This window comes from Lepisosteus oculatus, chromosome 15, assembly GCF_040954835.1.
Source record: "Lepisosteus oculatus isolate fLepOcu1 chromosome 15, fLepOcu1.hap2, whole genome shotgun sequence".
Taxonomy (NCBI): domain Eukaryota; kingdom Metazoa; phylum Chordata; class Actinopteri; order Semionotiformes; family Lepisosteidae; genus Lepisosteus; species Lepisosteus oculatus.
Genome location: NC_090710.1, coordinates 1,033,406 through 1,166,577, shown reverse-complemented (window position 1 = coordinate 1,166,577; position 133,172 = coordinate 1,033,406). Strand labels below are relative to the sequence as shown.

Below are 133,172 nucleotides of genomic sequence, written 5' to 3'. Positions count from 1 at the left end.
CGACTCGAATTCAGACCTTTTAGCAACCATCGTTAAACTAGTACGAAATCACAGTTTTACCACAGAAAACCACAAGATCATGTATGCCATCAACCCGGTAGATTGCAAAAGATCACAAAACAATCAAGCACTGCTTAAAGAGCAAGGGGAACTTTTTTCCTTTCGGCTTTCAGCACACTGTATTGTCGTGTATGAAACCCACGGCATTTTATATTGAATTATTCCGCTTGGTTGACCATTTCAGTCTTACCAGCCCGTCAGGGACGCCAATTAAAATGTACTGTGCTCTCTGAAGGCACCAGTTCTGTAGGGTTTGGGCATTTACTGGGACAATTATTAATTGTAGCAGTAAATCACAAAATTGATTCTTTTGATGGCTTTAGAATCCAACCATGCGATATAACTCAAACAACTCACACACACAGGTACTGTACTAATAAACGAGGATACATTTATTAATACATAGAATATGCATATAAACCTAACAGATCTTATCAAGAGGGTTATCAGAATACAAAAGGTATATATTCAGCCAGTTACAAAGTGTTACACATATCAAGAGGACATACGTTCAGTATATCATTCATTTAGACCGTTTCGTAACTGAACTTGGTTATAACTTCTACATTAGATACTCAAAACAAGTACATAACTCTTAGGAATTAAATTGATTTCAACTGGTTGGGATAACAATTGAATTCTCGAGCAGTAATGCAGTAAAGTTGAATACTCATCCAATCTCTGGGGATTCAGATCTCCTGCGGGCACAAAGAAACAGTTTCAGGCTGTTGCTGTCCAATCCGTGCTCTTTGGCTAGGTGCCAGGCTGTGCTGTGTGGTTTGCGACGGTGCGCTGCAGATGCTCACTGACCGGCTAGTTAGTGTTGGCTTTAACTAGCAAAGTTTGTGCACAGGAGAAAAGATGACTGTGGGTCCCAGCAAGTCAGGAAGAGGACCGGTTCGTTCCTGATGAAGAGCTGGTTCTGAATAGTGATTCAGCTGTCCACAGTTCTGACCTGTTCACGAGGCCTGCTGCTGGTGCTAACCTCGGGTGGATCCTCTGGTTACTCTCTGGCAACCTCCGCTCTAGACTCTTAGAACAAAGGAAAGTTCTGGCACTCAGACACACTGGCCGTTCCGTGGTTGTCCGGGCTGAGTCTCAGGATGGTCAGGAGGCGCTCTGCGAGAATGTCCTGCCCTTGGGAGCCTTCTGCTCCTGGGCCGTCCTGCCCTGGAATTCTCCTTTGAATTCCCTTTAGAATTGTCCACAGAATTCTCTCAGGCCCTCTGTGTTGCCTGTTTTTACCTAGAGGAACTTCAGCTCGTTTATTGGCTGAAAGTTCCATGGGCATCAGAGTCCCACGTGGGTTACTCGGCCCTACCAGTCCCTGATTGGTTGATCAAGGTGAGATATGAGTCACTTACTCCTGAGACTTAGGAATGCAGTCCAGATGTCCATCTGGCACTCCCTAGACAGATAGGCGCCAATGGATGACCATTGATCATGATAGCCAGGCTTAGCTAAGTGCATCCCCCTTTGGGAGCTGTCCCTTGTCAGAAGAAAACATCTTTAAATCAGCCTGCATGAATAGCTTCTCTGTGGCTGCACCACAGAGATGAACAGAGAGATGAGGCCTCATTTGGGAAAGCACAGCAACACTTAATTCTGTCTTATTAATAAGCCTCGCTGCTACACCTGAAAGGGAACAATATAACATTTTTTACCCCAAAAGGGGCAAGTTAACTTAAGTCAGTTAAAGGTAATAAAATATCTGCGGGGAATGAAAGGTTCCCTGGTATGGGAAAAAAATAACATGGTTCTGTAGTAGGGGAAAATAAAGGTTATAGAATTCAAACTTTAGAGGGCTTTAAAGTACAGCAGAAGTAATTGGATTTGGTCTTCTTAACATCGTGGCCAGGAAGCTGGTGAGTCTCTTCCTAGACCAGGCCAGGCATGCGCTGTCAGCTCAGTCTCCCAGGAATCACACTCTGATGGAAGACTTAGGTGTGAACAGAATCGGATACCCAGGCACCCTTTGGATCAAATTGGGGGAGACATCTGCTTGGAATGGGTAACAAAAAAATTTGTCCCTTGGTCCCTCTCAAACCAGCAGTCCCGGGTCAGCATAGTTACACCTGAAGAAGGCTCCACGGCCAAAACGTTGTGTTTTCGTTGGGTTCTCTTTCTTCTTTTTTTCAGCATGGAATAAACCTATTACTTGTTCCTTTGCAGCCTACGCATGCTGACGCAGCTACCCACCTGAACTAGCTACAGTACAGGTGATGTCACACTAAAGTGTATGAACCGGTGGAAAATAACGAACCCTATGCGGAGCTAACTGGAATAAAGTCAGACTTCCAAAGGTCGTGGTACAAGGTATGAGGTTGGGGTAGCCAGGCTAGGTCGGTACTCTAGAGGTCAGGCAGTGGGGTATCCAAATCCGGAAGACACGAGGCAGAGACGTAGTCGAGGTCGGAGGCAGAGTAAGGTCAGAAATCCAGAAATCGAGGCAGCGAGGTATCCAAATCCAAATAACGCAAGTAGTGACGGAATCGTGGTCAAAGGCAAGCAGGGTCGGTATCCAGTAAAAAGAGATGAAATAAAGCAAACAAGAGAAAGTGGTAGGCTATCTCAACAGTGAGCGAGGAGTAAACGGAGTGAAGGGGTATATATGAGAGAGTGGGGAGTGATGGACTAAAAGCAGTGCTAAAAGCAGCGCAGGTGTGCAAGCCGGGAGGTGCACGTGGGAGTAAGATACGTGACAGGTGAATCGTCCCAGTTAGATCCTGGGAAAAAGCAAATGATGCAAAACTAGCATTGAGATGGGAACTAGATGCCTGGCTTCCTGACAAGAAATTGGAGAGTGCTCCAATCAGGCTAATGGAAGGTGTCAAGCTCAAAAAGGAACAAAACAGTGAAAATAATAAGTGAACCAGACAGCCTGAAAACTAGAAAATGAGAAAGAGAAAAGAGCCCCAAAGGCCATGAGAAACGGCGGACCAGAGAAAAGCGGCATGAAAGAGACAAAGCCAGAGACAAAGTCAAACAGCAAATGTAGGACTCTATGTAGAACAGTAACACAGCTACTTGGCTGAAGGTAGGATCACTTGGGGTCCTGTACAAGGGAAACTGCCAGGATGGAACCGCAGGAGATTGAGGTCAGCGGGAAACAGTCCAGGGTTCCAGGGTTGGGGTCAATAGTCAGCTTGTAAACTGGATTGCAGAGCGGAGTGCAGACTTGAGGCTGAAGGTGCTACGCAAAGAGAAGTGAAGGCTTGAAGATGAAGGTACTGCACAGAGTAAAGCGAAGCCTTGATGTAAGCAGTACTGCGACCAGGAAGAAAACCGAGGTGAAATGAATAATGAAGCGCTATCAAAGCAGTTAAATAGAAAAACAAGATCTGAATAATAGATGGGATAATTACTGATTAAAATAGAATTAAGATGGATCACCTGAAGCAGATCCAGTCAGAGCAGCAAGCCCTGGAAAACTGTGAGCCCTCGTGAAAATACAGTGGTTTCCCAGTGCAACCTGTAACGAACAGTTCTTTCCGGACCCTATGCGGACGACACAGTCCGACAGAGTGGGGAAACATTGGGGAAACGTCATGCAGGAAAACGGGGTTGAAGACAGGGGGGCGTGTCCAAGGTGCGCTGGTGCACGGGGGAAGTGTGGCCGAGGCGAATAATCCGAGAGTAATCCTTAGGGAAAATCCAAAACGCAAGGGTAAGTCCAAAACCAGGAGATCCATCAGAGGAAGGAATTAAAAACCACGAAGGCCGGGTCGGAACCGGCGGACGGGGAACAGGAACGGGAACCGAGGTTAAAACCTTAACGGGACCAGGCGCTTCCAGGTCCCGGACTCGCACGATGCGGAAACCAGATGCAGAGCCCGGATGAGCTTCAGTGCCTGGCTTTTAAGGTGGGCTGGGGATAGGGAGCAGGTGCACAGAATAAAGTCACAAGTGAAAGGGCTGGAGCACCCTTAAGGAGGGGGGACTATAATCGTGACACAACCGTTAGCCAAAGGACACCACAGAACAGCAGTCATGGGAGTCACAACTAATAATACTTTCAGGGTGAGCGGGAAAAGCAGTTATAGAGACAGACCATCTGGATTAGGGGATATCCCAGAAAGAGGACTGAATGGCTGGGTGGCTCTGAGAGATGTTAGAACCAGTAGGGTAAAGCTTAGTTCTCCCCAAGGGTTGGTTCCAACTGGAGCTCCAGTCTAGCTTATGTTAAAGAAGCAGCAGACCTCATAAGGTACCATTCTGGTGTCACCAGTTAGGTGCTAGTATCACTTTCATAACACAGAGACATGTCTGGTATGACAAAGTTGGATTCATATAGAGTAGAAAAAGGGACCAGTACTTCTCTCCTTTCCCCAGAAGAGGAGGTTAAGAACAACAAGGTTCCAGAGTCTCTGACAGGGTGGATTAGAGGTGAAATCAGGAAGGGAATAGGTTGACCTTGGTCATAATTCCACTGAAAAATGGAGGAGGCTGTAGGCATCCTGAATCTCTGAGTCTGCAAAGAAGATCTAAGAGTGTTGCAGTGGGTAATTTCAATAGCAAAAGGCAGTTGTGAGGAAACTGATTTTGGATCTATTACCAAAGAGACGATGGCCCTAGTTTCTCAGCATGAACTGTAAAGTAGCTGATTGGTTCCTAGTAGGGATCTGGAAATCATCAAATTAAACTTGGAGGAGGTTAAGACAAACAGGAGTCAGTAGTGTAGGTTGAGATCGCCAAGAGAAGGGCTCCAGAGAACAGAGCTAGAGAATGCCACGGTCAAGCAGGAAATTGAAACTTCTAATCATCTGTAAGGAAAGGCCTTAAGAATTATAAATAGTATCACACACAGGAGGAGTTAGATGAGATGTGATTAAAGAAACATTCCCTGGTTAGTTACTCAGCTACCTGAGTTCTCCACAGATACATTTACCACAGGTAAATCTAAACACCTAATGATCTCAAAGGAGTCTGGGGTTAACAACATGAAGATTGTCCCCTAAGATTACACAAGGTTTAGGGGAAACTGGATATCCTGTCCTGGAGCATGCATGATCTGGGAAAGAATTAGAGACAAAGTTTACAAGCCAGAGAAGACAATTTGGGCTCATTGGGTTGCTAATTCCAAGTATTCAAAGTGTAATTATGTTGCTGACATCACTTTAAACTGGAGCTTGTTTGGTTCTGTTTCCCCAATTAACAATAAGACTGTTGAAATACAGTATGATGTGGTTACACATTTATTTTTCTATTTAACCTGAAAATATTATTTTGTACAATAATCCTCATTATCATATTGAAAATAATTATGGTTAATAACGACAAAACAATTTATTCAGTGGCATATCCTTTTGAGGCAATATTCTGTTTGTATGAAGTATGACACCCATTGAAGTAAAACAATCCTCCTTTAAGCTTTTGCTGCTGCTAAATCCAACACCACTATGTTTAAATATCTCAAGTACATCAGATTGCTTCAGAAAATGCCAACATCCTGTGCTGATTTTGCAAAATATTATCCAAATACCTTTTACAATTTGCATACATTTTAACTTCACTTCTACTCTGATTCTAGCTCATTTCTGTAAATTACTAAATAGCCTTCACTTACCAGCAGGAGAAGATGGCTTTTTAGTCTACTGCTCATGTGTCAAGGGTAACCGCAGGGCAGCTGGTGTCACATCCTCCTCCTGTCGAAATCAGGCTAAAGAGACTCAGCAGCCACCTACAGTAATTACACTAGCCACTGCCTCATGCGTTAACTAATCATCTCCTGCTGTTCTCCAACTCTTCACCAACTCACCACTTACTTAAACCCACACCTTATTTGTCCTGTGCTTGGTATTGGTTTCTCCTCACAGTTCCTACCTCGCCTTTATATTCTCAACTCCTGCGGCTAGATCTTTCGGATTTTGGATATCACTTTGACCTTGACTTTGTCTTACGCTTCGGATTGTTTATTCGGGTAACAAACTCAGCTCCGCATAGGATCCTTCTTACTTGCCTGATTCGCCGTTAACAGCTGGTTTGTAGCCTATGCGAGGCAGTAGTAGAGTAATTCCAGAAATGGTTCCGGACAGGTCCAAATCCCCAAAAGCGTAAAGCGATGCCGTAGTCCAGGGATAGTGAAAGGATTTCAAGAGCCAAGAAATACAATAAGGTTTAGAGTATTAATCCACAGGGAAGAGGGTATCTCAATAGTGAGCGGAGACTGAGTGGAGTAAGAGGGTATAAATAGGGAAGAGTGTGTGGAATGAAAATTGATTAATTAGTGCGTGGAAGTATACAGTGAGAAGTGCTCGTGAGTATGCTGTGACATCTATGTGCTCACGTGCAGATCGTGACATCATGCCTCACTACTTATCTTAATGGGTTCCAATGCAACATGTAAAGGTAAATACAACCCTGCTTGAATCCGTTTGTACTGTTCTCATTGAATATTAATGATGAAGTCTTTATCATAGAGGCACAATCTGTTCTGAATATCAATACTGTACTTATTCACATGTGATGTTTTGTGATATTCCTGAAGGAGTGGGTATATCTTGAACTTTACAAGAGGTGAGGTCTTGGCTTTACAACATCTCAGATGGTTCTGTTGGTACTGACTTTAGAAAGAGTTAACTCACAAAAAATTCTCACTGATACGTGAAAGATAGAAATCTCACATATGACCATGACATATCTCTCTCCAAAAGTCATTTTCCAAACACTCTACTTCCAACAAAAGCCTGTCCAAGCTTGTGCAACACACTTTATTTTCTCTGGATTCCACCAAACAAGGTAGAACCAAGCTCCTTTTATTCAACTTTTCCCTGAGATCAAACAACGACATCATCACTGAGCTTCCTGGAATATGTTGTATTTTGAACTTGGCTTACTACTTCAAGACTCCACAAATCAGTTTTGTGCTGGCATACCATTAGTCAATGACCACACCCCTCATGGTGCCACAGTTTTTAGAAAAATACAGCATATACTTTGAGTGTCGATTAAACATTAAGAACACCATCTCAACTTTGAAGCATGGTGCAAGGTGCCTCTAAAACTAAACATCTTTATTTGAGATGTAACTAATAATGGCAGCAGAATGAAGTCTAAAGTGTATAGGACATTCCTCAGATGTATTTACACATTAAAATTGTATTAATTGAGAAAAACTGTGCCAATACTGGGGGTGGAGGGGGCAGGGTAGGGTGTGTAACCTTGATAACTATCTGGACCTCAGTTTGCATCCTTAGATGCACCTTCCAGGTGTATAAGAAAAAAATCTAATGTGTTGAGTTTATTTTTTCGGCAATTACTTCGGAGTTACCACCTAAATATTGCCTTTTCATTGGTGCTTATAGATAGAATGATTTCTATGACTTTGCAGTCTGTTATCTGTCATTAGCACTGAGATCCTACACCAGCAAAAAATATCAAATTCTCAGAACTTAAGAAAGTTTTCAAAAAAGGAAGATGTTTGGCCCATTTACCTTTTTTCAATATAATGTGCTTCTGCATTTATTTACCAACCACATTTTGTGCAAATATTTATGGAAATTAATAGGGAAGAGAACTTGATAAGAAGAACTGAAATGCGGATGTTGACATGGATTCTGCAGATTTCAATGAAGGATAAGATCAGAAATAAAGAAATCCGTAGACGATGTAGAGTGGTGGATATAGTTGAGAAGATGCGAGAGGCGAGGTTAAGGTGGTATGGACATATCATGAGGACGGACGTTGAGGAAGTAACAAAGAGGGTAATGGAATTTGAGGTGGAAGGTAACAGGGGAAGAGGCAGGCCTAGAAAGAGATGGATAGATTGTGTGAGAAAAGATATGGAGGTATGTGAAGTGAGTGGGGAAGATGTGCTCGACAGAGACAAGTGGAGAAGAGCAACCAAAGCAGCTGACCCCAGGACAGTCTGGGACTAAGGCTGTGAAAAAGAAGAAGAAGAAGATTTTGTGCAAATATTTACATTTGAGTAGCAAATATTTATATGAAGTATATAAAGCACAGTGGATATCAATAAAACGTTATATAAAGCACAGTTTACAAGTCCATTTTTCCAATGTTATGCACATCTTTTTATAAATCTGTCTTAAAAACCAATTTCCTTTGCTCTGATACTATTTAAAATATATACTAAAGTAAAAATCCAATATCTGAATGTTTGACCTTTCATTTAAGGTTTCAATCATTTGTCCAACATGTTTGTTAGTCATTAATTTAGTCCACCAGTTTTATATGTAATAGTATTATGGCAACAGCAACATAATCAGTAATCACTAAACAACCACTCTATTGTACTACTATTATCAATTCAATTAACCTTTTGTTACTATAAAGTATATAGTTAACCGGTCAATAAACAATGTTGTAACCAGCTGCGGATATTTATTCACACCTTAAAACAGTAAAACAGTTTTTTTTTATTGGCACATGTTTATGTGTACTCCAAATTGTACATCAGACACTTTATTTCAGTTTAATTTAATAACTAATCATTTCTGAAACAATTTGTGATACAGTAATTCGGATTGTCCCCTTTCTTTGATATTGTACATCATTCTGGATTACTTTTCCTCTGATGCCCACAAATGAAAATACAACACAGACTATACTGCATTTACATATTTACAGTATTAACATAATATATTTCCTATCAATTTGTCAATTTCTACTCTCTATACTTCAGTTCAGCCCCCCAGAGTCCCTCTGTCCATTCTGATTCAAATTTAAAAAACAAAACAGAAACATGTGACATTGATGCTTGGTCTAAAATAACTAAACTTTTAATAAAGGATGCTAGGAGCCTTTTACCCTTGCCACAAATTCTATTCACCTCCCAGAATTACCAGTGCACACACAGACTAGTAAAACACTAGAATTGTTTAACTGCCCTTTTTATTTTCTTGTGATCACAATATTTAATACTGTCTACCCAACACCAAAAGCACGTTATATAAAAACAACTCCAAAGGACACAATCCAGATCAGCACAAGTACCACATTGGAGCCAGTTACCAAGCCCAAAGGTCACAGAGGAAAAGTCCAGCAGCATTATTCTAAGGAACCAGATATGGTCAGTAACTTGACATGCCTGCTTACACCACAGCAAAGGCACAGTGGAGTTCCAGACATTGTCCTCAGTCCCAGTGTCCTTAACAATGTGTCCCTGGTGTTCCTTCCTCCCTCTACCCTGTTTGTCTCTGAGTCCAGTTTTGAGTAAAGGGGACAAAAACACAATGCTGTGCTTTTCCCCTGCTGCTTCCAGTCTCTATGGTCCAAGTCAAGTCTTCCTAGGTTGAACAGCTGCCGTCTGCTGCAATCCTTTCAGTGGTTCTCAAACTGTGGTACGCGTACCTGCAGTGGTACGTGGCGTGCCGCCAGGTGGTACGCCAAATGACCCTGGAATTGTGTTGTGTGCGCTGAAAAAATCGGGACGGGTTTTCATATTTTGTATTTTTATACGTGTTGAATACGCAGCCTACGTACTACGATACAGTGCGCGCTAATACTTCAGTGGACACTCTGTAATTCTATAGCACTCTATAGGAATACGGACGCAAGTGACCAATTGTATTTAAAAAAGCTACTGTATCTCCAGCAAATAGGGAGAAAGAAGAATGTGCGTGATTTTGGAACAATGCCAACGTTGTAAACACAGGAATGCATAGAAATGCGTGCTACGAACGCTGGTAATCTTGTGAGCACAGGAAAGCGTGAAAAATAATAGAAAAATATTTGAGAACTGTTCTAAGTTAATTTGAGAAAAATACACCGAGCGTCTCTGTGTTTCTCTCCCATGCGCATGAAATAAATACTTAAAATAAACACTGAAATAAAAACTGAAACGTGGAAAAATGCAAGCTTGCGGATTGCTAAAGCAGGTAAACCCCACACTATTATTTGTGGAGAAAAAGCTGCTAAACAGCTCGACCTGCTGCCCCCTCTGAAAGACACAGTCATTCATAGAATTATTGAAATTAAGGATTATATCAAAAGTACGCTGACAGAGCGCGTTAAGATGAGCAGATGTTTTTCACTGCAATTAGATGAGTCTGTAGTCGATTTGGCCAATTTGCTTGTTTACGTTAGATACGAGTTTGAGGGCATGTCCCATGAAGACTTTCTGTTCTGTAAGCCGCTACCAACAGGAACCACAGGAGAGCACGTATTTCAGCTTCTGAATGAATGTATCGAAGAGAATGGCATCGACTGGATAAAAATGTGTCGGAGTTTGTACAGACGGTGCCCAGAGCAATGACAAGCCGACACAGCGGTGTAGTTGCACGAATTAGAGAGGTTGCTCCAGAAATAAATGGTTTCATTGCAACATCCACCGCGAGACCTTTGCAGTCAAGAAAATGCCTGACGATTTAAAATCTGTTGTGAATTGTATCAAGGCTCGAAAAATTAATTCACATCTGCTTTGCTCGACTAAAGAGGCTCACCCCTCTCACTGAAATGGTGCTTATTTATTTTTATTTGTTGTTGTTTTCTGTAAAACACTTTGAGAAGCCACATTTTAATATATCAAAAAAAGTTTATTATTATAATATTTATTGTATGTATGTGTGAGTGTGTGTGCACATGTGCTCATGTTGGTCATTGAGAATTGCTGGGGTTCCTATGAGATGATGACCTGTAGGTAGTACTTGGATGCTTTGGTTGGATTAGGGGTGTTACTTGGTCCAAAACGTTTGAGAACCACTGCTTTATAATAATAATAATTGCTTACACTTATATAGCGCTTTTCTAGACACTCAAAGCACTTTACAGGTAATGGGAACTCCCCTCCACCACCACCAATGTGCAGCCCCACCTGGATGATGCGACGGCAGCCATAGTGCGCCAGAACGTTCACCACACATCAGCTATCAGTGGGGAGGAAAGCAGAGTAATGAAGCCAATTCATAGGCTTCATTACTGTGGAGCTTTTCTTCTCCAAAAGCCCATTCTTACTGGTGCTTTTGAATTTTTCTTGACAAGGGCTGTTGACTCATCTCCAGAGGGGTGGAAGTGTCTCTGTGATGTGGGTGTGGGTTTTGCTAACTGCCCAGGGCTCGTTCAGGAAATTATTGTATACAGATGGCCAGGTGTAACGAAGTATTATTCATTCGTAACCCATTTTTAGGGCCCCCCTCTTTAATCACAGGTGATCCTGGAGTTACTTGGAGCTTCTAAGCTGGTTTGACTGTGCCTGCGATTGAGGGGGTAGCTAAAGACAAGATACAGTGAAACAATGCATTGTTACTCCTGGCCATCTGTGTACAGACATATCCTGAGCAAGCCCAGGGCCTTTGACTCTGTCCACACAAAACTGCACCCCTCCCCCCTGGAGGAAGAGTCAGGAGCCTGTTAAGAAGGCTTGAAAGACCCTCAGTCACACAGAACTGGGAGAACTGGGAGAGATTACAGCATTGGACCCAGAGGAGGACTCAAACACCACAGACTCTTCAGGAAGCCCCTGAGCTGAGATGAGGAAGGCTCCAGCACCATCTTCCTCCTCCTCGCTTGACATTGGACTTGGAGAAATCAAGGTGGGGGGGCAGTATGAGCGAACCACGTTGATGAACCACCAAAGAAATTACAAAGAAGACAGAACAGCTGGAGTGCATTATTTTAGGACATTTGTTTCGTAATCAGGGTGAAATGGGGTGCTTGACTGGAATGGAATGCGCGTCCTTTGGAGCTGTTTTTTAGTATGTGCTCTGCGCATTGAATATTGTTGAATGTTGTTAACCACTAGAAAAAAAAAACGTTTAAATACACTAGTGTTTGTTGCTGGGCCATGAATGCACCAGTGACTCTGGGAGATGAGTAGAACCTGTGGCGACGAAGGGTCCTAAAACCCTTTATAATTGCTAGGTGGTGTAGTCGTCTACAAAGCAGATGTAATTAATGAATTGTGAAATCATTCTATCTGTGACCCTTACACCCCTAGGACCTTGATCTTTTCCTATATATACTGATGGAAAAAAAAACTGACCACCTCCTCCTCCACACTCTGGCCCTCCTGTCTGTGTGGAACAGACAGAATCATCCGTGAAGAGGACCTGATGCCACTGCTGATGAGTCCATCGCAGCCTCTGTCTGGCCCAAGCCAGTCGGGTGTGATGTCTAGGAGGTGTGAGCAGAGGGCCTCTCACAGGACGCCTTGCTCTGAGGCCAGCAGCATGGAGCCTCACTGTCTTGTCACTGATGTGGGCATTGTGTCTGCTGGCAGTTTCAGCAGCAGTATAGGGTGGCAGATCTGGAACGATCTCTTAGATGGACCAGTCTGATATGTCGGTCCTGCTCTGGTGTGGTCACTCGAGGGCGACCTGATCTTGGACAGTTATCTGTCCTGCCAGTCTGCTGAAATCTTCTCTGCAGTCAGTACAGAGTGGAGCGGCTTATACCGTAGTGTCTGGCAACACTGGCACATGACATGCCAGCAGGCCGTCTCTCTTGCTTCTGGTGACATTCGAAGTGTGGCCTTTTTCTTGCAGTGACCTAAGCTTTGAATTAAGTCCTTTTTAAAGGTGACCTGTTCAGGCATTGTTCAACTTGGACCTCGTTGGGTAAAAGTGCAGCTAATGAGCTTTCATGTGATTGGCAAATCGCAATGCCTCACTGCACAAGCTGTATTGCTGGTCAGAGGGCTTAAAACAAATGGACAACTTTTTGTCACAGAACATAAGCTATAACTACAGTATTCTCATTTTAGAAAACGTTGCATTTCTTTTTTCCATCAGTATATCTTAAAACTACTTTAGAGGGGTCACCAGTCTGAATATATGAGAATAAATCAGTGGTTCCCAATCCTGGTCCTAATGGTTTTCATTTAAACTCAGCTGGTGATCATTGGAGTGAACTGATGCCTTTTAGACATTTGTTTACCTGTTTCTCTACTCAGTCCATGTTTTTTTCAAAAATATTCAACTTCAAGTGTAGCATTAGAAAAATTAATCACACAAAATTTTATGCAACCTCTCCCCTACCAGAAAAATCCTTAATAATTATCAATTTATGCTAAAAACTTAAATCAATTAGCAAAGAAAAAACAGAATAGACGGGGGTCCACTAGGGCTAGGGCTGGCCAACTAGTTTAAGTGATTGCATTGTGTGTTGTTTGCATGTTGATAGCTAGGTTTTAAATGCAGATTTCTTTAATGTTGTAATATTTGTACTTTGTTCTACATGCTGTAAAGTAGGGAATTATTTATGCATTTATATTAAAATGGTCAAAAATATTTTTTTAGCTAGTTTGTTTGTGTGGGGGTTCAAAATATACTTTCAGAGTATTTGAATGAGTGTGTATATTTTCTTCCTAAAATCTGGGATTTTAGTAATATCCACTGATAATTTAGAATTATTGCTGATCTGGAGGGTAGGATATATAGCAGATTGACCGCTTATTTGCAAATAAATTTCCACAGCAGTGGACAATAATCTGTCTATAGGTTGTACTAATGAGTGCAAGTGGCCACGAGAGGTCGCCAAATACACGGTATTAAACAGTATCAAAATATACAGTACATAAGACTTGTCACTAATGTCTTTAGCTGAGTTTTTGTAATTGTGTGAAATGGCATGTAAAGGGAAAACATGGTCAGTTGGAGTAGAAAGGTGACCACATTTACAAAAATGTCTTCTCAAAGTCAACATAGTGTTTTTTAGAGTATAGTCAATCTTAAGTAGTCAAAATGAAGTGTAGTGTCTTCACCTAAGAAGTAGTGTACGTTATTTTGTTTGTCTATATTAGAAAACACACAGTAGATCCAGGCACCATTTTGGACAGCCTATTACAGTACATCTATGTCTGAGATTGTGTTGAATTTGTGGATTTCTATAGCAGCCATCCGAATCTCTACACAGAAAATTATGAAGAACCATTTGATCAGGACAATTGTCATATACAGTGTAAAGACCAAGAAAAGGTTTATTTCATTTTGAAAAGAGAACAGAAGAAACACAATGTTTCGAGCGTGGAGCCTTCTTCGTGTGTCACTGGAAGAAGGCTCTACTGCCGAAACAAGAAGAATTTGTGTTTCTTTTCTTCTCTTTTCAGTATGGAATAAACCTTTACTTTTTCCTTTGCAGCCTAAGCTTGGTGACGTAGCTACCTACTGTACTTGAACATACTGTATGTAAAGAACTGTTTATTTATTTAAAGATTTTATTGAAGGTACATGTATCATGTAGGTAATATGCTTTTACACCTTTTCTTGGAATTCAGTTATTATTTACATGATATTAGAGGGTGGAATGGTGGCATAGTGCCTTACAGTGCTGGGGCCCTGGCTTCGGTTCCTGGAGTTCAATTTGCATGAAGTTTGTATGTTCTCCCCATGTTCACATTGGTTTCCTTCCACAGTCCAAAGACCTACTGGTAGGTTAATTGGCTTCCTGGAAAACATGCACTGGTGTGAGTGTGTGCATGTTTGTGTCTACATGCCCCTGTGATGGACTGCTGTCCCCTCCATTGTTTATCCTGCTTTGCTCCCATTGCCTGAGACTCTGACTCCACTGCCACCCTGAATTGGATAAAGTGGTTAGAAAATAGATGGGTGGGTATCAAAGAATCCCAAGTGGCCATATATGACAAATTTTCCTGTCTTTGGATATTTTTCCCATTTTTAAGTATTCATGAGATGTTCAATTTATTTGAAATCTTTACCTAAATAAGATTTTGCTACAAATTGATTTTGAGTAAATACTAGAGTAGCACTTCTGACTTTACATATAACACAGGCCTTTTGTTGCAATGTGAATGCTAAAATATCTTTTGTTTTTTGTTTTCGATTCACACTCTTTAATCTTGTGCAGCACAAAATAGTGAAACAAAAACACAAGTTTAGAAGTGGGAATGCTGTGCATTTTGAACTACAATTGGGAGGCACTTATTAACGCAGTGCACTGGGTGTCTGTAACCTACTGTCCAGCAACATTGTCCAAGCACATTCCTTTGGACTTCTCTGAACATCCAGAGTATTAGATTCTTGAAAAACAAAGTACAGACAAGAACTCTTAATGAGAGACTTTGCTGTGTTATAACATATTGTTATAATTGTGTTAACGAAATCAAAATAATTCTCATCATGACTGCATTATTACTGGTTTCTGAGGTGATTGATTCAAAGTTTGAATGAATATGAGAATTATGCAGTGATTGTGTAAGTAAACAAAATAAACAGCTATTTTCAGTGCTGTAGTAGTTCAGGTGGGTAGCTGCATCAGCATGTGTAGGCTGCAAAGGAACAAGTAATAGGTTTATTCCATGCTGAAAAATAGAAGAAAACAACGAAAACAACGTTTTGGCCGTGGAGCCTTCTTGTGTGAGTATTGGTCACAAAGGTGTGTATTTTCAGTATTTTCAAATAAGATCAAGCTTTTACTTATTCACTCCTTTCTGATATTTTACAATACTTTTTGCACAACCTTTCAACATTGGAAAAGTAAATATAAACTAAAATATAAAGACATATATTTTTTAATTTGCTCCCAATTCAGATTGTTTGAATCTTATCTTATGATTATTATTCACAATCTCCTTTCAACCAAAAGAACCTTTAGCAAGGAGCTGAGAACACTGTACAATGGCCTGTCCATTACATTACCACAGTGCTAAATGTCAGGTTGCATTAGCATACTCTACTGTTATATAACATTAATGAATAACATGCTTTAAAAAAACATTTGTTTCCTGCTGGGCAAGTAAAGCAGATTGTGTTTTTCAAGTGGTACAGTCCAGTTTCTTTTCCAGTCATTTTTTAATTCCAGCTACATATATTTTATCCGTCCAACGAAATAAACCTTTTGAGCTAAATCTGTGAATTCACAGGATGAATAAAAAGGCTGCTTCCACTATAATGATTAATTAGAGACAGTCCATTTTTCTGTGACATTAGCACTTTGGCAGAGCAGCAGTCTCTTAATTTCTTAACATTTTTTTGGGGTCCTTTGAGGTTTAATTAGATCCAGCACAAATTAATCCAGTTAATCATGACATCTTGGGAATGGAACACAGTGTCAGGCCTGTCTCATTACAGTTTGGGCAGGCTCCCAGCATGCATTTCTGAAAAACTTCGTTTCCAGAAGAGCAATGAAATCCAGAGCCTTCAGAATTCCTCCGTGTTTACAATAAGACATTAACTTTGTTTTCGGCTGCTGCTTGGCAAGGTAATTCCAATGAGTGTGATGCTGTGTCTTGACTGTTAGTGAGAAGAGTTCAGCATCAATGTTCTCTCCAGTTGAGGATCAGATTACCTGACACTGGTAAAAGAAAGGCAGACTGCTGTTTCTTCTTATCATCCAAAATCCAGGGTTTGTTACTGCTACATTGTAATTAAAATTATTGTAACTGTCATTTTCCCTTTTTTACTGAAAATGTCATTTATTGTGAATTTCCTTGACAGCACAATATATGGATATTCTTCAGCATTCTGGCAGAATACTGTTACTGGAGTTATTTTCCTTTTTTGGTTTATTGTTGACATGTAATTCTGCCCCCAAATTGTCTTCAGTTTACAAACATATTAATTAAAACCAATTCCATGTACAATATCTCATATGCAGAGAGATTTATTTTTGCTATTTTATCAACCAGTATTCTGTACTTTTTTTATTCTTTGTGTCTGTGTGTCTGAATTGGTATTGAAATTGTAAGATATCATATCAGAGGGTGTGATACTTATAATAGGGTGGCACAGTGGTTAGCAATACTGCCTCACAGCTCTGGGGCACTATGTTCAAATCCAGACTTGGGTGCTATCTGTGTGGAGTTTTATGTTCTTTACGTTTTTGTGTGGGTTTCCTTTGGGTGCTCTGGTTTCTGGTAAAGGCTGAAGCAATCCAGTATGTCCCAGAGGCAATGGGGGCACACATCCCATCAGAGGACACACACGCTTAAGTGCAAAGGTAAAGTCAGAGACACCGGTTAACCTACCCAGTATTTCATGTGGAAGAAAAACGAGATGAAACTGTAAATCCTGGTGAAAACCAGCATTAACACTGGAAGAACTTCATACAGATGGAGTCCTGGTTTAGAACCCGAGAGCAGTGAGGCAGCAGTGCTAATGTAGCAGGACTCAGGCTCAGCACACTGAACAAGTTATAGAATCGACGTCACCCACCTCTTGAAGGTGTATACACCACCGCGATAGAGAAGCTGGTCTTCTGCTTGAACGACGAGTTAACCCGTCTAGGGAGTGGTGGTGCCGTGCCCAGATCCGAGCACAGCTGCACTCGTCACACCACTACAGCGCGGAAGTATCACAAGCGGTAAATGTTAGAATTCAAAATTACTTTCAAATCTCAAATACTGAATTAATTACTATGTTATACATGGGTGCCTTGATTGTTGTTAATTATTCGTCCTAGCCAGTACGCATAATGTTACGTACATAAAGGAAAGGTGATTTTCACAAAATTCCTACAGGTACACAGGAAGAAATCCTACAAGATACATGCTCCTCGTTTTCCTTAGGACATGCAGGATATTCAAGTTTTCTTCTTCAAAACTTGAAGGATTTTGTATTATATTTATCGTAGATCTAACGAACATTTAAGAAATGATAGAGGGGAGAAACCGTAAATTTACACAATATGCACCTTACGGATCTGACAGCTGGCGAGAGCATTTACCTCCCGCTTTCCACCTATCTAACCCCCTATCTAATCGGTTTTCTGGTTGAAGCCCTCTCTCGTCATCGCCAGACATGGCCAGGAAATGTCTAGAGGGCTGCATCGTACTGGATTAAAGCAGGGGAGCCGTGTCACTATGGAGATGGAAATGCTTAGAAACGGCGCTCGCAGGCCTCTTCACTCTCTCTGTCCTGGACAGCTGTGAAGTCAGGAGAAGCGAAGTACAAGTTGAATGAAGTGACAGTTCTCGTCGTCAGCGAAGATGCTGGTTCTGGAGAGCCGGTGAGTGGCGTTACAGGGCGACTCGAAGAAGACACTGATCAAGGGTTTGTGAAATAACGTCCACCGCGTGAAGGGAGAAAAGTGATGGGGTCCGCATCGTCCTCTTATCGAGTTATCTACCTGGATGTTGAAGGGAGGACTCAAAAGGTACCAGTCAAAAAATTCTGCTCTAGTGAACAGCTACATCGCGCAAACTTGCTGTATAGAAGCATACATTAAACTAACCTTATACCACTTCAAATGTATTATTATTATTATTTTTTTATTGGTGGTGGTGGTGATGGAGGCGGTGGTGTTTACTGTGCTAAACTACTGACTAGACAACTTACTCAATGTAGAAATACAGGCTAAAATGCTGTATGCAAAAAACATGATGTTCCGGCGTTCAGTGATTTTTTTTAATCGTTGAAGTAATTTACACAAACCAAAATACGGGGAAACTACCTAAAGTCGGAGATGCATTTTTTTTTGCTGTGAACGGCACCGATTGTAGTGATATAATATGGGTACGAATATATCTGATTATCACTGTGATCCTTGTGTGTAATATTATAATCGGAGAGATTACTCTCAAAAGAGAGATTACTGCTCAGTATGCAGAACCCTGGCTTCGTTTTACACGTGAGGTATGTTCGGCAAAAGTTAAAAGTAACAGCAGGTTTATATAAACGGATAGTACATGGAGCAGGTGAGGATCTTATCTAAGAATTTAACATACTGTAGAGCACTTCGAAAGTACTCAGATATTTCTGAACTAAAGATGTATCTGTTATCTCTTATTACCAAAGAGGTAAATATAAATAGTAGTAATTGCCCCTCTTATCAGCCAGATATGACACATTGATTGTTAATACAAAATTACCGTTAACTTTTGTGATTTAAAGGAAGGAGGGAAGGAGTTTTGGTACTATCATAGAAGAATAGTTTTGACAGAGGGCACTATCTAGGTAAGAAATGAGCAGCAGATAAGCCTGGTAGGCCTTCAATTGAAAATTAACCTTGTAAAGGATTGGCCTATGATACAGGTCATAGTTTTCAACACTTTCTAAGACGACAAATAACAGTTTGAGATTTTTAAAGACTTTACCTTTGGGAAACAACCTTATCATCAAGACCTCACTAAATGCATCTCTTCACAAGTAGATCTTTACTCTCATAAGGCAGTGCATTATTTAGACAGTTGGTGAAGTAAAGAATAAGGCCAAATTATAAGAACATAAGGAAAGTTACAAATGAGATGAGGCCATTCAGTCCTCCTAGCCCATTTATTAGTTAAATGTTCAAATGATGTCCACCAAATCAGCCGTTTCTAGAAGAGAACCAGAGTATCAGCCTTAACAACATGGCTGTGCAGCTTGTTTGTTACTCGGTCAACAAAAAGAGAGAAATTATTCCCGTTGTTGCTTTTAAATGCACATACAGTAGTTTTACACTTTGTGTTTCACTGTTCATTCTGAAGAAATCTGCTGGGTTTCTTGACTTTGAATACTTATATTAGGCTCCCTCATAGACGTCTCTTTTCAAGACTAAAAATGTTCAGCCTGTCAGTGTGGGACATTCATTTAAACCCCAGAATATATCTGTTTGCTCTTCCCAGAATAACAATATCTTTTATATACCACGGTGAACAAAATTGTACACAGTATTCTAAAGAAGGCCTTACTATTACATAGTACAATTTTAATGTAACTTGATTATGTATCTTAAATAATATGGTTTTTATTATATACCATAGCATTTTATCTACCCTTTTAATGCTTCCCTACATTGTATAGATTGAAATTATATGTCAACTTAAAGGTTTTTTATAGATTTTGTTTATAGATAGTTTATTTTATAAACACAGTGGTTAACACAGTGGTTTCCATTTTTTATTTGTAGTTTAAGTGTTCATTGCCTGCATTCAGTACCCTGCAGTTGTCTATGATTAAATATCATCTGCCAGGTGTTTGACCAGTCATGAGTTTATCCCAATCTTTTTAAATTTCATTTTGTATATTGTTTGGTTATTCTCCTAATTTGGTATCATCTGCAACCATTGATAATCCTTAGAAGAAACTAGGTCTGCATGAAGCAACTGTACAAGGTTCCTTTTGTGAGGGACAGTGACTGGGTGAAGGAGATGTGATACCAATATTTACAGATAAGACCTCATCAGAGAACTGTGGTGCGGTTACTTCATAATATATAGCACTACGTGGGAAATATTTTTAAGTCTACAGTAACTGTGTGATTACAGTAAAGTGAATAGTTTTATAAACACATGTAGTGTACTATATTCTGCTTTATGTACCGAAGCTAGAGACAAATGAAATTCCATATGCGTTCATATACTGTATGTACAAGAGGCCAGGTTCAACCTATCCAAAATATGCTGAAGGGGCAGAACTCTTGTGACATTTGTGGAATCTAGATCTTTCATAAAAAATACGTTTTTTTTAACTCTTTCCTGGTAATCTGATTTGATTTTTTTAAAATAGAAACATCTGTAGATTATAATTTACAGTACAGAACTCATTCACATTTTAACCAGAAATACAGCACATCAAGAGCACAACAGGGTATGAACTACAGATGATATGGTGTTATTTGGGTTATTTGTGGCAGATTGGCTTTTGCTGATGAGCATGTTTTGTTGCATTTCAGACTAGATTTTAATATGGTCTTCCAGAGCTAATTGTTTTGAAAGCCTAACAAAATTAAATTGCTATCCAATCACTCAGATTTACAACACAGACAACAGCCTATTGAACAGTTTATGTGTTAAAATGCAGTATCTGAAATAAAATGTAGTTTCAAAAACTGTAACACACATCTAACCAATTCAGTATAATTACAGTTGAAGCCAGCTAAATGATTAATGTTTTTTGTTACACTCCAAGAATTAAAGAAAGGTAAAAAAAACATCCAAAACTTTAGTCCAGCTGTTCAAAGTCACTGGACAATGGTACTGTATGCTCCAGACACACTTTAATCTTTGTTTTTAATTTCCACTCCATTCTTTGGGTTCTTGATTCTTGATTTGGGTTTTTGGGATGAAATTATTATTATGTCTATAGATTTTCTAAATTTACCTCAAGAACTCAAAATATCTCTAAAGAGATTGTGTCTCTTTCACTTGTCAAGACCCACCATTGAGAAACACCATTTATTTGGTTAGTTTTCTCTGCCCTTTTCATAAGATTGTGTTCAAGCATACACAAACGTAAATAAATGTGTATTAATGCTTTGTATTATACTTTTTCTGAGAACTTTTTTCACAATTGTCTTACATTCAGATGAATAGCCTACTATACACATATAATATGTGACTATACAATATATTATTCAGCACACACATATAGCACACTATACACAAAGTGTATCTCAGGGTGGTGTGAACTAGTGTTTCATATGTTTTACAGTACCACCAATACCAAAAATTAAATATGATACTAAAAATATTTAGAGCTTCTGTTGTTGAAACAACACATCCCCACAGTGCCTGCCCTGCAAATGCATTGAGACACCAAAGTCAAAATTGTTATTTGTGCTGGACAGTTAAACAAATTTATTTGTGATCATGAGGTTAATATGCGCAATAATTACCAAATGTATCCATCCAATTCAGGGTTGCAGGGAAGCCAGAGCCTATCCTGGCAAGCAACAGGTGCAAGGCAGGATACATCCTGGAAGGGATACCAGTCCATTGCTTAGTAGACAAACACAGACATGCTTATACTAACATCAGGGCCAATTTTAGAATAAAAACATAGTTTGTGTTCAGTACAGTGAGTTTTATTGACTATAACTGTTTGGACACTTGTAAAATCAGTATGCTGGTATTACTTATCCCTTTGAGACAATAACTACATTAATTCTGCTAACCATTGTGATACCATATGGTGTGGCTCACATCAGAGCACAAGTTCTAGATGGATCCCCGATCAAAAACACCCCTCACACACAAGTCTTAAAATCAATTTGCTCTGATTTGACTAAAAATATATACAGGGCCAACTCACATCCAGCATAGTAACAGGCTTGGTCAGTGTTCTGTCTAAGGTGGCCAAAATAGTAGCAGTGGCATGTGAAGGTAGCTGTGGGACTGCAGTCCTAGCTTCTGTGGCTGTAGTATCAGTGAGCCAGCAGCCTGCACTGTAGATATATGACTAATGCAGTAATAGCACAGGCTATCTTCAGCAGTGAGGCTGATTTAGTTTAATACTAGTGTATTTAGTGTATCAGCCAGTACAGGGGCATAGGCTAATGTGGTGGTCTTGTGTTACTCATAGTCCAAATTCCCTTCCTATATGGTCCTTCCTGGTTTGGCGCTCGTGTTTATGCAGGCTGGAGCAGAGTGCATAGCTGATCCCTGTTCCGGTGATTGCTGGCATCCAGTCTCTTGTGAGCTATGTGTCTGATCTGCCAAATTAGGTAGGGGAAAAGCTATGAAAAAGTTCAAGAGACCTTGGCAAAAGTAATGATCCTTAAGGACATGGCCCTTTGTGGTGTCATACCATTGAGCTCACCATACTCTTAGTATAATAATTAGAGACTTTGCTACAGAGACTATGAGATCTTGACTATTTTTAGTGTGTTGTGAGTTAAATTGTTTCCTCAGCATGTAAAGTACAGGCTTAATTGAATTTAAATATAGAGATTGCCTTAGATATGGAGGTATTATCTTCTATATAAACAGACAAAATGTTTTTGTTAACTTCTGACTTCACTCTGCTGCTACATCAGGAATAAAGGCCCATTTCAGAGGAAGCCATTTACAGTACTGTTCCTTTCTTTCTCCTCCCTTTAACTTTACCATCTCTTTGGTAAAGGTTTATCTTGGTCCCACCTGACCATAATACTTGTTCCAAAACTCTTCTGGCTCATATGTGTACTGTAGTTTAAATTTAAATAAGTTTAAATAAAGTAAATTTGGTGGAATTATTTGCTCAGAAGGTATTAGGAACATGGTAGAGATACTGTAATACGATGGTCCGGACATGTATGGCGAACTCTTGAAATGTGTCTCTTGTCTTTATTTATAATAAAACAAACAAAAGTAATATGCTGTCTCACAAAGTCAAGTTCAAGTTTGTCAAGTTCTAAAATTACAAACTTTAACATGCTCCTCTTTGAATTTCCTATAAACAATATTGTTTTCAATGACTGATGCATAAAGGAGATTTAAGAAAAAATCAAATGTTACAATGTGGTAATTCTATATTTCAAAATATTAAGATTTTCAAATGATAGTAAGGTGGCAAAAGATGACTAGTGCTTTTTTACCCAGACCCGTTTCTCACAGAATAAGAAACCTGAAGTAGTCAGTTGATAGCCTGACATAAAAATAGGGAAAAAATACTACTAAACAGGCATAAAATAACTTACTTACAGTAACTCTTCTATGTAATAGATCAATACATATTACAAAGAAGTACTTCATTGTGAACCATGTACAAATATAAAATATGAAGAAATGATTAATATTAATACTGCTAGTACTAATTTGTTAATTACCTCTGTAAATTTGATAAATTGTTATTTTCTTGCTAAATTTTATCACTGTATTTATAATAATGACAACTACCTTCGCTGTAAAGGAACAAGTAATAGGTTTATTCCATGCTGAAAAGAGAAGAAAGAAAACACAACGTTTCGGCCATGGAGCCTTCTTCAGGTGTGAGAAAGACAGGGCTACCTTTACTGTATCACAGTTACAATAAAGAAATATTTTTGTGAAGGTTCTTTGTTTTCAGCAATGAAGACAGGGCAAACTGGAACCCATTGTGAGAAAAAATATATTTACTTCTGATAAAAGAAGAATCAAAAACTATTTGCATACTTATGCAAACTGACTAATTAAAGTTCTTCTGGAGAACAGAATTACTTTTAACCAGTCAAACCTATAGTTAGCCTTGATGTGGAATAATTGTTGGTCAATTATTTTCAGAATAAATACACCTATATATGTAATGTATTTTAAGCAAAGATTCAACTATGGAGAAACGCACATATCCAGAAAACCGTTAAAAAAATTCAAATACACTGAATATGTTATCAAGCATGGTGAAGGCAATAATTAAGAGGTGGGATGTGTGGTGTACCACTCAGACAGTCAGGCTGTTTCACCAAGCTGAGCAGGCAGGCAAGGAAGAAACTGGTTAGGGATACAACTGTGGGGCAAATGGTGATATTGAGCCAGAGCGTTCAATGGCTGTGATGGGTGAAAATATCGATGTGTCAACAATATCCTAGTCAGTCTACTGAAAACAACTGGTCTGTATGTCAGAATGGCAAACAATTTCAAATCCCACGTGGAGTTCGTAACAAAGAATTTAATTAATTGTCAGATAAGTAGAAATTGGAACTTTGTAATCTAAATGGAGACCCAACAGAGTGCATCATCCTCAACACCTTACCCTAAAGTCAAGCCTGGTGGCAGCAGATTTATATTATGGCAATGCTTGTCATCAGCAGGGTCTGGGGAACTTGTCAAGATTGAGGGGAAAACTAATGGATCAAAGTACAGGCAAAATTTAGGGTAAAATCTGCTGCGGTCTAGAAAGCAAATTGAGTGGCACAGTCAAAGTCCCAACTTAAATCATATAGAAATGTGAGAAAAAAACTTAAAAATTGCTGTCCAATGCTGTACCACAAACAATTTGACAGAGTTTTAGACATTTTGCAAAGAAGATAATGGCAAGAAAATTGACAACATCCCAGTTGGCAAGTTGGCAGAGACTTAAATAGCATATGGCAGATCCAAAACCTAATTATATATAGTGCCTTTAAAAGTATTTTTTCAAAGTCCTTTAGAGGAAAAGTAAAGAAAATAGTTAAATCAACTTAATCAAAACAGTAAACAAAGATAGGAGATAGCAAAATTAGTACACAGAAATAGAAGGGTTTACAATGCAGTAGAGATGCAAAGGGGCAGACACAGATATCAAATAAAAGCCTTTCTGAAGAAGAAGGTTTTGAGTCTGGATTTGAAAGTGCACGGGGAAAGTGACTCTCTAATCTTTGGGTATAGCATTCCAGATTTCTGGGGCATAGCAGGAGAAGGCCCTGACGTCCACAGAATTCAGACGAGCTTGGGGGACAAACAGGGGACCAGATTTAGGGGCATGAAGGGTGTGAGGTGGGGAGTAGGGTTACTGTTACTGTAGGGTTACTGTAATTGGCTTTACATACTTGATGGAAGGAGACAAATAGCATGACTTCAGTCTTCGTAGTTAAAATGAAGGAAATATTTGAGTCGTCCGGTTTTTATGTAAAAAATGCAATTATTATAGAGTGCAGAAACAAGCCACTTCAGTGTCAGGTTTAGTATGGATGTTGCAGTTAGTGATGATAAAAAAATGATCATTTAGATCATGTGATCTTAATAGCTGATGAGTTGGTAACGTGTAAATGCTGAATGGTATAGGGCCCAGTATCGAGCCCTGAATAACTCCAGACTTAAAGAACCCAACTTAAGAACTGAAACCTTCCAAGAGAGACAAAGTTTAGGTGATTGGTAAGGTTAGAGTTGAACAATTTAAGAGCAATATTAGGAACTCCAAATACAGTCTCAAAGTAGGAAAGTAAGATGTCAGAGTTAAGAGTGTCAAAAGCAGCACTGAGATCTAGGAGAATAAGGATAGATAGAGAACCTGACCTAAATCAGAAGCCATAAGAAGATAATAAGAACTTTAATCAGGGCACTTTCTCTACTGGGTAATTGTCTGAAACCAAATTGGAAGGGTTTGGAGAGATTATTTGCAATAAGTTGGTTATTTAATTGAATTGCATCAGCACATTATAAAACGTTAGCAAGAAAATGTAGATTGGATATAAGGTGAAAATTGTATAGGTTGTCCAGAGCCATTTTTTTTTTGGTAACTGTGGGCAGTTAACCTTTTGGTAACTTTGCAGTGTAAAGTAAAGTACACTAATTTTGCAGTGTAGTGTAGTGAAGCAATAAAAAAGGAACAGCATTCCTTCATTTACTGTTAGACGTGTAGAATTTAAATAATCCAAAATAGTGTTAAAATTATAAATTGCACATGATCTGTGGATCAGTTTCAGACGCTAGCCTACAAATGATGTACAGTATGGCTGGTCTAGGGGTAAAACAAAGAAGAGAAACCTGATCAGCTCCTCTTCTAAAAAGAATGGTGAATTTAATCCAAGAATTTCAATCTTTTTATCCTGGAATAGAGGATAACTTATGGACATGAATCAAAATCTTTTTAAGCATTTGTAAAGTCAATCCAGGAATCTTCTTCAAAAGGATAAAAATAATCCATCATAATGATAATAATTAGGAATAATTCAATGACTTTCTTGATGATGTGACAACGTGCAGTCTTTTAAAAATTGTTTTAGTGGGATTTTGGATCAAAATGTCCTAATAATCAATTAAGGAAGAATAAACTCTTGTTTTTCTATTGTCTTTGTTTACTAACATAAAACTTAACTTTGTTTTACAAAAAAGGATCTCTTCTCCCAGATAGCAGATAGCCTTTGGAGTTCCTTGAAATGCCATGCAGTAGAGGACCAATCGATTCACTGTCAGATACGGACTAGTGGGCAAATCTCAATCTGGTAATCAGGAAATTTGATAAGGCATGGAAAACAGATCTGCATGGCCAAAAGCACCATGTTCCTAGGAAAATGCTTTCTTGAAAAGCATCAGTAATATTTACGCTGGCTCATATCATGAGTGCTTTGTGAGGTACAGTATATGAACAGTTGTCAGTATACAATAATTTAAGTTGTGAAGCTCTGTGTTTTATTTGTGTTTGTTTATTTTTAAAAGCAACTGTTTTTAATTAAAGCACAAAAATGTATAATTATTTCCACTTGTCCATACATATAATATGTATAATTCTTTTTACAGTAGTTTGTATTTTATTGCTGTTGAACATAGTACTGTGTTGCATATTCCATTTTGAAAATGAAGCTTTACTAATCACAGAAGTAGACAATAATCGGCATATTCAGTTTTTTTTTTCAGAAAATCATATTGAATGACAGCTCGATGTGTGTTGCCTACATTTATTTTGTGAAAACAACATGCTGTTAACTAATTTTACTGATAAAAAAATAATCAGATAGGGTAATATTTTTTTGATTGTATAATTTTATTTAAAAATTAACAAAAACATATTGCAGATCTGTGCATTACAGCAGACTTTGAAGTATTTTTTTTCCTTCAAACCTCACCTTTCTCCTCTGCATCCTGTTTCACAGCTTTGATCTTCTGAAGTGATTCCATTTACTCATCTGTGATGCTCAGTGTAGGTGCATTTACAGACCTGCCCCTTCCTTAGTGTCTGTAATTGTAATCCATTTGGAGACACAGAAGAATACGCATAACCACACAACCTTTAGACTGCTCACAGGCTAAATTTTTTCACTTATTAAAGAAGGATTCTCCTAAGACAGAAAAGGAACAAGTTATAGGTTTATCCCATGCTGAAAAAAAGAAGAAAGAGAACACAACGTTTCGGCCGTGGAGCCTTCTTCAGGTGTGAGCCTTCAGGTCTCACACCTGAAGAAGGCTCCACGGCCGAAACGTTGTGTTCTCTTTCTTCTTTTTTTCAGCATAGAATAAACCTATAACTTGTTCCTTTGCAGCCTACGCATGCTGACGCAGCTACCCACCTGAACTACTTCTCCTAAGACAGTCCCATTCTGATCCTGATCCAGGATGGCTGGTGTGTCTGCACATTTTCATCTCTTCTCAGCACCTGACAACCTAAATCAGGTAATTATTGGCTAAATAGACCAATGAGAAATAAGTGCTGGTGCTTTTAAGAAACCTAAAGAACACGCAGATACACTAGTCCTCTAGGATCAGCATTGGGCATGCAAGATCACAAGATCACAGAGGATAAAATATAAATTAAAATAAATTGTTATTATAATTGTATTAAAATACTTACGAATAACTTGAATATTAAATATAAATTAGACCATCATACATTTCAACACAAATCTAGCAAGTCTATGAAAATGTTTTAAAGCATTGATAGAAAAATGAAGAATGCTTATGAAAAGGTCATAGAAATTACAATCAGCAAACATGACGTTTTGAGTTGGGAGTGTTTAAAACAAATGTCTACAATCATTGAAAAGGGATATAAAGTGAGTAATTTTTCTAATTTGAGCTGAAGATAACCATTCAGAGCCTTCAACTTCAGTAGAAGAGTTTTAGCATGGACTTTGCACTTAACATGCTGAACAGGAACCCAGTGCAGAGATGTGAGAACAGAGGTAAGAGCTTCAGTTGTTTGATAATGCTGAGTTCTGGATATAGAGAAGTTTATTTCAGATTTTCTTGGACTCACTATTAACACAACTGCATAGTAATGCATCTAAAAAGCATGTTCTACATTCAAGCAAACTAATGTATTTGAGACATGTGGTCAAGCAAGGCAGTACTAGTGAACATTTGAAATACAAATTCCTTCCTATACAATTTAGATTTTTAATGGAACAGGTCAAAGTTAATTCCATGCTTAAAGGAAAGAAAAGAATACAACCATTTGGTTGTGGGGAATTCTTTAGGTGTGAGCCTTCCTTTACCTCTTCTTTTGCAGTCTATGCATACTGACGCAGCTACCTATCGGAACCTCTTTAGATTTTTGTAGACTTTTACATTAATTTCTCTATGCATGTTCGGAAGAGAAGACACAAACAGAACTCTTCTATTTAATATTACATGCTAAATTATTATAATACCACACGGAATAATGTTAGGTTAACATAACAACAACTATTTCATGGAGTCCAGACCACACATTTCTCCGCTCCCTCTGTTGTTCTCTCTGTTCTTGGGTTTCTCTTTTTCCCAGTAAAAGTCTTTCTTTTACTGGCATTTTCCGTGGTCCTCCAAAATGAGACCTGACACTAACACCTGTCATCGTGTCCCTGGAATACAAGCTTTTAAGATCGGGCCCAGAACAACACCATGAGATCTCATCTCACAGGGGCCTCGTTGACCTGAAAGACCTTTATTTCTAAATGCTTTGAGAGCCTCTAGTAAAGAGCTGATTCAGGGCAGCTGCTTATTAGACGCTTCAGCCTGATCTTGGTTCCAAAGCTACCATTAATTAAATCACAAATCAAACCTGAACATTCAAATTCAGTAAAAGAAAAATCTATTATGTAAAATTGGGACACAACCTGCAAAAGCATGTTTTGGGAAATTTATAGTAATAAGAATACATTTAAAGTTGACTAAATCTTAGATGTAAACTCATTAAAGTTGAAAGGAGTGACAGAAACCTTTCAACATGTACAGTAATTAGTATCAGCCATATTTAAATGGGTAAATACACTTTATGAATGCAGTTGTTAGTATTGTCTTTACTATTTGGCAGCTTATAAGAGAACAGCAGACTTTGAAAATGTGAATAAAATGTTTTTGCTCATTTTCTGAAATCAAAATATAATAGTATTATATGAACAAACAAATGAATTAAAACAAATCACTGTATCCCTGGAGACACACCTCCCGTCCCATCCTGTGTTAAGAGTTGTAATGAGAGAATCGGAGAGGGACTATTATACTCTGGCATTGTTCATAAGATGATGATGAGGCATAATACACTGAAAGACATGCAGAGTTGCTTTTCTGCTTCAAGCAGCTCTACATGCAAGTAAATCTAACCGTTACTGTTACGTCTGTTAAAAGAACAATATAACCTGAAAACTACTTATTAGAAAAGTAAATCTGGATCATGAATCATATGTGTGTGAAAAGATTTTCGAAAAAAATTATGCACATTTTGTAGGATTGTTATAAATATGTTGCACACTTTTGGACAAGATCTATTGGAAAGAAAATACTCTTAAAGTACTCCTTAGCCCCGTGGAATACTTGAGAAAAGGATCCATAAATCTTTTTAAAATATTGTATCCCAGATATTCAGGTATTTCTGTTTGTAATTTGAGAGTTTGTTATGCAGGAATTATACTACTGTATATACAGTTCATATATGATTTCTCACTATTTTTCCAAACAGATATCCTAACAAGATATTTGAAACTGAAATTGAAAAGTAAAATGTGATAATCCTAAAAACAGAATAGTTTTTTATAGTAGTAGATATGACTTGATTATAAAAACTATAAAGATGTGACTTAGGTGCTGGTATCTGAGATTTTTTTATGGGTACGGCCCAGAAGAATGCATAATAAATCTGTTGTGCTGCTCCATTCCACTAGGGCTTTATCTGATCTACTGTGATACAGTACGTCACTTTATAGAAAGTTTAAAGTCTGACAGGTCAAAACTCGCTAAGTGTCCTAAACCAATAAAACAAGTGTTTGAATGTCTTTTATATAACAGCTTTTATGTGAATAGCTATATTGTAGTGTGGATGAGCCTGATTCCAATGTCTTTTGGGGCATTTTGGCATAAGATATCCGTGCCAACAGTATCAATGTCACACTACCAGATACAAAGGTCCAAGACTTCCAGCTCCCAGCCTGTGTGTCTGTGTGATACCAAATTGCAGAGCAGCACCAGTGGTGAGTGCGCTGCTACAGATTTCATACACTGAGATGTTTTTCTATTTGGCCCAGTAAAGCAAGGTCCAAGTGGTGGTGTAGGAAAGACTCAGGAACCATTTAATTCTCAGGCCAGCTATAATGTTACAAAACTGCAACAGAAAATATGATGCTCAAAGGACTTTTAAATATAAGTATTTTCTGCCTGCAAAGCATTTGTGTTTGATAATTTACAAATTCACTTCTCGGTTTGAGTTTCTTTCATGATAATGGTTTGCAGATTGGCATCCTGTTCTGCAGACCTGTTGTTTGTTAATGAAAGAGTTCAGTAGCTGTACAGAGTATGATGCACAAAGCATACAAGAAGAATGTATAAGCCTCTTATAAATAACACAGAGCAACTTGCGTAAATAACAAGCTTACCTGCGTGTGTATTTAGAAAACTGTGAAAATGATGCCGTTCATTAGATTCTAGATGCAGTATATGTTTGGCTTTCATTGTCATGATTGCAGAATCATTTTATAACATATTGCCTTCTCTCCAGAGCAAGGTTTAAAGCTCTGTTTTATAGGTTTCCAGAGCAGGTGATGTGGAATTGAACTTTATTACAGAATTGTGTAAAAATGTTCGTTAAGCTCCAAATATTTTTTTTCCAAAGTAAGGTAAAACAAGACAGATTGTATCAAAGAATGTGAAAATAATGTTTGTAAATGTTCATAAATAGCTCTCACTGTGTATGGATAACATCAACATCAACCAAAACTGCACAAGGTACACTGTGTGGCTTTATGTGCACTGTGTGGGTTATGTGCGGTCCTTATGGTCTTAAAATACTTATTACCGGTCCAGAAAGTAGCTTTTTGTTGTGCCTTCGTTGTGAGCACAATTTAAATTATGTATACAGGCATACATAGGTAGTTTGGTAGGCAAGTAGCCAGGTACGCAGGCATAGGTAGTGTTTCCCAAAAGCTTTTCTGCTCTCTCTGCATTTACACACACAGTCAATTGTGAAACAGCACTTCTTGTAAATGATGCTTATTAAAATGCTTCAGCTGAATATTACAGCCTCTAATCTTTATAGGTAATTTTTGTGATTTATCCTAGAAGGTGTCCTTTCCTCTTTATCATTTCCTCTTTCTTGCTGTGACAACATTCACTTTACAACACATAATACTTATTGTGAACATAATATTTACGAAGTGCAATTTTCATTTCAAGTTCTCATTTTTATTGGAAACACTTTACTAGGAACTGGATTGTTACTGTACAGACCCAATGGCCTCTTCATCTCATCTGTACTTACAAACAATATGTGAGTTTGTTAATGAGTTACAGTGAATGATAATGTTTTCAAACATCCTGTCCGGCTCATTTCAGAATCCTCATGGAACAAATGTATGTCCTTTTTCTATGCCTTGTTGTAGCTAGAATGTTTCCCATTGGCCCACATTCTTTTTTGTCAGATACTAAGTATTCCAGGATGCATTACAGTACTTGTCAAATCTAAATCTGGAAGATTTAAAAACAACATGACATTTATAATATGTAATAATAAGATATTCTCTTGTAATATTGTGTGACTGGTTCAGCAACAAAGTTCAGTATTGTATGTGCAGCTTTGCGCAGGTCCTAGATAGTTTACAAATATGAGGCGGTCATTTGACCCATCTACATCTCTGGTTATTAGTAGTACAGTAGTTTCTAGATAATAGAGATCTGGAGGGATAAATGCAAATCGTTTTCACTGCATGTCTCCTGCACCTGTGTCCAAGCTGCCATCCACAGAATGTTCGAGTGCCCTCACTCTGTAGTGTTCCTGCTCAAGTGTAAACAGTTGTTTTGATAGCCTTGCTCTACTTCACAATACCACATGTCCTGTAGAACAAATCAGGTTAGACTGTTATAAGTTGTAGTAGCTAATGTCTTCAAAACCTCAGTAGGAAATATAATGACTGGCTGACATTTATCTTCCTGTAAGGTCTTCCTGTTCCATTTAGTATATTACATACCAACCTCTTTTTTAATAATGGTCACATAAGAAATGGTAGTATTCCACTTTTCTGTCTTCTAGTTTACTGTAGCAGCAAGGATAACGGCATTCACACAGAGCCAAGGAACAAAATAGAAACAAACCACACAAGGGGCACAGCTCAGTAGATTGGGCCCCTGAGCAAGCTCCTTAACCGCAGCTGCTCCAGGGGCTCCATATAAATGGCTGACCCTACGCTCTGACCCCAAGCTTCTCTCCTTGTCTGTGTGTCTGTGTCTCATGGAGAGCAAGCTGGGGTATGTGAAAAGATTAATTCCTAATGCAAGAAATTGTATATGGCTGATAAAGCAATCTTAATCTAGGTAGGTATAATGCTCATATACAAATGTATAGATCAAATTTAGAGACAGAAAACATAGCCTTTGTAAATCATTGTATTGAAGTATTATTCAACATTTGATACATTTATACAGTTTTGAAGTGTTAGAAGCACTACAATCTGAGCACTGAATAAGTCAACAGCTGCAAATTGTGTACCCATATGAGACCCTTGAGACAAAATTTCTTGTGCCATAATCTAGACAATATGAAAGAACTTCAGAGCTAACATTGGAAGAAAGACGCTGTCTTGTGTTCTGAAACAAAAAGGCAACATTTACAATGTGTGGTGAATTGTGTGTGTTATTCTATTCATGCTTTTATTTGTAAGAAGGGGTTTTAAGTTGTAATTTGTTTACTTTTCTGAAGGTGGTGTTCAGCAGATTTTGCAGCCCCTGTGACATCAAGGAATTATTCTGCACTGCAGTTGGCCTGCCGAGGTAAGACTTTTTCGTATTTTTTGCAGCTGCTTTATAACTCTTGGTTCCTGGGTTCAAGTACAGAGTAGGTGGCTTTTTTTGGAGTTCTCAAAACATTGTGTTGCTCCCTTTGCTTGCGTGGGTTTTTTCCAGATTTTTCTGGAAAATGTTCACCACCTTTTCAAGAGGCATGTTGGCTGGGTTAATTGTTCCTTGAAATTAGGAACAATAGTGTAGTACTACCACTTTATATTTCAAGAATAGGCTCTGGCTGATGAGGAATGAACAGCTTTTCTGATAATGGATGGATGCTTTGATGTCTACAGCATTTTCAAAGATCGCAGATTGCAGTCTGTAGTTTTTTGTGATGAAACTGTGTATTTGGACTGGTTTAAGGTAATATCTTCTAGTCTTCGAGAAAACAAACAAAACAACATCACTTAACCGTGTTCAGGTGTCACTGAATACCAGGAAACCTACAAATGTGCTAACAAACCATAAAGAACAACCATAAAAATGCTATTTAACTGCTATGTCCCATTGTTTCTATCTGTGAGTAGTTTGGTCTTATTGAATAAGTTGTAATGTATGGATGGTAATTGCTCAGGCTCTGGTTGGAACCATACCTTCTTTTTTTACACAGTAGAAATGATTTGGCAGTTTCTGAGTGACTGCTTAAGCCACTTCTAATTATGACGTTATGTCTTTCAGGAACACTGCTATCTCTGTTTTGGATATAACAGGGGCCATGGTGTCCATTGACCCCACAATGCCACCAAACGCAGAAGGGTATGAACTGAAGCCTGAAATACGTGGTCCTGATTACTGGTTTTCCAATTGTGTGTGCCAATTTGGCATAGAAAGAGTCAGACACATAGGATAGATCTAGTTCAAATGTTCCTGTGATAACATGCCATCACAGAAGCAGCATGTGTTCTCTACTCAACTATAACATTGTAGTAATTCTGTCAATCCTGCCTCCTGCTCTTGTAGTTAACTATAACATAAATGGATTGGACCCATAAACTAGATTCCCACAACAGTGTACTGGAGGTTAAACTGTGTGCACTATTGACAATTTTCATATTTACACTTAAATCTCCCAATTATGGAATAAACAATTTTTAAACAATAATGCTGCATATTACAGATGATATGGATAAAATGGACCATCCAAAATATACATTGCCATCAACAGTTTCCTTTCAGGACAATACAGTATATTCACAGTGCAAAACAGCAAAATGAAATTCTGGATGGAGGATTGAAGCAGCTCATGGCAAACCATAGATTTTGTTGACATGCTGAGGAAGCACTAGACCTCTCTGAGCACATACAACTTCAGAGTTCTTAGCCCCTTTGGTGAGGCCTGGGAAACTCTTGACACAGCTTATTTTTGTCCAGTTTCTTCACTGTTTCTAGACTAGAAAACCTTTACTTACTTTTAAAACAGCTTAGCAACTACATTTCCTACAATTAATAAGAATATTAAAAAATTCAGATAACTTTATTGGCCATATACAATTTCTTGTATTAGGAATTTGTCTTTTCACATACCCCAGCTTGCTCTCCATGAGACAAACAAGACAAACACAGACAGGGAGAGAAGCTTGGGGTCAGAGCGCAGGGTTAAAATATAATTAAAATAAACATTCTTATGTAAGAATATAAGAAAACGTACAAACTAGAGGAAGCCATTTGGCCCATCAAATCAATTAGGGAATTCAGTAGCTAATCCATCTCATCCAACTGTTTCTTGAAAGAGGCCAAGGTATTGGTTTAAGAACAAGGCTTGTTAGCTTGTTCAAGACTGCCACAACACTGCTCTGTAAAACTGTGCCTCCTATTGTTAGTTTTGACTTTGGCAATGCCATTGAGGATTTTGAAAAGACTAAAATTGTTCAATTCTTCCAGCCTGATGGCATACAACATTCTTTTAAGCCTCGGATTGTATCTTGTCACTCTTCACTGGACTGATTCCAGGAAAGTATTTTTTTTTAAGTAGTGACAAAAATAGTAGACCTTTTAAATATGTCTTGCGAGTGAGTACATGTTTAAACACATCAACCCATCAGAGATACAAACCCCATTCACCTAAATGAAAGGAGGGGATACTTCATACCACTGTACCATTATACTAAAGAGGAAGTATTACTGAACTGCTCAGTGTTTTCAGGATGCTTCAATGTATTCATGACCTTTAGAAGCCAGGATTTTAAATAACAGTAAGCTCTGCATGTTCATAATACTTTGTCATTATTGTAGAAAAAATAACATTTTAGCATTTGTAGCACTCTCAGGTCTCTAAGTGGGTTCTGTCAATATATAGAACATGGATTTGTGCTCTGTGTTGTTGTTGGTACAGTATACATAGGCTTCTAGCAATAAAGAAAATCTCCCAGTAATCAGAGTCACAACACAACCACACACTGTGAAGGACCTGATGCCTCCCCACTGAAACAAACCCCCTTTCTCAATGGAACATGGACACAGAGCACACTCAAGTTACAAACAGACAGAACAACACTCACACTTTAAGCTATATAACATAGAAAATACCACCACAATTAGTAATAATACACTATTCATTGTATAGTTCACAATCCTGTAAATCTGTTAATATTTTCACCCAGTGTCTTCCAGCTTTCACTCAGCTTTCTCCGCATTTGTTATGTTAAGATAGAAAGGGTTTCATATTTACATGCCATGATGCCATTATTGTTCCTATTGATCTTGATGAAGGATTGGATTTGTGTTCATTTTGAATCATTTAAAGCATTGTGCTTTCACCAGGAAGAAACAATCCAAAATAATCTGAAATTTCTCTGTTTCTAGGCTGCCATACAAAGTAGTACCCCTTTCAGGTGGACAGCTGTCTGGTGAGTCACTTTACAGTGTGGTAAATTATGTACAGTATAAATTGTGCTCAACCCAGGTGGACCAAGAAAGAGTCAGTGAAAACTAGACCTCAGAATCCTTAGGATAAAGTTCACATGGTGCTTCACAGCTGTCTCTGGCATTTCATTTAACAAGATCTTATCAAAAGGAAATTGCCTATTAATTAAAAATACTCATTTCCATTCTTTGATAACTTCCTCTGACTGTTGTTGTATGTTAAATGCATTTTGATTTCATCTCCATAAATGGCATCTAATTTCAAGCTAAAATATTTTGGGGTTTTTAAAATGGAATCGCCCTGTATTTAGTTAATTATGTGGCATACTGTAATTCCAGTCTGCTGAGGTTCAACTCCAGTTGTGATTACACTTACATTTTTGTATTTTTAGTACATTTTAGGGCTCTACTGTTAGCATATTTTTATATATAATTGATTTTAAGTTATTTTGTTAACCTATTTCAGCTCAACAAGGCTCATGTTTTTGAGTGAATGAGTCTAACAAGTCCTGACCACTTTCAATTTAAACTAAGCAAAATTATTTCCTGTCTAAATGTACAGTATCCAAAGTTGCATTTCCCTTTCATCTTGTATCACTCAAAACTTTTAAAATCCCAAACGTATACAGATCACAAAAGCAACTGTCGTGTGGAGATCAAGCAGATCAATGTTGTGACATACTGAAAACTTGAGGTTTGTGATGTAGAACTTTGCAAAAGTCATGGATGATTTTGAAACAAAAAGAAGGTGTGACTTGTAACCTATTGTTATATACAGTACTGTATGTTTCAACAGTAACACATTTAGTGCAATATATTTCGGAAACAGTGAAAACATGGACAGGAATGACTCACAAAGGCACTTACTCTGAGCACAGATTCATGCCTATTGCAACATTGCAAATTTCAGCTTGGTTTAAGGTGTTTGCCAAGTATCCTCTTGATTCCCCAAGTAGCAAGGCTACATTGTGCTGCCATGATTAAGTGAAGGTAACTTGATTTTCATTTGCTTACTGTACAATCATTACTCCTGGATCTGCCAGGTAACAGTGAGCTTGCTGTGGTGCTCAGTTGGAAATTCCTAACTCCTCCAACATCAGCTAATTTGGCTTTAGGGTTGTGTGGAGCTTTTCAAATGGGACCATATAAATCAGAGGAAAGTGTGCACTGCCACTGTGCAGGTGGAGGAGACAGGAGTCTGAGGTGTTAAACAAGTGGCAATTGTAACCATGAAGGATATAAAAAGAAAGGTAATAGGGGATCCCCATTTTTTTAAATAAAATAAATGTAGGTAGGAGAGATAAGGGGCATGTGGAGGAGAACACATTCATTTCTAACGGTTCTGTACTATCTCTGTAGTATCTGTAGATAAATAAAGACATCCTTTTTTCAGTGCAGACCACTCTACACCTCTCCAGTGCACTAATGAAATACAACAAACAATGAAGGAGACAAAGTCCTTTTGCAGCTGCAAATTGTAGTTTAGTCAAGTGCTGAATCTAATCAGAGACAAGCTTTGAACCTCCATCATCCCCCAGCAGTCTAATGAGCAGAGCAGATGTATTGCTGTTACAATTACATTGTTAATTTCAGATCTATTAAGAGCAGGTTACACTGTGGCAAGGGGTTCTCAGTTTCGATTACTGTGTTTAGTGGGTCAATAATGAGGTCACCTGGTTGTAAAATACATAGAAATATATGAAAAGCTCATATATTGTCACCATACTACTAACACAAAAGAAATGCAAAACAAAATGAAGAAGTGGTGCAATTTTCAAGAATGAAGACAATACAGTAAATGTTCTTCATGTAAATATAGTAAGAAATACAAAAAATGCAGTGTTGTTTAATCCAAACATTGGTGCATGGTGTACGTAATGACGTCCTGCACTGGAAATTCCTTTATTATATAACTTATTTATTATAAGTTTATTAGCCACTAGTTGCAAAGACAAATTAGTCAATCCTAAATTTAGCAAATAAATAAAGTAACATTTATATTTAAATAGTATAATATAATTAGAAATTATTTGCTAAAAAGGCCAAACTTCAAAAATTGAAAGAGAACTTTACACAGTGAACATTGATATGTTTAGTATCAATGACAGTATCCATTACTTTGAGGAGGATTCTGCAAAGTACCTTGCTTGTAACTTATAGTAGAGTGATGCCTCGCGAGTTGTTGCAATTGGTAAGGTCAACCTTTTAGGGAATCTTGACAATGAGGCCTTTAGTCCAGTCCACCAAGATGGATTCTTTAGTCCATATGGTGTGGAAGAGATCAGTCAAAACATTAGTGAAAGTGGTGATGTTAGCTTTCAGCTTGGCTTTTCTGACCTCATCCATATTGGGTGTAATGGTGACAATGTTGACGTCCTTTTCTGCTGTTGGATTGTTGGCTGGGTCTTCAGGGCGAGGGCAGTTGGATACCTCTTTAAAATGTTGGACCCATGGATGCTTGATCATTCTCAGTGATAATAGCATTGCTATTTATGTATTTGACAGGAGCAGAGTAGTTAGAACTGTTCATGTTATATACCATGTTCATGTTCATTTTCATGTTTCCCATGGCAGCAGCATGATCCGCTCTGTTTGCCAGATCCTCAACATAGGGCCTCTTGTCTCTTCAGGGTCTCTTATTGGCTTTCTGGGCCAGATACTATAGCCTTGGTGACTTGGTGCTTAACAGCTTTTCTTTCAGTTGCGTTCTCTCTTCAGTTTTCTGTAATTTGGCTGGTGTTATCCAATCTTTGATACCCCTCTGTCTGAATTCCAGAATGATTTTGGCAGTTTTTAAATTAAGTTGTCTTAATGGCCTCCTATTTGCTGTTAACATCTTGGTTTTTGATATCAGTGGTATCACTGAAACCATTAAGGAGCTCTTTGACAAACTCCTTGCTCTTCCTTGGGAATTTACATTTGACGGTATCTAGCTGACTTTGGTATTTGTCATGTGGTACTATTCTTTTGAGTTTGATGGTAGTAACAATTAAATAATGATCACTGCAAGCACCTGCACCATGGTAAGCTCAGACATTGTCTAGAGTCCTGTGCCATACGCCATTTATAATGATGTGGTCAATTTGGTTACAGGTCTTAGTATCAGGTGACTTCCAGGTGAACTTGTACAGTACAGACTCGATTATCCGACATTCCGTTTTTTCTGACATAGAAATTAACATGCCATATATATATATGCTGTGTACTGTATGCGTACGCATGCATAATATTTTGCCCAATCCCATGTTGCTTTGTCTCTATTTTTCGTCAAATTGTTCATCAAATACATTTGTCAAATACTCCCATTGACATAGCTTTGCTTGTTAGTTTGCGCTCATATATATAATTTTATTTTAGAAACATGACAAGTGCGAGGAGAGCCAAATTAGTTCTTTAAATGGAACAAAAGCTTGAAGCATTAAAAAGAATAGACAGAGGCGAATCCATGTAAAAACTTGCATCTGAATTCGGTGTGGGACAAGTTCCAGTTGGTGACTGGAAAAGGAAAAGGAATGAGATAGAAAAGTGTTGCTCTGATTGGGCCTCATCTAAAGGACTGACGGACAGAAAAACAATGAAGAAATGTGAATATGAAGAGGTCAGTGAAGCCTTATTCTTGTGGTTCATGCAGCAAAGGGCATGCCTATCACAGGTCCGATACTTCAAGAGAAAGCTCTAATTTTCCCAAGGGAATTCAATGAAGGGGAATCCGATTTCACGGCTAGTGTAGGCTGGCTTGGTCGCTGGAAAAAACTATATGGAATAAGGCAGCTCAACATCTGTGGCGAAAAATTATCGGCAAACTCAGAAGAATTTCTCAAATTTAAAGCGGAATTGCATTGTCTCATCGACAAAGAAGGACGATCAGGTGAGCAGATATATAACAGCGATGAGACAGGCTTAAACTATAAAACTATAAAAATGTTAGGGCTGTAAAGATTAAAGATCTCTCCAAGCCCATTGTTTCTCATTTCACCTCTGATGGCCATGACCACTCTAATCTCTCCATCAGTGTTTTCAAAAACATTTTTCCAAACTCATAGATCAGAAAGACTACAGAAACCAAAATTATCCTGCAGCTAGGATCATACCTTGATTCTCCTATCCTATAATATCCTATGTTAATATTATAATAATATTATTCTATAATAATCCTATAATAATATTATTACTGGGCGGAAACAGAGCTGCTTCTTAGCCAGCAGCCATATCACCCTGCATCTCACAGCTGGCAGCCCACTGAAGCTCAGCAGGTGTGAGCCTGGTCAGTACCTGGATGGGAGACCTCCTGGGAAAAACTAAGGTTGCTGCTAGGTGTTAGTGGGGACTGTGTTGGTCCTAATGCCCCAGTATAGTGACGGGGACACTATACTGTAAACAGGTGACGTCCTTCGGATGAGACGTAAAACCGAGGTCCTGACTCTCTGTGGTCATTAAAAATTCCAGGGTGTTTCTCGAAAAGAGTAGGGGTGTAACCCTTGCGTCTTGGCCAAATTTCCCATTAGCACTTACCAATAATAGTCTCCTAATAATCCCCATCTATGAATTGGCTTCATTACTCTGCTCTCCTCCCCACTGATAGCTGATGTGTGGTGAGCGTTCTGGCGCACTATGGCTGCCGTCGCATCATCCAGGTGGGGCTGCACATTGGTGGTTGTGGAGGGGATTCCCCATTACCTGTAAAGCGCTTTGAGTGGAGTGTCAAGAAAAGCGCTATATAAGTGTAAGCAATTATTATTATTATACCTTCCCCCTTCTCTTAATGACAGACTACTTTTCTTCTAAATTCTCTCTATTCATTGTAGGTTTCATTTCACACCTCACTTCACGTATCCTGACTTCACACCTCCTGATTGGCTCCAGCCCCTCTCTCCTCCTCTCTCCCAGCTTTTGTTCTCCCGCTACATTACCATTGCTTACTGCCCTGTCTTTCTCACACCTGAAGAAGGCTCCATGGCCGAAACGTTGTGTTTTCTTTCTTCTCTTTTCAGCATGGGATAAACCTATTACTAATTCCTTTGCAGCCTATGCATGCTGACGCAGCAATCCATCTGAACTTAAACTATAAAATGCTACCTTCAAAAACTTTATCTTCCCAGACTAAAGCTTCAACTCCTAGGTATAAACGAAGTAAGGGAAGAGTCACGATTCTAGCCTGTAGTAACTACTGGCAATCACAAACTAAAACTTGTATTTATTGGAAAGGCCAAAAAAACAAAAACTTTAATAAAATTAGTTTGTACTTCTTTGCAAGTTTCATATAAGAACCAGAAGAATGCATAGATGAATTCTATGACTAGTCTTTCAATTAAATTGTTCCTTCAGTAGAACAATATTTGAAACCGTTAACCCTACCAAGAAAAGCAATCTTTATCATCGATAATGCACCATTTAATTCTACATGGATGAATTTAGCAGTGGGGACATTAGAGTAATTTGTCTTCCTAATATCACCTCATTGTGTCAACCTATGGACCAGGGTGTGCTTGAAGCATTAAAGAAAAAATGTTGTTGCAAGCTTTTAACTACACTCATTGATGTGATGGACAATGAAGATGGTGTGCTTGATAAATTAAGGAAAATAAGCATTAAAGATGTTGTTTATTGGATTGCACAATCGTGGGAAGAAATTAAACCACAAACTCTGGGAAGATCCTGGAGGAAGTTGCTTTCGGAAGATGAAAATGCACAAGAATTGTTGCAAAAAAATTGTGAAAACCTGCTACCATCATTACAACAAATTCCAGGCTGTGAGAAAGCAAATGATGATGATATACATGGATGGAGAAGGATGAGCAACAAGAATTGATGGATCATGACATAATAGCTTTGGTGAATTGGGATGACGATGAAATTGATGAAGATGACAGCATTGGGTCTACATTGTGTAAGAGGACCCGGGGAAGGATCATCTCTAACAGGTGTTTCCGAAATGAAACACTGAAAAAGCTAGAGATTGACCTTAGCAAGATGGCGAACAACGAGACACAGCTGAGACGCATCAGGAACCGGAATATAAGTGGCCCAGAGGCAGTGAACGGGGCGGAAGCCGGTAAGGTGAATGCGTTTCGGAGGAAAAGAGTGGAAAGAGGTGGATGTTAAGGATCGGGCTAACGAACGACTGCAAGGAGAAAGGTTTATGATTTTGGATTACGGACACTGGTTTAGGATACATCGCGGATTGTCTTTATTATGAACTTTTGGAACTCGGAACGAATCAGGACTAAGGGAAAGGATTACGGACTGTATTCGGAAGACAGGTGTTGGAAGAAACCCCACGGATCGGAGGACAGTTAAGTGTGGTGTAAGTACGACCTTCGTTTACATAAACTATCCCCCGGAGACACCACAATTGGTGGAGGATGCGGGCAGCTCCCGCTCGGGTTTGAGAATCGAAGAGAGCAAGTTTTTTTTGTGTGTGTGTGTGTGCGGGTTCCGCTTTGCGCGTGTGAAGAAACGCTATGGAAGAATTACTACAGCAATTGTCCCAGGCCACCCTCGCCCAATTCCAGGCATTACAAGGACAACGAGAAGCTAACGAAGCGCAACTGGAGGCGAACCAAATCCAAAAAGAAACCAACGAATGAATTATAGAGGAGCAAAAATTAATACGCGCAGAGTTGTGCAGGTTAAGGGAAGAAATCCGGCAGGCCCCGGTAGCGGGGAGAGGCACCGCTCAGGAAGAACAAATTACGCTAGAAAAGATGACTGAGCTTGATGATGTGGAAGCTTATTTAACCACCTTTGAAAGAACGGCCACTCGAAATGCATGGCCCAAAGAACAATGGGCTGGGAGAGTAGCCCCTTATTTAATTGGAGAAGCCCAAAAGGCATATTATGATTTAAAAGAAGAAGATGCAGAGAATTATGAGACTCTGAAAAAAGAAATATTGGCAAGACTAGGGGTAACCATGGCGATACGAGCAGTCCGGTTCCACAATTGGAGCTACCAGATGAACAAGCCTACGAGGTCTCAGATGTTTGACCTGGTACATCTGGCAAAGAAATGGCTCCAGCCAGAAGAATTAAACCCAGGACAGGTGGTAGAAAGGGTGGTGTTGGATCATTTCGTGAGGAGTCTGCCTTTGCACCTGAAAAGAAAAGTAAGTGAAGGGGATCCCCAGACCCTAGATCAAGCCGTGGACTGGGTGGACAGACACCATGCCACAGAGGCCCTGATTAGGGAGAGAAAAGGGGACTTTCGGAGGGAGGAGTGAAGAAGCCCCAAGAGTCTGGAAACCGAAATAAAGTACCGGCCAATAAAGTATAGTGATTATCGGGAACCTATACAGTTAAAAAAAACCCATAGGGTGAAGTCTGACTCAAGGGCCCGGCCATGGGAAGAAACCCGGCGATGTTTTAATTGTCAGGAAGAAGGGCATTTAGCCAGCTATTGCCCTGGCCTGCCCGAACCCATGCAGGTAGACCCCAGAGATGAAGCCCTATGCAACTACCTTACAGCGGGGGTCCCGACCCGTGAGGATCCCCATCTTACGAAAATCGAGATAGAGGGAGAACCCATCGAGGCCTTATTGGACTCTGGCAGTGCGGTGACCCTGGTGACCCCTACAATACTTCCGGGAGGACTAGAGATTCCAAGAACAAAGGGAAATACCTGTTAGAGATGACCCTTCCCCGGGTCCTCTTACAATTGGCAGAAGTCAAATCTGAAGGAATCAATCATAGCAAAGTGGTCAAGGCTCTCGAAGTGGCACTATCTTACATTGAACAACAAGAGGAGGCAACTGCTACTGATGTCATGTTACTAAGACACTGGAGAGACCATGCCACAAGGAAGAGAAGCACATCTGGGAAACATATTCAGATCACTCATTTCTTTAAATAATAACTAACAATAGTTCTATAATCTATCATTTTAGTATTACAGTACATTAAAAATGCAGATTTCATACTTATCCTGCACTTCCATTAATCTATGATTTGTCTACTCAGTTTCCACATTACCGACATTTTCAATTATCCAACATTCTGTCCTTCCCATTGTAATCATAGCCGGCCCAGGGACGCCAAAAATATAACGTTTTTATAGCCAAAATGTAAATGTAGTGGCTCTCTGAAGGCACCAGTTCTGTAGGGTTTGGGCATTTACTGAGACAATTATTAATTGTAGCAGTAAATCACAAAGTTGATTCTTTTGATGGCTTTAGAATCCAACCATGCAACATAACTCAAACAACGCACACACACAGGTACTAATACACGAGGATACATTTATTAATACATAAAATATGCAGATAAACCTAACATATCTTATCGAGAGGGTTATCAGAATACAAAAGATATATATTCAGTCAGTTACGAAGTGTTACACATCAAGAGGACATACGTTCAGTATATCATTCATTAAGACCGTTTCGTAAATGAACTTGGTTATAACTTCTACATTAGATACTCAAAACAAGTACATAACTCTTAGGAATTAAATTGATATCAACTGGTTGGGATAACAATTGAATTCTCCAGGTGTAATGCATTGAAGTTGAATACTCATCCAATCTTTGGGGATTCAGATCTCCTGCGGGCACAAAGAAACAGTTGCAGGCTGTTGCTGTCCAATCCGCGCCCTCTGGCTCGGTGCCAGGCTGTGCTGTGCGGCTTGCGACAGTGCGCTGCAGATGCTCACTGACCGGCTAGTTAGTGTTGGCTTTAACTAGCAAAGTTTGTGCACAGGAGAAAAGATGACTGTGGGTCCCAGCAAGTCAGGAAGAGGACCGGTTTGTTCCTGATGAAGAGCTAGTTCTGAATAGTGGTTCAGCTGTCCACAGTTCTGACCTGTTCACGAGGCCTGCTGCTGGTGCTAACCTCGGGTGGATCCTCTGGTTAATCTCTGGCAACCTCCGCTCTAGGCTCTTAGAACAAAGGAAAGTTCTGGCACTCGGATACACTGGCTGTTCCGTGGTTTTCCGGGCTGAGTCTCAGGATGGTCAGGAGGCGCGCTGCGAGAATGTCCTGCCCTTGGGAGCCTTCTGCTCCTGGGCCGTCCTGCCCTGGAATTCTCCTTTGAATTCCCTTTAGAAAAGTCCACAGAATTCTCCTGAATCCCTTCTGAATCTTACTGAATCTCTGTGTTGCCATTGATTGGCTGAAAGTTCCATGGGCATCAGAGTCCCACGTGGGTTATCCAGCCCTACCAGTCCCTGATTGGTTGATCAAGGTGAGATATGAGTCACTTACTCCTGACACTTAGGAATGCAGTCCAGATGTCCATCTGGCACTCCCTAGACAGATAGGCGCCAATGGATGACCATTGATCATGATAGCCAGGCTTAGCTAAGTGCATCCCCCTTTGGAGCTGTCCTAGGAAACTTTATCAAAGGAAACCTTAAATCAGCCTGAATTAATAGTTTCTCTGTGGCTGCACCACAGAGATGAACAGAGAGATGAGGCCTAATTTGGGAAAGCTCAGAAACACTTAATTCTGCCTTATTAATAAGCCTCGCCGCTACACCATGTAGGTCGGATAAGTGAGAATATGGTGCCACCAATGACACAGTTATTCATGCAGAAGTCAATGAGGCACACTGCATTATTATTGTGTTCACCGCACCCATGGACACCCACCCAGTGCTCTCTCATAGCTGGTATTATCGGATCCCACTTTGTCATTCATATTACTGATGATAAGGAGTATGCCGTGTTCAGAACCCTTGGAAACCTCCAGTTGCAATTGTTTATGCCAGTCATTTTTTTCCTGCTCTTCGGCTTCATTGGTTGGACCATAACAGATCAAGATGGTAAGTTTGCAGTATGTCTGGCTTGTAGCTAAAATGTGGAGCACTCTCATCATTCTTTCACTCACTGGTTCCCAGTCCAGTAAGGATCTGGCTTTTTCTTTTGAATCTGTGATCCCTCATTTGTTATTTGATAACCAGAACTGGTCCACCAGGGCCCTAGTATGTCAAAATTGTATTTCATTGAGTACTTGTGCTGGATGTTTCATACATGGGTTGGACATTCCATGTTCCAAGGTGGATCTTGGTTTTAGGTCCCAGTATACTACCCATCACACTGTTGATTTCCAGGAGGCTTTCATCAGGAGTGATCATAGCCTGTCGGTTGGCTGGAGTCAACTGAGAACCTGCTGTTAGTCACTTTATTCATTGTGGTTTTCATAACAGGTTTGTGACAAATAAAACTGAAATTCCTGGTTTATATACTGTACAGTAGATATGCTGTTTTTTAACTTTTTGAGAATTTAATGTACCAGATATTTCCCATTTGATAAATATGATATACCAAGAGTATTAAAAATAACTTACACTCTTCATTCTACAGTGGAGTGGTAGAGTTGCTCAGATTGGTTACATATTCAGAATATGAAAAGATCTGGCTAACATAATGTTAATTGGACTGTCTTGTTTTAAGAAGGTATATTGGAAATGTATAATTTTAGGAAGAGCTGTGAGTTGTTGGAATAAACTGCCTAACCATGTTGTAGAGGGTGGTTCGCTAAGATTCTCCAGAAAACATTGTGATACTCTTCAATAAACTTTGCAGCAATTAAACCTGCAATATGAGATTAGTGCTGTTCATTGACTTTATGATCTTAAGTTCTCATGTTTGTTTATTTTTGTCAGGAGACATCCAGTACAAAGAGAAGATTTGGCAAATTAGCTACTGAGTTCTAGCAACATAGAGGAATGTTTTACCACATTTTCAGAATCGAGTCCCATACACTTTAAGACCTAACAAGCACTGTAGTTTTGATATCCATTGTCCATTAACTGGTTCTCAGAAAAGGTGTTTTATTTAACCACACCTCCCTGCCAATAAAGATGTTTCATGTGAAAGTTAAAGGTCAGAGTCCCCTTCTTTCAAATTTGTAATGTTGCCAACTTGGAGACACTTCTGGTTTCCAGGGCAGCAACTTTATCAGTTTACGTAGCACATATTAAATTACAGGATTACATTTTAAGAGCTGATGAGCACTGTTTTCAAAGAGCAATACCGATTGTATGAAACCTTGCTATTTATCTGTACTTTAATATTCCTAATATTATACAAATAAATTGGTGGTTTTTATCCGGAGTGTTATCTAAACCTGCTGAGTATAGAATTCCCAATTAACAGAACATTCACCTGAGTCTTCACATACTCCCCACGGTTGGAGTCACTCAACAATCTTGTCAATCAACTCACCGCACCACTACAACCTTTGTACCATCACCTGAGAAGAGAAAGAGACTACACACACCCTCTGTCTTGTGTACTTTCCATTCTTTACCCTTTTTTACACTATGATCCCACGTCAGAAAGAGCTTAATATATCATTTAAGAAAAAAACACAACTGCTAATACTGCTAGCTCATAGGCATCCAGGACAGTGGACTAAAAACAGCCAATCCTAATCAGCATTAGTAGGGTATGGCAAGCTGTTTGCCACATCTTAGGGAACATTCAGAAGAAGCTGATGGTATAGACACAATTTTAGCCAGCAGTGTCTGACCCATACGAAGCTACCTGCCTTTCAGTTGGAATACTCTCCTGGTATGAATCAATCAGGACCCTTTATTGTGTGATCTGCTGAAATTGAGAGCCACAGGATTTGGTTTTCTGTATCTGGATTCCTGGTCTCTCTGTGGAGGATACAGTGGAAAAAATGTGTGGAAGTATGTAAAACTATGCTTAATTTCCCAGAGCTCTCTGGAACTCCAGCACATTTCATTTTTAGACTATTCGTATTCCAGGACCACTAAGCACAGCAATGTGCTCCTTGTGACATAAAAACGTGTTTTTACGATCTAAAAATACCTTTAAATAGACTTGAAGCTTAAATAACATTACTGGAGATAGAGTGGTGCTTTCCTACGCTGGCTGACTTTCTGTGTATGTTTCCAATGTATATTGCAGCACTGTCTACAGTGTGAGTGTAAGTGGGGAAGCAGTCAAAATAAACATTTTCAGACAGAAAAAAGCTTTAAAAAGGCTTCTAGTGAAGATCAGTCTTCAATCGGATTAATTCAGTAAATGTACCAGAACAGTTTGTGATGAATCTCAACCAGTATTGAAACTAGAAATGAAGGAAGCCCTGAGCAGCCGGCGTGTGTGAATTGTGCTACTGATATGTAGTTTCAACTAATGACAGTTAAGAGCATGGCTGTAGAAAATAAGAAGTGGGATACACCAAACAATTCATTTCAAAGTGAAGTAGACGTTAATTTTAGTAATGAAACTCTAGGACTACTGAACAATTTGAATTTCATCAAACCAAACACCCATGGCTAATTGTGGAGAAAACAAATCTCGGCTACATGACATATCAACAGGTAGGCTATCTGGGTCCTCGGGAAACTAGCTAAATGGAGGGTAACATGCTCTGTGAGCTCTGCTCCTCATGCAAACAAACAGAGAAGTGCACTCAAAGCAAATTGTCCTAAAGTGGACATAATTTGGTGTAGACTATTGTCTGTGATCAAGCTAAACAAGTATCTCATACAGCCATAACTAGCAAAGAGGTCATTTTTTATGTAAACAATATAAAATCCACTTAAGTTTTGCGAATAGAAAATTATCAGAAATTGAATTTGACTGATTTGGGATGAATTTTGCATTAAAGATGTGTCCGTTTGCTTGAACAAAATAAAGTACATTGATTGTGTTCATTGCACCTTTGTTAAAATAAAAATGTTAAAATCATGTTTTTACTAAAATAATTACAAAGATGAAAATATTATCCATAAAGGGGATTTATTTATTTTTGCAAATACTGTTACCCATGGGTTAAATATGTAATGTGTGTAGCTGTGCTCTGCCTCTGCCTCTACCCCTAACTGGCGGTGTAAAATGCACAATGTAAATGATGGGAAACAATGAATAAACAGATACCTGTTAAAATTTTGAATCCTGAAGAATTTGGCATTTACTGTATAGTCACAAATGAATTTTTGAATAAAGGCCTTTCTCTTCTGTATCTGTGCCAGGATTGCAGAAACCTTCCAGCACATCGTACTAGGGTTGTATAAGAACCTCACTGCTGAACTAGAGTTGTGCCAGTTTTCTCAAAGCTTTTAATTTGTACTTAATCTATCTGTTCACAGAGAGTACAGTCAACTGCAATGAAAATACACTCCTCAGGTTATGCAGCTGTGAATATTTAAAAAGGTTGACATAATTTCATGTTTAATAGGCTGGTGCTATAAAGCAGTATAATTTAGGCTGTTTAATAGCTGTAAAACAGAGGAATTATTACCTATTGCTGTCTCTCAGGATTGTACAACTATAAGATTATTTCCACCCTTGCAGATTTATAGTATATGTTTGCTCAGATGTTAAGTTATGGATGTACTCATAGCAAAGGTTAGAGTTACAATCAACCTTTTGTCAATGTCTCTACACTGTGACAGGATCCTTTCTTTCCATCCTATTTTCAGTTATGAAAATGTATGTTCGTGATTTTCATCCTAAAGAACTGGCTGTCTTTTCACAGTACAACTTGAAGTTGTCTAACTTAAAAATAAGCCGACTTTGTAAGTACATTTCAGGATTTCAAACACTGTCCTGTTCTCAATTAAACTTACTCCTTTCTTTGTGATCACAAATTATTTTTGTCACTTATTTTTTTAAATGGAGTTATATTTACCTATGGACTAACAAAAGTTAACTCAAGTGATTTAGACCTACAAAACCAGTTTTTATACATACCTGAATGTAATTGAGAAGACATTCCTTCAGCAAGTGAATCCTGTTCAAGATCCATCCATTTTCCAACCACTTCATCCAATTCAGGGTCATGGGGCAGTTCAAGGTCCCTTTCAGTTTTTTATTGAGATAGAGGGCAGTCAGAACTGTATACAGTAATGCCTTGCCAATCACAAGGTTTATGTTCCTGAAAACATTTACCTTCATTGTAGGTAAATTTGTGGTTGGTAAACCTAAAAGACCTTTTAGGAAAATAGGGTTAGTAGTCACTATTAAAATCCCTCATTTTTTGATATACAATGAAGTAAAATAATAGAATCAGAATAAAGTAAAATGCAAAATATTTTGGAAACAATATTGTATTGATAGTTTTTAAGTGGGGTTCTGACATAATACTTACCTTTATTGCTGTGATGATGCCCGTGTAGATTGGGTCACGTGGCACGTACAGTGTTGTTGTATCACTTCTTACACTCACTCTGATAGCTTCTTCGATTTTCTTTAATGTCTGAATTGTAGAATCATTTACACCAAACAACTGACCAACAGCACTTTTGCACTTCATGCACCTTATCAAGCACATTCATTTTTTCTTCCAAGTTCTTCACTAATGACTATCACTTTTATTTAGGAAATCCCTATCACTAACATTTTTGTGTACTATCAAATATAATCAAAGTCCAATGCAATAATGTACTAATATGTGCAGAACAATTTATGATTGTGAGAGAAATTGCGGACATATCTCAAGCCAGCACACGGCAAAGCTCATAAGTGCTTCTTAACTTCACAGATATTCAAAATCGTCGATGGTATAGAGTCAAGTTAAAATTGTATTCAAGAAATTCCACACAGGTAAATTTGAGTATAGCAAGGAATTACTGTACTGATTTCACTGATGTTTTACTGACACTGCAGTCCAATAAACTGTTCTTTGTTGTTTCAAATTGTTTTGTGAAATTGCTTTTCTTTCCAAACCTAAGACAGTAAAATAAGTCTTTAAGTATTGAAGTGTACTTAATCCACCCATCGTAACCATAACCCTTAATCACCACAATAAGTCCTTCAAAAAGCATTAAATAAATCAGCTTCAATACTGGAAATTTCTGATAATTTTAGGATTGGCGCAGCATCTTTTACTGCTCGTTGAGAAGTCATATTTGCCCTAATTAAATCCTATTATGGGGGGTTCTTATTCATTCCCCCACTTACACACACTACAAACAATATTCCTCAGAGCTCTTCAGTCTCTCTGGATGATTCCTAAAGATTCCTTTGGGCCTTTTACACACACCTAAACATCCAATTTCCTGACTGTATCCCCATTCATAATCTTTTGTTACTGAAGAATTCTGCATCACCGTTGGAGGTTCTGGTCTGCTTCTTTTTGGGATTCTGACAGGTTCTTCCCTACAAGTTGTCACACTTCTCAACCAGACAAGTTACACCGGTAAAGTTCACTAATTCGAATCCTCTTCTCTGTGTTATTAGGGTTTGTCCAAACTACTTAACTGCAAGTAATGAAAGCTTGCTTACTTAATGCTTAGTCACTGCAAGTTAATAATGCTTGCAGCCAGTGTGATGGGTGCATCTCTGCTCTGACACTGTTTCTGGGTCTTGGGTTTGAGTCCTTCTGTGCTGAGTTTTCGTGGTATCCTTCCAGTCCATGCTGTCCAGGTTAATTGGTATCTCAGCATGTGCTGGTGGATGTGAGTGTGTGCCCTATAATGGGCTGCCATCCCATGCCTGCTGGGTTAGATGTGTGTCACCATATGCACTACTTTCTTATTACAGCCCAACATAAAGACTGATCAATGTGAAAGTTCTGTGTAAACAATATCCAACATAACACATGCTATTTGAACTGTTGAATAGCTTCAGTAATTTATTGTGGTGTATATTCCTTATTAAGATTTGGGAGCCCAGTGTATCCATATCAGTGTTTTGCAATTGGCTTTGCAAAGTTTTTTGCTGCAATATGGAGGTTATTTGCTGTATGTTATTGATTATATGTATGATTATGTATATGATATATATGTTGCTTTTTTCAGATAAAGAAGAACTCTTTCAAAATGTTTTGACCCAGGTAGCTGAACAGTTTTCCAGGTAAATACATTATGTTACAAGATTCTAATATCCCTGGACCTGCCTCTTAACATTGTTTTAGATGTACATGCTCACTGGTGAAAATATATTTCTTCAGTATTTGTGTGAAATATATCAGTGTATACCTGACATGCAGATGCTGAGCACTTGCAGTTGACTTATTTGTGAATCAAGTATAATTTAAGACTCCAAAATGCCTAAACCAGTAAAGGCAGTGGCTCACAGTGTAGGCTGGACTTAAAGTGAACCTAAAGCACAGATGTTGCTAGTTCAAACTTTTACAAAGCCCATTCACTGACTATAACCGAGATTTCCCAGATAATGGCAGTTGAATGCTGGTAAGTGGGATTGAGTCCACAAGGATTCTTTCAACTTTTAACACCACAGTGGGCCCTGGGATTTTCTGTGTGCCTGTAATATCAAGGTAACTTAATCTGGAGATGTCTCACTCTTCTGATCAGCTTTAACTCTCCTGTAAGGCACCATTGGGCACAGATTGCGGAGAACAATGAAGGATTCTGACAGGTAGACATGTCAGAACATCTTTCCCACAGGTTAATACTTAGATCTATGCTATTGTGTGAGCTTTATAAAACTGACTATGCTGTGTGTGTGTGGGTATACATTTATTTATTAATAATAGATTAATGTTTGTGATTTCATAATTGAAAAAATAAAAAAATTAGCTGTGCTCACTTTAAACAAAATCTAAACCTAGGGATTTTGTGGACTGTTCAGTTGCTGTCCTTTATCACTGCATCATTGTATTAAGCTGTGTAGAATAGATTGCTTTTCTAACATAATGACAATTATAATAAATACTCACAGATTTTGAGATAGAAGGTAATAACCATCTTTAAAAATTTACCTAAAGAACTTCGATATCATAGAGAAAATCCAGAGAAGAACAAGAATATTCTATTCTAGGGATTCCAGGGATATATATTCTAGGGATAAAGATGAGAAGAGTGGAAAGGGAAGATTTGATTAAGGCTTTTAGAATTTTAAAGAGTATCAATTATATTTACATTAGTAGCTATTTCAAATAAAGTTTGGTATGAGGACATAACTGGAAAATGAAAAGATAAATTTGCACCTATACTCAAAAGTAGGTTTTATACAGATAATTATTATTGCACGGGATGGATAACAGAATACTTCTAATGAAGAAGGTAAAACTTGGACCTTTTAAAAACATCTGGCACTGTGATAGAATCACTTCATAGGAAAATGACAATATGTAGTGTTATTATTAAATTTACTTCTGTTTATATTGTGACTCAAGAATTCAGAGAAAAAATATGGAAGGGATTTCACTATTAAGCTCTGTAGTGACCTTCATCAATCTCTTAAGTAACAATTCTTAAATGAGTATTGAAAAATATTAGATATGTCAGCAGAAGTGGTTCTTATCATTTTTAATGCACTAAAAATGTAAATTCATTAATATTTTACAAGATTCTAAACTAAGCTTGTGTTCTGCAGGGCATTCAAAATAAATGAGCTGAAAACAGAAGTCACAAATCGACTGGCGATGCTGGAGAAAAGAGTTGAATGTAAGTAATCATCTCTGCATTTGTGATTACCTTCGTTGTTTATTCACTGCTGGGCAAGACAAAGGTTACTACAGAACAATCTGGAAGATCAAGGTGAAACTGTCCAAACGTCACAAATGTAACCAGAAGAGTTGTAACTTGGCTCCTTAATTCCAGGCAATGGAATTGAGATGGGATAGGTTTTTAAAATTGCTTCTGAACTTAAATTAATTGCACTCCTAGAAAGGTACCCAAGATTGCACATTACTATGTATTAGCATTTTCTCATCAATTTGTGACTGTTACCCAACTACATCTTTGTTAAATTACTCCAGCATTCATGTCCCTTTTCACAAAAACTGTGTTTTATACATTTTATTATGGTTATCATTATATTTTTTCAGTTAATTATAGGTTTAATTGAGGTGTTTTCCCACTAAACTATGCCAGTTTTATTTGAATAGACTGTTGAAGAGTCCCTGTTAAAGTAAAATAAATACCACATGCTAAACAGGCTTCATGCCAAATTATAACATATATATTAACTCTGCATCAATGGTCCTTTACTAGTCACAACATTAAGATACACCTGCTGCTGTGTAACAGTGACAAGGCTTTTGGTTTGCTTAGCACAAGTTGTCAACCGCCATCTTACATTACAGGCATCTGGAGTGATTAGGGCTTGTGTGAGGTGATTCACTCTAGCAAATTCTCATTAAGGTCTTTTCCATTGTTGCAGGACTCTGCACTAATCTGGCAGGCCATTGTTTACAAAGTATCCCTGGAAACCAGTAATGAGCAGCCAGTGCTGTGGAGCTGTAATGATTGTGGGTTTATTAAAGACATTGTGCCTTTGACATTTGTGTTTGATTGGGAAAGGAAGATGAGAACATTTCTGCCTAATCTTCTCTTTAAACTCTCAGTAGTGTAATCTTGATTTTCTTAAAACATTGTTGATTAATTTTTCTATGTTCAATGTTTAAACTCATGAAGAAGGGATTTTGCTACAAACAGGCTGGTATCCAGTTTTACGGCTCAGCAAACATCATCTTACACTGTGCTTCTTAAATGATTCATTTAGGTGCTGTCTTTTATAAAACAAATAGAGCAAATAGCTGCTTTGGTTATGTTAGAGAAACCATTATTTAACTGAAGGCTTATGATATTTTCTGCTATATTTCTTGAACTCACATTTTTGAGAAAACTGACATTTTTGCAAATGTTCCTCTTGTTTACAATGCAGTTAACATTCTCTCAGGCTTGAGCAAACTCTTTGCAGGTAATGAAAAATGTTGATATCACTGAGTCATTGTACTTGTATTTGTATTATTGCCCTTTGTAGAATTAAACTGAAAGGCATGTTTTACTGTTCATCTCCTCACTTTAAGAAGTTGCTTATAATGCTTAAGGAGACCTGTTGTGGGACATGTAGACATGTAAATAATTCTGTTCTGACTGGCCAACACATTATATACATTTCTTCACTTTCCTATACTAGACCTTTTTTCTGATAGTGTTCCAGTGTTTTTAGTAGGGAATAGTAGGTCGGTAGGTTCCTTTTCAGGCCATAAAGGCCCATGGGGAATGGGGGGCAAGGGCCACCATTTTTCTTGACCATCCAACACTGGAGGTGGAGGTGATGTGGTCAGCATCACGCTCCGGCCGGCCTGTTACCCCAGGTACTCATTTGGAAAGCAGGCTGAGTGGACCTGGGAGCTACATCGCTGGCCCCTACCTGGGATTGAACCATCTGAGCTACCACGGCTCCTTTTAATAGGGAATATGATGGTTTAAACTTATCCATAATACAGACACAGCATTTCTTTCAGATTTTATTGTCATGTTTATCCATCCATCTATTTCTTAACCACTTCTTCCAATTCAGGGTCACAGAGGAACTGGAGTCCATCCCAACAATCAGTGGGTGCAAGGCACTGTCCACCCTGAATGGGACACCAATCCGTTGTAGGGCACACGTGCACTCTTATACCAGGGCCAATTTTTCCAGAAGCCAATGTATGTTTTTAGGCTAAGGGAAAACTGGAGCATCTGGAGGAAAGCCACACGAACACAGGGAGAACATCCAGGCTCCACAGAGATAACAATGTTAACCATTGTGCCACTGTACTGCCCTGTCGTCATATTCTTTACATTAAAACTGATTGCTCATTTGTACTAACATTATCACCTATTATTGTGTGGCTTCTGTGTTCTGCTTTACCCACTACAATGTGTTGAAGACAACAATGCCCTTGTAATGTCTCCACTGTGTGGGTTAAACTGCTGGTCTGATTCTGCTTAACTCTGTGTCCACTTGGTGCTGAGTTTGCAGAAACTCATAAATAATATGCTTTACACAACATGCAAGAAAATCATAATATACAGTGAGTGCAAAACTATGGATTGGCTTCATCACTCTGTTCTCCTCCGCACTGATAGCTGATGTGTGGTGAGCGTTCTGGTGCACTATGGCTGTCAGCGCATCATCCAGGTGGGGCTGCACACTGGTGGTGGTGGAGGGGAGTCCCCATTACCTGTAAAGTGCTTTGAATAGAGTGTCCAGAAAAGCTCTATAGAAGTGTAAGGAATTATTTTTAATAATTATTAAAAAACTGAAATGCATCAGACTGACAAAACATAATTCTTGACATTTTTTTCTAAAGGAGCACATCTACACACCTCATCTCAGCAGTTATTTGTGGTTATTGCTTTTTTCCTTGCTATGATAAAAGTCTCACTTTTATTATTATAATATCTTTTTTTAACATTCTGCCAATTTTTCAAATTACTATTTTTAAATCCATTTTGGAGTTACTATATTTTACAGCTCTGTTCAAATCCATCAATAGCTCATCAGGTTCAGGGAAGAGAGAGGACCAAACTGATATGAACCTTGTTCATCAGGCAAAGATATTTTAGATGTGATATGCTGCTTTGTGTCCTCGAGTTAAAGATGTTGATAAAGGTTTTGTAACTGATGAATCATGTGCTCCATTGTTTTAAGATCCTCCTTAACTGACCTTGCAAGATTCAAGGTCGCTTAGTGTTGCATAAGTCACCTACTGTACTCACAGGGAGCCTGTTTAAAAAAAAAACAATTTTTTATTTTTTTTGTAGTTCACAAGAAACAACAGCAGACAAACATTGTGTGGCAGAAGAATCATTTAGTGAATCTGTGAAAACTTTGGCTTAACCTGCTTGGCTGAGGGCCAACCTCCTAGCCAATGGACAGGAAGGCTGGAACCCACCAGGCTTGGTGTAAAGGCATCCAAGGTGCAGCTGCAAAGGTGGAGATGGGGTGGAGGAGGGGGTGACATGTGGTATATATGGGAACTGAGGCAATTACATCAGAATTAGTTTGGAGTGGAGACAGCTGAGGTTGATTAGTTCAGCTGCCTTCATCCCAAACTTTTGCTTCATAAGCAATTTTGTACCCAAGCTGCAGCTAATGTAAAGTGATTCCCATTTGCCATTTGACATTTAAGCTGAAAGGCCTCATTAGACTGAAACTGTGATATTACAGGATAACATGATTTTACTGTAGAAGTCATCTGCCACCATATCAAAACCCTGAAAGGCTCCATTAAATTGTCTTCAATAAATTAAATTCTTGAACTACTTTAATAAATCTCTACTAATCTAAAATCCAAAATATAGTAAGATTTAAGAGTAGCAGAGATATTATCGGTGTCACAAATGACCCGCTGAGAAAACAGGAAGATGAACCCTATGCGGTACCTTAGGAGGGCTAGGCGAGAGGCGAGGTCCGAGTCCAGTTCCGAGGTTAGTAACAAAAGGTACAGTAGGTGAGTAGGTTTCCAATCCAGAAGAGGGCAAGGCTGAAGTCACAGTCAAAAGACAGTTCCGTGATACAAAAGGTGAAGGTCAACGAGAGGGCTTCCAATCCAAAAGGGCAAGACAGTAGACAAGGTCGAAGGAAAGTTCCAAGGTTCATAACGAAGAGCAAGTAGGATACAGAAACTAAGGCAAGGTAGAAGCTCCAAAGAACAACCAATACTGGGCAAGGAACAGAGGCTTCTGGAGGGTTTAAGTATTGTGCGAGGGAGAAGGTGCGCTAATTGATGGAGTGTCGTGGTTGGCTGATTGGCAGGAGCGGTGTTGTTTACTAGAAGTGCAAAGGAACAAGTAATAGGTTTATTCTATGCTGAAAAAAAGGAATAAACCTGAAGAAGGCTCCACGGCCGAAACGTTGTGTTTTCTTTCTTCTTCATTTCAGCATGGAATAAACCTATTACTTATTTCTTTGTATTGCAGTTAAGGTGCATTGTTCAGAACTTGTAGGGAACTATTTCCTCTCCAGTTTTCATTAAGTCTTTTGTTTTAGGAATGCTTGTGCCTTATTTATACTTATGTTGTGGTTTCTTAGGGCTTTAATATACTTTTGCTATGTGTAACTACTCTGGACTATTGGAATATCATGGTGTACTATTGTACACATCCCTTGGAAACATAGATTCCATGTATAAAAGTACATTTTAGCAGTCAAATACAATCCATTCACCATGGGAAATTCTTATAAGGAATATGCTTTTCTCTTGATCATTCTTAAAATGAATTTGATTTGTAAATTAGTCACTTTACCCCACACTCTGACAGGACCTAGACTTATTAGCTTTCATTCCTGCCTTTTTACCATCTTCACAGAAGAAAACATTGCTATTTTGTGCATTTTCCCTGCTGGACCCTAAAAACTAGCTGAACGGTTTCTAATCTTTAGGCATCTTAAGCTTTGTGTCATCTTCTTTTGATTAAAGGATAGTTACAAAAACATAATCATAACTTTTTTGTATGACCTCCAGGCAGGTCTTGTACTGTAAATCATAACTCTGCCTCCAAAAACTCAGTGTTTCTAAGTTAGGCTGAACAGTTTGAGAAAGAGGCTGTTGTGAGAAGAACACAGTAAAAGGAGGCAGCATTAGGAGGGTTATTTTTACTTTGTTATCTGCCATGGTAATTTTTTTAGAATAATACTTGCTCTTCAGAAAGAAATCTAACCCCTGCCTTTTTCACTGGTGGCTCCTCCTTTGTAGGTTTCCTATTGTTTGAAAGAGAAGCAGCCCAGGGAACAGGTTTGGGGGCATACCTGGCGTGGTGCAATGTCAGCATCACTACTGTATGTTTCACACAATTTCCCTGTAGCGAAACCTTACCCATCATCCTCACTGTTCCCTGGTAACCTTTCTGTTTAATCTCTTGCAGTGGAGGGACTGAAGGTGGTGGAAATAGAGAAGTGCAGAAGCGACATCAAGAAGCTTCGTGATGAAATGGCTTCCAGAAACAACAGGTGAGTCCCTCTTCACTGACTGCAGTCTTTAAAGGTGTCTCTTCCACTTCACGATCACGGATACTGTATGTGAATGACTGTCTAATCCCCAGGTGGCTGTGTGGATGTCAGAGTTAGCTAAACTTCAGCACAATAAGTGCTGGAGTTGTGTAAACTCAATTGGCTATGCAACAAGAGGTGCTTTCTCATGTTGATCTTTTATGAAGTCTAATTTCCTTGCTCTTACTTAAATATTTTTTTATATTCTTGTTACTTAAGCAAACCATGGAAAGTACTGCTATAATTTTGTTGCTCATAAAAATCTACTGTAACAGATGTACAGTATGTGATCTTAGCTCTCACTTACTGATGTGTTCATTATACTAAAAAGCAACTGAAACTACTTTTTTAAATTAGACACATTCTCACTGTTCTTAAGAGCTGGGCAGTGTCTACTAGAAATGTGATCGAAAAAAGTAAAACAACTCCAAAACTTTTCTTGTACTTTGTAGGGTAATTATTTTACAAAAGATCCTTAAATAAGGTGTTTGTCTAAATACTGTACAGTATAACCATGTTGGTTTATAAAAGATCATTCATCTTCCTAGTTTTATATAAAATATTCCATTTACTTTTTAATAACGAGCAAAATATTTTAACTAAAATACACTATTTTGTATAATTAGAATGGTATTTGTCAATTACAGTACATTAAATGTCTTTGGAAGGTGGCTAGCGAAACTCTCAACTTCTAGGACTAAACCTTCAGTTCGGCAACCCTACATTACAAACAATGAAGGCAGGGGGTACAAGGCTGGGATGTTCTGTTTAGATTGGATGTTTTTAAAATGCAAAATTGAAATCAAAAATATTATTAAACACATGCACTTTTCTTCATTCAGAGCTGCACAAATTACTTTATAGTTTAAAGATATAATACAATACCATTTATAAGTTATATACTAGGGGATATGAGGTCCAGGATCACAAGAAATAATTACTGTAGAAGGGACAGACAGAGCAGGATGGGTTTTGAGGAGGTGTCAGAGTGTTTTCTGTTCCACCAAAGAAGAAAATCAGCTGAACAGACAGAAGAGTGAAGAGGAAGAACAACCATTAAACAAGCAGGTGAGCAAAAACAAAAAACACAGTTCTTTCCAGCCTCATTCAAAACTGATTATTTATTTTCTGGACCTCCTTATTGGGAAGTCCTCATTGCCTGGCAGTCCAGCAGGAGTAGTGTTAGCCTCAGTGCCAGGGCGAGTAAGCACTGCCACCTTGCAGAGGCAACCGTCATTGTAACCTGTCAGAGAGGTGGAAGGTAGCTGGGCTTAGTTTCTTTGTGACCTGCACAGGAAAAGACCAAAAAGACCGAAGCTTGTGCTTGCGATAGGGTAAACAGATCTGGACCCAATCGAAGATGGCGATTCCAGGTGTCTTTACCTTGTGTTATTAATCATAAAGCCTTTTCATCTAGTGCTGGCATTCTGCCACTATGTACATAGGAGACGTTTGAGTGTCCAGAGTCTGTCCAGAGGAAGTTGTAGCTTGTGCCCTAGCATGATGAAGGCTAGTGAGCCACTACCTGTGGTTTGCTGTCTGGCCCTGTATTGAACCAGAGTCAGAGGAGCATGGCTAAAAAGGAGCCCTCAGCCAGATTGACATTGGTTACAATTTTTAGTTACTGGTTCAGCCATTTCACTCTTCAGTTTGCCTTTGGGTTGTAGAATGAGTGCCCTGGTCAGCCAAAAGGGGCTCAAACTCAAATATAAACTACAGCCTATTGTTAGTGGTGATGGTGGTTGGCAGTTCCCAGCAGGCAAAGAGGGAGTCCAAGTAGACCATGACAGCCTGACTTGTGACTGATCCCATGGAGTCATAGGCCATTATGAGGAAGAGTTGATGGAGTAAGACGCCATATAACTCCCCACAGATGTCCAGCTGCAGATTATCCCAATCTAGGGACTCGGGAGGGGGTGGTGCAGAGGCAAGTCCTTTGATTTCTCTGTCTATCCCTGACCACCACACCAGATCCAAAGCACTGTTGTTTGATTTTCACTATGCCCAAGTGACGTTCATGTGCCATCTGTAACCTACATGCTGGGACAGCAGTGCAGGTATCACAGGAGGCACAGGAGTCTTTCCTGCAGGAGAGCTCAATTTTGATGCAATGGAAGGTGGCTAGTACAGCAGGGACAATCAAATGGTGACACAAGACAAGACTACAAGTCTATAATCTGAAATGCTGACTCACCCACCTGCTGCCTGTGTTGCCTGAGCAATATCGTCTTGAGAATAACACTGTCAAGACTCCCTAGCTCCATAATGTGGTGTCCCAAACATTAGCATGACAGTTTCTAATAGGTTAGAAAAAATATCTTTAATCTGATGTGAGCTGAAGATAGAAAATCAGGCGAATTTACAAGGGAAATGTTTATTACATCCCAGAGTGTTGGGGCTGAGAGGATGTATTGCAAACACCTGAAGAAGGCTCCACGGGCGAAACGTTGTGTTCTCTTTCTTCTTTTTTTCAGCATGGAATAAACCTATTACTTATTCTATAGAAGATGTTTAGGAAAAGATAATAGGGTCTTGGAGGTAAGAGGAAGAGATGTGGTGATAAGAGGAAAGTGAGGGAGTGGGACACAGCTGCTGCATGAAATCTGGCAGGAGGAAAGAATCAGTCAAGAGTAAAGTCTAAAATTTCAGGTTTAGAGAGAGAGAAAAGAAGGACTGTGTGATTAATATTATTGAAAGCCCCTGGGAGGCCATGGATAATTAGAATAGAAAAGCTCTCCTTACAGACCCAAAACGTATCTCTTGTTTCTTTCTCTCATATTCAATTAAGAAACCTAGATATAGATTGAACAAATATCACAACAGTGAACATAATATGAAAATACAAATGGAAAATTAACTTATCATGCAATGCACGTATCCTTAATTTCTTCACACTTTAGAAGTCTTTCCAGAATATTTTAATGCTATAGTGGTTAGTTATCTAAACAGGGACAGTGTAAAGTAATTGCAAGACACACTAAATAATCCTGTCTGTTTTGTTTGAGAGAGGGCCCCTCAGTGATTCATGTTCCTCATGAGAGGCTTGTGGAAGAATCTCAGTGATTCTTCAACAAGGATTGATAATTGGTTTCTTGGCACATTATGTAATGATGTAGAGCGTATTCTCTGTGCTAAATGTCCTTATACTCGGTTTCCATTTACATAGTCTCGTCTTGAAACTGTTGCTGGGTACATTGTGTCAATTAAAAGAAAATTACATGAAAATGCAGGTAAAACATTCCATACTTTTGGCATTGGTAGCACACTGATAGTTTTCCCAGTAGTAAATTTAAGGGGAGTTATGCCACACTAATAAATTCCCAGGCCACTCTGCTCCCTCCAAGAGCTTAGGTGCCACTTCCTCAGCAAGCCCTGACTGCTGTATGTAAATAGGCAGTTCAAGAGATGAAAGGGAACTTTTGAAGAGGCATTGTCAATGGAGGGATACCCAAAGCCAGAGTTACCTTAGCAACTAGTCATATAACCCATGTCATCCTGTTCTCTGACCTAAAATGTTTTAGGTGAAACATATTTGGTGTAACAGGATTTTGAATTTACCCAAATCTTGTTGCATTAATGCACATTCCTTGTAGGTATAGGTACATAGGCTCTATTCTGAAAATACAGCATTAGACATCCTTGAATGCTCTTAAAGCTGTTAAAATTATGTCCATCAAACTAAGCAGTTCTCAGTTCCTAATTCATTTACACCTCTTACTCATTCATTATTGTGCAAACTTTCATGCTAGTATATTGAAATACCTGGTCATCCATCGGATACACAGCAATCAATACTTAAATATGTTAATGAGCAGCAAAGAAGTGATTTTTGGCATTGCTTCATGTAATCATATCAAGCAGTCCTTTAGCTTCAGATCTGGTCACTGCTCAAGGTTTTGGTTTCTGATTGGACATTCTGTCTATGCTCAGAAAAGTTGTTCTGTGGACAGAGGTAGTACCTCTAGTGAGGTGAAACCAAAATGATTGGAATCCCACTCAATGATATGTAATAATACAGTGTCAAATTACACACTAATATGGAAGCTCCACACTCTAATGCAGGGGTTGTGGCAGGAGTTATCAGTGTCAGTGTATCAGTGGAGGCTTTGGATGTGAAGTTAATTAGTTCTACAAATGCATGTGTCAGAAGAAAAAGGAATACGGATAGAATCCGGTTTTCATTCATAGGTTGTGTTTTTTGCTTGAAGAACAGTAAAAATGCATGGAGGGCAACCCCCTGGACTGGGAAGTGTTGCCCTTCTCCCTCTGGGATACTTGACCATATCTTTAAATAAGGGTTATTTTTTAAAAACATGTCTGAGTTTTCTTAGACTGGTAAAAACTGCTGCTGTAATGTGTAATGAGTAGCTTGAGTTCCCTAACTTGAAGCTTATTTTCGTTTCACATCTTAACATTTTTTGGAGAACAAGCACCAGCTTTGTACCCCACCATCCACACATTATCACCCATACAGCACCTCCTTCACTGATGGCCTTGTTTTTACAGCCAGGCTGTTAATGCCTCAACCAAACAGTTTAAAGCCAAATCAGCATTTCAGATAGCTCACACACCAAAGAAAAAGAAAGAAGACAAGTTCTGAATTAACATTTAGATTTGAAGTTGTTTTGAAGATGGTATGTTTCCTAAAGGCTGCTGCCTGCCATCTGTCTTTCACAGTTGCTAGCAGACCCTCACGTTATGGAATTCTATAGAATCTTGTCAGGATGTAGCAAAACTATTGATTTATTTTAAAAGATAATATAATATGAGTTACTATAATATCTTATATATGTTTCGCTTCATTATGCTTTCAATTTAATTTCAGTATTGTTTCTAACACTATTGGTACAGTATACAGTATGTAACAAGTCTAAAAATATAAGTTGCTCAGGATTTCTCTGCTGTGTGGGTGACCTCCTCTTCCTCGACTGTTTGGTTCGTGTACTATTCTTTCTTTCTTTGTTTTTACCATCCCATGCACATTGTGCTCAAGACTCTCTACTCCAAACAGCTTCCTAGATGAGAACAAAAAGCTGACACCTCGGCGTGATGTGCCTTCCTACCCCAAGGTAAGTTCTCAGTGGGGTCCTATCAATGGGTTCCTTCTTAGTCAGAGCACCAGGTCTTGCAGGCTTCTCTCTGGTTCCATTTCGTTGTTGAGTGAGGAAAGTTCAGCCAACAAGGAAAAGTGTTCCCTTCTGAGGGACAAGACATGGTGCTTTGGTATCTTAAAACAGAGCTCAAATAAGGAGTAAAGAACTAAAAAAAAGACTCACTTGTTTTTTTACAGAAATGGTGGTTTTACTATTTGAGTGTTTAATGAAAATAAACTGTCCACATAAAAAAAAACCTTTGAAAATGTTTTTGTACATAAATAGTAAGTGTCCAATGCAGTTGCAGTTTTAAATCCATTTTTGCAGTTTTAAATCCATTGACAGATTTAATATATATTATAGCACAATTGATTCTTACTACATATGTAAAAGTTTTTTTAAGTGTTCACTGTTGTTCTTATTACTGATTTTACTTAAGTTTAATGTCTTGACAAAAATATACAATTTTCAGCGTAGCAGGTTAGGTGTAATGGTGATCGATTGATCAGAATTAGAATGCAGATACTCCTGTGTTTTTCACGCATGCTCAATCAGCCAGTCAGCATCTTCTAGTTTTTTTATAAGAATAAGAAAATGGCCTCTATTTGTGAATGTTCTAACACAAATTCAAAATTAATTTTGCTATTGGGACAATACTCAGTTCAAAATGTCAAATTCCAGTGATTCATATCAGCTGTACTTAAAGCAGGGTAATAGTAACTGTTTAAAAAACACGGTTGTTCAGACCAGAGTCTGGAGGGTATACGTCTGGTGCACTGCACACTTATTATTTATTAATTAAAATTAGATTTACCAATTAATTGGTGAATCTAGTTTTATTTGTTTTAAATATATAATTTCTCCACATACCAGTGAATAAATACTGACATGATGTTTTAGTTTTTCAAATTGGGAACTGGCAAGATGTAATTTATGATCATAAATAAAAAACTTTAAGATTTTAAAATCAGCATGCTGGTCTATGAGCAAGACGGTAGATCATCCTAACAGAGACAATTATGCAATCATTTGAAAACGTAACTGAGGTTTCTGGTTTTAAATAACAGTAATGAAAAAAACTGTAATAAGTCAAAATACAGCTGTCTGGTAAGATCATTTTTAGTTGTTTAACAAATGCAGAATTATACATTTATGTATAATTTCATACTGCTTTGAAAATAAAGGCCATTACCTTTATAAAGTATATTTTAAGTATATAAGTATATTAAGAGCGTTCCAAAAATATAGCATTGTTCTTCCCCACATTTGGTACTTCTAATGTGTCTTAAAATGTCAACATCCTGACAAGCTTGCAAAACATCAAGTGGATTCACCTTCAAGACATCAGTTTCTATTCAGTATGACAGGAACAATGTGTACTCTTAAACGTATTTTGGGAGAGGTCAAAAGGTACAGCAGAGGCATTTAGCAAAACAGGGACTTCACCCTTCAACTTCTGAAATAAAAATTAGAGCTATATTATTTGTGCCAAAAAACCACTTCAAAATATAGAAGTCTATATAAGACTTTTGGACCAATTTCTTTGTAGTTGTAATCCAAAGAGGGAATTTGTGTATTAACTGTAATTTAAAGAAGCACCACAGAGATATAAGCTTCTGTAATCTTGTATAAACGCAATACATTTTTCTCCGTGGTGCTTCCGTAGTAGTTCATAGGACTAGAATAATAGTAATAATAATATTACAGTAAACAGAATGAGGCAGTGAATAACAATATTACATCAGGAAATTAATTCTCTGTGGCTATTTGTGTAACCATATACTTACTCAGCATCAGAACTGGTTGTCTCATATCTGGATTGCAGATTGAGTATTTTAATTTGCACTGGGACTCAATAACATTACGGCTTTTCTAGTGATTTTACCTAATTAGTGTTCTCTGTAAAACACATCATATTTTATATTTTTAAAATTGGTGTCTACATATATACAGAGCTGCTTGAAAGTATGTGAGCCCTCCATCTTTCATTGTCTTAGACAAATAATCTTTAAGAAATCCTTATATCTGAACTCAAATATTTAATTAAGATAACAGTCATATATACATACATATAGTTTAATTATTTATTATATAAATCATCTTTATTTAACAGAAACTCAATGTGTGAAAAATTCAATTCAAGTGTTCACATATCAAGCAACTATGACACCAACCGAATGTTTCCTGTAGTTACGAATAAGTCACTTACTTCTGCTTTGAGAAATTTTTGCCCATTCTTCTTAACAGAACTGTTCCAGATTTGTTGGCTGTCTTGAATAATCAGCCTGTCTCAGGTCCTTCTATTGGTTTGAAATCTTGACTTTGATTTGGCCACTCCAAAATACGAAGTCCATCCTTTGGTAGGTGTGAGTGAATGTTTGCTGTCATTGTGACGTCGAAGGACCCATTTTGGGCTTAACAACTCACGGACAGAGCACCTGATGTTGTCCTCCAGAACATTTTGGTGTGACTCTGAATTCAATTTACCCTCAATGAGCAGGGATGTTCTTCTAGAGAGCAAAGGTTTTCTCCTAACTACCCTTCCATGACTTCCATTGCAATTGTATTGTATTGTATTGTTCAGATATGAACATGGACATCAGCTGCAGGATGTGGTCCTAGGGTTCTTTTGGACATCCTGCATGAGTTTTCATGTTGCTCTGTGAGATTATTTTTGAAAGACATCCACATCTAGGTTAAGTCACCTTGGTCATAATTTTTCTTTACTAGTGTAGTATTTGTCCTACAGTAAACATTTTGGTTTTATAACCCTCTCCAGACTGATGAGTAGACAACACTCTTCCTGAGGTCATTTGAGGTCTCTTTAGATCATGGCAAGGTGTATTACACTAACCTATATGGGTAAGACCAAACTCACTAGATTTGTTACCTTTATATAATAGAGGGCCTCCCAGACTTTGTCCTGGTGATTAGTTCTTTGATTTAATCTGGAACCTAATTATTTTAGGACCTGCTTATACTTACCATGTTGAGTGTGCCAATGAACCTTGTGGTTCACTTAATTTTGCACATGCACATGTTAATTCTTATTGACCTATTTTGTTTTCTATTGCATGCATCAGTTCCTCTAAAATACATAGTATTTGTGCAAATAAACCCTTTTGTTTAGAAAAGTGAGGACTAGTTTGGTTAAACAAGGATTTCATAGTAAAAATGTAACATTTAAAGAACTAAAATTGGGGTTCGCTAACTTTCAAGCAGCACTGTATATACATTTTTGTGATTTGTAATATTTTGAATATGCTATAACCTACTAAAACACATCTTGTATACTATTTTTTCAGTTAGCTTTATTTCAAAATTGCTATTTGATGTCTTAGAAAGATATGACCCCAATGTTCATAAAATCTTTCCTGAGAGTAAATAATGCTGAACTACTGCTCACTGCTGGCTTGAGCAGTGCAAGAAGTGCTAACAACTGAAATGAACAATAATTAAAACTGAATTTTAATTATTGACAAGCTGTTAATTTCAATGTAGTAGAACTTTAAAATCATACAATGTCTCAAAGTCTTTACTTATAGGAGATTCTTTGGAAGCCCATAGAATAGGATGTGAGCTCAAACTTGAAGGGAATGGATTAACACTGAACTCTGTCATCTGCAGTACATGCTTTCTCAAGAGACCATAGAGGCCCTTAGAAAACCATCATTTGACGTCTGGCTGTGGGAGTCCAATGAGGTAAGGGCACAGCTGGGAGTAAACTGGCTCTTTGTATATTCGCAGTACCATTTGTCCCAGGAGACGGTGGAGGCCCTGCGAAAGCCCACCTTCGATATCTGGCAGTGGGAACCCAATGAGGTAATGGCTGCCTTCCTTTATTTTCTACACAGAGATGTGTCATCTTTTTATCTGACTCTCCATTTTTTTAGTAGCCATTTACTAATAAACTCATCTCACTCCTATGGCATTTGCAGCGGTATTGGAGAGACAGCAACAACAAAGTGTGCTGGCTAGCTCACAGAACAAGCCACAGTGCTAGGACAATGGACAATGACTTTCTTATGCTTTCTGGTTGTGTTCTGTGCTGTAAATGATCTCGTGAGACATTTTCTTTCTTGCATTAAGCAGTTCCTTTACATTCATAGTGTAGGTATCCTCTCACGAGGCACCAGTAAATGTAGGGGTTTTGTGCTTAACTGGGACAATTATTAATTGTAGCAGTAAGTCACAAAATGATTCTTTTGATGGTATTAGAATCCAACCTTGCGGGATAACTCAAACAACGCACACACACATGTACTAATACACTAAAATACATTTATTAATACATAAAATGTGCATATAAACATAACAGATCTTATCATGAGGGTAGCAGAATACAAAAGGTATATATTCAATCACGAAGAGTTACAAATACCAAGAGGGACATACGTTCAGTATATCACTCATTTAGACCGTTTCGTAAATGAACTTAGTTACAACTTCTACACTAGATACTCAAAAGCAAGTACATCACTCTTAGGAAATAAATTGATATCAACTCTGGTTGAGGTAACAATTGAATTCTCGAGCGGTAATGCAGAGTGTTGAATTCTCATCCAATCTCTGGGGATTCAGATCTCCTGCAGGCACAAAGAAGCAGTGGCAGGCCTGTTGCTGTCCAATCGGCACTCTCTGGCTCTGTGCCAGGCAGTGCTCGGTGCGGCTTGCGGTGATGCTCTGCTGATGCTCACTGACGACTGGCTAGTTAGTGTTGGCTGAAACTAGCAGAGTTTGTGCACAGGAGAAAAGTGACTGCTGGTCCCAGCAGGTCAGGAAGAGGACCGGTTCGTTCCTGATGAAGCGCTAGTCCTGAATACTGATTTAGCTGTCCACAGTTTCGACCTGTTCACGAGACTTGCTGCTGATGCTGTTCCTCTTAGAACAAAGGAAAGTCCTGCACTAGGACACACTGGCCGTTACATGGTGGTCCGGACTGAGTCTGAGGATGCTCAGGAGGAGCCCTGAGACTGAATGTCCAGCAGGCGCGCTGCGAGAATGTCATGCGCCTGGGAACTGTTCTGCCCTTGGGAACTGTTCTGCAGGCGCTCTGTGTTGCCTGTTTTGCCTGGAGGAACTGCAGGTTGTTCATTGGTTGAAAGTTTCCACTGAGCACCACTGAGATGAAGGAGAGAGGGACGGGCAAGGGAGCAGAAATCTTAATTCCTGTACTTTAATAAGCCTCGCCGCTACAATAAAGAGAGATGTTTTAAGGTAGAGGTAGAATGGGAGAGGTACAGTATTTGAAGGGGTTATCTTACTCTCCCCTGGATGGCAGAACAGTGGTTTACTGCTAAGTTACATTTTAGTAGAGAGGTCAACTGATTAGTACATTTTGTGATTGAGTTAAAATAATTATTTGTAGAGTACTGTAAAACTTTAAAAGAATAAGAATTGACTTGTAATCCATTGAATGTAAAGGGTCTATAGCAGATGCGGCACATAGAACAATACATTAATCACACTGGTGATTCAGATGGATTTTTACTTATTAATTTAACTGCTAAAATCATTGTGAAAAGCCATTTATAGTCAATAAAATAATGTTATAGAGGTATTAAAAATCAACAAATTCTATTTTGTTCATTACTTGTTTGTTGTATTTTATATTTCCCAGTATATAGAAGAATGTCACAAACTCACAAGTGAATATATTCGGGTCACATAATGAAATGCTAAGTACAGTGGTCTAACTAGCTGCAGGACTGAGAATAATCTCACATCAATATATTACATTCTGAAGCAAAATTGCAGCAATTCAGATTCAGTCATACAACAGCACCATACAAGTCACAGGACAGCTGCAATGATATATGTGTGAGTAGTAAAAAAAAAGGAACAAGGTTATTCCGTGCTGAAAAGAAAAGAGACACAATGTCTCGGCTGTGGAGCCTTCTTCAGGTGGAAGGTACCCCACGGCTGAAACACTTTTCAGCATGGAATAAACCTTTACTTGTTCCTATGCAGACTACACATGCAGAGATACAGTAGGGCCAACTCTGCAGCTTTCGAAAACCATCCACTCTTCCATGTTCTAACACTTTTATCCAATCAGGGTCTTGGGAGAGCTAGAGCCTATCCCAGCAAGCAATGGGCGCAACACAGGGTACACCCTGGACGGGACACCAGTCCATCACAGGGCACACACAGACACAAACATGCATATTGCTGGATTTGATCCCTTTGATACCTTACACCAGGGCCAATTTTCCCAGAAGCTGCTTAACCTACAGTACCTGAAAGTCCTTGGGCTGCAGATTGAAACCACAGCACCTGGAAGGAAACACATGTAAATATGTGGAAAACATAAAACTCATCAAATATATCGCATCCTGGGAAATTAACTCAGGACCCCAACCCAACCCCTGCCACCTCTATCCAAGAGCACTCATATGGATTTGTTCTACTCCTAGGGATCCCTGTGGTTACTGGTTTTCATTCCCAAATGAATCCTTACTTATAATAATAGTATGCTTCATTTAACCTTTCAAGTTGATTTTCGGTTCCTAAACAATTGGTGGTTTCCAAAATCTAGGAACATTTAAAGAATAACTTGAAATCAGCAAAAAGCTGAAGAAAAAATATCTGTTTAATAAAATTATAAGTTCAACTGACATTTCAAATCAGAAAACAAATACACATTTAACATAAAAACTAGCAGATACAAAGGTGTCATGAGTCATGTTTTTGTCTATTACAAATTTAGACTGGAAAGACAAACTATTTTATTACTACCTGTAAAGGTCAAAATATGCTGATAGTTACTGCATCAGTTAATCAACGATCTCCAAGACATGTTTTGATGGTGCTTCTAGGCTATCTACATTGCACGCTAATGCTGTACTTTGAAACCAGGAAGAGAAGGCCTTGATAGTCTGGCAGCCTGTGCTATGGATCAATTCAAAGTAACACAAAACATCAGGTTCAGCACTTACTGTTTTTCGAATAGTGATATCATGAGTGATGAGTTATGTTTTTTTTTCAGATGCTGAGTTGCTTGGAACACATGTACCATGACCTGGCGTTGGTGAAAGACTTTAATATTAATCCAATCACTTTGAAGAGATGGCTGGTAAGACCAAGCATGGTGCATCTTGAACACAAGCTGTCTGAAAATTATCAGCAGACTACAAATGACAACTACTAATGCTTTCAAAACAGTTTTTGCACATCAATAGGTTAACTATACACTAGACATTAATTTATAAAGTATTCATATTGTGATACACGCAAGGTTCCTTTTAGTGCTAGTTCTTCATGGTTTATTTTAAAGTAGAATCTAGCTAGTAAGGTTCTCAGACTAGAAACCAATAGCAAAAACAAATTAAAAAGCCACTCCAAGCTCCTTAATCATTACCAGGCATTTATGACACACTTGCAGATGAAACCTGTTTTTTTCACAACACGTTATTTTCCATAACTGCATATCCAATTCACAGTCACAGTGGCCCATAGCCTGTCCCGGGAAGCACTGTGCGCCAGGCAAAATACACTCACACCAGAGCCTATTTTACAGAAACCAAATTAAACTACCAACATGTCCTTGGACTTTGGGAGGAAACCAGAGCAGAGGAAAACCCCCGAGAGCACAGTGAGAACCTGTTGACGAACATGTGGGACAAACTCCACGCAGATTGAACCCAGCACCGCAGGGCTGCAAGGCAGCAGTGCTGAGCACTGTGGAGGCCGAGCTTATGTTCTCTTTACAAAAATACGTGCAGTGTCTAGCACTGTGACAAAAGTTTTGTCTGTCAATTTTACTGTGACTTTAACATGCTTCCACATTTACTAAATGCTCATTCTTCCTAGATAGATTTGATTTAATTTTGATTTAAGTGTGATCCCCTATGGCACAGCACATGTCCTTAATAATGTCCCTCTCTGATTTGTTAATTGCAGCTGTGTATCCATGACAACTACAGGAACAACCCTTTTCACAACTTCCGCCACTGCTTCTGTGTCACTCAGATGATGTACAGCATGATTCATCTCTGCAGCCTGCAGGTATTGCCCTCCCAAACCACTGGACCACACTTAGGTTCCAGTTCTCCCCTCTACAACCTCTTATTTCATCACATTCAGAGTAGCAAGTGAATGACTCTCTCTCACCAACAACTTTTGCTCTAGTGGGAGAACTTCGTGTCATCCTCTGGAAGTGAGGCCCAAATAGAGAACTCAAGAGGTTTCCCATCTTCACTTCTCCCGGAAGCAATAAGCCTTCTTTATGGATTTTCATTCCTATACAGTTTTCATAATGAGTGGTATTTAAACAGAAAAAAATCATAACATGAAACATAAGCAAGAAGAGGTAATTCTGCCCATTTTATTCCTTTCAGTAACTCGTAGTATAGTGATCCAAGATTCCTCATCAGCCATTTCTTAAAGGATGCCACTGAGTCAGTTTTAAACTACATGGATAGACAGGTTTTTCCACACCCCTACAACTTCTGATCAGTATCTCCTGTCTTCTATCTAGAAAGCCCTGAAAATTCCTTTCTTAAAAGACTCAGAACTCTGCTTTAGTTAATTAAATTGTAAATATTTAGATTACTAATATAAACTTTAGTTTTGAACAGAATATTAGAAATATAATGTAAATCATTTCTTCATTTAAATGTCTACTGGCCACTTTTGAAAAAAAATGATAAAAGTGTTACTAGAAAATGTAGAAATTGAGCTTGTTGAACCTTAACACCTCCCTCTGTAACTGGATTCTGGACTTTCTGACCGAGAGACCTCAGACAGTCCGGATCGGTAATGAGATCTCCAGCACCATCATAATGAGCACCAGAACCCCCCAGGGCTGTGTGCTCAGCCCACTGCTGTTCACATTGATGACTCATGACTGTATTACCAAGTACAGTTCAAACTGCATCATCAACTTTGCTGATGACACAACAGTGGTGGGCCTCATTAGCAACAACATTGAGTCACCATACAGAGAGGAGGTGGAGCAACTAGTGGGCTGGTGCACAAACAATAATCTCTTAATGTAAACAAAACAAAAGAGATAATCACTGACTTCAGGAGGGCCCACACTGATCACTCCCCACTGTACATCAATGTCTCCCCTGTGGAGACAGTTAGAAGCACCTTAGAAGTTTAGAAGTTTGAAGTTTAGAAGTTTCTTGGTGTACACATTACAGATGACCTCACTTGGTCCCTCAATACCACCTCCCTAGACAAGAAAGCACAGCAGCGTCTCAATTTCCTGTGGCAACTGAGGAGGGCAAACCTTCCCCACCCATTCTTACCACTTTCTACAGGAGCAACATTGAGAGCACCTTGACCAGCCGTATCACTGTCTGGTTTGGGAATTGCATCGCTTCAGACTGCAAGATCCTGCAACAAATTGTGGAAACAGCTGAAAAGATCATTGGAGCCTCCTTCCCTTCCATTTCTGTCATCTATCACAAACACTGCATACATAGGGCCTCCAGTAAAATAGATGACCCCTCCCACCCCTCCCACCCCTCCCATAAACTCTTTGCCCTCCTACCATCTGAGAAAAGATATCACAGTGTACGGGCTAGCTCAACCAGACTCTCTAACATCTTCTTCCCGCAGGCTGTTAGGCTCTTCAACACCCAGAAATCTACTTGCATCCACCCCAATTCCAGAAACAGGGTTTAAATCCCCCCAGTGTGTTGTGTATATTGTATTATGTATTTACCTTGTAATTGCACTATCTGCACTTTGCACTATGTGTATCCTGTCTGCAATGTCTATGTCAGTGTCCTGTATTTGCCGTGGACCAGGAGGAACGATATTTCATTCCACTGTATACTTGTATATGGCTGGAATGACAAATAAACGTGAACTTGAACTAGATCTATATACTTTTTCATTTTCTGAATCTGAGCTTTGGGGGATTATTAACCATGGGTGCTTCACGTCGGCAGTCTCACTAGCTGCACTGAAGACTAGTGACATTATTCACAGGCAGTCTGAAGAGTTTCAGCTGACTAAGGAATTTATATCTTGTAGTTTGTAGTCCTAAGGAAGTTAAGTTACCTTGCATAAGAGCATTTTTAGATTTCCATTAGTACACACATGTAAAAGGATAATTAGTTCATTTTGTGTTTGGAGTTTTGATTTAACTTTTGATTGACTGTCTTCACAGGAGAAGTTCACTCAGGTGGACATTCTGATACTGATGACAGCAGCAGTCTGCCATGACCTGGACCATCCTGGATACAACAACACGTATTAAATGTTTTCATTCTTGTGTTTTCCCCTGTGAAAATAGTTTGTAGATGACCTATATGTTTCAACAGAGAACAGACACATGTCTACAGAAAACTTTAACTTTACTCTACAGAAAACCTTTTGTAAGGGAAACCCACACATACACTTGGAAAACATACAAACTCCGCAGAATTAAGCACTGGGCCCCAGCACTGCAAGGCAGTAATGCTAACCACTGTTACCACTGAATCACCCTATTTAAATCTTATTAACTGAAAAATGTTTCAGCCATTTTAATATGTGTATTTTATACAAAATATAATTCTTATTTGCTTAAGAACAACTAAATAGCTGATGTAACTTACAACATATACAAAGTGAACTCTATGATACTTTATGTTCTTTTACATATGGAATATCAGTTAAAAATCAGTGTCAGTGTCAAAGTCAGTGACGTGTGTGCATTGCATTGCACTATTTCTCGAAAGGATTTAAAGGAAGAAAAGGCATAAAGAAAGAACATTCTACTTTATGTACTCAGTCTGTGAGGACTGAATAGTCTAAAAACTATTTTAATATGATTTTAAAATATACTGTATCTGATGTTTGGTTGAGAGACCAGATGTTGTAAATTATTTTCATTTGTTGACCCTGATCCTACTACAAAGGTCTTATGGTAACTTATAAGTGAGATATCATCACTTATGTCTTTGTTTCCATAAGATCAAATATCAAAGGATCACTTGATTACTCTTTTTATCCTGGATCTTAGGTCTGAATAAAAAGCAAAGAAAAAAACAAATTTCGAGAGTTCTGCAGCCTTACAGTGCAGCTACACTCATTACTGCTCTTTCCTCTCAGGTACCAGATCAATGCCCGCACGGAGCTGGCGGTGCGCTACAATGACATCTCACCCCTGGAGAATCACCACTGTGCCATTGCCTTCCAGATCCTGGCACAGCCAGAGTGCAACATCTTCTCCAACTTTGACCCAGAGTCTTTCAAAACGATAAGACAGGTGCAATTAAACAAAGCATCTTATTTTCAAGCTCTTAACTAGTAGAGAACAATTCCAGGTCTGTTAAATAACAGTCCAGGTGTTGTTTAGGTTTTCTTTCATTTACACTGCTTGAAGAACTGAGAACATCTTTTTTATATTGATTACCAATAATATTGTCAATTATTTAATTAAGAGTTGTCATTGAGTTCTAGTCCAGTGCTGTAAACTGTAGCAAATCTGGGGGTGTTGGACTAGTGAGGTCCTATATCCTAGATGGGTTTTTCCTCATCTTGGCCCTGTTTTAAATTCTAACTGAAATATTATTGATTGGCCAATTCATTGCCTGCTTGCTCTCTTTGCTTGATTGGATTTTGTAAAGTTATATATTTTCGGGTGAGTTAAAAATCAGCACATCCCCTCCACCAAGTGCTGGGCTTTTTTAACTCTTATGATTTAGACCTACTGAGAACCACCTGGGTTTCGGAAATTAACCATCTGAGTCCATGAATTTGTAAGAATGTTTATTATGGAATCACTGCGGATAGGCTGAGCACAGGTCTATTTGCTAAATGCAGGGCAGGATATTTCTGAAACCAAGGAAGGAATTCAAAAAACTGTAAACAACTTAATTAGTATTCAACAAAGGGATCATAAAGCCAAAGTAATCAAGAACTAATCTGATTCTAATACTGACTGTTTCGGAGGACATTTAGGTACAAGCTGACTTAGAGATTGCCTCTTCAAATGCATGTTCTGCTACTAGTTCACTGCTAAACAATGGTAGACATGAGTAGTCTGGACATCTGTGACTCTTCAGACACTTGTGGTTGCCTCAGCTGCTGTGAACTTGGGTGTGAGCAGACTGTCCTCCCACAGCACCGACTCTCTTCTGTTTGTGTTTCTGTTTGTTTTCAGGTCTACAGTACAAAGGAAAATAAAGTCCTATTATTACTACCTTAGTATTGCTAACTACCTGGACTGTTGTTTGGAGTCAAGAGGACTTAAATGTAATTCACACACTTCAAAACAAATTATTAATGCATTCTGTTCATCTTAAAGCATATATCAGTACTTCAACAATTTTCTCAAGAAAAGCATTTAATAGAAAAAAACAACTTCCTGTAAATGAAAAGTTTTTTTTTAAAAGGTGAAAAAGGTAATTGATGATCATAAATGAAAAATGCAAATTGGGGACTTTGAGATAAGTTTGCTGGTAGATCACTGCATCACAGCAGAGGCAATTATGCAATGGCAAAAACTTAGTAAGACTTTTAATTTTACTTATGGTTGAGTGGTAGAATAATTATACAGTAAAGTGCTTACAGGATGCTGTCAAAGATAAAACTGAATATAAATATATCAAGAAGCTCTAAAAATACAACATATGCTGTTAGCTTGACTATTCATTTGTTGTGTTTTAAGTGCCTCTCTGTAAACAACCAATTCAATAAATTGAGTATGTGATATACTATAAAATTTGGTATACAAATTAAACAGTATATCAAAATCATTTTCTTTAAGAATAATGTATAACTTTGACTATTCTCAATATTAAATAATTAAACTAAGCCCTATTTTACAATTGCTGAATTGCACATAATAGGTTTATACCTCCATGTGACTAATATTAGTGCTTTATCAGATGCTGTGAAAGGCAGCTTGGTGATAGAGTACTACTGCCTCTAAGGCCGCGGGTTTTGGGTTCAATTCCAGCTTTGTGCACCTCTGTGTGGCACTTGTGTGCTTGTGCCCTATGTTTGCGCCCATTTCTCAGGGCGCTGCAGTCCCTTCCCACCTTCCAAAGACATGTTGGTCGAGCGGATTAGCTACTCTGAATAGTTCCTTCTGGAAAGATGGCTGATCTCCCTTTATCATAATCTGTCCACGAGTAGTGAGGCCCCATGTGGTACTCTTTCCACTGTGCCCAGATTAGAGGATATGGTGCTTTAGCAGGTTATTGCTCTTCAGCCCTAATGCTGCATACACAAGTGAGATACACTGTCCCCCATTTCTCCTAATAATCTAAAGACATTTTTCTGACCTTTAAATGGCTGTTAATCTTATTCATGTTATTATTAGCATAGTCATACACATGCTCTGCCGTAATCAGATCTATTATTTGAGTTTTCCTTAGTTGCAATGTATCATTTAATAAGTTGATTAATATTAACAGACCTACATTTTTTCCAATGCATCTTGCTTAGTATTCTGTTTTCTCTTATTTACAATACTAAGCAATTTAGCAATTGCAATATTGAAGCCTACAGAAGTTGGTTTCTCAATAAATTTAGTATTTAGTAAGGTTTTTTGGTACTTTTACTTATTGGTTTGTTTTGTTACAGGGAACAATAACTTTAATTTTAGCCACAGACATGGCCCGCCATGGGGAGATACTGGATTCTTTCAAGCAGAAAGTGGACAACTTTGACTTTACTAATGAAGAGCATGTGACTTGTGTGAGTGGCCTCTCTTTGTCCTCTAATGGAGAAAAAAACAAAACTCAGACTAGGTTCTAATACCATTTTATGACAACATGATTAAATATTAATAAAATGCCTTTTAGAAGAACAAGAAAATATATTTCCAAATCCTACACCTTGCTGCTTAAACTGTGTCAAGGAAAGTGGTCAGTCTTGCCCAGGGGTATTGAACCCTAGCACCCATTACAAGACATTGCACTATCCGAAGCAATTAATTTATCTTTTAAACACTAAAGAAACCCAGCAAATCTCTTAAATCTCTGATAATTAAGGATATGTTGGAGAAAAGACTTGCTACAGTATGTCATTGAATTTAGGTGCAAAGTTTGACCACTCCTAGTCTAGATTAATACAACACCTATATTCTTCAATATGTTTTGATCTAAAACACTGGGGGGCAGAAGCACAGCACCTTGTAAAGGTATTCACCCCCTTCCAGTACTGTCTTATTGTCTTAAAGCCTGCTGGATTGTTGCCCCACTGTTACTGATATAGACTCAGAGTCAGTAGGTATTACTGTTTGTCCTCTGTATGTCACCAAGGGATATATGTTCAGAAACCATGCCAACTGCAATCATATCCTGTTGCTTTATATATTTCATTTCAAAAAGAAAAGTGAGAGCTTACAGATATTTTGTCTCTTGTCTTAGCTGAAGATGGTGCTGATCAAGTGCTGTGACATTTCCAATGAGGTCCGCCCAATGGAAGTAGCTGAGCCCTGGGTGGACTGCCTGCTAGAGGAGTACTTCATGCAGGCAAGATTTTACTCATTTGTAAACCCTCCTGAGGCAGGAACACCCTAACTTGTCTGATACTGTACATTAAAGAAGCCACTCCAATAACACTGCAAAAGTATTTAAGCACTGTGATCAAAAAACAAGTCGAAACTCTCATGAACGTTTATCCGTGAATTTGCCATAGTATTTTACTACAGTATAGTTTAGTTCTGGTCCCTACATTTTTACTGCACTAGGCTGCACAGACTAATTACCCCGATATATTATAATACTTACTCTATCCACTGCAGAGAAATCCACTATTAAAGCTGCAGTGTCCCCTGGTATTAATTACTTAACTGAAATATTTTAGATAAGATGTTTTTGTAGGTCTAGAATTGCTCATCCCTGATCTACTGTATATGCAGTAGCAAGGAAAAGTTTGATTGCAGATAAATAGTTGAAGCTAAACAAACACTTTTAAAATGCCTGAACATCATGTAAACTAATTGAGATGCAGTAATTGAGTGATTGTAATGAATGTCATATGAATATATTTATATAACTAAAGAATATTTTAGAATAGATAAACATTTGCCAAAATGTTGTTGGTGTTGGGAGGTTAATAATGTCATCAAGGCATTTAAAGTGTTGTACTGTAAGTGTGCCTCCAGTCCAAACTGAACTGGATATTACAAGATGGCTGTTGTCGCTTCAATGAACAGTGAAGATCGCAGATTAAGGTGGGGAAAGACTCATTTCCAGGATATTGGTGCTGCAAGTGACAGTTTGTGTATTCTTACACTGAATCCATTACAGGGAATTTAACTGTAGCTTTAACCTTTTTTAGAGTGACAGAGAGAAGTTAGAAGGCCTTCCAGTTGCCCCTTTCATGGATAGAGACAAGGTGACCAAACCTACTGCTCAGATTGGCTTCATCAAGTTTGTCCTCATCCCCATGTTTGAGACAGTGATGAAGGTAAAGGTGCTAGCTTTGCATATCCTCTGAAAATATATTCTGTGTCTATGGGAGTCAATTGCGGTCTAATCCATTCTGGTACTTTTACAAGTTAAAACTCTGCTCTTAACAATTTATTCTTAAAATGCTCAAATTAACCAAGGGGAAAGGTGGTTTATCCTTGTCAGATTCAAAATCATATTACCAAGCAGCTCATCTTAGATTTCTAATCTGTTAGTGCGATCAAAATTATAGTGCAAAATGGAAGATCTTTGATCACAGATGGATTTCCAGTACAGATGGTTCTGGAGGTTATGTCATTGGCATAGACTGTGTATAAAATAGCTATACCAATTAATGTAACATATGTAACAATTCCAATTAATATTTGGTTTAAAATAAAAAAACCTATAACTTGGAGAAAGATGTTAAGATATTAATGTAGGTATTCAGATACTTCCTCTGGAAGATCTGATACATGTTTTAGGACTATGAGAGTGATTACAGCAATATATACCATGACAAAACAGAATCATCTGAAAAAGATTTATCACAACAATATAACCTGGGAAAAAAATACTTATAGCAGATAACTCAGCAAGGCAAAAAACTGATGGACGATTTCATAGCTGCTTACATGAAAAGTAACCGGAAGAAAATAATATCAAAAGCATATAAAACATTGAATATATGAAAAAAAGAATTTTAAAATAAAATGGGGAAAAGAAAAAGAACATTTCTGCAAAACATGAAAAAAACATGCAATTTTCAACAAAATTCCAGTTCACAAATTTGGATAAACTTTTGTTGGGAATACTGACTTATTTTTTTATCAGCCCTAAAATTCAAGAAAAAGAATTTTCACAAAAGAGATGTGGAGAGCAAGTGGCAATTCATTTACACATATTTTGGTTATGCTCAGTAATACAACAATGTATACATTAGGGCTAAATAATATAGCAACCCTAGGCATATGAGTTCACTGTTATACATTTGGGTAACTTTTGATTCCTCAGAAGTAAAGAATATATACTAGGAATTATTTTACAGTAGCTTTCAGTAAGAAACCAATCACAACAAAATGGATTACTAAAGAACCCCCAGCTTCTAAATTATGGATCAGTATTGTGAAGATTTATATAATGGAAAAGATTGCTTTTTCTCTTAGGTTGCAGGCTGAAAGCTTTAGCAAATACTGGCAAGCTTGGGGTTACTTGCCCCATTGAGACCTGATTTTAATCTATGAAAGTAGATGAGTCAACCTTTTTGGGTGGAGTGTTACCTTTTTGTTGTGTTTTTTCTTATTATATTTCCATATATAACCTCCATCATGTAAATAGTTAATTAAATAGAAAAACGTAATGTTAAAATAAAATATGAAACTTGAAAATGATTTTGTATACATTTTACCTGGAAAATCTTTCATCATTAAAAAAAGTTATAAAGAGATTCTTTAGAATCCTTTGAAACCCATTGATTCCTACGATATATCAATCCGAATGAGATATAAATACCATCCTGAAGCTAAACATAAGATTATAAGAATGTTTACATGAATGAGGCTACATGTGACCAATCATGCTGTTTCTTATCGGATTCTACACTGTAATTTTCAAGCACAAGACTAGGAAAATGGTTCCAGACTCCAACAACCCTCTGTTTAAAGAAGTGTCTGCTGTCTTAAAATTTCCAAATATTAATTTTGACTTGTATCCCAGTTCCCCATATTGCTGCTGGTCTTGAAGGTGCCCTCTGTTGAATGCTTTTCAAGATTTTGAATGTGAGAATCAAGGCCCCACATGATCTGCTCTTTTCTGGCTAAAAAATGTAGTTACTTTAATCCAATATTTACACTCCCCTGGTACAATAATATTTTTCACATAGTGTGATGACACAAGCTGAGCACAATATCTCTAGTGAAGTCTGATTTACATATTGTATAATTTTAACATGGCATTTTTCGTTTTTTCTTAATCGTAATAAAGTAACCAAGCTTCTAATATTGCTTTCCCTGTACTCTCTTGTTGCTATCACTTGTACATCTCTTTCCCTAGTTCAGTACACTTATTTAATATTTACCTTGTGCATTTTTTCTGTCTATGTGCAATACCTTGCTGTATGTATGTTGTGTATTTCATGAAAGTAGTCATTTGGTAGTGACTTCAATACAATGTTTTATAAACCGGAAACCACAGTCCTCTGTGTTTTTTCTTTCTCCTTTTGTTGATAGTAGTTTATTAATATAAGCTGTCTTTTTCAATTATCTTAGTAGCTGTTTTTCTAATGAAATAAGATGTGAACTTGGAGTGCAGGCCCTACTAAGAGTACTGTCTTCATCCCTACAGTTGTTTCCCCAGATTGAAGAGGTGATGGTTCAGCCCCTGAGGGAATCTCGCGATCGCTATGAGGAGCTCAAACAGATTGATGATGCCATGAATGAGGCAAGCCCCCTTCACCCAACGTCTGGTCTCACATTACCAAGAAAGAGTATTAAAAGTTTTCAATTTGTTCAAAGGAAATAAAAAATAATTATATTGGACTCTTTCCTGGTCCTGGGGAGTCACAGCTCTGCTGGTTTTATAACAAACTCATGAATAAATATTAGGAAACCATTGTAGTACAAACACATTAAATCAATAACAAAATCAATTAAGTTATTAAGAGTTCAGGTAGAATGAAAATTAGAAGCACCACAGATGAGTAACCTCATGTCAGGGTAGTTGCTGCTAGGGTCTTTTCAACTTTTCAATAAAATACCCACAAAAATAAAAGCTCCCAATGGGACTTGTTTATTCCCTCACTTAACAAAACCCAAGAGGTTACACTGCCTGCCTGCATTCACACAGCTCTCTCACCCAATGCATGTCAAAGGATGTCCCCATAAGCCGATGTGGAAATCCAGAAGCCACTTCATCCTGGCTTTTAAATTGTCATTTGGTTAAATTGTTTATAGCTATTAATTTCCCATAGTTTTCTGGGGAATGTAGTTTAGACAAGATTCACCATCCTGTCTGAATTTACCATAAGAATGAATTATTTATGTATAATGTATAATGTGTAATGTATAATAATAGTCTGGAGATCAGATCTCTTAGGCAGAGATTTCAGCTGCAACCAGGCCTGAAATCGTGTGAGGCTAAGTAAAATGTTGATTCAGCTGTATTAGCAAAACAAATGCATGCTTCCATTAGCATGGCATATTTACATTCACTGATTCAAGCACAAGGCTAGGAAATTGGTTCCAGACTGCAACAATTTTACCCACCATGCCACCGAGGGAGACTTCTTCAGAAACCATGCTAATTGCAGTCATATCCTGTTGCTTTTCATATTTAATTTCAGGTACAAAAAAAGAAAAGTGAGAGCTTAACGCTTGGGGGGAAGAAGAAGTAAGAGCAGAGTGCTCAAGGTTAGTAAATGTAAAGGTAAATACATTTAATTTATCGCATATAATTATAGATAATAATTTATATATAATGATTTGTTGGGGAAATCCACTCCCTACCACAAATGGCAGATTTTGTTGAACTATAAATTATGTGCAGTATGTAAGGATTTTCCAAAAAAAACATTTTATTCAATGCTGTGGTAGCAAATCAGTCAACAGTATACAAACTGAAATGTACTCATTGCATAAGTATTCAGTTCTCAATATCAGTACTTGGTGGAAGCACCTTTGATAGCTTTGCACGTAATTTCTACCCATGTTTCCTGTGAATGGCCATTTTAACAAGTTTCTTGGAGTTCTTGATACACTGCAATCTTCAAGTCTTTCTGTAATCTTTCTATAAGATTCAAGTCAGGAGTTTGACAAGGACATTCACTATCTTCTTGTTGAATTAATTCAATTTGACTTTGTGCTACAGGTCATTGTCCTGCTGAAATATGAACCTTTCACAGACTTTTGAATTCTTTGCTGACTCAAGCAGACTGTTTTCTAGGACACATCCATTTTCTCCTTAATCCTGACAAATTTCCCAGTCCCTGCTGATGAATGCAACACTATACCATAATGCTGCCACCACCATTCTTGACATTAGGGAAAATGCTAAATGAGTGATGTTCTGTGTTGGCCAGATGTAACACTTTGTGTTCAAACTAAAATGTTTAATTTCAACAACAGCATCTTCCTTTCTAACTAACACACTGTAAAACTTTGCATGCTTTTCAAATACATTGTTGGCTTCAGAGTGAAATCCAAAGTGGTCCTGCTCAGGGTGTGAGTGCAGTCAGACTGAGTATTGTCTGAGTGGTGCATTTTCAGCTTCTTAGTGAGTGGCTTCATTTTCTTGAGCGGAATAAGCAATGTCTTTGAAAATTCCTTGTTCTCTTCTGCTCTTTCTCACTATACCACTTTATCCTCAAATGTTTCAAAAAGCTCCCTGATCTTTCAGGTTCAAGATGTTACTGTTCTGCTCCTGTTGGCATTAACAGATCGTCAAAGGACTTGTCCCAAGTGGATCATGTAGTCCAGTTTTGCAGTCTGGTTCCAGAACCTTTTCAACAGAATGATTGCATACAATATGAAGCCGAGTGCTCTAACCGTTTGGTGAAACAACTTTTCTACAGTGCTGCTATTGTGTCCTTTAATATAACAACTATTTTCATTTTTTCATTGCCTTCACTGGTTCTAATACAATGTATAAAACTGTGACTTTCAAGGAACAGAACTTGTCACCAACATACATTGCAGCATTCATGTCCTTGATTGATGCCTTGATGTGTATCTGTTCTGGAGGAAGACAGATGCACCTGTGATTTTAGCTGTGATTTTAGCCAGTGCAGCACAAGATTGTGACAATACAACCCAAATTATTTATATTTTCTCTTAGAATACATTGGAAATCTGAGTGATTAGGGTTTCTTTTAAGTATCATAAAAAACTGTAATGTCAAGAAACATAGTATTGCTTAGGGAAACTGGTAGAAATACTGCTATGCTGTGCTTTTGTTAATTCATTCCTGTATAGATTATTTCCATACATGTAACAAAGGAAACAAAAAGTGAAGTAACTGAAACTGTTTGGTTAGTAAATCTGTTTTCTTTACAACAGGTGAAAGGTCAGAAGTGAACACCTACTTGGTTAAAGATTTGTGGAAGCAGAACAGCTACAGTAGATGATCCAGACTGTCATCAGGGGATATACCAATGTACAGCAAATCAGAGCTACTTCTTAACATAATTGTTTAGTTTAATTCTTTTTTACATACATTTGTACAGTTTTATAGTCTCTGTTTGTTCCAAATAAATAATTTGCTTTAATTGCATCAGGTTGTTCATTTCTAAACATTCATCTAACAGCTTTTTACAGGCCTTTTAGGTAAAAACTTCAAACTTAGTTTTAATACTTCAAAAATAGTTGTTTTTAAGAAATTGTGAAAATCTGGGCAAGAAAATTGCCTCCCATGTACACATGTCTATATAAAATTACTTCTAAGGGATTACTTTTAATTTTAATACATCAAAAGAAATCCATTCTGGAACAATCTGACTAAATATTTTAATGTACTATGCTATCTATTGTCTGCTTAAGAATATTTGAGTTTATTTTTAAACATGTTACAATATTGGCAGAAATATGGAAATATATTTGAAAGTGATTAAATGCATTTAAGAACAGATTGAGAAATCAATATATTTCAAGAACACATTGTTCATATTTATGTGAAAAATGTGCATCTAAAATGTATTTGAGTATAAAATAAAATGATGACAATCTCAGAGGATGAAACGGCAACCTAGGGGATATGGTGGAAAATATAGTAACTGATGGTTGTCACTGAACACTGGGTTTTGGATTTGTAATCGATGGCTGTGAGTGTTGAAGTTTCTGATTCAGCAGTTACTGGAATGTCTGTGAATACCAGAACCTGGAACTTTGAACACAGCTTTTCATTTTCACCACACACTTAGAAATGTCCCCCCATTTAATCTGAAGAGCAATTTGCTAAAATACTGTCAGAAACTGAATTTGTGTGTATTTTTAAGAGAGTAGTTGAAGGAAACACTACTACAAATCATTCAACATCTGTGATCTAGTTCTTTGAATTCCTTTAGAATTTACTCGTTCATTTTCTGTGATTTGATCATTGAACAAATGTGATGTGAAATAAAATCAAAAAAGCCTGTTTTACTTCAAGTAGTGTCTCAGTAGTTCAGTCAAATTCTGATTAATATAGTAAGATGACAGGATTTAAAGCAATAGTGTTTTAAATATTAATATTTGGAGGAAATGTCAGCCTTGACCTTAGAGGCAAAAGCTGACAAATCCCCCATTGAAATGAACCAGGAAGTTTGTTGGAAGGGTCAAGATGAGGTTAGAGGGAGGATAGATGAAAGCAGGGAGAGATGCGTGCAAAGGATACAAATATTTACGTGTAAGAGAGTGGAAGTGTGAGATTTCAATTTGACCACTTCCGGAATTTCTGCCTAAAATTTTCTTTTATGTCAAAATGTTAACACACTTCACATATCAGGATTGTTTATACTATATTTTATTTCAAGACTTTAAAATGCTTACAAACCTTTACATTGCATTACAGCATAGGTTAGCTTTGTATATCTCAACACTGCTACTAGCGCATTCCTAATCCTTCTGTCTATAATTAAAAAGTTTTCAAATAAATTCCCTGCTTTTTGATTGTCTTGTTCTGGTTTGGAAATGATCCAAAGTTCAGTTAGGTACAAATTTGTTTACTGAAGTTACTATGTATTTTAACTTGTTACATATAACTTGGTACAAGTCAAAGCATAAAAGCTTGCCTAATGTAATGCATTTACAATACAGGGATGTATGATTTCAACATATTTTGATACCTAATCCTCATGTAAGTGGTGCATGTAAGAACTGTAATTGAAGTAGACTCCATCTCTGATGTTGTAGATAAAGCAAAGGTCTAATGAAATAAAATGTATTGTGGGAACATCACTGACTTCCTTAGGAACCTGAAAGGATTAGTAAGAATCAGTTACTTTATGTTACTATATAGTTCAATATGTTTATCATCATCACATCACTTTCATTAATTGCTTATCCAACAGGAAACACTGGCAGGAAGGCAGGATACACCTTGGACGGGATGCCAGTCAATATCTACACAAATGGAAAAACTCATAGGTTTATTCCATGCTGAAAAGAGAAGAGAAAAAACAAAACGTTTCGGCTGTGGAGCCTTCTGCAGGTGTGAGAAAGACAGGGCAATAAGCAAAGATTAAGTAGCACAAAAGAACAAAAGCTGGAAGAGGGAAGGAGACGGGAGGTAAAGAGGCCACTCAGGTGGTGCAAAGTGGAGAGGGGTGAAGAAAGGTGAGAAACTATGGGCTTGGAGAAATCTTTAATCTTCACAGACCTAACAGCCCTAACTCCTAGTGTCCTTCTGGTTTCCCCAAACGTAGATAGCTAGGCATTTTTTGTAAGAGATACAGTAAATAAGAATTTACACAACTGTTTAAGTGTGTTCAGAAGGCAGTTGTTACTGGAATGATACCAGGTGGTCACAGAAGGTCACGGGTATAAGGAATCTCCATCTTTCCTTCCATCACTCAATTATTGTTTAGACCCTTAGCCTCCAGACAGGGCAATTGTGACTCAATAGAGTATACAAATGGTTATTTACCTAATCATCCAATGAATACCTGGTCATATTTAATTTTTATTCATATTTATGAATTTTCTTTTAGAAACACATGAAACATGCATGTGTGGACTGTACATATCTGTTGTCAGTGATTTTTAAAAACAGTGGTTGGCCAGTGTCTGAATCTACAAATAAAGGGTTAACATGGGCCAATATTATTATTAAATTAATACTGGACACGCCAACAAGCTTTAAATCATTGTTATTTTAAATATGTGTCAAAGTGGTGATTTACCAAAAACAATTTTTGTCAGAAAAGGCATCTTCATCAAATGAAACTTAAAGGTTAATTTCATGTTAAAAAGTAAAAAAAAAAATGTTTTGGCATTATAGTGGGCCACAGTTGAGTAGGTGTACAGAAGGCTCCAGAATTTAAGTGTTCTTCAGTTTTTTTTTCGTTATATCTCACACACTGAGACAGCACCCTACTCTGACCTCTTCTTCACACAGGTCCTTTTAATTTCATAATGTGCTTGCTTTTGAAATGTTAATTCAAGTGCTATTAATGAAATATTAGCAGTACTTTAATCGCCTGTGAAGAGTCAAATGAACTAGACCATACGTTGCAAGCCATTTTGCAAACCCCAACATCTCAGAAGAAGCTATATATTTCATTTTAATGAACCTGAACTCCCCTGTGGTTTCATGTTGAAATTATTTGCACATGAGTTAGAGATACATCACCCATTCCAAAATATAAGAGTGTATTACACTGCATATGAGTGACCCATCCTGTTCAAAGCAGTGGGAATAGACCAGCATGTGGTGGGTCCCCTGATTCATGAGCACTGTTGGGTTATAAACCAGGCTTTATTCGCACTGTGGTATAGGAAAGAATTCTTATATAAATGACGCTCAGATGTCCTGCTTGCTGGTGGCTTTCTCGTACACTTTACTTTAGCAACAGCAGACCTGGCTAACGTGTTAATTCAGATAGCATCAAGGGTTTACAGGCAAACATAAAAAATCCACCAGTCATATCTGATGTAAAGCTACTTCTATGAGGATCATTAATAACATGACCAGCAGTAGCTGACGATTCCACTATAAGTGAACCAGCTTGCTGCTAGGATTATTCTGTATTATGGACACAATGCTAACGCTAATAATTTCTGTCCCTGTTGGTCTCAGCTCTGTTAGCCCACTACAACCCTGCCTCACAGCGGTGCTTTCTCCAAGAAAAGGTCTTCACAGGCTTGGAGCTTTTATAACTAGGTTCCTTCCATGGCTGAGGTTTGATGCAGAGAAGCTGTGCACCTTTACCTGTTTCCACTTGAGTTTTCTAAATTTGCATGTTAACCTGAAATGTCAGGGTAGTACCTGAGCCTCATGCTCCTTGGAAAGTTATTGTCACACTCATGTAGTTACTCCCAGAACCACTGGTTTCTCTCTAGGATCAGCCAAACACAGCTCTGGATCTACTCACTGCTATAGAGAATCCACATGATCACACTCCACATTCCCAGACAAATAGGGGGTTTCATCTTTTTAAATTTGCCTGCAAGATTGTTTTGTAATGTTAATTTCATTTTATACCAACTTCAATTAATCCTACTCAAGGCCCCCTTTTTATCACTGTAAAAATAAAGAGTTCGGACTTTTTAAAAACATTACCGTCTAGGAGACTATCCAATTTGGCTTTTAAAACTAAAATACATGATCTCACCTGTTCTAGCTTCGTTTCACTGACTCTCTATGGATTTCAGAATAAGATTCACAAAACTCCTGTTCACATTTATGAACATGTATGGTTTTTACACATGTACATGTACACATTTACGTATGGTTTGGTATCTGAGTAATTCTTCTTTTAAATTCCAATACAAGGCTCCAAAACTGAGTAGTCATCTCCTAGACCAAATTAGTTGACTTGATAAGTAATGTTAATAATAATGTTTCTTTATTAGCCCTATACAATTTCTTGTATTAGGAATGCGTCTTTTCGCATACCCCAGCTTTTCTCCAGGGAGACACAGACACAGAGACAGGGAGAGAAGCTTGGGGTCAGAGCACAGGGTCAGCCATTGTACGGCGCCCCTGGAGCAGTTGGGGTTAAGGGCCTTGCTCAGGGGCCCAACGGAGTAGGATTCCTCTGCCGGCCGCGGGATTTGAACCGGCAACCTTCCGGTCACAGGCGCAGATCCTTAGCCACAGAGCCACCGCTCCGCCCCAAGTTGGTCAGCACTTTCAAATAGCCTAAAAACACATTTTTATACTCTAGCTTTTAATTCTACTTATTGTATTATTTTGAATTTACTTCTGTTAACTTTAGTTTACATATAATAAATATCTTGTGTTGAGATAATATAGAATGAGAGGCAATACATAATATAAAGATTATTTTTTGTTATTCTGCTTTGGCTTGCTTCACATGTCAAATTTTGGCTATACCATACTGATAAGCCTGATCTTGGATGTAACAGCTGCTCATTTAAATCTATTTTCAAGCTTATCAAACTAGATGAACTGGAAATTAAAAATAATTAAATTAATTCTCTGCTACATTTAATTGCAGAATTTGGCAACATTACTGATGTTACTCTCCAAATAAAAACAAAACCTTTGAAGTTTGTATCCCCTGGACAAACTATTAAAATCAAAGCATTTAATCTGTATCTGACCTGAAAAAGAAATGAAATAATGAATTTTAACGAAAACATTTTATAAAATAAAAAATAAAAATTAGCTTTCACAGAATGAGTTTTCATGAGAATATGACAGATGTACAAATATTTCCCATTCACTCTGAAACAAGTCAGGACTTTTTCATTATGCCCCAGGTCCACATCATCTTGTAGAAGAGTTTAGACACCAATATAGAAATTGTCATGAGATTTTGGGATTAGCTTTTGCTTGGGGAAATAAGGGACATTCACAGGCATGTTTTTACCTAAGTAAGTGACTGATGAAACATAACTAAATTAAAGATAAAGATTATGTGACAGTTCACTCTAGTTCCAATTTAAAAATTAGGAATATTGTCTTCTGTTTAAGCCATGTGATGAAACTTAAAATGTGTTGCTTAATATGGCTGAATATACCAATTATCATTGTTTAGGACTGCTGTAAACGTAGATTGCAATTATAAGTTGCTAAATTCCATTACCCATCTCCTTTACTTTTAAAACCCAACATTGATTTTCAAGGCTGCAGTCCAAAGCACTCCCTGACCCCCAGGCAGCTCTATCAGGCAGCGCCTGACTCTTCTATCAGTCTGTGCAGTCCACTGGGAGGTGCAGGTTTAAGATGTGGTCTGCTCTGCCCTGGGCTTTTTGTTCGATCCATTGGACTCTGGATGTGTGCCGGGTCTCTTCTTGCCCTGCTGCTGCAGCCTCTCTTGCTTCTTCTGGAGATAGGCTGCCATGTTGTCAAAGTTGGCTTTGTAGAGATTGTGGTAGCGGATGTCATCTCCAACTGACTCTGTAGCGATGACCCACAGGCACAATTTACAGCAGTACGAGGACAGAGTAGAGAGAATGGGAAAAATGAGAATGCCACTGATCCTAGAAAAAAACATAGCCAAGAATTGCCTAGAAAAAATACTAGCCAATACTGTATAAAAATGTCTAGATATATTTAGGAATAGCACAGTTCTGTTACTGAAAATTTGGACTTCAAAAAGGTTTCAGGTTTAGCATTTTAAATAAAACAAGGAAAACAAAAGTGTACTTTTTTAATTTTCCGCAAGCATGTATTGAAGACAAACTCAGTTAAAATTAATGTGCTACCACTACAATCTTATGGCTACAAATAATACAATTATTTCTGAACCTATTTTATTTCTTAATTACCTTAATCACAAAAGTCAAAATTAGTACATATTATTCAACCAAACACTTAATTTAAATTGGATAAACCAATGATGCTGAGCATACACAATATTAAAAATATGTATACATTCTTCTTTAAAACGTCAAGACACCTAGCTCAAATTTAGCGAACAATGAGAATTAGTCTTAGTGACTTAATTACTGAAATTGTTGGTTTCTGTCTATTTTGGATTCAAATTTTGCACAGAACTGACCATCAGGATTCATCAGCTGATGAGGCTATATTCAGAGCGCTATGTTGCAAGTCCAGCCCACAAATATGACAAGAGGAGGCCAAGGTACATAAACATCCAACCGTCTTCCAACAACTTTATTCAATACAGAGTCGTAGGGGAGGCCTGAGACTCCCAGAATGGGACACCAGCCCATTGCGGGGCACACACAAACACAAACTCTCACCAGGGCCAGTTTTCACAGAAGCCAATCAAGCTGCCAGTATGTCTTTGGAAATCGGCGAACCCAGAGGAAATGCAGGTGAACGGGGGGAAACGGGGGGGGGAACATACAAACTCCGCACGCACTCTGACAATGGCACTCTGAAAATGAACTCAGTGCCCAGCTTTGAACGTCAGCAATGCTAACCACCGTCTTGCTATGAATGTTTTTGTGTGTGTTTTATTGTAGACCCTTGACTAGAAAACACCAAAGCTCATAAGCAGCTATAAGCACACACTGAAGACTGAGGCTGTGTTTCTCACTTCTCGTCTTGTGGACTTCCTGTGGTATCAAGCTTTCATTATTCATACTACTGCTTTCTCTTATCTTATTGTTATGACTGGGGAAGGTGTCATAAAATACAAAAACAATGAGATCCCTTTTACTTAGATGCAGCTGATCTCACAGGCCAGTAAACACAGAGGATAAAAGGGAATTTTCAAGATTACTCGTTTACATCTTAAAAAGTCATTAAGAGCTTTCATCAAAACACAGCATAAAAAACAGGAAGGAGGAGAAAGGGAGAAGGAACAAAGTTTGTACCACACAGGTGGACCTTGTTCTGCCCAGTCTTGGATATTTTGTGATTTGAACATTTTTTTAAAGAACATGTTGTCCTGTTATTTTAGGAAACCGCAACAATTCACATTTTTTATTCATAGGTTTTACTACATGCATGCAAAATAGCTCTTAATAGTTTATCAATTTGTTATACACAGACAAAGATGGAACAGGTTTGTTCCTTACTGTAGGGGTCCAATTGATTATATATCAGCAAAACCATCAGTAAACAATAAGTAAAGCTCTGAAAATCAGAAATTTATATGAAGTTGCTACCCATTTTAAACACCATTTAATATATTGAGAGCTAAAAGCAAATTTAAAAATATTAAAATAAGAAAGGGATCCCAGTAATTGGAAACCATTAACTTAGACAACCAGCTTGATTAAAAGTTGATTAGTCTGATTCAAGCTTTTATTTCTAGTAACTGTTTTAATATCTTACATTTTTGGATATATTCAGAAATGAGGATTCATCATTTATCAAAGCTGGTTTCAAACCTCTTCAAATATAAGATGTGTGCTTGTACTCATATGCAATTATCAATAATGTCTGCATCAAATCCCCATCATTGAAAAAACATAACTTGCCAGTTCCCTTTAAATTCCCAATATGAGATTGAGCCACTGTGAAAAGTGACGTGAAAATCTCCTTCTCAGACATACACTGCATTTAGTGAAGTAAAAATCCTTGCTTTTTGTATGCTCTGCACTCAAAAGATACTTAGAACAGCCGTTGAAAACTTATCTTTTGCATCATATTCTGTATTTAATATAAGGTGCATTTTTTTAAAGTAAAAAGGACAGGTTTTTATATTCTTTTAAGGCCTTATACAAAAACTCTCACAATAATACAAAAAAGGCAAACTACAGATCCAACCATTCAGAATGCGCAGGAGATACAGCAGTAGTTTGCAGTTCAGGGGCTATGGGGTACCACAGCTTTTTAGAAACACTCAGTTGTGAGGCTGCACTACTGTCACCAGAAAACGCCTGGTTACAAATCCCGGTCAATGTTAACGGACAATCTTTTTCCCATTACAGAATTTAGGTTGTATACTGTTTAGACTTTTATTAATTTTAAACTGTGCATTACAGCACGTTAAACATTAAGCAAATTAAAAAGTAGGTATATTTTATAAAGCAAGATTGTTCAGTTGGATATATTAAAGAGTTTTTTTATTATACTGTAGCTTGTGAATGTGATGTGGCTCTTTCAGGTTTACATCCACATATAGAAAATCTAAACTTAAATTTTGGTAGTTGAAAGTAAAAACAGTAGTATAACATAATACATATGTACATTCATATTGATGTACATTCAGTAGATGGTAGTGGTAGCTAAATATAAAAGTACAAAACAGTATTCCACCTTCATCATAAATATTTTATGCATCAAAGTCATTAACTTGGTGACTTACAGTAGGTTATGGTTTTAAGGTTCTTGTTCTAACATTATAAAGTTTATATATTGTACTTCATAAAAAGGTAAATTTTTTTCCCCAAAGAATATGTAGTAAGAACACCACTTGCTTATATTGTAGAAAAAAAGTACTGATTTAATACCATTCAATAGTAATATTAACATGGAATCATGTAACCAAGCAGCTAAAATATCACAAGTGGATGTTTTGGAAACATTTTGACATTCATTTTTTTTTTTACTTTAATTGTCCTTATAGTGGTAATGGGCAATGGACTGTTATGTAGCATGCTGCACCCAGGTGGTTCAAAGCCCGATAAGATTATATCTGAATTGAGAAAATCATTATTTTGTCTTATTCCAAATTTCAGCAGCCAGTAATCAGCCAACAATTTAACTTTAAATTTAAAACTTTAAACCCTATATTGTAATGTACAGTACTGCGCAGTCCAAAGACTTACCGGGAGGTTGTTTCTGGCAAAATTGGCTCCGGTGTGAGTGTGTGTATCTGGATGAATTATAATAAGTGTTAAGTTTCGTTATTAATTCTTTAAGTTAAACAAAGGAGGGAAGAAGGATTATTTTTACAATTGCCAGTAACCGGAGAACAGCCTATCAATATCTTGGAACTGTACCATGACAGTGAAGACGTGTTACACCTTTAAGTGAGCTAGCCACTGTTATTTACTATGTTGTGTGGCTCTGCAGAATTTTTCTGTAAACTGAAGAGTTATAGAGGAGACACGTTGTGCATCACCTCTTTTTATATATGTAAAAATGTTCCAATTTAAATGCAATACAGAATATATTATTAATAATATAAATAATGAATGACAATTGACAAGCTGTTAACTGAAGTTATAGGGAAGACACGATGAGTCTCGTCTTTTCAGCTTGGAATTAACCTTCAGAGTGATCCTTTTGGCTATATTTTTTACATGGCCAGCTGTGTAAAAAGTTTGATATTATAGCTTGTTGCGAACGTGATTCGAGAAATGATGCACCTCTTTCAGGTTTACATCCGCATTGTCTATAAGTCTATAAAGAAAATCTATATTTTGTATTAATACAAATTTAAGCTACAAGAAATTTAACTTTAAATTTTGATTAAGAAAAATATTTGGACTGGTAGTATACTGTGGACTATAGTAATACTACCAGCTAGATAAATATATTTAGATTCTTAATTTTACACATACTGTACTGGCTTTGAAACCACATGGTATCATACTGTATATTGATATATTATACAAACTCACTGCCATTCATTGCCGTGTGCGCTACTGTTTTGGTATATCTGTGGATCTGACTTCATGTGATTCTTGCAGGTGTGGAACAGCAGGAGGCGAGACCTGGCGGGGGGTTATTTTGATTAGACTATGAATGAGTCCCTGAGGCACATCGTCCAAGTTTCAGAATTATAAAAAATAAACCATGGGTGAAATTGCACGAGGGAAAAGAGTATCTTTTCAGAAGTCGTGTAATGCGCAAAGTAGGTGAATTTGACAAACAGCTAATGTTGCTTAAAGAATTTAAGATCTATCTGACTGTAGCTCTCATGTAATTGAGCAGAAAGTCACCTTTCTCTTACAAATGGCTCTGTTAAGAGTTTGTGTTAACACACTGCACCCTTATATCGATAAAACATCTGCCTTGCGACATTTCTCGGACTGCTCCAAAGTCGGATGCAGAGATAAATCCTTTAAACTGAAAGCCACAATGGACACCACAATTACCCCTAATACAAACTGTAGTACCTGTAATACAATGGACCATCATCAGCTGCATCAGTGACTTTTGGGAATGTGTATTGATGGAGAGGTGTTAGTGGGGCCAGTAGGGGCGCTCACCCTGCGGTCCATGTGGATCCTAATGCCGCAGTATGGTGACGGGGACACTATTCTGTAGACAGGTGCCGTCCTTCGGATGAGATGTAAAACTGACGTCCCGACTTTCTGTGGTCATTAAAAATCCCAGGGCATTTCTCGAAAAGAGTAAAGGTGTAACCCCGGCGTCCTGGCCAAATTTCCCATTGGCCCTTACCAATCATGGCCTCCTAATAATCCCCCTCTATGAATTGGCTTCATAAATCTGCTCTCCTCCCCACTGATAGCTGGTGTGTGGTGAGCGTTCTGGCGCACTATGGCTGCCATCGCATCATCCAGGTGGGGCTGCACACTGGAGGTGGTGGAGGGGATCCCCATTACCTGTAAAGAGCTTTGACTGGAGTGTCCAGAAAAGCACTATATAAGTGTAAGCAATTATTAATTATTATTATTATTACTAAAAGACCTGCTGATCTGCTTCACACCACAGGGAGAGGGAAGAATGTGATTTTTTGTGTACAAAACGTGTGTTGCGTTTAAAAAATTTGAAGTGTTTTAAACGTTTAATTAAAATTACTCCCACTGTTGTCAGTATCCACGTTTGCTCAATCACATTTTTATTTCATTAATATCACTTAACATTGAATATATTAACAATAAATAATTGTAAATTAAGTGTACATAATATTTACTTTGTTTGTTAGAAGAAAAACTTATGCCCTAAGCAGGCATTGAACTCAAAACTCCTAGATAGGGCCCTGTTGACAAACCCGCTGCATCAGCTGGCCGCTCAGAAACACGGCTGAAACAAACAGCTTAAAATGTTTTGAAAGTACTCATGACTGAATGAGTAAAAGAAAAAATAAAACATGCTTACAAAGAAAGTGGACTACATTAATGCAACCAGCTATATAAATATATTATATTTATATCCTTAAATAACGGTTATTAATTTCTTTAGTTATACAATTCCATGTGATAGTTATTTAATATTGTTAATAGTTATCAGATATGTTATTATAGTTTGGTTTCAGTGGTGTTTTTAATATCGCTTTGTTAAATTTAATTATAAATGTAATTTGTATATTGTATATACCAGTGGTTTTCAAACTTTTTGGACCAAGTACCACCCCTAATCCAAACAAAGCATCCAAGTACCACCTACAAGTCAACATCTCATAGGAACCCCAGAAATTCTCAATGACCAACATGAGTGTGCGTGCACACACTCACACATACATATAATAAATATTATAATAATAAACTTTGATATAGCGCCTTTAAATGTGGCTTCTCAAAGCGTTTTACAGAAAAAAACAGTAACAACAACAAATTAATATAATGAAAAAGCACCATTTCAGTGAGAGGGGTGAGCCTGTTTAGTCGAGCAAAGCAGATGTGAATTAATTTTTCGAGCCTTGATACAATTCACAACAGAGTCTAACAGATTTTAAATCATCAGGCATTTTCTTGATGGCAAAGCTCTCGCGGTGTATGTTGCAATGCGTCCATTAATTTCTGGAGCAACCTCTCTAATTCATGCAACTACATCGCTGTGTCAGCTTGTCATCGCTCTAGCACCATCTGTACAAACTCCGACACATTTTATCCAGTCGATGCCATTCTCTTAATTCTCTTAATTCATCCGGTGAAATATGTGCTCTCCTGTAGTTCCTGTTGGTAGCGGCTTACATAACAGAAAGTCCTCATGGGACGTACCCTCAAACTCGTATCTAACACAAACGAGTGAATTGGCAATATTGAGTACAGACTCAGCTAATTGCAGTGAAAAACATCTGCTCATCTTAACGCGCTCTATCAGTGTACTTTTGATATAAATTCAATAATTCTATGAATGAAAAGAAAAATGTGTGCCTTGACAGGGAATCGAAAACACTGACCTCCTACACTGTACCAAAGTGTCATTTAGAAACAGTACTTAAACAAGACAGGCTTCCAATGTAATCATGAGTGAATTATTCAAAGCAATTGATGCAGATGTTTACAAAGAAAGTGGAATATGGTAATACTACAACCCATATAAATATATTATATTTAGATCCTTAAATTAATATCGTTATCAATTTCATTTGTTAAGCAATTCCTCTCTATTTAGCAGATCCTAAAAGTAAACTTTTTTATTAAATAGCGCCAGCACGTATTCATAGAAAAGTTTAAAACATTATAGCTTTTAACAAAGTATAAAAACTTAATATAGTCAGAACGAGCACATCAAAACTTTTCCAAAATAACCACACTGAGTGACAGAGTTAAAGACACTTGAGAAAGTGGAATACTGTTGCGTACTTTTTAAGCTACCACTACACTCTTGGTCTCTGAGAAATTCATACACAGACTTGCTAAAGGAGCTCGATTTTCTTTATCCTGAACAAAGAATATTATGAGGCAACTTCATTAAAACCTTATGGACTACAAATACAGAACATGAATGAAATATCAAAATCAGCAAAAAAACAAAAACTTGAAGACAGAAATGGAATTATAAATTTTAGTACATATTTTCAGTCCTGTATTTACATACAATGCTAAGAACCTGAAATTAACATTTAATAATGTTGTTGAGGCTGACCTTCAAGGTTTCTTCAAGAACTTGTTGGATCAGACTGTGATAAAAAATGGCTTCCAAGAACTAGACTATCTGTGCCGAATAGCCTCCTCTAGTTTGCAAATATTTACATTTAAGTCTAATTCCATAATTTCCATTGTGGCAGAGGTGCATATGATCAACTGAATGAATAGGATTCTTCAGTCTGTTTTATGATATCACTTACAGTAAATCTGCTATGAAATTGCTGGCATTATAGTTAGCAACAAACCAACAGTTGCAAATTAGATGAACTATGAGCATTTTCAGTACTTAATATTACTGATGACAAGTACTGATAGTAAAAACTGCTTATCCTAAACAACCCTTGAGAAGCTACATTGCTATGAATTAATTATTTTTTTCCCTCAAATAAATGGTGAACCACTACTATTCATAAGGAACTACTCATAACTGTGCCATTTAATTTATATTCTGATATTTCTAAGTATAGAAGTGATGTGTAATCAGTATTTCTCTTGCCTAGTAGATCACCACAGACTTCTTACCTTGAAACATGTCCCATTGTGAATGAAGAATCTTTGTTACCTTCTTCACCTCTGGATCTTCAGTGTCACACTATGCAGAATAAAAAAATAACTGTTTTGGTTCTGATAGAAGACTAGTGTAACAAGTAATAGCTGTACTTTTGTCACATTCATAATACTAAACAGAGATTGATGCAGTGGCAGACTATGACAGGAACGGGATTAGGAGATGGTCATCACGTCTATAAGTGTGTAATAGTTAACACAATTATCTGTAATTGGAGATTTTACATTGTACTATAAACGCTTTACTTTCATTCTGATTTGAAATGCAATTAACACAGATTCTTTCTAACCTAAAAATATAAAAATAAGATTTGGATTTCTCTTTTAAATGTAACAGGCTTGACATTCTATAATTAAACCTCAAACTAACAATATTTAACTGGTGTTAAATATTAATCATATTTATCTTATCAAAAATATCTATTAACTTATTTAGTGCTTACTGAACAGTTAAATGTCACCCAAGTGTATCATGGTCAGTCACGATTAATAAAAATTATGCCAATAACATTCAAGAAACATCCAAAATGTGAATGTTTTTTCTGAACACACACACACAGTGAGTGATCATTTCTTTAGATGCTCTTTATATTGTGTATATATACAAGGGCTTATTGCTCCACTAAGAGTAGTGTGCGAGGTGTACCTTCCAACAGTCCCCTGTCAGTCTGTAGAGGGCAACTGGACAATCCTTGCTCTGCTGAAGGACCCATAGTCGGCCTAACTGATCAAAAGCCACATCCCAGGAGCTGTGTGCCAGATCAAGCTGCTCCTGGTGCATCAGCCTCTGGGCATTGAAATCCACTCGGAAGATGTGCACTGTTGGAAAACTGCCATGAAAACACAATTAAATATGCAGAGTCTTCTAGTACTCTAGGGATTACTACAAAATCAACAGGAACCCAAGGGGGGATTAACAGAAATTACCAGCAGGTACACCTAGGAGGCACTTATTTCCTTTGAGTTGAAATCAGAACTCCTTTGATATATGATGACTGTCTGTTTGGTTTAATCCTGACTCTCAAGTCTTGGACTTACAGAAAGTCTAATTTTTCCATGTAAACATCATGTTGCTACTAACTACATGTAGTACTCTGCAAGTGTCTAGGTTAAATATTATCTGACAAAGACTTCATTTTTTACACCAAAACATTCTAAATTTCATCTTTCAAATAAAATATTTGATAAATTGTTTTATATCATCTGACCAATTGGCATCTGCCTGCATGTAATTTCCAGTTTTATATTATATTAAAAAAATATACCTGTCACACAAAACAGCAATGTAATCTCCTTGCGGCGAACTGGCAATTCTGGAGACTGCAAACTTCTAACAAAGACAAAACAATAATACTGAAAGAGATTATTAAAATAATATGGCAGTAGTACGTACTGGGCTGGGAAACTGAATTGTTGCTGTTCTCACTCTTGTTGGTAGCAGAAATGCTCAGTTACTAAGCTAAATTTCTGCAACGAGAGAAAACAATTTTTGGTTTTAAATAGGAGAGATAAGACAGGGTTTTGTAGTCTATGTGTTTCAAAGGAATATGATACCCAGCTAACAGTCAGGCTCACAGTTTGCAGCTGAATAAGTGGCCAAGGTAATATTGAAGTCCCCTGCTCAGTCTGGTCTGAGATAAACCTTGCTCTTCAAATATGACAATGAGCAGGGCTGAGACAGAAGTGACTAGCCTAGCGTTTGGTGGAGGCAAGAAAGATATTGCAACATTCCTCTGAGTGTACATTTAAAAAATACACTGAATCAAGTTCTTTTAATGAATAGAGCACATAGGTAGATAAAGTGATCTCACTATAGTTCTACAGTTCCTGTTTTCATTTTCTGTTAGCAGCATAAAATGAATATGTTGTAGGAAAGCAAGTTTGCTAACGTGGGATAGTTTTATCACAACTGGCAGTCACTAGGCATTTCACGGTAAACACAATAGCTAAGGATGTCACATTTAACTCTTAGGTTTTTGTAGGTCTCTTCGTTTAAAGTGTCAGTAAGTGGCAACAGAATAATTATTGATGATGGACGTATCTTGTCTCACCTTGTCTTTCTGTGGAGATTTTGTACCATTCAGCTCTCTGAGGTCATAGCTCTGCAGCTCCTTGCCAAACTCAAACTCCCAAAGTCTCAGAGTCCCATCCTGTTAACAACAGCAGTCAAATGAGACAGATTCTCCAAAGCCACTCTAATGCATGCCCATTTCTCAACTGCACTACTTTTACTTAATGCTTTAATGCTCAGTTAAAGGGGTTTTCTCAGAATTTAGCCAAGATTAGTGGAGTCACAACACAGCATCTGACATACTTTCATCATATGTTGTAGACAGATGTTGTAGGGTTTTGGCATTAGCACTTTATCTGCTTCACTGCTCCTTTTCTCGACCTCCAGCTGACTGATCTGCGTTTTGGAAAGGGCTACTTTTTCAAAGATACAAATCAGCAGAAGATACTACACAATAAATGTTCCTTCCATTAAAGAGGTTTATGATCATATGGAATACTATCATCATTGAAATGCTTTTAAAAATCTATAAAATCAAGTTACATACATGGAAGGGATTTACACATATCTGAAATGGAATTGCATTGATTACCATTAAACCTGATGTAACAGAAAGAACAAAAGAAAGATTAAATACAAAAAAAAATCAGTGCTTCATGTTAGTTTGGCTGCTATTATTGTGGCCCAAGCACCCTAATATAAGTGAGTGGCTTGGGTGTCCAACCTAAAGAATGAACTGCCTCTTAGGGTCTTTCATGCCATTGTACTAACCCAGACCTGCTGATTTTCTGCAGAAGACTGACTAAGCAGAAGCACAGGAATCAAACAACAGAAAGCATAAGGGGTTTAATCGAGAGGAATCACCTCAGTTAAAACAGAACACCAACGAAGGCAAGATAGTATATATTGGTAGCATCACCCACAGAAGTCCAAGACTAGAGGGAACATGACTGTCAATAAAAAGGCCTTATGTTCTTACCCCAGAGCCCGACAGAAGCCAGTAAGGTTGGTAAGGCAGCACAAACAGAGAGCTGACAAACCTGCAAAAAAATCAAATGAACTTAGAAAGTAAACATAAGAATTTCTTGATCCTTACTTAAGACAATAGGCAGTGTGGGGCTAATCAGTTCTGTTCTGGATGGACTTTGTAGCCATGATCATTGCAGTATAACTCCCTAAGAGTGAACACAGTTTAACTCATGTAAACCATTGCAAAATAAGATAGGCTGGTCACAGGAAGAACAGCATCCAACCTGCTGTGAATTCAAACATCCTCAATGGATCACCAGGTAGTTGGCAGGACATGGATCTAAATTCTCCAGTGAAAAGCTCACTATACTCATTCTACTACAAAGAGGCACTAAGAATCCTGTCTACAATGTCTATGTCAGTGTCCTGTCTGTATTTGCACTGACAGGACATGACAACCAAAGAGGTTGTTGTTTGGGATCTTTTGCATTTGAAGGATCCTATGTAATTGTTCATGTGGTTCAGCAATTCATCGTGAATTCTGCTTTCTCTTTGAAACACTTATGTACTTGGTTTCCTTCTGCATCCTTCTTTGCTGAATTTAATATTCTCTGTTGTTTACAGTAATTCCTCCTGTCCTCATTTTATTCTTGTTTCCTATCTGTTACGACTATAACACAAAACTTAGCAATGTATTAGTCTGTGACCAAATTTGTATTATTTTGGTTTAATTACAATAGACTTGCAGATTGCAGCATTTATTTTTTGTACACATGACATGACTGAAAACTTAATTTAATATAATCTATTTTATGTATTTATTGAGAAGCTGATTGTTTGGCCTTTTCTATTATCTGAGAGAGTTGATAGATTGAGTGCCAAGCTCATCCTTGAACATGTTTCATCAATATGGCTTTCCTACACTTCACTAATTTACCACTTGTCAATTTTGCCAGTTACCAAAAGAGATCTGCTGACAAATATTACTTCATATCTTCACATAGATCACCTGAAAATCATTAAGTTTAAAAAGGGAGTTATGCAGTCTGAAAAATGCTAAAACTGGAATTACAAATTCTTCTGGATATGTAGCTCATTTAATGCCAGATGCAAACACAACCCAGTGCTTGGGACTCACTCTTTGTGTCCCAGGCAAAAAGACTGGATGTTGTAGGGTGACTTCAGAAAACTGACTCGGATCTTCTCATCTCGGTCTGCTGTTATGATGTACCTGTCATCAGGACTAATTGCCTTGGATAAGGGAGAACACATGAGAGTCAGAAACATTTCAAGTAAAACGTGTTACCATTTTACTGCCCAAACCTTTCACTGTTTGTATTTCCCAGCTGGGATGCTGTGTGCTGGAGCAAAAATCACGGCTGTCCCCCAACACTGAAGATCGTATGAATTATAAGAATGTATGATTAAAAGATAATGTATGTGTGAAAGAGTAACTTAATTTAAAACACTTGGGCAGAAAAAGTATGAGAAATGACTTAAACACAGCAGTATTAGTGTTCTCTTCAAAAAAGTTTCAAAAGCCCTCATCTTACCAACTGAATGCAAGATTTATTTAAACAGACTTTTATTTTAAAGAGACTATACTAGAGAAATCACATAGCGCAGGTTGAGACCAATGGCCCAGATGTCAATGACTAATCAGTGTAGGGATGGATTTAGACAGCTAGGGCTCCTGTGAAACTGTTCACTAGAAGTGGACATGGACTTATAGCACAACTACACGCAGCAGTGATGTCAGGGAGGAATACTTTGCTCCTTCATCAGTACTAGGATTACTGTAAGGTAATGAAGAGCTTGTAATGCAGCAAGGAATGATTCACTTTGACAGAAAAAAACTGTTATAACTATGATTCTGTGATTAAAAAATAGAAATAAAAAGCAATAAAAGACTATCCTTTATACTTATCAAGAAACAGATCTATTACACCTTCATTTCTGACCTTGTAACAGAACACACGTAACATTTTTTGTAACCAGTAGGCAAGGAATAGGTCCTTAACAGCGATATATAGGCACTTAACTAGTTATAACCATTGCATAAGACTTAGCTAGGTACTCTCTACCTTTTGTCACTAATAGTTAATAGATGTGCAAAATGTTAAATTGTCATTTACTAGCACACGAGCTGTTTCTCAAATAAAGTTCTAATAGAAGTTCTATAAGTTAGGTTTGTAATTTGAAAGGAGTCAATTTTTAAAAAATAACTTGAGCAGAAGCAGTAGACCCAGTGACTAATCACATCTGGTAAATGTTGTTACTTACCACTGCCAGCAACATAGAGAGATGGCCCAGTTTAAGCTCAGCTGGCTTCTGGGGCTCCAACAATGAGAATGAATACACATCTCCGGATTTATCTGCCACAAGGATCTGGTCTTCTGCTTTGGTCATTGTCAGAGAAGTACACCTCCGAACTACCCACCTGCTCAGAAAGTCCAGGTTATTATCCAGCTCCAGAAAACTGAACAGATGATTAAATATATAGAGAAAGAACCACATGGAGCACTCAAACATGAATAAATATGTTACTAGCTAACAAACTATTCCAGCAAAATACACCTTAAATTCACACATGATGATCCCAAATAATCTAGTCCATGAACCTACATGAGTAATCTCATGGTAACAGTAGCATTAGGATGGCATCATCTCTGATCACGTTTCATCTCCTCAAGCTTACCTTATTCAGTTACTGCACCTGCAAACCTCTCTGTCCTGTAAACCACAATCCATTTACACCAGGACCTTTTGGACAACTTGGTGGTTGTTCTACAAACTTGCTCTTCAGTAACCATCCTGTAATCCTGCAACCACTTTCCAGTTGTTACCTAAACTATGTCTTGCTTTATGTGTTTGTGTCTCTGAGTAACTTATAGACACAGACAAAAAATTATGGTCACTTCACCAAACTCTCCATTCAGGTTCCAAAAATGGTTTTTGAAAAAGAGAAAGAAAATATGTATACAAAATCAACTGTCCAGATTTAGCAGATTATTTGCCATGAGAATAAAAGATAACTTGGATCTACTGCATTTGAATCTGGGTAGTTTAAATAATGCCCTGATGGAAGGAGCTGATTTTCACCGTACGAGAGATGGTCATGACAGTCAGTGATTCTATTGGCCTTCTGCACTATTTATTTCACGTAGATGGTTTGATGTGTAATTGTACACAGATGGTTTTCCGCATTGAGCGCCCTGACTAGTCTTTCTTCTGTGCTCTAGTACATTTTGGTACAGATGGCAAAAATGTCTAAGACAAATAAAGATGGGTGCTGTTGCAGTTCTGTCCCTTTTAATTAATAACAGTTTTACTTGATATCACAAAGGAGAAAATAACTTTGTTTCAACCTCAGTCTTGAAAGGCCTTTTGACCATACTGCAAGAATATGCCACTTTTAAAAGTGACAATATTATGACAGCCAGAGTTATGACACTCAAGACCTGGATGAGTGGGTTACCAATTTTCCTTAAATGAATAAATATGGATAAAAATGGTAGACTCTTAACGACTTCTTCACAGCCAGCCAGGAAAGTGAAATGCTACCATATGAATGTCATATAATACGTCAACCCAAGGAGGTATCTCTTATAGAACACTGAACCGGTATAACATAATATTAAAGTGTTCTTAACTTTTTCGACTGAACACCTAGCTGTATAACATTCTACTGCATGGGGCACATGTGAAAGGAAAGCTGTTAATCAGTCTGCTGGTATAGCATAGCTCAGTGGCACCGTGCCATTTACAGGATGTGATGTCACTCCCTTGAAACCCAGATAGTGTAGAAATCTCCTGCTGCAGAAAGCCAGACTTTTTGGCAATGCAGTTTGTTGCTGTGGAGGGAGAGGCACTCTGCTCTGAGCCTATGAGCGGCTTTGATCAAATCCAGGAAAAGAAGAGCTGCATATCTTAAGACAGGCATGGCTTCCAAATCTCCAAACAATATATCTACTACCTCTCAAACAGTCCAATAGCTTTGTTTTAATCTATTTAGATGTGGGCTGTAAAAATATTTTAAATTATACACTGATGTCAATATTATCAAATTCATAACCTAATTTCTGGACATTTCTCCAAAACATGCTGGTGAATGTGCACTTAATCCTGGTCACTAGAGCCAAGTTTGATGGTCAACAGCAGAGTATTTTGCTGACTAAAAACAGCTGTGGACCCTTCAAGACATCAATATTATCTTTACCACATGCAGGACAGCAGCAAACAGGATTTTAATGTAAGTGTAACTACTATAATACTGCAATCAACCAAATAAAGAAATAAAAATTGCCCAAAAAGTGAGAATGTCTAAGGGCATTTTGGAAATGCGGTGTTAGTATGGACTCTCTCTCCATCCCTAGTGGCGTACAGTCCTATTAATACAGTGGTTCCCAGTCCTTGTCATGGTGTTCTGTTGCATCTTCTTGTGTGTGCTATGACTGAATTCTTAATCACAGGCTAACTGACTTTGGTTTTCTGTATAAGCAATACTTTGAAATTAGCCTTTAGCTCTTTAAACATTGAAAACGATTTGCAATTAGTATTAACCCTGTAACAAATTTCTGAGTTTCAAAACTCCTCTCATTCAGCTGCTTTACTTGAAATAACTTAAGTTTGACCTCTGAAGTAGAAAAAAAAATGCTCATTGTGGGATGTTAAATACATTTTCATCCCCGACATCATAAATTCCTTTCTTATTAAGAGCTGTTTAATCAGAAATAAGGGTAAGCAGGTTTAAAAGCGACTGCATGAAGATCTGTATGGTTAAAGTTGTTAGAAAAATAGTTTGAAGTAGGGTATTTTCAAAACTTAGTAGTGAATGCAGAAAGAAGTAAAGCAAACACCTAAACAAGGAAGAAGATAAATTAAAGGCAACAATTAACACTGAAGAATCAGAGCACAGCTGGAATGAGAACCAGCAGACACAGGGGTCCCCCAGACAAGGTTTGAGAACCCCGGCTCTATTACACTACCTGGTGCTAAGACACTCCCAGACTGGCTTGGTGCGGAACAGGACGAGACGTTTGCTGTCATCTGTGAGAGCAAAGTACTCTCCAGAGGCAGAGAAAGCCATGGCCAAAATTCTGTCACTTCCTTTTTCTTCAGCTCCAACCTCATCTCTTAAATAAATAAAAACGTTTTCACACAGCAGATAGTTATAGTTAACTTACCAGACTACACTGTCTAGTACATGGCAGCTGTCTATACTATATTCACCTAGATTCAGATATATCTTTGCATCACTGAACAGCCTCCTATTTTATACAGATTACAGACTGGTGAATAAGGATTCTAAGTGTGACAGCAGCTCAGTGTGTCCTGACTGTGTAAATTTAGCTGTAAAACTAGACAGATGTACGTGTTGTTTCGCACATCAATTCAGACTACTCTCATATGAGATATTCTAAGACACATTAAAAATGTAGGAAATGAGTTTAGTGTGTGCTAGTGAGCTTTACTAAACAAACAAATTGATTCATGTTTTCATCACAAAAAAGCATGGACTGGGTATCCAGTTTTATAATGAACAAGTTCAGTATCTTGTGTCTCCCATTTGCTATTTGTAATGCTATTTAACATGCCAATAGGAAATCCTATTCCACTCTAAAGGAAGTACTGTACACAGCTCAACAAGTGTACAAGGTTGTGTATTCTGATGGCATGCACACTGATCCAGTGATTTACTGGGTTAACACTGGATGAACAGTCCATCACTAACATGTGGCACACAGGAAAGTCTGACAAATGTACGCAACATGTGGCTGTGCATTGCCTTGCAAAATGTTATGACATAATTTTGCTCAAAGTAAGCTTCAATGTGTAGGGTTTCAACATTTTCTCTATAGCACAGATCAGTCAAGGAGCAATTACTAAACATTAACAGATCTGCATCCATACTGTATTACAGCCCATACCATCACACTTCCATCTCCAAATGTGGGTGGTAATTCTCTGAATGGCTGTGGTACACTCTCTGCCTACCATTGTGCCAGAAGAGATCCATGACCCATTCTTGAACACAATGCGTCATCAGCTTGCATTCGGCCAGTTTCCACAGCTTTGTGTTCTGATATGACACGGAGCCTCGTGCCATTTATACAGCATCAAGCTGGCTTTTGTATCTTAGGCTTTGATGCCTTCATCCTAGAGTCACAGTTTTACTGATGTGATCTCACCACAGTGGCATTCAAGTGTCTATGCAGCAATCTGGGTCCTGGAGATCCTCTAATTAGATATAGTACTCATGTGCAAGGGATGTGAACTGCAGCTGTTCTGATTGCTGTCAGGAAGGATTCTGAGGGCAGAAATGTCAATGTCCAGGGTTTCCATGCACATTTCCGGGATTGTTGCACCCACAGTCACAAATGCAAGAACACATAACTAAGATCTGATTTAGATTAGTTTTCCCACATTTTCTTAATTGTTTGGGAATTAAATGAATACAAAATTAGTTTCACTGATACTTTGTGATAGTATATATACTGCTCCATTCATGTGTAAATTCCCGAACATAATGTTCCTAATCATTCATTAATCATGTGGACATATTGTATACTTCCAAGGGCAGCACACAATTGTTAGATCTCAATATAACACCTGCTTACAATATTTTAAAAAGTGTTAATAATTCGGAATAACTCATAAAATCCTGTCTTATCAGTCTGTATAAACCTATGCACATTTTGCACATATTGTTTTTACAGTGGCTATGATCATCACATTTTGCACACACCTATGTATTTATTTATTTTTATTTATTTTGTTGTCTTTTCTTTTATAACTATTCTGATGTCTGTTTTGCTTGTCTTGGGCTGGACTGCTGTAACACATCAATTTCCCTACAGGATTAATAAAGTATTATCTATCTATCTAAAATCAATTCTAGACATCCACTTGGACATGCAATATTAAGAAAATAAGATGGAATAGGAAAGTGAATCTACTACATAATGAATAATGTTGTTTGAAAATGAAAGACAGATAAGACTATTGCTACCTCTCTTAAAAAGTAAGTTAATGCCTTATAAAGCTTCACTAACCATATCAGTTAGTCCAAGATGTTCATGGCTGTAATAAGATCTGAAGTCTATGTTGGCTCACTAACATAAACATAACATAACTGTATAACTGCATTTGACTTTCACTGAGCAATGTTGCAAAGAGTAAAGAGAAAATTACCCTTTATTTCCACTCTCCTCTGGTTTGTTTTCTGCTTTAGTGCAGTCATACACAAACGGCTCCCTGAAACACATAGAAAAACAATTCATGTGAAGCACTGCAGTTCAGGACATGGCAATCCTATGAGTACTGTGAGTTCTATTTTACTTGATTCTAATATTTTTTTATATTTAATGGTTTTACCTTTTATTACCCGCAACTTGAAAACTGATTTTTAAGTGTGATATATATACAGCATGTACTATAAATTTAAAAAAATAGAGTCCATATTTACCTTGAATATTGCAAACAAACAGCTGTGTATTTAATGTATAACTTGCACTGCACAGTATAAAGTTGTAAATACAGTTTATGGAGGTACAGGGACCTATTAGTTTTCCTGCAACTTAATATGCAAAAACACAATTACTCAACTGGGCATATTTAAGGCCTTTGAAACTTGTTGAATAAAACTCCCTTGATTCACAATTCTTCATACTTAGAGGAACAGTGTATAATAAAGACCAAGTCAAAATAAATTGTTAGGCAAATGTTAAATGATCTTGATTGCATATTATTTTGATTGCATATTGATGGTACGTTTTAATCTGTAAATGTATGTACAATTTGTATTTTCAAGACAATTCAGATTTTTTATAGAAAAAATCTGAAACATTAAAGCCACAAGGATCTGAAATTTGAGTTTTGTACTGCAGTGCACGTCCTTATATTTTGTATTCTCAAAACAACTAATTTCGTGAAGACCTTTTCGAAAAAGATCAGTTATCCGCGTCTTTATTAATGCAGCAAATAGAATTTTAAAAGATTTAAAGAAATATAGAATATACTGAGAGTTTTATAGTTACGGTATAATATCGACACTAATGTGAAATGAATGAAAACTTCTAAGTTACATTACTGTCATTCTGCCCAAAACAACGCAGCTCAACAGATATTTCGTTCACTGTTAATAACGTAATTCCACAAGAACAAATTGTGAACTAAGGTTAGTTTTCTTCTTAACAATACAGTATTGTTACTATTATATCCAATAAAAACAACTAAAATCACCTGTATCTTACGTTCACTAAGACTCCAGTTCAGTTTAATGCAATCTCCTGAAATAAAATCAAAAACATCAACCGGAAGAAAAAAAGCATTCTAATAATAATCTCAATGTAAAACAGGAGGACTAAATTCCACCAACCTGATCTCTTCAGTTTTAACGGCAATAAATTTACTTCCACTGCTTACAACTAGATATTCTTTACGTACTTCCAGCAGAGCCATGTCTTCCTCACGTGGAGTAAGATAGGAATTGTCGCTCGTTTATCACGTCATCATTACGCGAACTTTCAAACTGGGGCTTTAAATCTAAATACCCTGCTTTTAAAAGGTAAAGCAGTACCATTAGAAAGTGCATTACATTAACAAATAAGTCGTTGTGAGGTGGTTCGAAACTTTCTGCGTATATTACAAAACAATGCTTCACTGTTTAGACTTGGAACTAGAGGGTTGTGGGTTTAAATACCAGGTGGAGTACTACTATTTATATTCTTAAGCAAGTTACTTTATCGAGACTTTTCTATTGAACGTCCTATGTAAACGGACAATTTCAAGGTCATCGCTGTAAAAGGAGAATTTGTTATCGCATTATTTTCAATTTTTAAAAACTTTATTTTCTTTTCACAAATACAGAATAACAAAAAAGGAAAATGTACATTTATTATATACTATATATTATATTTTTTTTATTTGAGAGCTAGGCTGCTGTCTGTGTATTTAAGATGCAAATAAATATCTCCCTCTATATCTGTGCCACAATAGGGGAGAGAGAGACTTCAATCAATCAATCAGTCAATCAAAGTTTAATTATTAAATGCACAACAGCGTGCAGCAGTAGTTGCTGGCAATGAAATGTCTTTTTTGCGAGCTCACCGGGGGGTAAAAATTACAAAATTAAGATGTCAAAATAAGGTTACATAATAATACATAATAGTGCAATAGAAATTGAATAAAATAAACTCAGACAGAGCTTAATATAAATAGAGCTGCAATGTGTCTAGGGTGTGTACAATATATTATGTCCAAGTAGTGCAGTATACCAAATACGATGAAAACTGTATGTCCATGTAGCCATTATGGGTGATTTGCTGAAGGAACTGCAGCTTGGCTGGTTTTGGTGGTGGTGGAGGGGAGTCCCCATTACCTGTAAAGCACTTTGAGTGGGGTGTCCAGAAAAGCGCTATATAAGTGTATGCAATTATTATTATTATTATTATTGGCTATTTAGCAGCCTTATTGCCTTGAGGTAGAAGCTGTTCTGTAATCTGTCTTTGTAGTCTTTGACTGAATGCTTCGATACCATTTACCGGACAGTAGGAGAGAAAACAGTTTGTGACTGGGATGACTGGGGTCCTTGAGAATGGACCTGGACTTCTTAAGTCATTTAGATGAGTAGATATCCTGGATGTTTGGTAGCTCACAGCCAGTAATGAGCTGCACTGACTTTACCACTCCCTGCAGTACTTTGCAGCCCGGGCAGAGCAGTTCCCATACCATGTAGTGATGCAACCGGTCAGGATGCTCTCAATAGTGCACCTGTAGAAGTTGGCCTGATATGTGATGGCATGCCAAACGTCTTTAGCCTACAGAGAAAGAAAAGGCGCTGCCATGCTGTTTTTAGCACAAGTTGGAATGGTGCGTCAAGGTTAAGTCCTCTGTGATGTTAACTCCCAGGAACTTAAAACTGGTGACCCTCTCCACTGAAGTTCCATTGATGTAAAGAGGTGTGTGATCTCCTCCCTGGTGTTTCCTATAGTCCACAATCATCTCGTTAGTCTTACTGAAGTTCAGAAAGAGGTTGTTGTCCTGGCACCAAGCTGCCAGGGTTTCAACCTCCTCCCTGTACACAGACTCTTCACCAACTGTCACTAACTCTTCACTAACTGTCATGATGACTGTTGTATCGTCCGCAAACTTAATGATAGAGTTTGAGTTATGCCTGGCGACACAATCATGGGTAAATAAGATGGGTCATACCTTGGGTAGCTCCACCCTTCCTCTCACGTCAGTAAGATTAGGAATTAGGAATCAATTAGAAATAAGATTGTGAAACAGTGGGATTGGGAATGCGACGGCATTTGCGAGGGAGAGTGTGGGGCGTGACAGATGCACTGTCTGCACTTTGTGTTTTTCACTTTTTTAACAATCAAGAGACTTTCTGTAAGTAAGAATTCCATTGTACCGGTACATGTACCGGTTACATATGGCAATAAAGTTCAAGTTCAAGCTAATGTATGTGGCGAAGGGCAGGATGAGAGTAGTAGCCAGCACGAGGATTAAGGGTCACTGGCCAGTGCAGCTGGCCATCAGGTGCGATGTACATAGTAAGTACTGTCAATCAGTGTGTGAATAGTTACAGTATGCCTGGTATTTACCCCTTTATTCCTGTACCCATATTCCACCCTATATTCATGTACCTGTACCCTGAATAACCCTTTTGTGCTATAGCTAGCGTTAGGCCCTGTTCTTGCTGCTGCTATTGTGCTGGGTGCACATCTGACAATAAAGCGCTTGTGCCTATGATGGTGAGCTGTTAGCAGAGGCGGTGAGACAGGACCCTGTCATTGATGGCCTGGCAATACCAGGAGGAGCAGGGGAAACCCTGAAGATCTCCCAGTATGTAGATGACACAAAGCTGTTCCTGAGTTTGGACAAGGAACTGAAGAGAGCCCTGCAGGTCATGGAGCAATACTCCAGGGCCTTGGGGTTGAAGCTCAACCACCGGAAGAGCAAACTGAAGATCTTCAGATCCTGGAAGGACAGGATGATGGTGCCAGAAGGTCTTGAACTCTGCATGGAGCCCCTCAAGATATTGCCGCTCCAGAGCCAGGAAAATAAGACCATCAACTGGACCGAGAGAATTGCCAAGGTGAACGCGAAGCTGGGTCTGTGGAAAATGCGGTTATTGTCCCTCACAAGCAAAGTGATGGTGTTGAAAGCAGACATCCTTTTGGCTTTGGTTTACCTGGCTGTGGAGTACCTGCTGCTGGCCAGACTCAAGACGATTTCTGCAAGGGATGGTCTTCAAGTTTGTCTGGTGTGGCAGGCAAGGGTACATCATGAGGAACCGGATGTGCCAGCCAGTCGAGGAAGGGGGGAGAGACGTGTCACATTTCCCCCTGAAACTCAATTGCATCTTCTTCTGCAACGTCTGTCGTGCACTGTGGAAGCCTATCAGCCGCAAGTACCAGTACTTTGTCAGGCTGTGGTTCTCCATCCTGATGAGGCACCCATTCCAGTGGACAAACACTGGGCCCAAACCAAAGAGGCAACTGGAGTTCTAAACCTACGCTGGTCCTTGCAGAAGGAGGATGAAGAGCAACGTCGCCAAATGGCTTTGATTTGATGATAGTGTAATGATTTCGGGTTCGGTAAGGATGAACAGAGAGACTCAGACTTGTGTAGTTTGAAAACTGCGCTTTATTTCTTCTCCGTCACCACCTGCCAGCCAGCTCTCCCACGCCACCCAGAGAGACACACCACTAGCCTGCCAAGAGTGCCAGCCAACCCTCGCGAGAGAGAAAGAGAGAGAGAGAGAGAGAGAGTAACACCCAGGGGTGCGAAACCAGGGAACTATTTACATGGAAAACAGGCGATCTCCCCAGACTGTACACCCGTTTCACTGTGGGATAGCTGCACTGGTCAGCGGCCTTCCTAAACCACGCCCTGACCACTTCCACCCCTGTCCTGCCCCTCACCACATACCCTAGCTGGGCGCTCTTCAGCCGCTGCCCGGGGCAAACGCGCTACACTGCCCCCACCTGAGACGTCTGGCATCCCGCTGACGTTGAATAGCCTGCTTACGTCCAGCACACAATCCTGCAGCCTCTGCGGCACCCGGCGAGTGCGCCCGCTGCGTCGAGGTGGAGTCTGGCAGTCTGCCACCTCAGTCCCCCCCCAGCCTGGTGATATCTGGACCTGGCTTCTCCTCTGTGCCCTCTGCGGTAGCAGACCTCCCCCACAACCTCCAGGACCTCCCTGGGTCCCTCCCATGTTGGCACCAGCTTCGGGCTGAAGCCTTTGCGGCGCCGCAGGTTGTAGACCCAGATGAGATCCCCCCGGTCTTAAAGGGGTCCCCCTGCAGCGCAGATCGTAGTAGCGCCTCTGCCGTTCCCCCGCCTGAGTCAGGCGGTTTCGGGCAAAGTTGTGTACTCGCAGCATCCACTGCTGCAGGTCCCACTCATAATCCAACCCGGCTGGCTGTGCCAGCACTCCTCCTGGCAGCGAACCGAATGCCAATTCCACCGGGGTGCGCAGCTCCCAGCCCAGCATGAGCGAGGCCGGGGTGCACCCAGTGGACTCCTGGACAGCGGTCCGGTACGCCCAGAGGTTGAGGGGTAAGTGGTGGTCCCAGTCCCGCTGGTGCCGCGAAACCAGGGTGGCCAGTTGAGTGGAGAGCGTCCAGTTAAAATGCTCCAGCAACCCGTCATTTTGGGGATGCAGCGGGGTGGTCGGCGTTTTCTTAATCCCCAGGTGCTGGCACCCCCCTGCGAACATCCGGGACTCGAAATTCCGCCCCTGGTCGCTGTGGAGCTCTTCCGGCACCCCCAGCCTGACAAACATCCCCTCCAGCAGGGCGTCGGCTACGGTGGACGCGCTCTGATCCGGGAGGGCGTACGCCTCAGGCCACTTTGTAAAGTAGTCCACTGCCACCAGGACGTAGCGCCTGCCCGCCTCGGTGCGTGGAAACAGCCCCAGCATGTCCACCCCCACCCGCTCATTGGGCGCCCCCACCTGATGTTGCTGGAGGGGCGCCCTTGAGCGCCTGGGCGGACCATTCTGGGCCACGCAAAGTGTGCATGTCAGGCAGAACCGCTCCACGTCCCAGTAACAGAGACCCCAATAGAAGTGGCCCTGGAGTCGCCACAGGGTTTTCGCGGAAATGCAGTGCCCCACGCCCGGCTGGCTATGCGCCACTTGGAGAACCGCCCCGTGGAGCGACTGTGGCACCACAAACTGCCACCTTACCTCGCCGCTGGAAGGCACCAGCCACCTCCAGCACAACACCCCATCACTCACCTCCAAGGCCTACCACAGTGCGCAAAGTGCCTTCACGGACTCGGGGTTAGGGGCGAACTCCCCCTGTGCGGGCCGGGTCCCCACTGCCCTCCAGCAGAGCACCGGCCCGATGTCAGGGTCTGCCTCCTGCTGCTGCACTAGGTCTGCCAGGCCCACACCAAACAGCCTGCTCAGGGACGTGGCCGCAGCGCTCGCTTCCCCCTCGCCACAGGCGGCCTCCTCATGCTGCTTCATCCGGGTGCAATTGCGGCTGTCCGCTGCCTTGCAGGGCCTCCGTGAGAGAGCGTCTGCATTACGGTGGCGAGACCCCGCATGGTACATGACCGTGAAGTTGCACTCCTGCAGGACCTCAATCCACCACGCCATTTGAACCTCTTTGAAATTGAGCAGCCAGGTGATGGACGCATGGTCTGTCCGCAGTTTGAACCGGGTCCCGAAGTGGGGATTGAAGTGATGGACCACCTGCGACTACAGCCAGCAACTCCCTCGGGGTGACGCAATAATTTCTCTCGGCCTTATTGAGCACCTGGCTAAAGTACGCCACAACCCTCTCTCTGTCTGGCCCCTCCTGTGCTAGCACGGCGCCCAACCCAGTAGCACTGGCTTCCGTATCCAGGACATACGGCAGCGTCAGATCCGGGAAGGCCAGGACGGGGGCCCCCACCAGTGCCTCCCACAGCCCCTGTAAGGCTGCCTCCCACACAAAACGCCGCCCCTTCTCCGTGAGGCTGTGCAGCGGGGCAGCGAGGCTGGCGAAGTCCCGGAAAAACCTCCGGTAATAAGACGCAAAGAGAGAGCGAGAGAGAGAGAAGTTAAGGGCGGTGGCAAAGCAGCAAGGCAGCAGATTGCCTGTCTTTATCATCTCATAGGTTTCAGGTTTTTGAAGAAAAAACAGCCAAAATGTCGAGCAAAAGGGCTAAGGGAAAGACTACCAAGAAGCGCCCCCAGTTCGCAACTTCCAATGTCTTCGCCATGTTTGATCAGTCACAGATTCAGGAGTTCAAGGAGGCTTTTAACATGATTGACCAGAACAGGGATGGCTTCATTGACAAAGAGGACTTGCATGGCATGCTGGCATCACTTGGAAAGAACCCAACAGATGAATACCTGGAAGCTATGATGAACGAGGCTCCTGGACCAATAAACTTCACAATGTTTCTCACCATGTTTGGGGAGAAACTCAATGGCACAGACCCTGAAGATGTCATTAGGAATGCGTTTGCTTACTTCGATGAAGAAGGGACAGGTTTTATCCAAGAAGACTACTTGAGAGAGCTTTTACACACGATGGGCGACAGATTCAGAGATGAGGAAGTTGACGAACTCTCCAGAGAGGCACCAATTGACAAAAAGGGCAACTTCAACTATGTGGAGTTTACACGCATCTTAAAGCATGGGGCGAAGGACAAAGATGATTAGGCGTGGGTTGTAAAAATATGCAAATGTTCATATTCTATTTCATGTTTGTCTCCAATTTGTACCCAATAGAACATCATTGCATGCCTTAGCTTTAAAACAAGACTACAAAAAAGCAAAATGATGCTATTTACCATATTTATAAACCTCTTTCAATTCATTCTGGCAAATTTGCACATCTGTAATAAATTTGAAGGTAGACCATTAGTTTGCAATAATGATTGGGGTGGCTATGGAAAATACAACATACAAAATGTGAACATGCTCTGGAAAAAAAAGACTTTGTCAAACCTAGATCCTGGGTAACTGGATTTTTACATTTTGTAATAAACTGAGACTTTTGAGAAAGAGCGAAAGCGAGTGAGAGTAAGAGTGTAACACCCAGGGGTGCGGAACCAGGGAACTATTTACATGGAAAACGGGCGATCTCACCAGACTGTGCGCCCGTTTCACTGTGGGACAGCTGTCCTGGTCAGCGGCCTTCCAAAACCCCGCCCTGACCACGTCCACCCCTGTCCTGCCCCTCACCGCGTACCCCAGCCGGGCGCTCTTCGGCCGCTTTCCGGGGCAAATGCGCTACAATAGTTTTTTTGATGATAGTTTGATATTTATTAGAGTGTGTACTGTTTGAGGGAATGTGAACTATTTTTTTAGAAATAAAGTTTCTTTATAGGAAAAAAAATAAAGCGCTTGTGCGTTTAGACAAATTACCAGAACTCCCGTTTATTCATCCTCGCCGAACCCGCCGCGCTACAATATTAAAAATGAATATAACGCCGTCCGTTAACATTTCACATTCTTGCATAACTTTCGAAACATCTTTACATATTTGAATAATACAGACTGGTATAAACAATTCGTGATAGATTAATTCACTCACAACGCACTTCCTTAACAGGTGAACTTGTGGCCGGAAATTGTTCCGCACAACAAACATTTGTGCCAGAGAGAGGGGTGTGACTGCTCGGGGAAGTCAGCTCCCTGCAGACAAGAGCTGCAGGTCGACGTTCACTTCGTACGATTTCAGGTTTTACTGGAACTCTCTGTTTTGTCATTTACACTTCTGACATATAATTAAAAGAGTTCCGTCTACAACACTTTCACCATCCGATCTTTCTCCCGAAGGGGTAATTTAGCGTGAGCCTTTGACAGTTGTTATTTTTAATATTCGCTGAATTGTATTTTTGTAAATCGGTTCCGTACCAAAAGTTATTTTTTAGGAAGCTGCGTGATTTATGTGTCTGAACTGAAAATACCCAGAGTAGGATTAGTAGTTGGTTGGTACAAGATAGTTTTGAAAGGAGTGTAATCAGTAAACTTTTGTAAGTATAAAGATCTACAGAAGAACGGTTGTCCTTAAATATCACTGCGTGAAACCCTTTACATTCTCAAAATAAGACGAAACGTTTTAAAGAAGAGTGTATGCTTCAGTACTGCAAAACTATAACATTTATTAAACATTAATGGGTCACAATTGCAACGAACTGAAAGTAGCCTTCTAACTGGGTTTGATGCTGTGGGTTAGTTTGCAGTTCCATTAAGCCGCAAGTTCGTTTTAATTGTGACGAATAGGACTGTAGCCTTCAGTGCTTCATCTACTAATCTTTCATTATGCATTTGTCCTGTGTTGATTATGTAACGATCTGATATTGTATGCTTCCTCTTCGCGTACTTTAATGCATTATAAGTAAACTTGAGGACTGTGTGTGTAATACTATAGTAATACAGTAATTAATAAAAAATAAATACTTAATTCATTATCCCGTATTACCCTTTGATATTGGCATACAGTAGATAAACGTGTTTGGTCCAGTCTTGATTTGCAATCACAGGACAACACACGACGAACTTCCCGGTACCCTTATTGTAGTTGCAGTAGTTTCTTGCGGACAATAATAATCGTAACATCGTAAAGATGGCGGCCTCCATTCTTCGGTTAGGACAAGCTAGGACTGTCAAGGTAATGTATTTATACTTTTAATGTTCTCCATTCTAACTATTGTAAAATTTTGTTATTGTTCCTTAATTACAAAGTGTGTTTTACCTTGTCAGTGGAATAAAAGCACTGTTAATAAATACTGCAATAAACCTATTCCTTTTTATTTTTATTATACAATTTTAAATATTTTCTATAAGATTCTAGCTTAATATGGATGGCTGCATTTCAGTGTACATGTTTGGAAAACTAAGTTTGAGCATGACCCTATAATTGTTTACGGAACCTGTAAGTATGGAAGTCGTTTGCTAACGTTTTCTTTGTCGTTAAAATGCTTCGTATTTGATTCTATATGGGAAACGGATCAATATTTGTACAAAAGAGCCGTCTAAATGTCATTTTCACTACCCTTTTAATGGAATAATAAATAATAGTTTGCGTATTAGCCGTATATATTGCATGATCAAAACAGATGACTGAGGCTTCAGTATTCAGCGTATCTTTATGTAAACGACGTCATTTTAAAATCATAGATGGGGCATAGTTGCTGTATCCCTGAGCATGGTAATTCACTTAACTTTCTCCAGTAAAATGGTCAGCAGTATAAAAGTGTACAAATGGTAACCAATAGTTTTGTTAAAAGCATTACCTAAATACTGAAAAATAACCAGATTTAAGATGGTTATCCTGGCCTCTTCAGTAATTTGCCCTTATTCTCAGTAAAAAGTCATAAGACATGTACAACTGAAGAATGAAAAAGAGTACAAGGAGCATAAATATTCTGGGAGGACTGAATGCATAAACAGGCAAAACACTGCTGATGTGATTCTCTGTTAACATTTGTGTTTGGTTAATGAAGGTGTATCTTGATGAGAATAGTTTGAAGCAAAATTACAGTAAAAAATGTTCTTTTGATGCATTTTCGTTTGAGTAAATTACTAATTAACCAAATAGTGAATTAGTGAATTAGATTAGGGGTTGCAAACCATTCATGGGGTCCCTGTAACCTGTAACAGGTTATCACAAAATTAGTAGAGTGTTAATAACCTGATGGGAAAGTATTACAAATTGGTTCTTATAAAATCTAATTGTTCTCATATAAATGTTTGCTAATATATAGTTCAGTCTCAAGAACTTTACATTTATAAAATTTCTTTTGCAGTCCCTAGTTAAAATGTTACCATGTTATATATAATTCACCAGCTTATGATGATTCTTGTTCTTTTCTAAACATTTTAAGAACGTTTTGAGATGCCTTAAATAATGGTTTGTCTAGGCTTTTAGTATAATCATATATAATCATTTTTAGACATCAGGTCAACAGGTAATTTGTACAGGCCAGAACAGGTTATGACTAAAAATCCTCAGGTCCAACTGGTGCACAAAGTCAGTGGGCAGCTCAGTTCAATAATACTGGTCATATCTCTTCACATTACTGAGAGAAGGTGAAAGAGAGGCCTCCAAGACCTGAAACTGAGTTTGTACAGAACACTATGGTCTCAGGGCATAAAAACATGATCCTCATTGTTCTGTTATCTTCCTGCAGTGTCTTCATCTGGAGACTTGGGCCTTCAGAAGGACAGCTCCATCTGCATCTTTTTGCACAAAACCAGAAGTGCCCAAGAAAGGTGGAAAAAAGAGTAAGATCGCTTATATTAACTTTTTTTTAGCAATACCAAATTAAAATAATATATTTTGCTTGTTATTTGTGTCTTTTTCTTAAAACATATGATTTCATCTTGTGTCAACTAAGAAGGCAAAGTAAAAGTAACTTGAAAACGTGTGCTGTCATTTTCTGTGTTATATAGAAAATTAACAGGTAAATTTAGTGGTTTCAGTCATCTTATTTGACTAAATTTAATTATTATTCCAATAAAAACAAAAAAGGTATTTAAAATGAGCAGATTACTTGGATTTAATTTATGGGGGATTCTGATTTGGAGGTGTTCAAACATAATTCCACAGATGGTAACTTCACACCACTGGTTCCTCAGCAAAGCATATAAACCATGTCAAAATCTGCAGTTCTGTGGTTCACCTCATCTAGCTGATTGCTGAAGTAACTCTACCTTTCCATGCACACACGCCACTTCTTACCTTCCATTTTGATTAGTTAGGGTTTCTCTGAGCTTTAAGTTTTTCTGTGGATTAACTTTCACTGGTTCTGTTGAGAACTCCTGAGTAACTCCTGTTAAAACCTTTGAATGTGAGCAGCAGTATTGTGGATTTTATTCTAAAATCAACGGAGGCAGTGCAAGGAGGTGAAAACAAGTGATAAAGTATATGCTCATGCATTTTAGGTAAAGGTTTGGTAAAGTTTGGTTAAAGCAGTGGAGGCCTCTAGTGGTGGAAAAGAGAGACACTGAGTCTAAAAACGTTTGCAGTACTATGTGTGAGCCACTCCAACCAAAGGACTTACTGTTTTCATTTAGAATTCTTAATTATTCTTTTAATTAGTCTTCAGTTTAGAACAGTACTGTTTCTGCAACAAAGACAATCTGAGTCATCTCTTTTAAGGGGAACTCAGTTCAGCTAATTTCCTGTTGGCCCTGCAGTGGCTGGACTATAGAGCTTAAAATGCACACCAAATAAGCACTTTTGCCAGGTGAAAGGTCTCAATTCTTACAGTAAGCACAAAGTTTCTCACCTGAAGTGTTACTCTTTGAGAACAGACTAAAACAGTGACATCAGAAATTAATAACGTCTAGAGCACAGCAAAAAAAAAACTGGCTTTATGAAATGATAAGCATATGTCAGTACATATGATACATGGTCTTTCTTTAATGCTATCCTGTTGTTGACTGTTGTTTTCAGCAATGAAAACATAAACTCTGTAATTCATTTTTTCATTTTGTAATCAAAGCTGTTTTTGCCATTACTTGGGACAATCATTAACTTGGCATTGTCGTCTAAAAATTGATTTACTATAGAACCCTATTATTTTAACAGGAATACAACTTAAAGCAAACAATTCAATATTATTTCAGTCTCTAGCTCTGTTAGATGTCTTGCTTATTACCAGAGTTCTGTTGCACTTGCATTTTTAGTTATATACTCTGGGTATTTGAATGAAATATGAAAGGCTGCTGCCTAACAGCTCTTGGATCTTGTGTTCAGTTCCAGACTGGAGTATGATCTGTGTGGAGTTTGTATGGTCTGTCAGTGTTTTTGTTTTTAGTCATCAGGTGATTTAGCTACCTCCCACGCAGACATGCCAGTTAACTAGGTTAAGAACTGTTTTTAATTTGTCACTCTGGATGCCTGTCCCTTTTTTGTCCCTCAGTGTGTTTTTAGAGGATAGTTTAGTATTCCAGTTTTACTTACGAGGGGTATGTAATTTCTAATAATGAATGGATAAAATGACTCAATTAAGCAATAGCTTAATGTACCACAAGTTCAAAAAGATATAGCATTGAATACAATGCATTGATATAGTTTAAATACTGTGATGTAAATTATTATTTTTGTTTCTGAATTTTAGCTTGTTTCATGTTAAGGAAATAAAGGGTTCAGTTGTGGCTAGAATTTTGCATGGTACATTTTAATTTATAATATTGAAGTGGCCTGAATGGAGCCAAAGAATAAATTAGAAATTCATAATATGATCCAAGATTAGACTATTTAATTGGGGATCACACATTAATGATGCTATGTAAGCATTAGTTTTTCTGGAAATACAAGAGCAACAAAAATAAAGTGTTAGGGCCAATTTAGGTCCTCGTCCTGCACTACTGCCTAGTTATATCCTGCAACATATCCTTAGATATTTCATTGGAACTCTGATGGAACAGTTATGTAAAACTTTAATGAGTTGGATTTTTTAACAGTTAAATACATTAAGACTTATTGACAACCAGAGTTCCAATGAAAAATCTATGGATATATCAGAAGCCCACTGAACACTTGGTAAATACATTTCAGTGTCCTGGAAAGCATATATAAGCAATATATCTGTTAGCTTTGAACTATAAGGTAATTATGGGAGCAAAGAAATGTTGTCTTTAAAAACCTGAGATAACTGCATATATTGAAATAACTGGCTTTAGGGGAGAGAATATAATTGGGCTAATCTAGAAAATGGAATTGCTGTTATCGTAAAGTTGTCCAAGCTGTTTAATGCTTTTGGAGTTCCAAATTGAGAAATATATAGTTTTCTTCTTGATTATGAAATCAGGATTATGCCAAATAGGAGTTGAAAAGGAGATTTTCCATTTGTAGATTTGATGAAGCTTGGATCTTTAAAACAAAACAATTTGTAGCTGAATTGCTAGCAAAGGGAGATGTTGTAACAGCACTGGCCTACTAGACTCCTGCACTAATTCCAATCAATTCATATCTAATTGACTCTGGTTAAACCATTTGAGTAAAAACTGAAGGTTAAAGGAGTCTGCATAAAGTACAAAGTTAGGAGTTGATAAGACACCCTGTTTTTCATTCTTTTAAATAGTTATAATTTTAAAATGGAGTGTTTTGCTTTTCCAATAAAATTTGTTTAGTACACTGTCCAGTTGAAAAACAATTTTTCAACCACCACCATTGGGCTGTGCGGTGGCTAAGGATCTGCCCATGTGGCTGGAAGGTTGCTGGTTCGAATTCTGCGGCCAGTGAAGGAATCAGACATTTGCATTGACAGCTTTAATGGATAGTGGAGCATAGGGATGTTTGTATCTGTTTGACTTACATTTGGGAACCCTAAAACGTTTGCCAGAAGGAAGAAGTTGGTATTCAGAATTAGGGATGTGGGAAGGATCTGATATAATTTTTCCTGCCTTTTTGATCATGGATTTTTCAAAGATTGTCTGCAGGGAGGGATGCTGTTTCACTCCCATGACCTTCAAAGCTGTCTGGTAATTTGCGATTTTAAATGAACCAAACCACACTGTAATACCATATCTGATACTGCTCTCAATAACAGCATTGTAAAAGAGTAACATTACTTCCGGTCGAACTCCAAACATTCTTAGTCTTCACAGGAAATATAAGCGCTGCTGAACTTTGGAGCAAACACTCTCAACATGAGTAGTCCACCACAGGTTACTGTCTATTTGTACACCTAAGAACTTATATGAATCAAGCTGAGTGATAAGTTTGTTGTGGACTACTGCCTGTGAGTGATCACCAACTGCTCTGGGTTCAAAAACTATTTCTTTTGTTTTTTTAACATTCAGAATTAGGCTATTGTTGTCGCACCATTGTACAAACCTTTGGATTTCTGACATGTGTACAGATGAGCTGTTACCTCTATGCATTAAGCCAAGCACAGCTGTATCAGCTGAGTATTTGAAAATGAAGTTGCTTTGACTACTGCTTGTACAATCATTTGTATAAAGTGTGAACAGAACTCGAGAGCTCACACAGCTCTGAGGGGCACCTGTGCTAATAGATCGTGACTCGGAAAGAGTTTTGTTAACCCTGACATACTGTGTACGATTTGTTAAAAATAACTGAGGCTTTAGGAGAATTATATAGGGTCTGAATCCAGCAGATGAGGCCATGGTCATAATCCCTTTGCTCCACGTGTCTAAAAAAGAAAGGCCAATAGACTGTCAAAGGCCTTCTCCACATCTAACGTGACTACCACAGTAGGGGAGGACAATTGTTTGGCATGATGGATCAGATTAATTAGACGCCTAGTATTAAATCTAATGCTTGTCTCCCTTTAAGGAAGCCAGTTTGATCAGAATTAATCTGGGTCTCAGTGGTCAATCTATTAGCCAGAACTTTAAGAATTCTTTATAAAAAATAAGATCCATGTTCAATAAGCTTAGCGGATGGTAGTTGGAGCCAAAGGATGGGTTCTTATCTTAATTTTAAGTGTAAGAGAACTCGGAGCTGTATTCATGTCTTCATGTCTTCATGGAACTTATTTGTAGAGGTGACATCAATCTATTAAATAGAGTAGGTGAGAGAAGATGCCAGAAACAAAGCTTTATGCATTTCATCCAGTGAAAGAGGAGAATCTAGTTTCTTTGACTCTTCAGCTGTATGATTAGGGAGTTTAATAGTTTTAATTAGATTTTTGTCTACATCATTAAGCACAAAATCAGTACTGTAAAGATTAGAGTAAAAAAAGTTGAATTAATCTTATCTTGATTAGTAATAGAGATGCCATCATCATTAGTTATGGAGGAAATAAAATTTCTTTCCATTTTCCTCTTCAATAGTTGGGGCAACATTCGGCCTGGTTTTTCTCCCCCTTCAAACTGCATAAAGCAAGTTCTTCGAAGTAAAAAAAATAATTTCTTCAGTTAATTTAGAATTAATTTTATGTCTAGTTCTCAAAACATAGTTGTTCATTGAGGGAGAGTTTACACGTATGTTTTCCATATCTAGAAGTTTCTGTTCTAGATTAAACAAATCTATAAGCACGTCTTCTTTATTCAAAGAAGCATATGAGTTAATTTTACTGCCTAACACCGTGTTGCCGGTTTCCCAAAGTAGAAAAAAAAAGTGGTAAAAACATTTCCCACTCTCTCTGGATAAAGGAACAAAAATCATTATTTTTAAGTAATGAAATGTTTAAGCTCCAGCTTTGTGATTTATAACTGGAAGACCTGATATAAAAATTAAGCTTATTGGAGCATGATCTGAAATGGTTAATTGGATGGATCGTACAGCCAGAAATGAATTACCTTAACTAAAAAATAATCAGTTCATGAATATATTTTGTGGATGGCTAAAAAAAGGTATATACTCAACCAAGAGGGTTGTTAAGTCGCCATACATCACATTACCCAATCTCTTCCATATATTTAAGTGTGGAACCAGAAGAAGTTTAAAAATTAAGAGTAACTAAGGATTTATCTATTAAATGGTTAATGACAGGTTGAAGTCACCACCCATTATAAGAGTGACATTTGAAATAAGAATCCCATTAAGTAAAAATATAATAAAAAAATAAATCAATAAAATCGGCTGCTGAAAGCAGAATATAGGTAGCCCATCTTGAACTTGAGAAATTAAACAACCATGGCATTTTCAGTATAGCTGTGGTGTTATACTGAACATTCAAATCCCTAAATGGCAAGTCATCTACACGGTAGTTTATTTTCAAATTAGCACACTTATTTTTTTTTCCTTTATTGCTTAAGAAGAGGTAATAGAACTTTTCTATGTTCGTTGATGTCTCGAGGGGATTGTTCATTCATACCATATCTGGGGATCACTTTCTAATGACTAAGAAATAATTAAATGTCCTACCATATCGCATTCAGGTGATATGGTAACATGCACAGCATTTTAATTTCACTTGTCTCCAAAGGCAATTCATTTCTGGCCCATTGATATTAGCAAAGAGTATGTTATCATAAAATACCACCACCTCTTCAGCAGCTAAAGACACCCTTGGAAGGCTAGTTAGATGTCTGAGGTACCACAACCAATAGGGGTATCAGTTCCTAATTGAATTTTCAGCTTCTGCTTTGAGAAAGCTCTGCAACTGTAACAATACTTACTGTCATAAATGTTGTTGTATTTATTCATTTTGGTGATCAACAACCACATTACATCACAATTGCAAAAACACACCTCTGACAAAACTTTCATAAGTGACAAAAGGAGCTTTTTTTTGCAGTGCAGCTTGCTCCTTATTTGGTCAGGATAGACATTGCTCCTCTTTATGACAAGAAATATTACACCTCTTGTGGTCTAAAGTTTGAGGGCAATCAAAATGAAAATGACATAAATTAATGTATCTGAGATTTACATTCATAAAGTACAACATCTGGCAAAAATGTGTGATTAATACGCACCAATGTCTATGTAATGTAAGATGTCATTAAATTTCTGTTAATGTTTGAATTAACTAATTTCTCCACAGAGCTACTTGTCTCCTTATGCTTTTTTCATAAATGCCACAGTTGCAAATTAAGGGAATCCACTGGGTTTTGCTTAGATGTGCAAGTCTCTATCTATTGCTAATTACACAAGTATATGAGCTGGTGGTGAGTGCTTCATCTATGCCTTGTGTGAGAGTCTGATGCTGTTCCTATTTGCCATTTCCCAGATGTAGTTTCACCAGAGGAGAGGGCAGCACTGCTTTCCAGCAGGACCACTGTGGGCTTTCCTGCAAAGGTCTTCCCTCCCATCTTTATCTCACCGGAGGCAGTAGGAAAACATTATATGGTAGCAGTTTCCTCTGAGGCTGTTAATACTGAGCTAACACACAAGGCCACTGTGGAGCTTGCAGGTGCTCCCTCTGCCTCAGTGGATGCAGACTTCTCCTCAGAAAGAGCACGGCTTTTACAGCACAGGACATGTATCAATTTCCCAAAGAGGGGCCCCTGGCCAGTCCTTGATGGCATTCAGACTGTGTCTCCTGATCCTGCTGTATCTGCTGTGTGGTCCAAGACTGCTGGTTGTGAAGCAGAGATCGAGGAGACTTCCTCCTCATCCACCTCAGACTCAGATTCTGACTCAGATTCTGATGGTGAGGAAGACAGAATTGAAGTTCATGTTGGTGTAAAAGGAAAGGAACCCTTGACTACATGGCTGGCTGGAGGTGCTGTAAAGGGGAGCCCCACACCTCATTCAACTTTAGATGAACCCCTGGCTGAGGAGAAGAAAACTCTGGCAGACACAGATATTGCACAGACTGCTGGTGACGTCTCCATCCTCTCCCATAGAGAAAGTCACCAGGGACAGACTGAAGACACAGGCAGTTCCTTGATGGCGGAAAGCACTGATGAACCAGATAAGATAATTGTTGTGGGAAGATGTGGTCCCAGATTTCCAGAGCAGCCTGGCCCCAAAGATATGAAACAGGGGTTAGTGCCCACAATTCCAAAGTTTTCCACAACTACTGAACAAGGAATGAAGAAGCTGTCACAGAGTGAGATCGTTTTTGACATCCCTGTGTCTCCCCATGATTCTGGGACAGAAGCCAGTCCCGAAGCTAAGCCTGCAGATACGATTGAAGTCCTTGCAGATCTGGCCCCAGTCACTGAGAGCACTGCTGTAGAAGGATCATTAGCAGAAACAATGGCTTTAGCAGGAGCTGAAGATGCGCAACAGGGTACTCAAACAGAACTGTTTAATTATTTTCTTTTGTTGAATTCTGCTGCCTCTAAAATTAATATGTGCAACCTCAAGAAGCATGTAGTAATAACTACAAATATAGGTTGTGAAAGAAGATTATATAATTAATTATCTTTAGCAACTTCACATTAAGCCTGTGAAGCCTACAGTCCATGTGGGATTGCAAATGTATTTACCAGATGATTCAATTCCGAGTACAGTCTTTTGTTTACAGAATATGTTTCTGTTTTGTCTTTATTTTTTAAATATTTACTTACTATTATTTTACAATATTCCAAAGAAGTGGACAGTATCTATTAGCATTTCATTTAAAAAATAAAAATGCAGGTTACTAGGCTATTCTAAAAACTGACATTTAAAATGTTTCCTGTGGAACTGAGAAACTGGTGAGTATTTTGCTCAAATCAAGAACATGATTGAAAATATTAGGTCTTCTAATCAAAACCCACAGTTAAACTGTTTAATGCCTGCTGGTAAAAAGCAAATTAGCTATAAAGGGATAATCTGATTATTTAATGACCCCAGAATACAATGCTAGATTGTTACAGTAAGTGCAATAGATCTTCCACATTTATCGTGGATTTAACCCATATACAGTGGATATAGAGTATATTAATATAGAGATATCCCAGTCCTTGCAAACATGTTGCATTTAAATTTGCTTCACACATTTCATCAGTAAATAAGTCCTTTAGGCCTATATGGCAATATGATTGCCTGTTAGTACATTTGATTAGTTTTGAATTATTTAACAAATAACTTAATTGCCTTCATCACTTCTAATTTCTGTCTGCTTGATTGCTTGTAATTAAATTGTCTTGGCTTTAGTAGTAGATCCTTATTCTGAAGAATGTGCAGTGGATTTACACACCCTTATTGAAATTGCATTTTGTGATGTAAAGCCAGAAATCAAAATCAGATATTTTTCCATCTTTAATGTGACCTTTCATCCAACAAAATTAAAAATTAAAAACAAATAGATAATTATTAGGAAAAATAATTGAAATTAAAAAACCTACAACACCCTGGTTGCATAAGTGCACACACCCCCAACTAATACTTTGTGATAGCACCTTTTGCATTTATTACATCTTTAGGTCATTCCACAGGTTTCCTATGGGACTGAGGTCTGTGCTCTGAATGGGCCATTCCAAGACTTTGACCTTCCTTTTCTAAAGCCATTCCTTGGTTGACTTGGATGTGTGCTTTGAGTCGTTATATTGGAAGGTGAAATTCATCTTCATCTTCAGCTTTCTGACAGAGGCCAGCAGGTTTTGTGACAAAATATCTTGATAATTGGAGCTAGTCATTATCCCATCTATCTTGACTAGATCCCCTGTCCCAGCTGAAGAGAAGCAGCCCCAAAGCATGATCCGGCCACCACCATCCTTCACAGGATAGATCAACGTTTCAAGAAAATCCTACAGGAACAGCTGATTTTTATTTGGGGTTTATCAGAATCACTTTCATTGATGGGAGGTGTATGCTACTTACTTTTGGACATGATTTTGAATGTGATTGGTTAACACCGCTAAAGCCCCCATTATAGAAGAGTGTGCACACTTATGCAACCAGAGTGTTGTAGGTTTTGTAATTTCAATTATTTTTCCTAATAAATATCTATTTGTTTTTCTCTTGAATTTTGTTGGTTGCAAGGCCACGTTAAAGATGGAAAATGTCTGACATGATTTATCTTGATTTCTGGCTTTATATCACAAAAACCTGAAATTTCAATAAGGGTGTGTAGACTTTTTATATCCACTGTAGTTTTTGTTTCATTCAGAAAAGTGTTTTAGAGCTTTCTCACTCTTTGCTGCCTTACCTCTCATCTGTGTTGACTCTCATTTGTTTTAAGAAACACAAGACAAGTCCTCCGACTCCTAATTGCAGTCCAGGTACTGACTAACTTTGGAACCCTCAGACGATCAAGCATCAGGCAATAGAACATAAGTAAAGCAAGAGTAAACACTTGGAGCTAACTTTTATTTTACTGCACCTCAGATGGCTTTCTTTTGTTGTGCTGCTTCCAACACTTTCTATTTTGTGACATTTTATCTGCTTAGCAGTTGGGGGCCAGAGCTGAGATGGGTTCCATTGTTTGATCAGAGCTCTTCCTTTCTTTGTGCTAAGACTTCAAAGTGTTGACTTCTGCCGGGAGGAGTATTGTGTTAAGAACCAGTACTTCATGAGGAACTCACGGGCTTTTGTGTAGGGTGTGAATCTTACCTTTTGCATGTATTACTGTTGTCTCTTTGTAGTTTCATCGGCTTAAACTGCTATCCACCTCTTCTTTTGAGTTATATCTGCTGTTGTTAGTTGAGGTATCCCATCTCAGATGTTCCCAGATGCCCCTGACTTCTAGTTGAATCAATCCTGTGTTGTGTCACTGTGTAAATCAGCATTGCGGTGTGATTGACCAACTATTAGTTTTCAGCAGGACAGTATATATTACAATGCTCTTCTCTGTTGTTAGACCTTTAGCACATTACTAGTTTTGTATATTTTTAAAATATTTTTTTATTTATTTTAAAATTAGCTGGTCTTATTAGAAAATGTACCTCCTGTTTCTTCCAACATAAGTGAAGGTGAGATTTAATTGACATTCCTATATTTTTATATTTCAGGTTTTATTTTGTTTGTTCTGTAAATAGCTTGATTCTGTTTCAACTAGCACTTTGCTCAAATTGTATTTTTAATGTGCCTTTGGTGCTTGGATATTTCTTGAATTTTAAGGTCTTTTTCTTTTCTTCTTTCAGAAACTATGACTCCCACTCCTGGAGAACCAGAGTTTGATAACACCACTTACAAGAATACACAGCACTATCAGTACACCCCCTACACCTTCACTGACTACGATGTGGAGATGGCCAAGTACCGACTGCCACAGCCTTCGAGTGGCAGGCCCTCCCCCCGCCACTGAGGAATGAATGAACTTCATATCGGCACCTTTCTGACCGTGACTATATATGTGCAAATAAAGTCTATAGATTTACTCCTGTAGCTTTTGTTTTGCTTGTGTTGCCTCACCTGTTCAGAAAACATTTTTTCTGTTCCTATTCATGTGGTGGTGAGTTCATAAACTTCTCTTTAAAACATGCAAACAATGGATTTGTGTTTTCTAGTGTTGTGTTGTCAGCTCTTAAGCAGTAAAGGGTGTGCGCTCATGGGAGCACTCTGTATCAGTCATAGCTGCTGGAGCAAGCTATGACTGAGCAAATGTCAATTGTAACTCCATGACAACACCATCTGAATGATTTTTTCTGTGACAGAATGTGAATAATGAAAGGTTAGAGGGCACATTCAGAACATGGTCTTAGAATTTAATGAGATCACCTTTGCTGAATTGATTATAGAGACTTAATCTCTGACAGCACTTTGGCTAAAAGAGGAATGGAGCTTTGTTGAGCTCTCAGCACATTGCTTAAATACTTAAAAGGATCAAAATTAGTGTTTGTATGGCCAAGGCAGAAGTGTGAAGATAGCACACTGATTATTACACAACTCTCTAATTTGGTTCTTTGTCTGTTATTTCTCCACTTATTTTTCTACTGGATCTGTGTCGCAAGCTAGGCTCCGATCCAGGAGAACATGGAGATTTTGCTTGCTAGTTGATGGTGTTATAGAGACCCATAGAAGTCCTGTTTGAAATATCTGACATGATTTTAGGCAAAAAAAATGGTTTTGGTTTAGAGTGAACTACCACACATAGTTCAGATAGTTTTGCAAAGAGAGAGCTATTTTTTTCTCAGAGCTTTAGCCAATATGGATAACAGGCTACAAGAGTGGTGACCTGACTTTCATGCCTAGTGAACTCCCCAGAGGGTTCCCATTGTTAAAATCAAAATGGTATGTTACATTCATAATGATCTACATTGCATTTGTAACTCAGCACTTGTAGCTAGCTTGCCCATGGTGCCTGAGGTGCTACTACTGTACATCTAAGGGGGAAGACAGGAATTCTAAATGTATTTTATTTTAGTGCTGTTAAAAGGTTTAAGTGTCTTTGGTAAGTTGAAAAAGTTAAAGGACTATTTTAAAACCCTAACCTTCTGTCACATTTACCACTTGTTCAATAAGGAAAAACAGTTTAAACATTGACTATTAACTAGGAATACTAAAAAAGTTCACATAGACATTAACGTTTTCTGAATATAGCCTACAATATCTCAAAATGTAAGCTGAACAAGCAAGTGGATTGTAAACACAAATCACATTCAAAAAAGGTATAATTTTATTCAATTTCCTGGAAGTTTAAATCCAAATGCAAGGTATGTTACATTTATTGTTATTGTGGAAGACCCATTGATGATTAGTGATGCCAGCCATAAGGGAACAATATCTGCATTTGTGTGCAAGTCCATATAGTGTGTAGCAGTATTCCATTGTGTTGTAATGGTAACAGATCAGAGTTCTACACTACCTTAATGTTCAGGTTCCTTTTTCTAAGGTAATATAAGCGGTGACAAATGTTTGTCATGCACTGTAACTGCATATAGATCAAATGTCAACTGAGCACCCTTTTCTATATCATATCGCACATGTGTAATTCAAGTATTTTCAAGATTCAATATTTTTTATAACAACAAGAGTATTGGAATGCTTACTCTTTCAGCTGTACCCAGTAATATTAAAAAAAAAATAGGCACAAATGACAAACAGACATGGACAATAAATTTAGAGAATATATGTTATAATACAGGCAAGACAGGACATAGTGCAAACAGTGTAGTACCTTAAAGTGCAGGTGCTAATTTGAGCTGTTTATGATTGGGTGGAATAAACTGTTGGTCAATTGGTCTGTGTTCTAATACTGCAATACCTCTTACCAGAACCCAGGGGTGAAAACAGATCATGGCCAGGGTCAACTGGGTCCCAATGTATAGCTCAAGTATAGCTATAGTTGTGGCAGCGGTCGAGATGTATCTGGTCGATGGAGGGTAGCTCGGTCCCAATGTTTTACTGCGAGGACCTCACAAGCCTTTGTATGGCTTTTCTGTCCTGTACTGTGGCTCCACCATACCACACTGGAAGGCCACTCTCAGTGGTATTACAGTAAAAATTGGTGAGTGTTGTCTTGCTCATCCCCCACTTCCTTAACTGTCTCAGGAAGTGAAGGCGCTGGTGGGCTTTAGTGAGGATGGCAGCAGTGTTCTTTGACCAGCTCAGCCTCTCAGTGATCTGGAGGCCATGGAACCTGAAGGGGCTGACAGTTTTAACTGGAGCCCTGTGAATGAGGATCGGTGTGTGAAGTCCTCCATATCTCCTGAAGTCCACAATAATCCCTTTTGTTTTGCCGATGATAAGTGTGGGGTTGTTGTGGCACCACTCCACCAGCTCTTCTACCTTGCTCCTGTAGGTGGTTTCATCATTGTTGCTGATAAGACAGATTACTGTGGGGTCATCAGCAAACTTTATGATGCGGCTGCTGTTAAATCTAGCCACACAGTCATGTGTTATAGAGAATACAGCCATGGGCTCAGGCAGCAGCCCTGGGGGCCCCTGTGTTGAGGATCAGAGGGGATGATATTTTGTTTCCAATCCTCACCACTTGGGGTCTGCCTGTCAGGAAGTCCAGGACCCAGTTGCAGATGGCGTTGTTGAGGCCCAGACCCCTGAGTTTGACCACCAGCCTGCCTGGCACAATTGTGTTGAAGGCTGAGCTGAAGTCAATAAATAACATCCTGGCATAGGTTTTCCTCTAGTCCAGGTGCTCAAGAGTGGTGTGAAGAGCCAGTGAGACAGCATCGTGTACTGACCTATTATTCCTATAAGCAAACTCCAGGGATCCAGGGAGTCCGGGACAATACTGTCGATGTGTCCCCTCACCAGTTTCTCCATGCACTTCATGACTACTGAGGTGACTTCCACCAGGCGGTAGTCATTCAGACATGACAACTTGGTTGCTTTAGGCTGTGGCACGACAGTAGTTCTTTTGAAGCACAGTGGGACAGTAGACAGGGATAGTAACGTGATAAATATTACAGTAAAGACAGGGGCCAGCTGTTCTCTGCATGCCTTTAAAACACAGGGGGATGGGATGCCATCAGGGCTGGCAGCCTTGCGTGGGTTCACCTTTCCGAAAGCTTTCTGTACCTCCTGTTCAGACAGCTGCAGCACAAATTCCCCAGGCTCAATGGGCGTTTTGTGTGAAGCGTCAAACCTCGCATTGAAGTTGTTTAGTTGGTCAGGCAGTGAATCATCAGCTGTTGTTATAACCTATTTGTCCTTTGTAATTAGTGATAGCCTTCAGGCCATTCCAGAGGTGCATTGTGTTAATGCCCCCACATTGTGATTCAAGCCTGTCTCTGTAGTCCCCTTTCGCATGTCTGATGGCCCTCTCCAAGTCATACCTGGCTTTCCTGTACAGCCCAAGATCTCCAGAGTTAAAGACCACAAATATATGAATGTATAAAGGAGCTTTTAAATGAACCGTTTCACTATCTGACCAGCTCTGGTAGCTTACTGATCCCAGTAAATCTGCTTCAATAACAAAGAAGGACAGTGTG

At 38.4% G+C, this 133,172-nt stretch overlaps 3 protein-coding genes and 1 pseudogene across 18 annotated transcripts; 3 read left to right on the top strand and 1 right to left on the bottom strand.

The window, feature by feature from the left end:
- Positions 1-17,593: 17,593 nt before the first annotated feature.
- pde9aa (phosphodiesterase 9aa) lies at positions 17,594-84,437 on the top strand. Of its 9 annotated transcripts, XM_015363563.2 has the most exons (20): positions 17,597-18,066; positions 27,526-27,655; positions 33,144-33,214; positions 33,905-33,982; positions 36,029-36,072; positions 51,799-51,853; positions 53,339-53,409; positions 58,609-58,693; positions 63,726-63,801; positions 67,453-67,527; positions 70,814-70,900; positions 71,728-71,832; positions 73,952-74,034; positions 74,878-75,034; positions 77,359-77,472; positions 78,147-78,251; positions 79,063-79,191; positions 81,516-81,611; positions 82,513-82,579; positions 84,224-84,437. In XM_015363563.2, the coding sequence occupies exons 2-19, from the start codon at positions 27,599-27,601 to the stop codon at positions 82,561-82,563; spliced, it is 1,539 nt and encodes a 512-aa protein (XP_015219049.1). In that variant the 5' UTR covers positions 17,597-18,066; positions 27,526-27,598; the 3' UTR covers positions 82,564-82,579; positions 84,224-84,437. The 9 variants fall into 9 exon arrangements, with proteins under 9 accessions (XP_015219050.1, XP_015219049.1, XP_006639029.1 ...); XM_015363564.2 differs by lacking the exons at positions 27,526-27,655; positions 67,453-67,527 and adding an exon at positions 67,573-67,647 and having other exon boundaries at positions 17,594-18,066; positions 81,528-81,611; XM_006638966.3 differs by lacking the exon at positions 27,526-27,655 and having other exon boundaries at positions 17,598-18,066.
- wdr4 (WD repeat domain 4) lies at positions 68,093-109,531 on the bottom strand. 4 transcript variants are annotated; one of them, XM_015363570.2, is made up of 12 exons: positions 109,402-109,530; positions 108,216-108,278; positions 106,010-106,156; positions 103,305-103,461; positions 102,160-102,272; positions 101,032-101,092; positions 100,093-100,191; positions 99,307-99,371; positions 98,688-98,871; positions 97,997-98,066; positions 70,065-70,101; positions 68,093-69,017 (listed from the first exon to the last, which is right to left on the bottom strand). In XM_015363570.2, exons 1-12 carry the CDS (start codon positions 109,482-109,484, stop codon positions 69,002-69,004), a joined length of 1,095 nt encoding a protein of 364 aa, XP_015219056.2. In that variant the 5' UTR covers positions 109,485-109,530; the 3' UTR covers positions 68,093-69,001. The 4 variants fall into 4 exon arrangements, with proteins under 4 accessions (XP_015219056.2, XP_069035322.1, XP_006639028.2 ...); XM_069179221.1 differs by having other exon boundaries at positions 68,093-70,101; positions 109,402-109,531; XM_006638965.3 differs by lacking the exons at positions 68,093-69,017; positions 70,065-70,101 and adding an exon at positions 88,747-90,227 and having other exon boundaries at positions 109,402-109,529.
- Positions 109,532-115,075: 5,544 nt separating this feature from the next.
- Positions 115,076-115,948, top strand: LOC102691562 (myosin regulatory light chain 2, smooth muscle minor isoform pseudogene; annotated as a pseudogene).
- A 674-nt stretch (positions 115,949-116,622) lies between these two features.
- Positions 116,623-129,658, top strand: ndufv3 (NADH:ubiquinone oxidoreductase subunit V3). 5 transcript variants are annotated; one of them, XM_015363601.2, is made up of 5 exons: positions 116,623-116,709; positions 117,527-117,654; positions 119,177-119,270; positions 125,636-126,643; positions 129,423-129,658. In XM_015363601.2, exons 2-5 carry the CDS (start codon positions 117,610-117,612, stop codon positions 129,584-129,586), a joined length of 1,311 nt encoding a protein of 436 aa, XP_015219087.2. In that variant the 5' UTR covers positions 116,623-116,709; positions 117,527-117,609; the 3' UTR covers positions 129,587-129,658. The 5 variants fall into 5 exon arrangements, with proteins under 5 accessions (XP_015219087.2, XP_015219090.2, XP_015219088.2 ...); XM_015363604.2 differs by having other exon boundaries at positions 116,658-116,721; positions 117,565-117,654; XM_015363602.2 differs by having other exon boundaries at positions 116,703-116,721.
- Positions 129,659-133,172: the final 3,514 nt, after the last annotated feature.

Bases quoted from the DNA above. Each gene is read 5' to 3' on its own strand.
- pde9aa (XM_006638966.3), top strand. From the start codon at position 18,004: ATGGGGTCCGCATCGTCCTCTTATCGAGTTATCTACCTGGATGTTGAA. The intron at 36,073-51,798 runs GTGAGTCACTTT...TGCTTTTTTCAG, and splicing joins TTCAGGTGGACAGCTGTCTG to ATAAAGAAGAACTCTTTCAA. The intron at 67,528-70,813 runs GTAAGGGCACAG...TTTTTTTTTCAG, and splicing joins GGCTGTGGGAGTCCAATGAG to ATGCTGAGTTGCTTGGAACA.
- wdr4 (XM_006638965.3), bottom strand. From the start codon at position 109,484: ATGGCTCTGCTGGAAGTACGTAAAGAATATCTAGTTGTAAGCAGTGGA. The intron at 101,093-102,159 runs GTGAGTCCCAAG...ATTTTTTTGCAG, and splicing joins TTTTGCCTGGGACACAAAGA to GTTTGTCAGCTCTCTGTTTG. The intron at 98,067-98,687 runs GTACACCTCGCA...TATTCTGCATAG, and splicing joins TGACAGGGGACTGTTGGAAG to TGTGACACTGAAGATCCAGA.
- ndufv3 (XM_015363601.2), top strand. From the start codon at position 117,610: ATGGCGGCCTCCATTCTTCGGTTAGGACAAGCTAGGACTGTCAAG. The intron at 117,655-119,176 runs GTAATGTATTTA...ATCTTCCTGCAG, and splicing joins GACAAGCTAGGACTGTCAAG to TGTCTTCATCTGGAGACTTG. The intron at 126,644-129,422 runs GTACTCAAACAG...TTCTTCTTTCAG, and splicing joins AGCTGAAGATGCGCAACAGG to AAACTATGACTCCCACTCCT.